At 37.6% G+C, this 144,179-nt stretch overlaps 6 protein-coding genes across 18 annotated transcripts; 2 read left to right on the top strand and 4 right to left on the bottom strand.

Moving 5' to 3' along the window:
• Window positions 1-766: 766 nt before the first annotated feature.
• Window positions 767-21,704, top strand: LOC121987185 (receptor-like protein kinase At3g21340). The gene is made up of 11 exons (XM_042541078.1): window positions 767-1,229; window positions 2,651-2,786; window positions 2,884-2,955; window positions 3,806-3,877; window positions 3,988-4,068; window positions 17,838-17,980; window positions 18,084-18,358; window positions 18,912-19,038; window positions 19,498-19,560; window positions 19,643-19,832; window positions 21,058-21,704. Exons 1-11 carry the CDS (start codon window positions 815-817, stop codon window positions 21,482-21,484), a joined length of 2,001 nt encoding a protein of 666 aa, XP_042397012.1. The 5' UTR covers window positions 767-814; the 3' UTR covers window positions 21,485-21,704.
• Window positions 21,705-21,757: 53 nt separating this feature from the next.
• Window positions 21,758-32,857, bottom strand: LOC121983817. Of its 9 annotated transcripts, none has more exons than XR_006112713.1 (6): window positions 32,603-32,857; window positions 29,830-31,258; window positions 29,528-29,585; window positions 23,017-23,104; window positions 22,555-22,846; window positions 21,758-22,220 (listed from the first exon to the last, which is right to left on the bottom strand). XR_006112713.1 is itself a non-coding variant. In XM_042536451.1 (6 exons), exons 2-5 carry the CDS (start codon window positions 30,041-30,043, stop codon window positions 22,567-22,569), a joined length of 495 nt encoding a protein of 164 aa, XP_042392385.1. In that variant the 5' UTR covers window positions 30,044-31,258; window positions 32,603-32,857; the 3' UTR covers window positions 21,758-22,220; window positions 22,555-22,566. The 9 variants fall into 9 exon arrangements, 1 of the variants encoding a protein (XP_042392385.1); XM_042536451.1 differs by having other exon boundaries at window positions 22,555-22,701; XR_006112716.1 differs by having other exon boundaries at window positions 22,555-22,701; window positions 26,585-31,258.
• A 22,407-nt stretch (window positions 32,858-55,264) lies between these two features.
• LOC121987959 (NAC domain-containing protein 67-like) lies at window positions 55,265-56,311 on the bottom strand. Its single transcript, XM_042541659.1, has one exon. The coding sequence runs from the start codon at window positions 56,309-56,311 to the stop codon at window positions 55,265-55,267; it is 1,047 nt and encodes a 348-aa protein (XP_042397593.1).
• A 143-nt stretch (window positions 56,312-56,454) lies between these two features.
• LOC121983815 lies at window positions 56,455-63,382 on the top strand. 5 transcript variants are annotated; one of them, XM_042536447.1, is made up of 11 exons: window positions 56,455-56,798; window positions 56,891-57,275; window positions 57,389-57,606; window positions 59,250-59,369; window positions 59,620-59,809; window positions 60,947-61,013; window positions 61,099-61,160; window positions 61,248-61,337; window positions 61,418-61,539; window positions 62,701-62,749; window positions 62,916-63,382. In XM_042536447.1, the coding sequence occupies exons 6-11, from the start codon at window positions 60,947-60,949 to the stop codon at window positions 63,186-63,188; spliced, it is 663 nt and encodes a 220-aa protein (XP_042392381.1). In that variant the 5' UTR covers window positions 56,455-56,798; window positions 56,891-57,275; window positions 57,389-57,606; window positions 59,250-59,369; window positions 59,620-59,809; the 3' UTR covers window positions 63,189-63,382. The 5 variants fall into 5 exon arrangements, with proteins under 5 accessions (XP_042392381.1, XP_042392384.1, XP_042392383.1 ...); XM_042536450.1 differs by having other exon boundaries at window positions 59,250-59,540; window positions 61,269-61,337; XM_042536449.1 differs by having other exon boundaries at window positions 59,250-59,540; window positions 62,919-63,382.
• A 3,448-nt stretch (window positions 63,383-66,830) lies between these two features.
• On the bottom strand, window positions 66,831-115,104 carry LOC121983814 (serine/threonine-protein kinase TOR-like). The gene is made up of 57 exons (XM_042536445.1): window positions 114,833-115,104; window positions 114,033-114,371; window positions 113,864-113,938; window positions 113,037-113,209; window positions 107,731-107,829; window positions 105,307-105,466; window positions 105,063-105,206; window positions 104,825-104,994; window positions 104,546-104,735; window positions 104,271-104,468; window positions 99,990-100,142; window positions 99,366-99,487; window positions 99,197-99,296; window positions 98,958-99,053; window positions 95,450-95,580; window positions 90,506-90,608; window positions 90,246-90,428; window positions 90,091-90,183; window positions 89,957-89,992; window positions 87,134-87,235; window positions 86,949-87,050; window positions 85,631-85,793; window positions 85,409-85,533; window positions 85,253-85,305; window positions 84,049-84,172; window positions 83,790-83,969; window positions 80,554-80,706; window positions 80,333-80,485; window positions 80,179-80,250; window positions 79,950-80,084; window positions 79,773-79,834; window positions 79,483-79,580; window positions 79,074-79,183; window positions 78,828-79,001; window positions 78,682-78,747; window positions 77,305-77,373; window positions 77,107-77,217; window positions 76,586-76,726; window positions 76,366-76,494; window positions 76,110-76,272; window positions 75,781-75,995; window positions 73,652-73,858; window positions 72,568-72,681; window positions 72,295-72,486; window positions 71,003-71,083; window positions 70,845-70,919; window positions 70,702-70,768; window positions 69,766-69,926; window positions 69,348-69,521; window positions 69,147-69,275; window positions 68,907-68,990; window positions 68,751-68,812; window positions 68,587-68,659; window positions 68,326-68,460; window positions 67,434-67,601; window positions 67,080-67,351; window positions 66,831-66,998 (listed from the first exon to the last, which is right to left on the bottom strand). Exons 1-57 carry the CDS (start codon window positions 114,941-114,943, stop codon window positions 66,980-66,982), a joined length of 7,389 nt encoding a protein of 2,462 aa, XP_042392379.1. The 5' UTR covers window positions 114,944-115,104; the 3' UTR covers window positions 66,831-66,979.
• A 6,270-nt stretch (window positions 115,105-121,374) lies between these two features.
• On the bottom strand, window positions 121,375-124,613 carry LOC121987958. The gene is made up of 6 exons (XM_042541658.1): window positions 124,378-124,613; window positions 122,918-123,101; window positions 122,668-122,806; window positions 121,964-122,103; window positions 121,747-121,869; window positions 121,375-121,650 (listed from the first exon to the last, which is right to left on the bottom strand). Exons 1-6 carry the CDS (start codon window positions 124,611-124,613, stop codon window positions 121,375-121,377), a joined length of 1,098 nt encoding a protein of 365 aa, XP_042397592.1.
• Between the last annotated feature and the right edge of the window lie 19,566 nt (window positions 124,614-144,179).

Raw genomic sequence — 144,179 nt, 5'->3', positions numbered from 1 at the left:
TCTTAAAGTCAACACTTTACACTAGAATTGAGTATATTTTTTATTAAATTGAGTATAGTTTTTTTCTTATTTTAATATAATTCCTCCTAAATCCAATACTATTTAAAGAAAATCTAATATATTTTCTATCTAATTAAGTATCATTTAAAGAAAATCTAGTATATTTTTTATACAATTGAGTATCATTTAAAGAAAATCTAATATATTCGAGTATATTTTCTATTAAAATTGTCTTTCATATTTTTATGTATAAATAGTCTAAAAATGAGTATAATTCCTATTAAATTCAACACTTTAAATTAGAATCGAGTATATTTTCTATTAAATTGAGTACGACTTTTTTCCTACTTAATATAATTTCTTCTAAATTTAGCACCATTTAAAGAAAATTTAGTATATTTTCCATCCAATTGAGTATCATTTAAAGAAAATCTAAGAATTGTGCTCAATTTGATAGAAAATATATTAGATGCTAGTTTAATGTACTGAATTTAAAAGAAATTATACTCATTTTTAATACTTAAAATATCAGGGACAATTAGATAAATATATTTAACTAGGAATAAAAACAAAGATTTATTTCAAAGAAGATTATATGTAAAATTATATTTATCAATAGGGAGGGACTGCATGTAAATTTTCCTTAAAATAAAAACGCTCTGTTTTTTTTAGCTAATCATTAAAATACCCTATTTCAGCTGTTACAGTATAAAAAATATTATTCCAATCAAAATTGCATAATTAAATGAATTAGGTACCCGACGGATCCGTACGATCGCATTTGGAGAGAGTGGACATCAACACCACTCAGTCGATGCAATACGCCTCCAATGACGAGTACAGGGTGCCGGTGGCCGTCATGCAGACAGCGGTCACCCCCTCCGGCGTCGGCGGCGTCACGGACATTGAATTCTTCTGGGACTTCGCCGCCACCGGATTTCGCTACAATCAGTTCTACGCCAACTTCTACTTCTCCGAGTTCGACGCCCTCCTCCCCAATCAGTCCAGGGCCTTCGACATCTTTCTCAACGGCGAGATCTGGGAAGCGAACTACACCCCTCACTACCTTGTGGCGGGATTCGTCTGCAGTGTCGCCCCCATCAATCAAAACTATACCTATCATTGGGATATCAAGCCCAACGACAGCTTCAACCTGCCTCCTATCTTGAATGCCGTGGAGGTGTTTTCCGCCATGAAGCTCGAGAACGTGACGACCAATGACGGAGATGGTACGTTGTCTGCAACATAAATTTGTTTTTTCTAATGGCAAATTTGAAGTTGTGATCTTTGTTTTTGTTGACCAAATGTTGCCTACCAGACACCCGACGAATTGCTTCCTTGATGCTTTTATTCGATCTCTTCGTTCATTTTTATTTTTAACGGGGAAAAAGTGGAGTTTTTTGGGCATATTCTTTACCATATTAATTTTTCAACACTATATAACACGAGTTGGCACCAAGTGTTTAGACTTTTGTGAAATTTAAAGTGCTTGTTAGTAAAGATTAAAACTTTAATGAGTAAAAACAAAAGAAGATGCATATTCTGATTGTTCGAACGTTGATATTTGAGATATTAAATTTCATCAACATTATTAAATAATATTTCTAATAAAAACAAGAAAGATTTTATGGAAGGTGTCGCGAGGCAAGATATCGCCCACATGCACGAAAGGGTTAGCTGAAATTCTCATCTTATGTGGTAAAAGGCGATTCACTCGCCTCTAGCGCCCCCATCAACCCATTTAAGAAAGGGTCGTAGTCGTACTTGCATGTGAAATTCTCATCTTATGCATGATAACTACATGGGCAATAGATATTTGATTAAGTTACTTTTAGCTCTTGAATATTCAAACTTCGCTTTTACAAATTTAAATAACCTAAAAGCTAAATAATTAAAACTGTGCTTTATTTAGTCATCTTATTCGCGGCCTGAACCATTCAAATTCAGGTACCTTAATTATGTGGTCAAGGAGGCAATTAAAAAAAGATAATACATGTTAACAATTTGAGGTAAATCTTGAAGGTTGTAACAAAAAAAAACCCAATGAAATAGAGAATAAGAAAAATGCTATGGCAGTTTGAAATTTTAAAGGCAGAATGAAAACTAAAATTTTTAGTTTTTCTTATTTCAACAGAATTCATCAATTGTAATAGTTTTTGCAGATGCTCTAGAAAACTTTTACTAAATCATTGTTCTCTATTTTTATGCTGTTTCATTTTGTAAGTAGGTGTCTCTTTCTACGTGATTATTTCTTTTATGTAGGACCCAACTGGTTCCTTGGTAACTTCATTCATTTCTAACTGCAGATGAGTTTGAAACTAAGAAAATTGTCCACTAGAGCATAACTTTCTGCCAATCCTATTCTTAATTTGCTCGTGTGATAGGATATGTTGATGGCATAAAACTGCCTGAAGTCAAAATAGTCTGCTATTAGATTTACAACATTTATGTTCGTTGGTTTTCTATGTAGGACTTTGCTATTCAGACAAAAACTAACAATTTATTTTCAGATCTATTTTGTTACTTTCTTAATTGCGTCGTAGTCGTGCTTGCTTTGTTTCTCTTTTTAATTTGCATGGTTCTTCTTCACAAACAATAGTTAGTGCATTGTGCTGATTGATTTCTTTGTTTACTGGCTATTGATAACTAGTTGATGCCATTAACGCCATCAAGGCTCAATACAAAGTGAAGAAGCAATGGACAGGTGATCCCTGTTCACCAGTAGAATATAGATGGGCTGGTTTGAATTGTAGCTATATTTCAGAGCCTCCGAGTATCACAGCTGTGTGAGTTATCTACCGAAGAAAAATAGATTATTAAAACAATGACTGTTCTAAAATACTAAAATATTTAAATTTATAAGGTGAATTTGATTGTTTGCAGAAATCTGTCTTCTAGTGAACTAACTGGTGAAATATCCCCTTCCTTCAGTGAGCTTTCAGCAATCAATTATCTGTAAGTGCTGATGTTTTGTTATAAGTACCTTGATTATATATTTATATACTTGCACCTTGACCGTGAAAGTAATCCTGAAAGTCCTTTCCTTTCTGTGTTTGTTGTTGAAGGATATGTATATAATTATATTGTCTTGGTTCTGAGTACTAAGTACTTAAAACGTATATTTTGTGCAAATGTTGGAAACACCAAACTTACATATAATTCTTTCTATCTATGCATGTCTTGTCCTATTATCATATTATTCATTTTTTCACAATTGGAACTAACATAGAAAACACTGTGGTTATAGTAGGATCAGTTGGCGCCTTCTGAACTTCAGGCATGCAACTGTGTTTTCTGCAATACTTGTATATTTTGTATTTTCTTCTGATAAATTTTTTATTTTATTTACAATTAAACTTATTTTCATAATTAGTATTCCACGGTTACTTTCTTAAGGTACAAGCTACTATTTATTATCTTCTATTACAAAATTTCCCACTTTTGTTTTATGTCAATCTTGCATAAATTATCTTACAGAATGAAGAAAATATCATTTTATCATTCTTTAATGTTCATAATTGTACATATACATTCATTTCATCAATGGTATAGTACACATTCCCATATGATCATTCTAGGTTGCCAATCTTGACCATATTGCTTATCGTCAACCCTTTTGCTCATGATCCGTAACTAGACCACCAGTATTGCATGAGAGTTACATGTGTCTATGCAGTCTACACCAAGTTGATTGATTATATGTAGAGCACTGATACGATATTGTTAGTAGGTGTGAACTTTTCATGTACCTTGGTTGCTTTGTTCAAGGGATGACTTGGAACTCTAATTTCGTTGTTAATTTCAGGGATCTATCTTACAATAACTTAACAGGAATGATACCTGATGCATTAGGAAAATTGTCCCATCTTAAAGTTCTGTAAGTCTTTCACCAATGGTTTATTTCCTATCTATTATCAAATTAATAAAAGAATCAATGACACAAGATCTCTTGTAATATATTAATTTTCTTTGCTTTTTTTTCCTTAGATATTTCATGCAAACCAACATTAATAAGACGATACCTCCTTCACTTAGTAGAAGAGTGAATGATGGGCTGCTACAGATTATGTAAGTGTTTGCTATAATTTCTTATGTTGAACTTTGACATCAATGTTCTCTTAAGAAATCTTTCTTCCAACTGTTAACTGATTTAGTCAATTCTACAAAGCAAATTTGATCTCTCTCTTAATACAAGGCACCTATTAGGACGCAGAGATTAACTTGTTAACGTGAGTTAGATGGCACATGGACACCTTAACTATGACAATTTCAGCAACATGTATCACATTAGATGTGTGTTTGTTGGTATCTCGTATTTATATTATTCAGAATCAGTATGACTATGTCTATTCATGATTAGAATCCTAGTATTGCTGAAAGTGAGTATCTTATCTCTCCACCCGGCCATGAAATTTTTCGTTCTCCTTTTCCTAGTTTGACTATGAATTGGGACTGCCTAGATCATAAAATTCATGCTACACCCTGATTTCTTTGTTATTGGTGTTGGTGCAACCTTAGGTCAAGGTTGACCTGGTTGACCCGACTCGAGTTGACTTGACTCGAGTTTGTTGGTGCAACCTTAGGTCAAGGTTGACCTGGTTGACCCGACTCGAGGTGACTTGACTCGAGTTGTATTTTGATGTTTGACTTGGGAAGATTGTCGGTGCAACCTTAGGTCGAGGTTGACCTAGTTGAGTTGCATGTTGATGTTTGACACTCGTGAGAGAGTTCTATTCTTGATGTTTGACAAGAATAGGTGTTTGGGAGATTGTAGGTGCAACCTTAGGTCAAGGTTGACCTGGTTGACCTGATTCGGGAAAAGTCCAAGCAGGGAGCTTGGCACGCGAAAAGTCCAAGCATGGAGACTTGGCACTGGAAAAGTCCAAGCAGGGAGCTTGGCACGCGAAAAGTCCAAGTATGGAGACTTGGCATTGGAAAAGTCCAAGCAGGGAGCTTGGCACGCGAAAAGTCCAAGTATGGAGACTTGGCACGGGAAAAGTCCAAGTATGGAGACTTGGCACTGGAAAAGTCCAAGTATGGAGACTTGGCACGGAGAAGTCCAAGCAGGGAGCTTGGCACGAGGGAAAGTCCTAACTGGGATGTTAGGCAGCTGGAAAGTCCTGGTGAGTGAAGCCAGGCAGTGGGAAAGTCCTAACTGGGATGTTAGGCAGTGTGGAAAGTCCTGGTGAGTGAAACCAGGCAGTGGGAAAGTCCTAACTGGGATGTTAGGCAGTGGGAAAGTCCTAACTGGGATGTTAGGCAGTTGGAAAGTCCTGGTGAGTGAAACCAGGCAAGGGAAAATCCAGATGGATCAGGGATGATCGGACTTCTGGTGTTGAAAAGTCTAAGTGGGTCAAAGGGATTGACCGGACACTTAGCGGGGAGTGCTAGCAGGTCAAGGGAGTGACCGGATGCTAGGCATGATGTACCAACAGGTCAAGGTTGACCGGATGTTGGTGTGGAAGCCTTAGGTTTAGGGTTGAAAGGTTTGGATCGCGCTGCAGACCGATCCAATGATACATGGCTCATCGATCGGTCCGGTGACCGATCGGTGATCGATCAGTATGCTATTGATCTGATCGGTCCGGAGACCGATCGAAGGAGATCGGTGGCAGCGGAGAAGCTGATCGGTCCGTAGACCGATCGGTGTCTGACCGATGCGTCCGATCGGTTTCTGATCGGTCCATGGACCGATCGGGGACGGAACAGAAGCATAGGCTTCTTCATAGTCCGCAGATCGATCAGGAGGTTGCTGATCGGTCCACAGACCGATCGAGAGCCATTGTGACGCAACGGCTAGTTTCTTCGCTATTTCTTCTTCGCAGTATAAAGGGGTCGAGAGCTTCTGCAGATACCTCCTTCCTTCTCTTCTGCTGAAGATTTGTGGGCTGCGATAAGAGCTCTGTTGAGTTCCTTCCGAAAGCTTCGCGTGAGCTTCCCCGACTGGAACAGCTGCTGCTTCATCCGGACTCCAGTCGACGAGAAAGCAAGATTGGTAGAGTGCTTGTGTATTCTTATTGTATTTCTTGCTTATTCTTTGTACTTGTACTCTTTGTTTGCTGATGCAAACGTTTGTGGCGAGGTTTCTCCACCCACAAGGAGTATATTGTATTAGCCGGTTTTCCGGGGACTCATCCACCGACGGATTGATAGGCTTCGTCCACCTTACGGACACGCCGAGGAGTAGGAGTTCATCTCCGAACCTCGTTACATCGGTTTGTTTTTCTTCTCCTTAGTTTCTTCCTTGTATTTCCGCTGCGACTAACCCTAACTGTAGGAAGAACGCGAGAATTTGGGGCGGCTATTCACACCCCCCTCTCTAGCCGTACGAAGAGATCCTAACAAGTGGTATCAGAGCAAGGCCGCTCTTCGACGGATCAACACCCGTGGGAGCAAAGCTAGAGAATGGATCTCTATGGAGAAGACGTCACCATTCCACCCTTCTACGAATGCGGCGACTTCGCGTATTGGAAGGTAAGGATGAAGTATTTTCTTATGACTAACATAATGAATTGGTTTTGTGTACAAGAAGGATTTACTCCTCCGGTGGATAAGGAAGGAAAACCACTTGAGAAGAAGGAGTGGACAAGAGAACAAATTCACAAATCCGAAATCAACGAAGAGGTAACGAAAATAATTGAATTTTCATTGCCTACTAACATCTTGTGTAAGATAGGTTACAACAATGCCAAGGAATTATGGGATAACTTGGCCAAGTACCATGAAGAGAGCTCCACTTCAAGCCATGAAGAGGAGCCTAGTGAGCCAAGTAGCTCACATCATGAAGGGAGCAAATTGGAAGTTGAGGGTTACTCAACATCTAAAGAAGAAGAGGAAGTGAGTTCTTCTTCAAGATCGGAGCACGAAGAAGAAGCTTCTACCTCCGGGAGGGATGAAGAAGAGAGCATCCATTCATCCTCAACCCTAGGTAACTCAAACACTTTAAGTTCAAGTAAATTGCATATAATGTGTTTTGAGTGTAGGGAATTTGGGCACTACAAGAGTAAGTGTCCAAAGAGGGTTAGAAAGACTCCACCGGCGCCAAAAGTCAAGGAAGCCGGAGTCCCGACACGCAAGGGCAAGGAGCACGTGGTGTGTTTCCAATGCAAGCGAAGGGGACACTATAGGAGCCAATGTCCGAGGGGGAGGCAATCTCACAAGGACAAGAGACCGAGCACATCGATAGGGGGAGCTAAGGCAAACCCTAAGGTAATCTCTAAGGTTCATTATTGCAATTCTAATAAAACTCATGCTAGTAGTTTTGTTGCAATTGTTAATAATGATAAGCATGTTAACTTTAGGAACCAATACATGTGCTTAGGAGCTAAACATGTGAATCTAGATAAGGATAATTCTAGAAAGGCTAACCCTAGGATCAACCCATCTAAGGCTAAGGATAACCTAGGTAGGAATCCTAAATCAACTAGACATATGCCTAGGAATACCTCAAGGAAGAGTGATAAATCAAAAATTGAGGTATTAGAGAAGGAGAATCAAGTCTTGAAGTCAAGACTTGATACTTTGGAAAAGACTCTTAAGAACATGGAGAAGTCATCCCTAGGGTTTAAGAGTCAAAAACCCAAGTCCAAGGACAAGAAAGGGTTGAGTCACAAACCTAAGTCCCAAGTGGTCAAACCCACTTATCATAGTGTTCCATTCGATTATGGAACAAAACCTAGGGCTAGGAAGACCACCACCAAGGTCACAAGGGGAGTCACCCCTAGAGTTGATCTTGATGAGTCCCAAATGACCAAGGCTTCAAAGCCTAGGAGGGTCATTAGGAGGGTTGCTAGGGAAGTCATCCCTAGTGAATATTTAGTGAACCCAATGAGCTCACATAGATATTGGGTTCCTAGGAGTATCTTCTCTATCCCATAGATGGGTTAGAGAGTGTCAACTCCAATAAGAAGGGTAGTTAACCCAACTTTGAGGAAATTGACACTCAAGGAGCATTTTCAAGGTTTTGTGAACCTTTGAAAATGAAAAGGAATTATCGTTTACTCCTTGAAGAGTAAATTGTGCCATATTTGAAAAATATCGATTTTAATCTTATTTGGCAAAATTTAAGAAAACCTAGAGAAATACCATAATTGGGATTTTGGTTTTCTTAGGGATATATGGGCAATCTAGGATTAGAATTTAAGTTAGCTAAGTGATTAAGGATACTTAGATAGGTAATCTAGGTATTTTATTTGTGTTAACTTACCATGGTTGTTTGCCATATGCCATGTCATGACATCATATTTAATTTATGATCATTTGAAATGTCATGATAATGCTTAGGCTAGTTTTTATGTCATGTTTATTTAAGTTTCAAACTTTATGCCATGACATCATGACATTGGCACATGTTTTCATTTATGATACCATTTTATGCCATGTCATCATCTCTTGCATTAATAATCAATTGAATTGATTTAAGGATGAAAAACACATTTTGATATTGAGATCAAAGTTGTGTTTAGAAAATGCATGAGACCTTAGTCTAAGATACCTAAACCCATATCTCACATCAAAATTGACATGGATGTGGTTTGATACACCTTAGATGTGTGTGAGATATTAGGATCATGAGTTAGGATCAAGGTGCATAGTTCTTGTACCTAGATGAGCCTAATTCAAGAAATGGAGGATCATAGGGAAAGCTTGTGTACAAGTCATGTACATTTAGCCCTAAGATTATGGTCCTAAATTCAAATGGTTTTAAAAGCATTTTAAAATTGATTTGAAAAACCTTGATGAAGCTTTCCTAGTGATAGCATTCATCATTGAACATTGTGATACAAAGTTGAGTTAACTTTGAACTATTTCAAAGTTTTTGAATTTTGTATCAAGATTTGAAAATGGAAGTTATTCTCATAGAAAACTATTTTTCCATGATAGTATATGTTATGAGGAATGTATCCTCAAAATTTCACAATTTTTCGAATTTTCTGGAATTTTCTAGGAGTTTCTGAATTTCGGGAAGGAAATTCAGAAACTCTGATATCAGTCTTGTGGACCGATCAGAGAGGATTCTGATCGGTCCAGGATAGTGTGGATCGGTCGCGGACCGATCCAGGAGAGTGTGGATCGCATGGGGCTGATCGGTCTGGGGACCGATCAGAGCGTGCCAGTTTCTGATTTTCAGCTGTTGGTCTGAAATTTCAGCTGGAAGTTGGGTTTTGTGGATTTCTAAAGGTTTGAAACTCGCCAAGACATTGTTGGTGCAATGGTCAAGGGGGAGTTGATCTTTAGGGGAAGTTTTACCTAATTGTCAAGGGGGAGTTGACTTTTAGGGGGAGTTTTTACTCCTTAAGACTTTTGAGGATTAGTGATATGGGATTATCACTAAGTTGATTGTTGAGTTTAGTATCAAGGGGGAAATTAAGAGTTTCAATGAAAGGTATGGGACTTTCATTAGGAAGAAACTCTTGACCTTGATACCCTCCTTTTTCTTTTTGATGTGTGTCAAAAAGGGGAGAGTGTTCATTTGAGAATTATTGGAGAACCCAAGTTAGGTTATCGGGTTAACCTAAGCTAGGGAAAGAATGTCAAGGAATGTTCAAGAAAAGAACATTGAAATTCTTTTTGATGTGTGTCAAAAAGGGGGAGAATTATTGGAGAACCCAAGTTAGGTTATCGGGTTAACCTAAGGGGAGAATGTCCAGAGAATGTTCAAGGAAAGAACATTGGACATTGGAAGATGGTTGGAAAACCTAAGTTAGGTTATCGGGTTAACCTAACTTGATTATGGGTTTTGTCAAACATCAAAAAGGGGGAGATTGTTGGTGCAACCTTAGGTCAAGGTTGACCTGGTTGACCCGACTCGAGGTGACTTGACTCGAGTTGTATTTTGATGTTTGACTTGGGAAGATTGTCGGTGCAACCTTAGGTCGAGGTTGACCTAGTTGAGTTGCATGTTGATGTTTGACACTCGTGAGAGAGTTCTATTCTTGATGTTTGACAAGAATAGGTGTTTGGGAGATTGTAGGTGCAACCTTAGGTCAAGGTTGACCTGGTTGACCTGATTCGGGAAAAGTCCAAGCAGGGCGCTGCAACCTAAAGTCAAGGTTGACCTGATTCGGGAAAAGTCCAAGCAGGGAGCTTGGCACGCGAAAAGTCCAAGTATGGAGACTTGGCATTGGAAAAGTCCAAGCAGGGAGCTTGGCACGCGAAAAGTCCAAGTATGGAGACTTGGCACGGGAAAAGTCCAAGTATGGAGACTTGGCACTGGAAAAGTCCAAGTATGGAGACTTGGCACGGAGAAGTCCAAGCAGGGAGCTTGGCACGAGGGAAAGTCCTAACTGGGATGTTAGGCAGCTGGAAAGTCCTGGTGAGTGAAGCCAGGCAGTGGGAAAGTCCTAACTGGGATGTTAGGCAGTGTGGAAAGTCCTGGTGAGTGAAACCAGGCAGTGGGAAAGTCCTAACTGGGATGTTAGGCAGTGGGAAAGTCCTAACTGGGATGTTAGGCAGTTGGAAAGTCCTGGTGAGTGAAACCAGGCAAGGGAAAATCCAGATGGATCAGGGATGATCGGACTTCTGGTGTTGAAAAGTCTAAGTGGGTCAAAGGGATTGACCGGACACTTAGCGGGGAGTGCTAGCAGGTCAAGGGAGTGACCGGATGCTAGGCATGATGTACCAACAGGTCAAGGTTGACCGGATGTTGGTGTGGAAGCCTTAGGTTTAGGGCTGAAAAGTTTGGATCGGGCTGCAGACCGATCCAATGATACATGGCTCATCTGATCGGTCTGGTGACCGATCAGTATGCTACTGATGGTTATCTGATCGGTCTGGAGACCGATCAGAAGGAGATCAGTGGCAGCGGAGAAAGAAGCCTGATCGGTCCGTAGACCGATCAGGAGGTTCCCTGATCGGTCTGTGGACCGATCAAGAGGTTTCCTGATCGGTCCATGGACCGATCAGGGACGGAACAGAAGCATAGGCTTCTTCCCTGATTGGTCTGCAGACCGATCAGGATGTTGCCTGATCGGTCCACAGACCGATCAGGGTTCTAGCCGTTGCGACGCAACGGCTAGTTTCTTCGCTATTTCTTCTTCGCAGGTATAAAGGGGCTGAGAGCTTCTACAGGGATACTTCTGCCTTCCTTCTTCTCTTCTGCTGAAGATTTGTGGGCTGCGATAAGAGCTCTGTTGAGTTCCTTCCGAAAGCTTCGCGTGAGCTTCCCCGACTGAAACAGCTGCTGCTGTTAGAGTTTTTGAAGCTGCTGCTTCATCCGGACTCCAGTCGACGAGAAAGCAAGATTGGTAGAGTGCTTGTGTATTCTTATTGTATTTCTTGCTTATTCTTTGTACTTGTACTCTTTGTTTGCTGTTGCAAACGTTTGTGGCGAGGTTTCTCCACCCACAAGGAGTATATTGTATTAGCCGGTTTTCCGGGGACTCATCCACCGACGGATTGATAGGCTTCGTCCACCTTACGGACACGCCGAGGAGTAGGAGTTCATCTCCGAACCTCGTTACATCGGTTTGTTTTTCTTCTCCTTAGTTTCTTCCTTGTATTTCCGCTGCGACTAACCCTAACTGTAGGAAGAACGCGAGAATTTGGGGCGGCTATTCACACCCCCCTCTCTAGCCGTACGAAGAGATCCTAACAGAGTTGTATTTTGATGTTTGACTTGGGAAGATTGTTGATGCAACCTTAGGTCAAGATTGACCTAGTTGAGTTGCATGTTGATGTTTGACTCTTGTGAGAGAGTTCTATTCTTGATATGGGACAAGAATAGATGTTTGGGAGATTATTGGTGCAACCGTAGGTCAAGGTTGACCTGGTTGACCTGATTCGGGAAAAAGTCCAAGTATGGAGACTTGGCAACGGAAAAGTCCAAGCAGGGAGCTTGGCACTAGAAAAGTCCAAGTATGGAGACTTGGCACGGGAAAAGTCCAAGTATGGAGACTTGGCACTGGAAAAGTCCAAGCAGGGAGCTTGGCACGAGGGAAAGTCCTAACTGGGATGTTAGGCAGTTGGAAAGTCCTGGTGAGTGAAGCCAGGCAGTGGGAAAGTCCTAACTGGGATGTTAGGCAGTGTGGAAAGTCCTGGTGAGTGAAGCCAGGCAGTGGGAAAGTCCTAACTGGGATGTTAGGCAGTTGGAGAGTCCTGGTGAGTGAAACCAGGCAAGGGAAAATCCAGATGGATCAGGGATGATCGGACTTCTGGTGTTGGAAAGTCCAAGTAGGTCAAGAGAGTGATCGGATACTTGGCACGAAGAGGAAAATCCAGATGGATCAGGGATGATCGGACGTCTGGGTGGGTCAAAGGGATTGACCGGACACTTAGCGGGGAGTGCTAGCAGGTCAAGGGAGTGACCGGATGCTAGGTATGATATACCAACAGGTCAAGGTTGACCGGATGTTGGTGTGGAAGCCTTAGGTTTAGGGCTGAGAAGTTTGGATCGGTCTGGTGACCGATCCAGTGATACTGCGTTTGCCCTGATCGGTCTGGTGACCGATCAGAATCAGATCAGAGACGGGCAACGATCAGAAGCGGAGAAAAGAAGCTCCTGATCGGTCCCTGGACCGATCAGGTGTATGCCTGATCGGTCTCCACGACCGATCAAGAGACGAGTGCGATTCTCTGTCTGTGAGAGAGCTGGGAGAGCTGGGATCGGTCTGGGGACCGATCAGGACAGAGCCTGATCGGTCCACAGACCGATCAGAGTACGCACAGAAGGTTCTGTACACTGGCTGATCGGTCTGGGGACCGATCAGCGAAGGGCCTGATCGGTCCACAGACCGATCAGAGCTCCGATCGCGACACCTGATCGGTCTGCAGACCGATCAGGGTTCTAGCCGTTGCATTGCAACGGCTAGTTTTCTCGTTGTCTTCTTCGCAGGTATAAAAGGATCGAGGGCATCTTCTGTGCGACCGCTCTTCTTCCTCCTTCCTGTTGCTAAGTGCTGCTGTGCTTGAGTTTTGTTGAGCTCGTCCAAAGCTTCGCGTGAGCTTCCCCGACTGGAACAGCTGCTGCTGTTAGAGTTTTTGAAGCTGCTGCTTCATCCGGACTCCAGTCGACGAGAAAGCAAGATTGGTAGAGTGCTTGTGTATTCTTATTGTATTTCTTGCTTACTCTTTGTTCTTGTACTCTTTGTTTGCTGTTGCAAACGTTTGTGGCGAGGTTTCTCCACCCACAAGGAGTATATTGTATTAGCCGGTTCTCCGGGGACTCATCCACCGACGGATTGACTGGACTCGTCCACCTTACGGACACGCCGAGGAGTAGGAGCCCTAATCTCCGAACCTCGTTACATCCTCGTGTTAAGGTTTGGTTTTCTTCTCTTTCGTTTCTTTGTATTTTCCGCTGCGCTAACGAATTGTAGGAAGAAACGCGAGAGATTTGGGGTCGGCTATTCACACCCCCTCTCTCTAGCCGTACGAAGGATCCTAACAATTGGGAACTTAGGTTGTTTATATGGTACCTAACAGCTGAATCCCAAATAAAGATAAGCCTTTTCTTGATGTTAGAGCATATCTACTTTACATTTTTTTATTTACACAACAAAAGGTGGATCCACAAGTGAACACTAGGGTAAGAAATACATAGTTAGGTTCTCACTATCTTATTGGAATGGTTGTCAATTTGAATATTTTAGTTCACAACTTTACAATGTTCAAAAATTGGATTGAATTTGTTGGTTTGATTAGGGAATGCTGTCACAAGTTATAACCCAATTAATCGGTCACAAAAAGCATGATTGTGGATGGTAATTGATAAATATATTTATAGACAATCTTTATCAGAGTTGCTGGTTACCTTTACTATCCTCTTGGAATTGTTTGCAAGTTGAATTTTTTAGTTCATAACTTGACAATGTTCTAAAAATTGGATCTCACTTGTTACTTTGGCTAGGAAATGCTTACTTTGTAATTATCTAGCTACATGAGAGAATTGACTTATAAATGTTGTTAAAGATTTGACCAATGTTTAAAGTATCATTTCAAATAAGAGTATCAATCATTGGTCAGAACAATACTATTTTGATGCCAAGCATGCATACCGACACATGGTTATGGTGGCACCGATTAGGACAAAGATAGAGGAATCACTTCAAGGAAGATGAAGAAGAGGAGATCCAACATATATATTATAGGGGATTAAAGTTTCCTTATAATTGTAAGTTAATATCGTGGGTCAATTTCAAGTCCTTACCTTTTAGTATTCTAGATGAACTCACCATATATTCAAGATAAACCTCTGCAATGAATCTTATTTGCAAATGCTATTGTGCTAATTAATGAGAGTATACATAAATTAGATTCAAAGCTTGATTGTGGAGAAAATAATAAGTAAAACTAAAATTGAATATATGTGAGCTAATTTTACTAATCTGAAAAGAATCAAAGGAATTAATAGAATATGAATTTTTCTAAGAGATTTAGATATTTTGACCCTATCATTCTGCAAGAATGAGATATGTATGAAAATATCGTATTTAGGACAAAATGAGTGGTTGAAAAGGAGAGAAGCTATAGGAGTCTTGCGTGAGGCATGTCTCTTAGGCTAAAAGGAAAAATTAAGCTTTGTAGTGCAATTCATTGCACTTTATGGATTGGTATATTGAGTTATCTAGTAGTAAAAGTATGAAGATTGATGAATGAAGTACTAGAAAGGATGATAATTTACAGCAGTTAGATGTAGTTCCAATAGACATAAAATAGAGGTATATAGTTTTTTTTTTAAGATGGTATGGAAACATTCAAAGGTTACAAATAAACTCTATAGTTAGAACATAATCAATTAAAGTGAAGTATGAAGAATAGTGAGAGTCTTGGTTCAATGCTAAAGTTGCTACCATGTGACCTAGAGCTCACATGTTCGAGTCTCGGAAACAACCTATTGCAAAGCAAGGTAAGGTTGCGTACAATAGATTCTTTTTTGGGATCCCGCATGGGTGGAAACTTTGTGCACTGGACTACCCTTTTGTAAAGAATAGTGAGAGATCAAAGAAAACTTTAGTTGGTGTAATAAAATATGATTTAATTGATTTGGATTTGTTAGTGATATGCTTTGCATAAAGCTAACTGATAAAATACATATAGTTCACCCTAGTAATTGGTACAAACATGACTTGGTGAGAGGAAGAGGTATATTTGATGTTTTTCATCATTCCTGATATAGAAAATTTTTCAATGTCTACAAAGCTACTAGGACAGTTCATTATACCATAGAAATAGTATCTTTAATAGCATCATAGCCTTGATATGATTGTAACTTTGGAACACTGAAGCAAAAAAGGTATAGATTGGTCCAATCCTCTTTCATACCAATACATGTAATGCTTAGGCCCTATACAATTAGGTGAAAGGACATAGAGGCAAGGTGTAGGATCGAAATTGGCACATGAGGGGGGTGAATAGTGTTATGAATTTAAAAAATGAGTAGATAATAAATAAAGTGATTGAATCAATCAGAGTTAGAATAGTGGAAATGAAATTTACTTAAACTGATTCAATCAAGTATGACAAATGCATAAGAGCATGCAATAGATTTAGCTAAGAGTTTAAGCATGCAAATTGATTAGTCAAACCAAAAGTATAAACACACAATAGTTATAAAATATGATTCTTATTTCTAAATTTCTCCTAGGTGGATAAACCATATAAAAAAAGAAGCTAAAAATTAAAGCACAATGAAACAAATCAAGCAACACTAAAACAAATGAAAATGTTACTCTAGGTATTGCTGACTAGAAATGAAGCATAAGTCGCAGCGTGTCGCAGCACAGAAGGTGAAGGAGCACTTAGAGCACGAGAACAAAAGTGAATTCTATGTAGATGAGTGATTTTCAAGCTATCCCTCGAAGCTCCTTATATAGAACTCTTTCGGTGGCCTAGAGCCTTCCCGGTCACCTATATAGGTGTTGATGTGTCTACAACTTCTATCCGTAAGTTGACATTAACAAAGCTTCTTTGGTCGCCCGTACGCCATCCGATCACCTGGGCAGGTCAAACTTTATCTTGACCACCTTGTTCGGTTTGCTAATAGCGTCATCTCCTTGTCGCTGGGAAGCTGCTCACGTTGCCAATATCCTCTGATTGCCTGGACCCTATAAGGCTGTCTAGACCCTTCGTAATCCCTTTGTCAAGAGTTAACACTAGTAAGTCACCCTCAGACTCTATCCATTTGCTTGGAACCGTCGAAGAACATGCTGCCCTGCAGTGGTTACACGTAATGAGTAGGATATATAATGTAAAGCTGCTCGCACTTACGTTGAGTCTAGATGTTCAACTTCGAGCCGACTCATCTAAACTGAGGTGTCAAGTCATAGCTTCCAACTGCTTCCACTTAGACTTATTTGCTAAACCTTCAGCTCCTAGCCAACTCCACCTGAACTTGATTCACCTAGCACCTAGCTAGGAATTTGTCAGTCGAGCCTTAATCACTTGAACTTGTTTCACCTAGCATCCAGTTAGGAATTTGTCTGCCGAGCCTTAATCACCTGGACTCGATTCACCTAACCTCCAGCTAGGAATTTGTTTCTTGGTCTCCAACCAAGACTTAGTTCATGTTTAATTCCATTCAGGACTTAACATGCCTAGATCCACTAGGAATTAGTCAATGTCGGGTTCACAACCAGGACTTTGATAGGTATACCTATCAAGTAAGCTGCACCTGCAAACTTGACCCAACTGGTTAGATCACAACTAACCTAATTTTAACCTTAGTTATATATCAAAACTCTGGATTAAATGTTGTGCATCCAACATTAACACAAGGGTTGGACGGAAAAAGAGAAGGAAAATATTTTAACTATGCTTATTTAGAGGGAAAGAATTGAAAACTACAAACCTTCACTTTGTCCATTTTGTTCAAATCATAGGAACAAGATGAGAGGGAGGACAATATAGTTCGTTGACCCGTTGGCAAGGCCTGTTTCCAGCAGGTCCCACATTGTTGTCCAAATATCAATTGAAGGACCTCATGGCTAGTTGGATTGCTACTAGTCCAGAGACCATTGCCAATCAACTGACCGATCAATTTTTGTTTTTATTTTTTTCTTATTTGTTGTCTTCTTTCAGTCAAAGTAAACAAGATCAAGGAATCCTGTTTCTTGCTCTCTATGCCCTCCACTTTCCTATACCTTCATTTTTTTTTCACCTCTCCCTCTTCCCTTCCATCTTTCAAAATAAAAAGCCCCATAAAGAAAAATATTGCAATCAAAGAAATTACGGAAATATCTGCCCCAGAACAAGGTTAGTTCCAGAAGGTTTTAAGAGCCCTTTCATCTGGATTCACACTTTTTGGACCTATCTTTTCCTCGAAAAGTATCAAACTTTTTTTTTTAATGTAGTTTGCCTCCAAAATTTTCAGTTCTTCATGGATGCTCTGTTGGTGGAACAAATATCGCACATGAGCAATGGTAGCTCACACACACACACACACACACATGCTTGCATATTCATGAACAAAACTCAATTTTAATAAAATTAAGATCCTGCTAAATGGTTTATTTAGGTGCCACCAATTTAGAATGCTGAAATTTTGAACATATCTTTACAACCCCTAGGTGTGACCAAATAATTATCTAAATGCCTCTAAATAATTTTCTAGGATTCTAGGTGCCACCAAATAGCTAGGATTCTAGGGATTTTGTAAAGAAATAACAAAAAGGAAAAGAAAAAGAAAAGTTTAAAAAATACTTCTTCAAGATGTGTGCACAGGCTGTAAGATTCGTGCTTGAAGAAATAGCCTAGCCCTTTTTCAAGCAAACAAACATGAGAAGGGGACTACATAGTAGTCTTGTTTGTTATCTACCATATGTTATTAAGTGCAAATGAGTGAGTATTCCTTCAATTGGTTTCTGAATATGATTATTGCTGCTTAAATTGGTTGATGCCAGATTTGATGATGTTCCTCCTCCAAGCTCATCTCATTCCCACAATAATAAGACCATTATCATTGTGATATCAGTAATTGGTGGGGGTTTTGTGCTACTAATGGCTGTGGTATTTGTTTGGCGGTGTATGTGGAAACGTCATCCAGGTAGGTAAATCTTGGTGGCATGCTTTAATTTCAATTTTATTTCCTTTCCAAGATCTGTAGGCTTTGATATGTTGTAACCATTATCTTTTGGTTTGCGATACAGGTTTAGTCCCTGAATCTGGCAAAAAACATCTTGAGGAAAAACATAGTCTATATGATATGCCTCATCCTCCACAGTCTCATCCTCTGAGGGCAGACCCTCGTATTATGGCATTTTCATACACACAGTTGATTGGCATAACTAACAATTTCGCTCGGAACATTGGGAAAGGGGGATTTGGAGTTGTATTTCATGGTTGTTTGGAAAATGGAAAGCAAGTAGCTGTCAAGTTGCATTCTCAATCATCACCACAGGGGGAAAAGCAATTTGTTGCTGAGGTAACTAATTTAAGCTTTCCAAAACTTTAAATATCAAAGATCAGATGTACTTGGAGCATGGATGATCTGATGAAATTTATGCATCTAGTGGACTTGGTAATTAAGATGGCATGCTTCTTCGAGCTTAAAATTTTAGGGAGGACCATGTGGGGCTATTCATATAGTTCATATTCTTTGAAAGAAAAAAAAATTCTTTCAGTGTTTTGTTATAGATGTTGTCAATAAACATGGTTGAAAGATTCTTCTGCATTACTAATATTGCAACTTGAACAAAGTTCATGGTTTAACGCATCAGAATTATATGAAAAAACTTAACGCAATCTTTTCTTTAAAAAAAGAAGTGGGAGGATAAAGGGAAAAAAAAAACAAAATAATTAAAACATTTTTTTTTCTAGAATGAACTCAAAAGGTGAGATTTGTAAAAAAAAAAAAAAGTCATTACGAATTATACTTCTATAGCATCTAAATGTCCGGATCCTTTATCTGTATTCTTATTTAATTTCACATCATTGCATAGACCATGTTGGATACTATTTTGTGTGTTATGCTGCAGGTTCAGAATTTGACAAGAATTCATCATAAGAACCTGGTTGAATTGATTGGATACTGCATTGATGGAGTAGGCTTGGCTCTTATTTATGAATACATGGCTCAGGGAAACCTTCATGATCATTTGATAGGTTATGAAACCATGGCATTACTGCTAATAATTCTTGCAGTAGATTATGTTGTTCAATTTTTTGGTTTCCTTGCTTTGAAGCTAATATTTATGTTTCTTTGTTATTAAAAAAAAAGATCTGACTTAGTGGTTATTAGTTCTAAGCTACATTAGGCTGTATTCTCATATTTAAACTTCCAACATATCTCAAAAGTTTGATAAAGATCTTTCCTTGGGTATCTATAGGAGAAGCCTTTAAAAGAGGTAGCAAACTGTTTCATAAGTTTTCACATATTTGATTTTCTAATAAAAAAATAATTGTTATAGTCAATAGAATCTATGTAGATAGTAGACAAGCCACTATACCTAATTAGGCTTAGATAGGTATGGAAAATATAAGATTGATCATATGTCAGTTATTCTCATTGATTTAACTAAATAGTTTCTTAAGCATTTCTATTGCATCAAATGGCTATTACAGGTAAAGCTGGTAGAATCTTGTCTTGGAGTGAACGACTCAAAATTGCTATTGGAGCTGCAGAAGGTTTGGCTAAAAGCACTATGCATGTCTTACTTACCACAATAGTTTTCATCTAATAGCTAACTCTTTATTCAACATGATCTAGGACTAGAGTATCTGCATCATAAGTGCCTCCCACCAATAATTCATAGAGATGTGAAGCCATCTAACATTCTCTTGGGACCAGATCTAGAGGCAAAGATAGCTGACTTTGGATTGTCCAAGGCTTACAGAGGTGATAACGAGACTAATGTGTCTACAAATGTGGTTGGAACACCTGGATATGTTGATCCTGAGTATGTTTTCAAGTCTCTTGTTTAATTTTGTTGAATTATCATTACATGGTAAAACATATAATCCATTAAGGTTGGTAAACCAAAAGAAAAAAATTCAGACTATTTTAATTCAAAGTTTGCTCCTTCCAACAAAGTAAAAAAGTAAAATAAAATAAAATAGATGCCTTAATGGTTTACAATATAAATTTAAAAATTGATCCCTTGTTTAATAATTTGAGCTTTAGGATATGTAGTTACTAGTTAGCTAATCAATTTAACATGTATCAGAACAAAAGTTAATGGGTCCAAAAGTCAAAGAAAAATCTAAATTATGTATCCCACCCACACATGAAAGGGGGAATTTCTAAAAAAGAAATTTAATCAATTCATTTGTTAGATTTGAGTCAATCTAGTCAACTACACTCACACATGAAACAGAAGGGTTAACAGTACTTTTGGGGTAAGTAGTTAGTTAATATACCTTCAACATATCTCCTGAATGCTGTCTATCGATACTGGAGATCAATCCAATACTGTCTTCCATTATTTTAATTACTATTACACCATTTTTGGCAGTTAGCTATTCAGATTTCAAAAAAGTATCGATAATCATTTATTTCACCCTATTTTTCATGTAATTCTTGTGAATAGATTAATTATTTGACCAAAATTATCAAAAAAGATAACTGATTATCTACTTTACATCCATAGATGTTGTCCATCATTGCTTTTCTGGAATTATTTTACTAATAATTGTCTTCTCAGCTTTAACCCCAATTATAGTCATCAGTCTGCTAAGCTTGGTCCTGGCTTGTTTATGCCAACTTTTGTAGGGAGTTTGAATTCCATAGTCGTGTGTTGCTTGTGAAACAATGTTAATGTAATATATAATATTTATTCAGAAGAACAAAACTGCACAGTCATGATTTCCACATATGTAAACTTCTTTGTCCAGCCTTAAATAAACTTCTGATAATATATCTGCTTCACCCAAAGCATACTGATGTCGTCCATCACATCGTCTTTGAGTGAACCATCTTTCTAATCTACATTTGCTTGGCATAGTTAAATCTCTTGCTTATCTTGGTCAGCTTTCATTTCCTATCTATAGCTTCTCTATGAGATGCAAACTACTTTCTGTACACACTTACATACTTCATTGAAGTTTATAGAGATGTTTTTGGCTCATGAATTATGATTGCATGAAAAAGGTGCTCATTTGATTTCCTTGCTATCCTCTGTTTAGGTACCATAACACTTTGCAGCTCACTGCCAAGAGTGATGTATATGGTTTTGGGGTGCTTCTTTTTGAACTTTTAACGGGTCAATTTCCTCTTGTACCGAGCTCAGGAAAGCCTCATATAGTGCAACGGGTGACCTCAAAGCTTGTCTACACGCCTATAGATGCCATTATGGATCCAAGACTTGGAGGACAATTTGATGCCAATTCTGCTTGGAAGGTCGAAGAGCTGGCAGAACAGTGCACACAAGCATCAGGCAGCCGGAGACCAACAATGACAAAGGTAATACTTGAGCTGAAGGATAGCTTGGAACTCGAAGTTGGTCGCCTAAATAGTAAGCTCAAACACAGTGAAGATATTGACACAAGCCTAATGAGTTCATTTGAAATTGAAGGAGACACACCGGGACCATCTCTTCCATTTGCAAGATAATTCTCGTCTAGTTTCACATTCAGATGTTGTGTTGTTTTAGTGTGGAAAAGTGAAGTTGTGGAGGATGGAATGATTGCTAGTTTGGTTTGCTTTGGTTTGTCATGAACATTCTCGATTAAGTTCTTTGTTATTTGCCTTTAACACTCCCAGAAGGGTGATTGTTGATCTGTAACAAACTCCATTTTCTCAGTACTAGTTCACACAAATGAGCATTAGTTCATTCTCTGTTCACTAGTTGATTAGAGTTGGTGTCATTTATGGCAACAACGAAGGTTAATCTAAAGCAATTATTCATACACCATTTTAGCAAACTGAATTCAGCAATCACATACATGATACAACTATCCTATGACAAGAAGCATCAAATAAAGTTAGATCAATTAATATCTCTCTTATCTTAATCAACAAGGATGATATAATTTCTTAAAATATTATCAACTACTACAGAATAGTTTAACACAACAATTCCAACTTCTAAGCATGGGAGTCCACATGAATCACATTGTTTACTTCATCAGCAAAAACTCCAGCTATCACATTTTATAGTGTTGGGTTAGAGAAACTTGACAACGTTTCCCATTTAAGGAATAGTTTATTGTAATCTCTAGATCCTGCGGGTTCTTCTTATTGGGCTCTACAGAAATGCTCCCATTGATTACTTCATCCTCGCAAATCGTTAGAACTTCATCAAGGTAAAGAACAGTTTGTTTCCAGTGTGCAGCTTTTGATCTCGGGCCTGTATAAAACAGATGATATGCTTTGTTAAGCTTGCGAGAAAATCAATGCAAACAGGAACAAGCATGGATTACCAACGTTCCTACTTCACATTAGCCCATATTCATAAATATGGATGAAATTTTAAACTTCATCTACAATTGATCAGGTTATTATTTATTCTGAGCAATCTACAATTGATCGACATTCTAAAAGAACTTTCTGCTCAACCTTAGTATTTATGGAGCAAAGTTATTGACTGCTTGAATCATAAAAAACCAATTAATCAAATCATAAATACAAAAAGGTAAATACATTAACAATTTATGATGACTGCCTCAAGTATGAAACCTTACCGGTAGAAAAGCTTATCTCCTTTTGACATTGAGTGAATAGGACATTAAAGTATGCCACAAATGCATGTAATCATCGCGTTCTGCTATTAGTTTGAAAGGAGCCATGAAGGACACATCACCAGATGCCATTTCAGAAATATCCATCGTCTATAAGAATCAACCGTAATAGAAATCACCTTAACTAAAACATCAGAGGTAACAATTTGTTTTGGATCAAAAGTATCAACGAGTGGTTTAACCATAGCTTGTTTCCTGATGCAGCTCATATCAAAACCATACACATTGTTCCAAACTGGAAGAAGGAACATAGTTCCAACAGAAATAGTAAAATCACTTTAAATGAAACAAAACAGAATCTCTCAGGATAAGACCATAAAAAAAATGCTTAGAATAATTAGAAAATTATTAGAATCTAAAAAGAATAATTAGAATATCAAGCACTAAAGGTCTACAAAGACTCACACTCAATCTTATCTTCTTTGTATTCAGCATCCTCAATTGTTGCCAAGAATAGTAAAGTTTTGTCTGGTAAGATAATGTCGTCGTTGATCTAGAAGAATGAACCAAGAAACATAAAACTGGTGTTTTGAGTGTATTAGCCTTATAAGTGAGTGAGCCTAGTAACAACACATCTTTGTTGAACACCACAAAGCATCAAAAATTTAAACACTTTCAAGACAGAAGAACAGGCAATGATGCAGGAATTTAATTCGTTTGCACGGATACTTCAGTAATTGGTGCAATCAGATAGCACCTTTTTTTAGAGGGTTCAGTGGAGAGTTTGATGGACCTAATGGGAATGTCTACATAAGGCATCTTTGGTACCATACTTGGTATTCCATTTTGATCATAAGGGGTTATTCTACTTTGGATTTTTACTCTCTTCTCTCTTGTCCAGTTTTCCCTCTCCTCACCTCTACCCTACTTCCTAATTCTAGCGGTTCTAGATTACAAAATTGCTGAAGATTGTACATCTTCTTTTCAAATTATTGGATGAGCATATTGATCCTAAACAAACATTTGTATAGCAACAAAGGCGCTCTTATAATGTTTTTCTCATTAAAATTCATAATACATGTCATTTCATTTCTTGCAATTCATAAGCTTTACCAAATAATATCTACTTGAATGATTGGAGTAAACTATTACATTTTGTGGTAGTTCAATATATAAAACATATCATAATATCATATATTTAGTCCATATAATAAGTACCACTACCTAACGTTGGCCAATCCTCAATCTATCCCATCTTAGTTTTTCTTTCATAAACTACTCAATCTAACAATATTTTATATATTTTATTTTCCAATTTTTAATGTAACATGACATGACTTAATGTGGTGAAACTATATAAATCGTCTTTACAAACTATGTATTAACTTACAGATATTATGATTCTTAATCTTTTATAAGATACTGATGATGTTTTATAATCTCACCACCACCCCAAGTGTTCAAAACTATTGAGTTGAGTTGAATAAAAAAATCAATATTAGTACAGAAGATGGTTCTTGGTTCAAAAAACTGTCTTCAAATCTTCAAAAGAATACTATTTTTTTTGGCCTAATGCATGTTAAGCTACCAAACACTAAAAATGCATACATCACTTTTGAGCTATGTGTTATGTTTTGAATTCAATTATGAATATTTGAGTTAATATATAAATGCATCCCTTGAGTCTTGACTATTTGTTGGGCTTTATTATTAGGTGGGTTTTGATTTTGATTGGATGGAGGTTTGATTCATTTTGGCGATCGAATGAAATTTTGTCCATGTATGGGTAAGGATTAATTCTCAAATCAAATAGAGAGAAGGGTTAGTTTAATTAAGAGATGTGATTCTTATTAGCTAATAATGGTATTTAGTAAAGAAGTGTTATTATTGGGTAGTTCCTTTCAAGTATTAATGAATATTCAATTTAGATATTTGAGTATCTATTCTGTGACATAATTATTTGTAGTCCTTCTGTTTAAGAAATTGAAAAAAAAGAGAGTATATTTTGTTGTTTATGTAATTTTGCAGATAATGTACTGTTAGACTTGTGAAATTTTCATTAATTGTTATTTTTTTTTAATTTAACTTAATATTCCAGACCTGTAGGGCAATCTTGACTCGTGTTACATGTTGGTTTTTTAATGAAAAGATTAATTATAAGTTTTGCAAACAAACAATTTAGGGGAGAAATTTTGTATGTGTCCTTTGAATCATCAAGTTACGGGATGCAAGGTCTAGAGCATCATTCAATCCTGAAGTTTATCTCAACCCAAGATCAACTCGTGAGTTTTAATCTGTTAGTTACTTTGTTTACATCTCCAAATATAAACCTATAAAAATTAGAGAGTCGATTAAATTAAAATGTTAAAGCAAAACATTATAAAAGTATAGCAATTATCTTGACTAATAATTGTTTTTTCCTAATCCCACAGACCTAATAAGGTTGTGCGATAGATAAGAGTATTGATTGTTACAACATTCTAATAAGGTTAGTCCTTAATTTTCCAAATCTAGATTACTTACTGCTACTAGGAAATCCAATATTGAACCTAATTTCCTGACATGTCCATAAATACCTCTAAATGAACCATTAGGAGTTGAATTAGATTGGCACGATAGAATGAAACAGACACAAATACACTATAAATTCATTTGAGTTTCTCAATTGATGCAAGTAAAACTATGTTGGAAGGTGGCTAGATGGGGATATGACTGCTGCATTGACTGGATGTGGACTGCGCTCCGCTCTGTAAAACAAGAAATGTCAGTGCCGAGCTAGGAAAGGGGTCCCCGGCGTTGGCCCTCCGACGCTCAAGTCAGTCACCGGAATTATAAAAGGAGGCGGAACAACAGTGAAAGCGAGCGTGAATCGTGAATAATGCCTGCGCATACTTCCGCCGGTGCATGAATCCCCCTTTATATAGTGCCCTAGTGGACGATCTGCACGCTCCTCGAGGCATGGGCACGTTCTTCAATTCATCCTATGAAATGACCTGTAAGGAAAGTGCATTTGACACCATACCTTAACAGGACAAGACAGTAGAAGCTTCCGCCGTACGATTCGCCTGTTAGTAATGCTTCGTGTCAGCGGCACTATCTTCCAAAAGGATATTGAGAGATACGGCAATGATCCCGCTGCTCGATCGAGCGAAGTAGCCACTCAGCTGGGACTCCTCCGCTCGGTCAACCTCGACTGTGCTTCCTTGCGGTGACTAGGTATAGTAGACTACGTCCTTCCGATCAGATAAGTGCTACGCTCTTAACGTCTGGCGATCTTACCATATTGTTCTGAGTTGGACGATGGTCGGCTCGGACAAGCTTCTTGTCGATCGGACATTACCTGCACCGACCTGCCATTGTAGTCGACCTCCGCTCGGCCACCATAGGCGAGCCCTTTGACACAATGACGTTGACCACCTTGACTTTAACCTCCATTTGACAGTTGACCTCCACCTTGGCAGTTGACCCGTACCGGACGAGTCTCCCTTTATCACTGCATCAGTTGGTATAGTGACATTTACCAATGCCTAACAAAATTGATAATAGTCAATAGTTGAAACAATAAGTTTCAGTCATGCCAACTGATACCAATTGGCACTTTGAGACAATGATGGGATACGTATTTCATTGATCATTATATTTTCCATTTTACAAGTTGAGCATGAATTTTGGTGTATCATTAGTGGACATCAAATGTGGTTATTATGCTAGTTGTGCACACAGAAGCTCAACTGCTCTGACAATTTTTTCAAAAAAATAATTACCCCCAAAATAAACTGAAGATTAAGCGGAAGATTTGATACTGTCATTATGTTTAGCCTATACATAATATAGACCATCAAGTTTTTAATCAGACTTAAGAGCAATAATACTGAGCCTCAGATGTTCAAGCACTACGAGTTAGTGAGGCACGTCAAGAGATAATAAACATAACCAAGCACCATATAAAGAACTAAGTAGGTATGATCATGGTAATGAAAGAAAATGCAAATTTGATGTTTGGGAAATTAAAACAGATTGGAATATCACTTACAAGCCATTTATCGCGGGCATAAAGAACTGTGTTTAGCATGTTCTAAAACAACAGAAAATAGCCCATCAAACAAATGTATTGTTGTCCATTTTTTCCTTGCTGCACAATGAATGTTCCGGTCAATTATTTTGCATTATTTAAAGTTTAAAGGTAGAGCAACCTGTGGACAGATGAGAAGGACTCCTTGTTTGTAACATTTGCTAGAGAGTATATGCCTTGATCTTGCACCGTTGCCAATTGATTCAAGAAATCTCCATTTGTAATATTTGGGAGTGCTAAGTGACATAACAGTCTTCTGAAGCACATTTAGTAGTAGCAGAATCCCACCTCTTAATGGTCCTGAAGAGGAGATAAATGCCATTGCCTTAAATACTAGCAGCTCGAGCATTGCTACAAATTCAGGACCACCAGTATCCTTGTACAGGAGAACATAAATCAATCACCGGCACGCTCATTGCAACAAGCCCATTCAAAATTATTCTGCAGTTTCCAACCAAAAGCCGAAACAAATACACATAAACTGCTTCATCATGCTGGGAGACGCCATTAGAACTGGATGTGGAATCTCATGATAAAACTCCTTTCGGGATTACAACTCATGAACAATTAGTCCACTAATAAATGCAGGAACAACAACAACTTTAGTTGGCTTCGGATTATTAATTGGGTTTCGAATTTAATTGGATGGAGGTTTGATTCAATTTTGACGACTGAATGAAATTTTGGCCATGTAGCAGTAAAGATTAATTCTCAAGTCAAATAGAGAGAAGGCTTAGTTCAATTAATGGCTAAATCCGAGTAAGGATACGGTTCAATGCGGATCTTGATATTTATTGCATTCTCTATTTTATATCATTGAATTTATTGAATTTTATGAAACATTGTGTTATGGTAAGAGCTAAAGTAGGTGCTTCTTATTAGCCAATAATAGTTACTATTTAGTAAAGAAGGATTGTTCCTTTCAAGTATTAATGAATATTCAATTTAGATATTTGAGTTACTATTTGTAATTTTTTTTAATTATTTATGTTCTTCTGTTTAAGAAATGAAAAAGAAAATATATTTTGTTGTTTATGTAATTTTGCAGATAATAAATTGCTAGCAGTCTTGAGTCCTGAGTCTTAACACATATTACATTTTTTAATAAAAAGATTATTTATAAATTTTGTGAACAAACAGTTTGAGGAAAAAATTCCATATGTGTTCTTTGAATTATTATATTCTTTGAATTATCAAGTTACGGGATGCAAGTACCAGAGCATCATTTTATCCTGAAGTTTGTGTCAGCCCTAGATCAACTCATGAGTTTTTATCTGATTCTTTGTTTACATCTCCAAATATAAGCCTATAAAAATTAGAGAGTCAATTAAATAAAATTTTTAAAGAAAAATGTTATAAAAGAATAGCAAGCATCTTGTAGTAGTTGTTTTTTTCCTAATACCACAATGAATGTTGTGCAACAGGTAAAGAGTATTGATTCTTACAGCATTCTAATAAGGTCGGTCCATAATTTTCCAAAGCCAAATTAGATAATGCAACTTGGAAATCCAATAAGTAGAGGAACGAATCATTTGTTGTTGTTTCGTGTGCCAAACAAAACATTGTATTCTAAAGTGCTATGTCAGTAGGAACTAGCTAACTTGGTTCATGGAAGGACACGCGAAGAAAAAGGAGGATACTTAAAAATTCCAGTCAGAAAGTCTATACTTGTGATTACTCTCTGTATATACTGTGTTGAGCAGCATGTTTGATCCAGTGACATGGAGGTCCAGAAAACCTTTCAAGATGCTCTAAGAACAGTTCTACATATCTAGAACTAGTTAGGGAATAACTGCCATTTTCCCATTACTCAATAGCTCATTTCATATATATGATATGATTTCCAACTATTTGTGGACCTAATTCATTCCAGAGAAGGTAATTCAGAAAATGACTTCATGCATATATATGTTTTGCCCCTGCTCTAGCACAAAACAGAGATAACATTCCTGTTCCTGCACCCACATCGAGGACAACCTTGTTCTTGAATAGAGAAACGTATTCTGATAAATAACATTCTGATATGTTTTTGTCCTAACAACATCCTTTTTTCCTTCCAGACAAAGAAAGTTAAGGGAATCCAATGCATCAAAAAAAAAAACAAAGATAAATGATTTCAAAAGAGAATAAAAGAAAGCAAAAGTAAATAACAACAGACAATCAAAAGCGATGAAAATCCTACTATTAACAATGATGCCCAGAAATTTAAGCTTATAACAATGGACTAAGTATACTTCTATGACGCAGACCAAGAAGCTCAGGTCAGACAGATGCATCCCTTACAACATTTAGTTTAGACTAATAAATATCCTAAAGAAAGAACATAATTTTTTTTTGTCAACAATAATGCTTAAATTTGCATAAACAATAAAAAAAAAAACATTCGAGTGCTTCTGAGTAATCTACTTAACATAGGAGACAAGTTATACAAAATAGTTCACTAAAATATTTGGCAAATCAGGAAAAGGCATAGGTAGATCAAAACTTATTGGCTCTATCCTATACATTTAATCTTACGTTCCTCAAATGTGCCACATCCCTTGGCTGTTTGTCATGTCTAATAAGGTCTATTATTAGCTTGAAATAACCCTTCTATGCATGATAAGATCGTTATGATCTCCAAACCAATCAAATAATATTCAGCCACTAGCTACTATAACTGGCAGTTGATGTCTATTGTTAGAAAAAAAAATGAGGAAAAAATGCAGAGAATCATAACAAGAGAAAGAAGATAATATTGACTAGTATTATTGTCTCTCTTTTATTTTATCTCCAATTGATTAATAAACACAACAGATCAGAAACAAACAAAGAAACTCTTAGCCTGCGTAAATATAAGTTAAATTTCAAAAAATCAATAATATTAAGAATTTCACTAAATAGAAACATTACACCATCACATACATGATGGCAACCAGTAGTAGATCATGAATCAGAAATGAATAACTTACTTCATGGATACCTGCAAATAGAAAGACAAAATAAGGAGTCAGTTCCTGTAGTAACTTGTTAGACAAAAAAAAACACCTAGAATGTATTTGTTCTGGCTTCCCCGATAATAATTCAAATGATCTTTTGATACAACGTCAAGGTTATACAGTAGGTTTAGTTATTTTTAAAAATATGTGATAGATTCGTAAAAGTTATAAAGTATATAAAAAACATAGCAATTAACCCATAATAAAAACAAATAAGGGGAAAAAAACTCTTTTTTTCAGCATTGAGTCGTAGTCCGGCGCTGGTGTTGTCCGCGCCGATCAACGGCGAGTCGTCGAGGTTGGAGCTCTCGGCATTCTCCTCCATCTCCTCGCCGTCCACCCCCATTCTGTCTCCCACGACGCAGGCGGTGCCCAGGGCGAGCCCATGGCTCTTCTGGCCGTCAGCTTCAGCTTTGGTGCCGCCGCTTTTTCGCCGTCCCATGGAAGTGAAGAGAGAGAGAGAGAGAGAGAGAGAGAGACTCCTCGGCGGCCGGGTTCAATTTGGAAAGCAAGTGGGTATAGGGTTTGGTCCTTCGACCGGGTCAACGGATACTTAACCCGGCCCGGCCCGGGTCCGGATCCAAACCTTATTTATTACACTGAAAGCGGCACTCCGACCAGACGACGACACAACGATCGGAAATTCGGAATGGCGACGACGACGGGCGGAACGGCGACGGCGATTCCCATCGGCTATCGCTTTCTTCCGACAGATAAAGAGCTCATTGTCGACTATCTGGCTAATAGAGTAGCTGGAAAGCTAGTGCCGTCAACGGCGGTCGTCGAAGCCGACGTCTACGGCACCGAACCGTGGAATCTTTTGAGGAATGGCGACCAAGAAGGCTACTTTTTCGCCAAGAGAAAGCGCAAGAACGCTGTCGGAACCAGGGTGGATCGAAGGGCTGGAACAGGGACTTGGACCCTGTACAGCAAGAAAGAAGAATCTGTGACCACGCTAGATGCCGAAGGACGGGAGATCGCCGTGGGTTGCAAGAGCAGTTTGTCTTTCAACGACGGCAAGAGCAAAAATTCAGGTTGGATCATGCACGAATACGAACTTCTCTCCGTCGCCGGCGTCTTCCAGACCCAAGTACTCTGCCATATCAAGAACCGGGCGGGCAAGATCAAAAAGCGATCGGCTGCCAACTTTCCGACGACGCGACTGCATGAGTCCGCTCTGTCTCCTGAATGCACTGCTGAGACGCCGCCCAAGAGATCGTACGAGGCCGCTAACTTACCGTCGGCTCTGTTTCCTGAATGCACCGCACAGCCGCCGCCCAAGAGATCGCAGCCGCATGAGGCCGCTCTGTTTTCTGAATGCACCGCACAGCCACCGGCGAAGAGGGTGTGTAATTGGCAGCTGCCAATGTTTCTTGAGCAGTCTCCTGAACCGTCTCCTTCTTCTTGCGATGATGACAAGGCGTTCTGCGCCCAGCTTCTTGCCTCGTTGGTTCAGCTCGAGGATGAGAATGAAGGCAGTAACTTTCTCTCTCCATGGATGCAGCTGTCTCCTTCTTCGTGTGATGAAAACCAGGCGTTCTGCACCCAGCATTTTCTTGCCCCGTTGGTTCAGCTTGATGCAGAAAATGAATGCAGTTACTTACTCTCTCCTTGGCCGCAGCTTGGACAAGCAAGTGATGCTTTGGGTAGCGAGGACCTGGATCAAATTTGGTTGGGCGATGAATTTGATCTCTGATGATGCATCTGATATGCATTAGCTAAAAAAAATCTCATTTTTTTATTATTTTTTTATGATTGTATATTGGGATTCAAGGATTGATGTGCATCTGATGTGTATTACAGTATTAGCTTAAAAAAACTCTTTTTTTTTTATTATTTTTTTTTAATAATTGTGTATTGGGATTCAGATGGATGTATTAAATTTTCATATTTTGCATTTAAAATTACAAAATACATAATTCTGAAAACTAGTTGCAATGCTAAAAGTAGCAATTCAGACACTAACTCTACCTGAGTGTATACCCATTCAGCAGTTTTGCACAACCAAAGACCACATATTCCAGTTAAGTTGGTACGTGAGCAAGATAACACTTCTTATCAAGGAGTGTATGGACACAATAGCACCTAAGAATTACAAGCAATGAACTCTATATACATTAACCATTGCCATGCTGAAATGTTGAAACCCAAAGTTAACCCAGAATAACTCCAAAAATATTAGGAAATTTTTGCAAGAGTCTAGATCTTCAATATAACCAATTTTAGTACAGAACGATTCTTGATCAGTGAGGAGTGTAAGACATTAATGTTTACAACTAGCACTATACTGGAACTAGGAAAGCAAGGCATGATCATGGCATGCATATAATAAACAAACGTCAAAGGCAACCATAAAAACCTGACAGATGAAGCAAAGAACACAGTTAAAATTCTCTCTCTAATAGAAATAAATAAAGAACAGATTTCAAACATGAGCAAAGAACACAGTTAAAATTGTGAATCAGGTGCCTCTTGTTACTCCAAAGAAATTGAAAACTTACCAGATCGATTCATCACATTAAACTACATTGGAATTGGCAAAGCATTTACAAAGTCCATGAATTACTCTGAAACTGATGACACCGTTATAGTACTAGACCAAATTCCAACTTCACTTCACATCACATCTCCAACTTGAAATTCAGCATAAACAATAGAAAGAAAAAATCAAAAGCAGGTTGATCGTGCAGTTCAACATATTGAAAAAGATCTTTGTTTAGATTCCATTCAAACTCAAAAGACTGCTAAGCTCGTTGATCAAACAAAGCGTAGAGTTGTGTAGCGAAACAAAGGCAGAGGTAAAATCGACAATGACTCATTGCGTTATCGTGCAAGATGAAAAAGACGCAATCTTTCTAGCAAAACGATCGTGTTCTTTTTATATCGAATTCATCCCCCTCCACTACAATACAAAATCAAGTTAACCAAAGAAAAGAAAATTATAAACAAACTCCAAGAATAAGGAACAGGAAGTTCTGTAGGACGCGAGGGGAGATCATACCACGAGGCCAGCGGCGGCGACCCCGACAAATCCGAAGAGAGCGACGCGCCAAGCCCTAGTCGCGCGCTCCCTCTCCTTCCACTGCTCGTCGTTGCCCTTCTCATCCCGAGAACCCATCTCGCCTCTAATCGCTTATCCAGAATCCGAACCAAGATCAGAAAACCCAGATCGAGCGCATTCTCCGATCGAAGAAGAAGAAGAAGAAGGAGACCGAAAAAGGGAGGAAGAATAAAAGCGGCCCGAGGGTTCCTCTGCAAATGGACTCCCTTAAAATTATGGTGAAGAGCAAGGGCTTTTACGCAAATACAGGAAACGGATCGGGTCGGCGAATCGAGATCCGTATTTTGATTCTATTTTCTTTAAAAATGACGAAGCGTATCTGATTCGGATCGAACCCGAACGGATCCACTAGTTAGAGTCTGCGGCTCAAGGTGCTGTGCGGGCCCTCACATGACTCGGTTCTGAGCTTTTTTTATATATATTGAAGTTTTAAATTATTTTTAAAAATCTAAAAAATAATTAAAAAAATCAAAAGCTATAAATATTATTTCATTAAGACCATTATCTTATCTACTTGGCCACGCTTGCTTAGATCTTGTCGGGATCCGACGGCCATATGGTATTTGGTGGGCCCAACATTATCCATCTGACCACACGTGTCATTTTTTAACGGCTGCAATTCTTCCATCGCTGGCACAGGCACTGTCGGAACAAGAAACCCAAGTGATAGAGTGAAAAACATCACCAACAATTGGCATTGATCGGCAATGCTGAGTTAAACTCGAGTTTACTTTTAGGGTACGTTTAGTTCAAATTTTCATATATGACCTTGATTATGTAATTATTAGGTAATCATATAATTAAAATTATGGGGATTAAAATATAATTCTAATCTTATTTGATTCAACCTAGGTAATGCTATAATCTAATTTGATATTTACTATATTATCCTTTTAAATTACATGATTAATTTTTTAGAATAAATTAAATTATCAATAATTATTATTAAAATGATATTAATTATTAAGTTGATAATATATATAATAAATAAATATCTGTGTGCAACTACAAATCAATGGACAATTCACAAACATATTAGCAATTTCGCTGTTCAACACTTCATGAAGCACACTATTGTATCTGAATTCCATCCTTGCAAACAACACAAACAGCATCGATCTCGGTGGTATCTTCTTTCCTTAGCACCACCGAAGGGAGGTTCTCGACCACTGACTTAGCCACCGGCGGACTGCCCTTGGAGTTGTTATTTTGCTCGAATAGTTGCCCGAATAGTACCTCATAGGGCTCGTAATCGGAGGCATAGGCGAGACCATCCTGGTCCTCAAAGTAGGCTCCAACTTCATCAGGATCGAGTGGACTCCTTCCCAGGCCGTTCATGGCCAAGAGAATTTGCCAATCGACGTTTTTGACCATTGCTTCATCTTCAACCTCAGTAACCGTCAACTTTCTACTCTCATCTGACCTCGCGTCATGCCCAAGAACCATTACATCAATAGAATCTCTTTCTTCGTCCTAACCGTCGATCTCCTCCCACTCAAATCCCTCGGTGACGTCCCTCCGGTCGTCGCCCAGTTGGAGGCTGTCGCAACGGAGAGAAACATCGAACTCATCAGAGAGCCCGTACTTCCCTACGCCATCATCGGAGTCCATGCCCATTTCAGCCACCATTTGCTCGCCGAACATGGTGATGATCTGTTCATTGGAATCTGAATCGGAGTCGATTCTGGTAACCCTAAGGCCACCTTCATCCATATGTCGGGTCTTGGAGAACTCGGCCGAGTCAGAAAGGCAGCGTCTCTGCCCAACGAAGAAGTCGTTGGAGGCCCAATCCGGGGCGATCATTCCCCGATCCGCAACATCTGTCGTTTCACTCTCGTCCTCTTCCCCGTCGAACACGGAATCGAGGCCAAGGCACCCAGGGCGCTCGAGCTCTTCGAAGTCGTTGTCGGACCAAAACACCGGAGGGATGAAGGGGCGAGGGCGGGAAGGGGATCTTGGGCGGCGTCGGAAGAGGTCGAGGGAGAGAGATGAGTGGTTGTCGTCGGAGTAGTCGGAGGGCAATTTTGGAAGAAAAAGATTGATAACCCCGGAATCGTGAAAACCCTAAGCTTTCCAAGATTTTCTGATTCCGGGTTATATTCCCTGATTGCTGATGTGACGGGAATGTTGTATTACCGGGAATCATGGATTACTTAAACCAAACAAGGTTGTCGTTGATAACCTACCAAGGTTATCATTGATAACCCCCAACCAAACACGCCCCTAGGATTTGGTCTTTCCATCCTTCCGTGTGACCAGATTAACGGATAATTGGTTACGGTTCGATCCGGATCCAGAATCCAAACCATATTTATATGTAAAAATTTACACTGAAAGCGGCATTGACTCTGTCCCGATGACAACACAATGATCAGAATACTGACAATGACGCGAGGTGGTAGAATGGTCACTGTGGTGCCGATAGGCTACCGCTTCCTCCCACGGATGAAGAGCTCATTCTCAACTTTCTAGCCAATAAAGTGGTAGGAAAGCCGGTGTCGTCCATGGCGGTTGTCGAAGCCGGCGTCTACGACACCGAACTATGAAATCTTTTGAGGAACAACAACGCCGCGTAGCACAGATGGTGGATGCATGACATCTCTGACGTAATGATCAGGGGTCGATTCTCAGGAACTGATGACCTAGAGTTTACTCCATCACATATCTATGGTATGTGTACATGCATATCTCTTTTTATATGGGCCGATATTAGGGAGGTTAGTGGATTTTTTTTTAAAGAAATGACAACCAAGAAGCCTACTTTTAAAGAATTATGAGAAGATTGGCTTCTATCTATCCAACAATTGAAAACAAATGGAATAAATGATATACATTTCTTGATCAGATTTGGGTTGAAGGTATTATGTTTGACGTATAGTTTACATGGAAACACATGTTTATTTACGCAAGTTCCTGGAGTTTTCTTCTAAATCGGTGAAGCTTTCCATTGTGCCTTCCTAACTAAGATTTTTAGACCAGTTCCATCATAGAACAATAATTTGACCGAATTTAAATATATAAACTTAAATTTAACTTATTTGTTGAAATGACTTAAGTTGATAATCTCAGGCTACCGACAGGGGCTGGTGTCTGCCAAGTACCGAACGCAGATTTCACAGTGGGCGAGTGAACTATGACCGACCGGGCAAAGAGGTTGAGCGGGCGAGTCGGGCGACTAAGTGAACATGCGGTCATACGAGCGAAGTAGTCAAGTGGTTGGTCGAGCAGAGCAGCAGTGCGATCGAACAAGTGTGCGACCGGCCGGACTTGAGGCCGGACACGAGGCCGACCGAGCCAAGAATACATGTACAAAAATATCATTCAATTAATTTCTTAGGGATTTAGTGTTTTTGAAAATATTTATGTTAACAATAAAATTGTTATCGAGTGGAGAAATAACTTTAGAAGGCAACTTACATGCGGATGACCATATACAGTAGGAGCAATATACACAATTGGGTGGCCATAGAAGTTGATTTCATCAACTGCACCAACAATGTTGGAGAACGATAGCAGCGTTGTGTTACAATCAAGTCGTAGAATGTAGAAGATTAGTAGCTGATGTGCATCATACATAACTTAGCTGAATGCTTTGAGAATGAACTTGACAAGACTATTATTCACAACAAATCAAAACTTATAGGCCTTCCTTCATGAATTTTTTCAAACCCATTCTTCCATACTCTATCGAAAAGAACAAGTAAACAAGATGCATAGATACGTTGAGCAGATGAGTGGATACTAAAGTTTTACAATTTTGATCCACTAGAGTTGAGCTAAAGATCTAAGCCTTTGGCTAAATGCATGGTTATGTATTATGGTTCATATTGAATTAATCATTATTTTTAATAAATTGCCATTGAATAGGTTTCTACCTAAAATGTAATTTCAATCTTACTGTAATGCCAAATTTTCTAACACATAAATGGGCAGTGGAATATGTCAAAATGGCTTGTAAAGAGTTCTTCTTTCGATTTGCAATTGCCTTTCCTACACTACGTAGTCCAATGGATCATTGTACATTATGACCGAAAAATGGTAGGATAATGTAGCTAAATTTATGTAAGGACTGGCTATGTTGTAGCCCGGCTCAAACATATGATTAATCATAAAATAACATGTATGTAGATCTCATCAAGGGTCATGTAGGAAGACTTTGAGTCCTCTCGGATGGATCTAGTGGCTAGCACATGAGGTGTTACTACCAATGAGGTCTGGGGTTTGAATCTCGGTAAAGTCAAGGTAAATGTCTCCCTTATGTGCTAATCACTATTCTAAAGGCTAGTAGCCGCCCGTGATTTACCTCCTCCGTGTTGGCCCTGGGACGGGTTGGCGGAGGCGCTGGGGGCGAGTGTATTCGCCTTTTTGCCACCAATGTATGAAGACTTTGAAGTCTCGGGGGCAAGGTTGAGTTGGCTAGTGCGGAGCATAATTATTATCATAGGGTAAGGATTCGAATCTTGGCAAAGTCGAGGGAAAAAAAAAGTCCTCCACATTGGCCAACTACAGTTTTCCGATTTACCTCTTCACAGATGGTCGTGGAGTCGACCATGTGAGATCGCTAGGGTAACGGATTCCACCTTTTGCTACCACGGACTTTTAAACAACCATTCATTTTCTTACACGTTTACTGTTCTGATTAAATAACATACACAAGTGTAAATCAAAGGATAAATTATGCAGAAAAATCATAAAAACATGTTTTTCCCTTCTTTGAATCAATAAACACATTCTAATTAATTTTTTTTACACTAAATACCCTTTTAAATCCTTCCTTAAAAAAATTAATTATATACTAATTTTATTTCATGAATAGAAAAAATACAAATGAGATGTACTAAGAACATTGACTTTCCTAATTACTAATTATGTTCGTCGTCTTCCGTCCGTTCTCCCCAATGATGTCGCTTCCCTTTTCCAACTTACTCATTTCCCTGTCAATTCCTTATCGCCACTCACGACTTGGTCACTCCCTCTGTGGCTAGACCCTTGCCCTTGGAGTCGTATTCATAAACAGAGCCACCCTTGACCACGACTGCCATGATCGAATCCGCGTGTCCTTTACACGTGATGTACCCTTACGTCGATGTCAGAGCGAGCAACTGTGGATTGAGGTATGTGTGTGACGATTGAGCATGACCTCGTACCGCACCCATGGACTGACTATCTCTATCTCACCATCGGCGACACACTATTTGATGTCGATGTCAGCAGCCAGGCTTCCACCGTGACCCCCAAATTTTCAACATCCAAGAATTATATATCATTACGAGTAAATTAATTACTTGACAATTTCATAAATAATGAAAGAAAAATCCATTCGATAGAAATTTAAAATTCGATAAAATATAGGAAAAAAATGAGATGATAATGGGCTCATGTGAAATGAACTCGTACCTCTTCTATAGCGTCCTTAGCAGACTCAACTAAATCAGAATTAATCAACCCAGTCCACCTCTAATTCTTGAATTTGTCCCTATACATACATTTTTTTGATGAAAAGGTAAATATATATCATCAAAATGTATAAACATTCAAAAGTAATCTTGGAACCCCTTATGTCATGTCTGACGAAGTATCAAATCTGGAAGGGGAGCCATGGTCATGTACATGAGCTCACTCGTATACCATCTATCCATGTCTTCTCTACACATGTTAGTTGTAAGCTCGTCCTCAGTACCAGATACTAAAGCTGAGGTATCATCTAGCATTGTCTGCTATCTCTGTCCATGCTACTCATGTGTTTGTATCATCATCAGTGTCCACACTATGTCCTGTGTCTCCTACAAGCAGGTGCCCCGCACCTCCTCCATGCCTCTCGCATCTCCCATGTGTATGTGAGTCTCCAATGACTCCAAGTTGTCTCGATCCTTCTCATGTTTCATGGGCCAAGGCTCCATGAAGTCACTTTGAGCAAGTGATAAGTTATCAATGGATTTGACACGCCTTTACCCTGAGTCATTTGTTGCGGGCTAGATAGATCTTATGGTGGACCTATGCATCCTCCTAGGCTTTTTGATGAAGCCCGAGTCATAAATGGATTTGGTGTTGTCCTTACTGTGAGTCATTTGCTATGGACTAGATAAGCCTTTATGGTAAGCCTATTCACCCTCTTGGGCTTTTTGGCAAAGGCTCAACTATAAACGGATTTGACATGCCTTTAATGTTAGTCATTTGATATGGACTAGATAGATTTTTGTAAGGTGGATCTATGCACCTGTACATCACTCTCATCCCTTAGACGCTCTTCCACATACAGTTCTCATGCTCTACTACATGACTCCACCTACTGTAATCTCTCTTCACATACAACACCCTTATCCCATAAGGTAACCCACATGCAGTCATCACGCTCTATTACATGACTCCATCCGCTGCGGTGTCACCTCGCTACTCTCCTCATATCACACTCAGACTATGGTACAATCTGTGAGCTCCATCCATGACATCTGTGTGCTCTTGCAAGTGTCTAACATCCCATTAGCATCCTGCTCTAGTAGCCATCAGTGTATCCCTCTAGTCAGCAACTAGAGGGTGTCTCTGTGCCCATGCCATCTGCCAATGAGTGTATTCGAAAGGAAGTGTCCACCGCCATGGTGGTGTCTTTAAGTGTCGATGCCTGTGGTCCTCTATGTGTAGTCTCTATTGGTTGCTACTCGGAAAGCCTAGAGGTTCCACTGTACAAAAATTTTGTACAAAGGTCTGAACCTTTTCCTAGCTACCATGTGTTCTTTTAAATTAAATTTTGGATCGCCTGCGGAACTTAACACGTTTGATCCAAAACTTAATCTATTTGTTCTTTTAGGTTTTGACTTGGATCTCCTGCGGAACTTAACACGTTTGACCCAAATCACCTTAAGTTATTAATTTCATTAATTTCCATAATTGGTTCGACGTGGCGAGGCACATGGCCTTCTTGGATATGGGAGCAACCACCACCGACTAGACAAAACCTTTTATAGAAATCTAATATTTAATTTCCTAAAATAACTTTAGGTTAACCGAAAAGAACAATCAAATCACAAGGAAAAATAAAACAAAAGAACACAACTTCGAAAAACATATTCGAAATACTAGAATCGTAAGCCTCTTGTATTTGGTATTATTTCCATAAATAACTAGCATGATGCGGAAAGAAAAATTACTAGTTATACCTTTTAGAAAGACCTCTTGATCTTCTACCGTATTCCTCTTCTAACCTCGGACGTTGTGTGGGCAACGATCTTCCGAGATGAGAAACCACCAAGCACCTTCTTCTCCTCCTAGCTAGGTTCGGCCAACACAAAGAAGCTTCACCAAGGACGAAGAACAAAACACCAACCAAGCTCTAAGGGATACAAGCTTTCTCTCCTTCTTCTTCTTCTTCTCCAAGTAGTATCCGGCCACCACAAGAGCTCCAAGCCAATAGAGAAGGTTCGGCCACCACCAAGAGGAAGAGAGGTTGGCCGGCCACAACACCAAGGAAAAGAGGGAGAGAAATAATAGAGGTTGTTCACCATGAAGCCTTCTCTACCCCCTCTTTTATAATCCTTGGTCTTGGCAAATAAGGAAATTTAATTAAAAACTTCCTTAATTCTTTTGCCATGAAAAGGAAAAATTTATTTAATTAAAAACAATTTTCCTTTTCTCAATTTACATGGCCGGCCACACCAAAGCTACAAACAAGGAGAGTTTTAATTAATTAAAACTTCCTAATTTGTCTCCAGAAATTTATAAAATTTCTTCAATAATTTAATCCCTTCATGATTGGTTTATAAAAATGAAATTTAATAAATTAAAATCTTTCTTTTAAACATGTGGATAAAAAGAAAGTTATCTCTAAAAATTAAAATCTCTTTTAATCTACAAATAAGGAAAGATATCAAATCTTTTCTCAATCTTTTGTAGAAACTAATAAAATAGAACTATTAATTTTTAAACTTTCTTTTAAATCATGAACATGGTTAGAAAGGAAAGTTTTCTTAAAATTTAAAATCCTCCTTTAATCAACAAATAAGGAAAGATTTCAAATTTTAAACTCTCTTTTAAACATGTAGATGATTTACAAATAAGGAAAGTTTTTAACAAAAAATTAAAACCATCCTTTTAATCTACAAATAAGGAAAGAGATTAATCTCTTCTCTTAATCTTTTGTAGAAAGTTATAAAAGGAAATTTTTAATTTTAAACTCTCTTTAAAATCATGATATTCACATAAGAAATAATTTTAATAAAAATCCTTTTAATATTCTAGTGGCCGGCCACCTAAGCTTGGGACCCAAGCTTTGGCGACCACCTACAAGACTCATCCACTTGGTCTTGGCCGCCCTAGCTTGGGTTCCAAGCTAGCTTGGCCCGCATTGGATGGGTAAGAAGGTGGGTATGCAGTGGGTATAAATCTCTATATACTAGAGGCTACGATAGGGACCGAGAGGAGGAATTGGTTTTGGTCTCCCGATGAAATTAAGCATCCCGTGTTCGCCCCGAACACACAACTTAATTTCATCAATAATAATTCATTCCACTAAAGAACTATTATTGAACTACCGCACCAATCCCAAATTATATTTTGGGCTCCTTCTTATTATGAGTGTGTTAGTCTCCCTGTGTTTAAGATAACAAATGTCCACTAATTAAGTAAGTTACTGACAACTCACTTAATTAATATCTAGCTCCAAGAGTAGTACCACTTAACTTCATCGTCATGTCGGATTAAGTCCACCTGCAGGGTTTAACATGACAATCCTTATGAGCTCCTCTTGGGGGCATTCTCAACCTAGATCACTAGGACACAGTTTCCTTCTATAATCAACAACACACACTATAAGTGATATCATTTCCCAACTTATCGGGCTTATTGATTCATCGAACTAAATCTCACCCATTGATAAATTAAAGAAATAAATATCAAATATATGTGCTTGTTATTATATTAGGATTAAGAGCACACACTTCCATAACAACTGAGGTCTTTGTTTCTTTATAAAGTCAGTATAAAAAAAACGACCTCTAATGGTCCTACTCAATACACTCTAAGTGTACTAGTGTAATTATATAGTTAAGATAAACTAATACCTAATTACACTACGACCTTCCAATGGTTTGTTCCTTTCCATTATGGTCGTGAGTTACTGTTTATAATTTATAAGGTACTGATAACATGATCCTCTGTGTGTGACACCACACACCATGTTATCTACAATATAAATTAATTGAACAACTACATTTATCATAAATGTAGACATTTGACCAATGTGATTCTTATTTCTAGATAAATGTTTATACCAAAAGTTAGACTTTTAGTATACACTCTAACAGTCTCAACTGCTACTAGCTCCTGATCAGGTACTCAAACTTTTTTTTACCAAGGCAGTACTTTAGCTTGAGAGACTATCAGCAAGAATAGTACCCCAGTTCAGTATATATAATAGGAGTATATGCATACTCGACAGACCTCAGTGTTTGATGCCAAAATTAGCCAAGGTGACTAGGAGTGTGGAGGGTTCTCCTCAAAACTCTGATGTAGATGTAGTATAAGCCTAACTACTTCCTAGTAGGTCTGTCGGTATCCTATCTACGTGTGATGACTATGTCCTCAAAATGCATACTCTTGACAAGTGTTCTAAGGATCTACACTCTAGCGGAACAAAAATGCATGCTATCTCTGTGCTAATCTATATGAGTGTTATGATGTATGCCCCCATATGGACTTGTGTATACATGTATGATATGAATGAAGTATCAATGATGTCCAAGTACCTGATCTGCTAGTACCCCAGGCATCCTGAAGACATGTATATGTATCTTTCTAAAGACCAACTCGCCATCAAACCCTGTAATGATGAGTAACTGATCCCATGTGGGGGGAGGGGGTCTATCCCTGCCATGTAAATGTTGGACTTGACTAACTTGGCAATGAGACCGGTCATCTGGGCAAACTATGATAAACTCTCAACTAGTTGTCACTGATGGGACATCCCCCAGGAGAATAGTATAGGTCATCTACATACACCAAATGTACTATCCTCATATGTTCACATTTGGGGTAGAAATAAAAATCAGACCTGATAGTATGTCATGCTAGTGATCGGGATAGATACTCCACACATAGTCCAAACAAGTAAGGCGAGAGTGAATCTCCCTATCTGAGTCCTCTACCACCTCCGAAGAACCCATGCATGATGTCGTTAATCACTACGGAGAAAGAGATGGTGGTTATGCATTCTCTGATCCATGTGATATAGACAGCTGAGAGGTGTAACACCACTAAAATATCCTGTAGGGAACCCCCAGTGCACTGAATCAAAGTCCTTCTGCAGATCCACTTTTAATGCACATCTCGGTGATATTCATTTCCTGGTGTAGTTCCTTAAGAGTTTCTATGCCAAGTGGATATTATCTATGATAATACGTCCCTTGACAAAGGTGGTCCATGTAGGATGTAGGAGATGATTTGAGACCTCTGTTAGTTTACTAGCCAGGAGCTTATACATCACCTTGTAAAACACCGTGCAACAGGAGATGCGTCTGTAATCTTGAACCTTAATTGCATGAGTTGCTTTTGGGACTAGGGCAATTAGAGTATGATTCCATGATTTTAGAAGTTACCCTGTAGTGAAGAACTCCAGCACAACTGAGGTGAAATTATCCTTGACTGTATCCCATGCTTGCTTGAAAATTTTGGAGCTAATTTCATTTGGATCCGGTGCTTTAAGGTCTCCTATACTGAAAAGAGTACTCTTGACCTCCTCTACAATTGGGATCCTTGCTAATTGAGCTTGGTGATCAGCCATCAAAACTCTCCTAAATTGCATACACTTTGCCTGGAAAGTGGCATGTATTACCTGGGTCCCATACCGCTTCTGGTAGTGTCTAATAAATGCCTAGCAACCATCTTTTTCAATAGCCACTATTTCTCATCTCTTGTTATTTCTTTTGACTGCCCCCAGGGCGTAGCGCAGACGGTGGGCGCATGGTATCTCTGGCGTAATGGCCAGGGGTCGATTCTCAGGAACTGACGACCTGGGGTTTACCCCGCCATGCGCCTATGGCCTGTGTACCTGCATGAACCTCCCTCCATATCCGTGGGGCCGGCACTAGGGGGGCCGCTAAGGTAGCGAATCTACCTTTGTTATTTCTTTTGACTAATGAGTAGAAGAAGAAAGTGTTTCTATCAACTTGCTTGAAATATGATTGTTTTGCCCTTTGTTGGTAGAAGAGGTACTTGGTCTGTGCTAGGAGGTCAGCAGCTTTCTTGGCTTCTTGTATTCTTCATCCACGGATCCTTGGGTTAAAACCCTCTCCTATTCTTCCTCTAGGTGTATTTGTGCCCTCTTTGCTCTTTCTTGTATATGTTGGCAGCTTTCCTTGCTGAGTTGTCGTAGTGACTTCTTAAAGAATAAGAGCTTTTGCTTTAGTTTGAACTGGCATACACCTTCCCTAATCATTGAATCTGCAAGTGTCCAATTTTCTTGTACTAGCCTACCAAAATCATGATGCATGGTCCACATGTTGTAAAATTTGAAAGGCTTAACTTGTGGTCTCTTAGGCTCTAAGATGGATACAATACAGGAGGCATGGTTTGGGAAAATCCCTGGCGATCTAAATTCTGCTACACTGCTCCTGTCCTGCTCTAATCAGATTTTGTTCACTATTGTTCTATCTAATTTGCATACCACTCGCTCATTTGTCCATGTGAACTTACATCCAGTAGCATGTAGGTTCTCAATCCCTGTCATAATCACAAACTCTAGAAAATCTACTGTAACATATGATGTAGCATCCATTCCTCCACGTTTGTCCATAAGGGATATGGGGAATTAAAGTCTACCATGATCAGCCAAGGTAGCTTCATGGTCGTAGCAATTTGGTGTAGATCTTCTCACATTCTTCTTCTGCTAGTAACTCATAACTGCCCATATATAAAGGTAACTGCATAATAGGTTCTTGCAACCTTGCATTAAATGAGGTTATGTATGTACTGATCTTTCCACTCCTTGACCTCTAGGATAATGAGTTATGGATTCCAAAATAGAAGCATCCTACTCTGGCTGTTGATGCCTACTTGCTGCTCAGAGGACCATTGTTGGAATTCAAGTGTTTTCAAGTGTTGTACCCTTGGTGGGTAAGTTTTGGCTCCATGATACATAATGCACTCAACTTGTATTTCAAGAGGAGGCTCCTGATCTCCTTCTGTTTGAGGCTTGTGTTTATGGCTCTAATGTTCCATGCTCCTATCTTCATGTGGGTTAGGAGGCATGGGCCTCCTGGTAGTGTTCTTGACCTTTCTTGCTTGTTTCCTCCTTCCTTCTTGCCTTTGTCTATACCATGTCCAAATCATATCAGTATCTGAATCATCTTCCCCTTGTTGCACTTCCCTTTGATCACCTAGCTCACTCTTGTGTGCTCCTGGATCAATTTCTTGCTCTATCACTCTTAGATTTGGTACCAATTGGATGCTACAAGCCCTACTATGATTGGCTTGGTTGACTCCTCTTTGGCTTCTTGGAGTTCCTGTTCCATCTAATCTAAGGGCTGCCCTTCACTATCTGAGTTAGCTAGTTGTTTCCTTTTACTTGCCTTAGATCAGGTCCTAGACCTTGTGTCATTCCTATTTTCCTCTTTACTATTGTAATATTTTGCAAAGCATACATTTTCTATGGCCTTATCTGATGTGGGAGCATTTGTATTCCTCATTCTTGTTTTTGTTTTGTTCTGGATGTCTACTGCCATTTCCCTAGTTTCCCCCTCATCCATATCTGAAATTGCTGAGAAGGGGTTGTATGTTTTTGTACTTGTGGCTTTAGCCAAACCCCCTTTGTATTTGGCTTGAGCTTTGGTTTTCATGTCTATATGCTTCTTTTGGGTTCTATATCAAGTCTGAATTTTGTAAGAGCTACCCTCCTTAGCTTCCAGCTTGTCTCTTGTTGACAAGGTGTTGTGCCAATTATAGTGTCAATGTTGACCCTTGTGGCTAACTTTTTGACTTCCCTCATTGCTTGAAAATTGGATTGTTTTTCAATTTCTGACTCTGAATCTAAAGTTGGGATTGAATCTGTTTCTGAAAATGCACTTGCAGTTGCTTGTTCAGATTTTGAAAAATGATCAGATTCATGATCTATTTCTATTTCAGACTCAATTCCAACCAAGGACGATCTTGATATTGTGTCAGAGCTAGTTGTTGCATACTTCAATACTCGTGATGGGAACAATGTAGGTGATTTTGATGAGTTTTGGCTACCAGTGCAGCTGGGAAAGTGGGTACATCTGCTATTGCTGGTTCAGTTGCCCTTCTTGCAGTCCTTCTGTTTGTTTCAGTTAGCTACTCCGGATTCTCAGTCAAAATAGATATTGTGGTCCCTGCAGTACATTTTGAGATTGAAATCTGGTCTACAGATGTTGGTAACATTGGCTTAGAAACTTTACTCCTTCTTTCTGATATATTTGACTCTTCTATTTCTGAAATTCTGAAGTAACTAGGAGGCATGTCTCTAAGTACATCTGTGCCTGCTGAAACCATATTTCCATTGACCTTTCCCTGTTCAACAGGTGAGGCTACAACCTGGGACAACTCTAGAGGTTCAGATTGGATTGGTATAATTACTGTGACAGTTTTTGACACTTTTATTGCTTCTTTGTCTGTTGATTTTGCTGAACTTATGCCTATTAGTGATAATTCAAATGTTCTTGCTGAAACTGAATGTACAGGTTCTGATTCTGATTGTGCAGGTGCTGGCTGTGTAGATTCTGATTGTGTAGGTGTTGATTGTGCAGTTTTTACAATTGCATGTGATATATGTGCAGGTTCTGCAGTTACAGGTTCTGATAATGCAGGAGTTGAAAGTGTAGGTTTCGATTGTGCAAGTTACGAAGATTGTGCAGATTATGATTGTGCAGTTACATGTGTAGCTACTGGGTGAACTACTGTGTTCAAATTTATTTCCAAAGCTCTATTTACCTTTCCCTGATTAGTGGTTAAATTTGCAACATGTATCACACTTAAAGATGAGTTTTTCCCTGGGAATGTAGAATTTGTTGCCATTTTTAAAACCCCGCCAAATCCTGGGAATGTATCACAATTGAAGATGAGTTTTAGTACTACTGCTGCTTCTGTTTCTACTTGTTTAGCTGCTGATTTCTCTGAATTCTCAACCATAGCAAGTATATTGGTGACTGAGACATTTCCTAAGTTTGGTTTCCGATTAGTTGAGCTTGAAAAACCTGGGATATGCCCTACATTCCCCATTCTTGATACAATTGGCACCTTAATTTTTGAAACTTTGATAACATTTGGAGACTTTGTCACTGAGTTTGGCATTTTGGCACTTGAATCAGTGTTCATTTGGTTAGTATGCATGCATGTGGGGGGATCTGCTGAGCCTTGGCTGAATTCTGAATTTCCAACATCCTACACTATTCTTCTGAGTGATGTAATTTGTTGCTTGGGGCTTCCACCTGTAAAGAGATCACTTGTTCGGAGGAATTAGAGACTCCCTTTGCTACTGGAACTCTGCTAGCTACAACTACATCTACAGCTGCTGTTCCTGGATCTTTTTGTGCCACAAAAATAATACCAGCAGCACTGAAATTCCTTTCATGATCAGCAAGTGGTTGTGTAGCTTTGCGTAGCCCTAGGGTTGGAGTGTTACAATGATGTGACTTTGGTTTAGAACTCATGAGTTGCTAATCATTTTCCTTTCTGATAGTGCTACAGTCCCTGAAAACGTTTGTGTCACTGAAACTATGCCAGTTATAGTCCATGAAGCCTTTGGTGCCATTGAAACTATATCAACAGGACTAATTCATGATTAAACTAAATATGATCCAACTCTTCTATAAGAGATGTGACCCATCCGCACTTCCATTGTGACAAATATTTCCATATTTGTCTTATGTATGGTCCAACCAAACATTTATCTCTTGATCTAAGAATCTTATTTTTTTAACTTGTTTTACGTCTTTTAGAGATTTGTTAGTGCATGTGACCCAATAGGTTCCTAGTTTATCTTGTCCGTTCATAATTAACTACTTAATTATAGAACGATCATGAGTGACCCTTAGTAGTACATCATGATCCCTAATTACCCGAAAAATTATAGTTGATCTTAAAACTAATTCTAAACCTTTCAGCAGTTGCAGTGAGCCGTGTCTTGTTCCTTTCACTCGTCTTATACCTACTTGGTTTAATATATGGTCTATATGTATGCCCCCACTAGATTGACTACGTCACACCTAACCTAAGTAATACTTCCCCATTATACGGATTCAAATTACTCGTACATGTGTACAAGAGTCTTGTACTCTTAACATGTGATACTTTGGCCAAAGACTTTGAATAATAATCCTAACGAGTGGCCATAGGATATACGTCTCATCGCAAAGAGCAGTGAATATAATTCTCTGTGGGCTATCCAAAAATCTTTGGATATTTCGACTTATACCCAATCATCGGGACCACACCTCAATGAGTTACTTGCTTAAAATGTCAAAGTATAAGTCTACATGACCAAGATGACTTATATACCTCAAGTCGAAGGAAACTTGTACTTGAGTTGCAATAATAACTTCACAGACATATCTATATATATATAGATAATCATATGAAGTCTTACAACGAGTCACTCCAATGAACTAGTTACCATAATTAGCATCAACGTTTAACTCTCGACATCCCAATGTTTCCAGCCAGTGAGAAAATAACCGCTTGGCGAACTAAAGAGTATAACCCGCGCTAGTCTTATAGAATTGATAATGTCTGAATGCATTAATTCAACAATTAGAGAAATTCAATAGGTTCATAATTACACATGTAGAGATAGTGATCCAAACACAATTTCTCTCATGCTATGAATTGTATTGCGGACATTCAGTAAATGAGTTTAAGATAATCAAACATATAATATGCACTCAAATAGTGAATCTATATTTAGTAAAACCCGTAAGATGATTGTCTTAGGATATCCCTCAAAATCTAACCGGTGTAACTGTACATGAAATTGAAACTGTGCGTGGAACATTAGGTGTCGTAACCAAATTCAGATTCGCTTTCTGCAGTGTTGTGCCAATTGAAGCATTCTTTATGACCGTCTGATAACCTGAAGCTCTGGAAGTTTGAGTGATGCCATTTCCTTATGCGTGTGATGGTAAAGATTCCTGATTGCCTCTGTTCCTTTGGTATCTTCTGTTATGTGCAACATTGTTCATCCCTCCCGTTAATGTTCTTTGTCTATCAGAGGTTGGTGACGACCGGTGATCCAGTGGCACCGTAACTGTAGTCTTCAAGTGGTTTTTATCTTCCTTCAAGAGTGTAATTTCTCCTTCTGGTTGGTCTATCTTCTTTAGCGTAGCGTCCCCAGAGCAGTCCCTGTTTTTGGCAAATAAGTCTACCCATCGCCTTTGCTGTGTGGTGCACGTGGGTTTTCCTGTTTCTTTGCTTCCCGTAGGTGCCCCTTGCACTCCATGTTGTTCCTTGGGGTTCTCTTCATTATCAAGTGACCCTGCTATTGTGTGTGCTTGGTTATCCTCTGAGCAGATTTGTTTACCATTTTCCCCCACTGAGTGCCTCTCTTCAATGTCAGTTCCAAATTTCTAAAGGACAGTGGGGAACCTCACCACCGTTTCTGTGCATGTTGCATCACTCCGGCCAGCTCTGCGCTACCCCATTCCAGGCAATTGATGTTTCAAGCTGGTGGTTTGTGTTGTGAAGGTTTGCTATTTCAAGCAGGAGGACAATGCCCTGCGTTCGCCATGTATGCTCTTGGTTGCTCCCGAACTATAAAAAGTATGCCTCACTGTGCCTTTGTTGTTCCGGCGACCAATGAGCTCTGCGAGCGCTCCGGCGAAGCCAAAGTGAACATTGCGTGCTCTTTGAACTCTCCCAGAACTCGTCACCAGTTGCTTGCCCTCACCCTAACCGTCGTACTCTCATACTCTCCTCACCGAAGTGGTGGGTGGATGGACGAAATTTTAGAGAGAAGTTGGAGCATCTCTCTCTAGAACCCTGCCAACTGACTGACCGAGAGCTCTCCCTATACTACATAAATTTTCACCATTTGAATCTTACAATTTCCAAATTTATCTAGCTGAAAATGGATTAGTGAATTCAAGATTATCTGACAATTATTTGCACCATTTGAATCTTAAATTTCCAAATTTATCTAGCTAAAAATGGATTAGTGAAATTCAAAATAAATTAAGGTCTGATAATTATTTGCATAATTTGAATCTTACAATTTTCAAATATATCTAGCTAAAAATAGATTAGCAAATTCAAGATAGAGAAATTAATAAATTTATCTAGCTGAAAATAGATTAGTGAATTCAAGATAGATTAAGGTTTGACAGTGGCAATCAATTTGGTTTCACCCATTTTTGATATTCTAACTCCAATTTCAATTAGATATCGGCTCTAATTTGCACCATTTGAATCGTTCAGTTCTTGTCAACTCTTGCAGTTCCCAACTTAATTTAACTAAAAATTAATTAGCAAATTCAAGGCAAAACATGAAATGGAACTAACAATTGGTCGAACTAAATTCAGATCTTACAAGGACAATCAATTTAGTTTCACCCACATTTTATGTTCTAACTTCTATTCATTTATGTTGGGACCAAAATGTAGCTAGAGAGGGGTGAATAGCTTGGCGCGATCTCGTGCTCGTCGTTGCTTGTTTTTTCAAAGATATGCAGCGAAAAATACAAATAAACAAACACACAACGCTAACTCTAAGATTTACTTGGTATCCACCTCAACAAGAGATGACTAATCCAAGGATCCACACACTCACGCATCCTCCACTATGAAAACACTCATTTATGGTAACTACCGAAGGCGGAGAAGCCTTACAACACTCTCAATACAAGAAGTAAGGAAAGGGAAAATAAAATACAAGCAAAAGCTTACAAGATATGCACTGAAAACCCTAACCCTAATTTCTTGTTGTAGCCCGCCTCTTGATCTTGGATCACCAGCAAACCTTGCTCCAAGAACCCCTCAAGAACTGGCGGTAGAGTGGAGAAGAAACTGTGGAGAGCTGCTGTGTCGCTGGAGAAGAATCGAGGAAGAACTCCGCAAAAAAACGCTCGCCAACGGCTTTATCCGCGCCAACGGTCGAATCCCAATCGATTGGATTGCTCCCAATCGATTGGGGGCGGGGTTCAATCGATTGGTCAATCGATTGGAAAGCAGAAAACTGGATAGAGCTTGAAATTAGCTTCGTTTCGCATCCGAGATCACCTCATTCCGATATCCGAGTCAAAAGTTATGGCCTTCGGAAGCTCAATGCGTCCGAACTTCCTAGTTCCATGCAACTCCCTATTGGACTTACGACTGCTAAGAGTTCGGTCAACTTTTGACCCATCTAGACTTTCTCCTTGTGCCAAGTGTTCGGTCAACCTTGACCCACTTGGACTTATCATCTCGTGCCAAGTGTCTGGTCCTCCATGACCCACTTGGACTTCCTTCTACCAGATGTCCGGTCACCCTTGACCCATCTGGATTTCCTCGTGCCTGGCTTCACTCACTAGGTCTTTCCATTGCCCAGCTTCACTCACCGGGACTTTCCCCTGACTGGCTTCACTCACCAGGACTTTCACTTGCCTGACTTCACTCACCAGGTCTTTCCATTGCCCGGCTTCACTCGCCGGGACTTTCTCCTGCCTGACTTCACTCACCAGAACTTTCACTTGCCTGGCTTCACTCACTAGGACTTCTACCTGCCTGACTTCACTCACCAGGACTTTTCCAACTGTCCAGCTTTACTCATTGGAACTTTCACCTAGCTTAACTCACTAGAACTTCTCAACTGCCCGGCTTCACTCACTGGGACTTTCACCCAGCTTCACTCACTAAGATTTTCATCTGTCTGGCTTCACTCATCAGGACTTCCCACACGGACGATTGCACCTGCAATCTCCACGACCTGTCAGTCTCCATGTATTGTCTCAATGTATTGTCAAACATCGAAACTCAAACATCAAGACTCAAGCTTAGTCAACTAGGTCAACCTTGACCTAGGGAATATTGCACCAACAATTTATTCCCATATGCATAAGACAGTTACAACACACGAGTACTTGTTTACATCTCTTTAGTTTCTTGAGGAAAGATCATATACAGGCATACAGAAATTTCAAACAAAGAGGAATTTGAATGATTCAGAATATCAACATCCACATTCTCAAAGCCACGAACATCAAATAACGTGATTATTTACTATCTTCATTTTGTGTCAACCTGCAATGTCATATCCTTATTCCTCAGTAGCCGCCTTGTCATGTTTGCTCGTCAGAACCAAGTCCTGAATGCCAAGATCAAGTGTGGGCAGTCAACGATGTTCCGATGGAAAAACGTAAGCACTGCTTCAGTAAATCTTGAGAATATGATAATGGAAGGGTGGATATTATTCTCAGAAATGCTTCTTCGAGATCTTGGATGATTGATTTTTGACCAGTTGACATCGGGAAAACAATGTCCCGGCAGACGTTCAGTACCGAGAGTCAACAATTAACAAAATTCATCTTTACCCAAGAAAAATTAATACTAAAATTAAGAGCTTTAAATCTGCAAACTCCTACGACATCAAACTGAAAGCATATGCATCTCACTGATTTGAACTTGGAAGCTTGTAATCTTCTTGTCTTGATCATATTTTGTTATTGGTAATCCCCTTTTAGCACAATATTGTTTGAAATAGAAAAAAAGAAAATTGCTTAAAAAATAAATTTAAAACTCATCCACTGCTAGCAACATTTGTAAAAAAAAAAAAAAAAAAAAAAAAATTCTTTTATGCTACATATGGGAAATACTTTGATGCCCTATAAGTGATATTCTAATATAATATTGTAGCTTGTTTTCTAGCATTAAATATCTTTTAAAATAATACTATTTATGGTATTTTTATATTTGTTTATAGATTTTTTAAATAGTCCATGGATTAACATAATTATGTTAAAAAGGCCATGCGGATAGAGATGATAACCATGAAATTTGTTAATGTTATGTCCAAATCCTAAATATTTTTGGCCATGCTCTCATTCAGACTGGACACCTATAAATCTGATAGACTTACATGCATAACACATCCACTAATATGTACATTAGTGTAGGGACACTAGTCTTTATACTTGCTAGATTAGAGAATGAATTCACTAAGATAGTCTGTTGGTTCTTTGATCTAAATGTCATAGTAATCTAATGGTGCCCTATTTATTATTTAATAATCTTCCGATTCTCAGAATCATAAAAGGACACTTAAGTATAGTTTCATCACATATAGTTTGCAACTGTGATCAAGGGATTGATCACTCTGCAGTCATCATGGGAGGTTGTGTTGTCTAGTAGGGGTTTCTTTGATTGCAACTAAAGAAGTCTGTCCAAGATGGAACATTAAAAAAAAAAAAAATTTCTTGGATCAGTCAAATTAATCATAAACTAGAACAATAAAACCATACTTGCATGGTCATAATTTCTACTTATCCATCCCTTGGGTTTGGTCAGGTTACCTAGCAATGAAGGGGCATCACTGTATCACATATGTAATGAAAATTTTCTATCAGAACTAAATTTATCTGTCTTGAAGACATGTTGCCAAATACTAATCACAATTTGTAGGTATTTCATATTGATATATATCAACTTTAAAATGTACTAGGAAGCTTCAGTCAATGGTTAGCTCAATCAAAACCATATATCAACTTTAAATCTATGAAAATATCTCTCTCCTCTTGTGCATTTGGAGGTATCATCACCCCTGAGCACTGTGCCCATATGCACATAGGCAATAGAGGGGAACAACTAGAGAAATCTAAATGGAAACCATAGTCAAGGCTAACACTTACCCAAAGACGATCAAGACATGTTTAGCAAATGTTAGGTTGCAACAAAGGAATGTCCTTCTAGTACCATATAAAAGAAAATAAAATATTGTAATGTTGTAATCATAAAGAGAGAGGACTATTACATCACAACTATAGAACTCAAACATAAAACCTTATAACTAAATACCACACATGGGACTAAACCCCATAATTTGTATAACAATTTACTCTTAAGTAACTCTAAATATTTTAAAGGGGTTTAATTTACTTGCATCACATCAGTTCGAAAGAAAGTTCCCACATACTTGCACATATCCATCCCTTAGGTTGTGTTCCACCTGCCCTTTCGCTCGTTTGGTTTATCTCCCCCTTGCAAGGAGATCTTCACATTCCTCTAATTGAAGCAAAGGTACCAAATTTAGCACCCCCTCCTCTTCCTCCTCTGTCCACAGCACTGCTGCCCCCACGAGTTGGATCAGCTGGTTAGGTGTCTGTAACTTGTCACCGAAGGTCGCCAGTTACACTCGGGGATAAAATCCTGATCTGCTGTGTTAAAAATTTCTTCGACCCCCAGTCACATATTCTACCCAGTATTAATCATGATTTATTTCCTCTAAAATCTTATGAGGCCGGGGTAAAAAAAAAAAAAAAACACTATTAGGATGACGGTTCCACCTTTTGCCACCTCTGTCCACGGCACTGCCTCGAGGAATCGGGTGCAATTCGTTTCTCATGACAAGCGTCTGAGCGCGAATCACAAAGGGCGTTTTTTATCCGGCGTTGGAAGAATCGCAGCCGTTAAAAAAAACTACACGTGTGGTCAGATGGAGAAGGCTGGGCCCACCAAATATCATTGGTCTCCAGATCCCGACAAGATCTAAGCGGGATCCCTCTTTAATAGTCAAGTGAATAAGACAGTGATCTTAATGAGGCAATATTTAAAATGTTATAGCTTATGAATTTTTTTAATTAATTTTTGTGATTTTTTATAAATAATTTAAAATTTTGATATAAAAAAATTAGCTCAGAACTGAGTCCTGTGAGGCCCGCGTGGCACCATAATTAAGCCGCAGACTCAAATTGGCTGTTTGTTATGACTATAGGCCCATTAATAGTCACTTACTGTGACTTTTAAAAAATAATATATTTAGGTGCAAGCCAAATAAATGTTTTTTCCTCAAAATAATTTAATTTTTTAAATCAAAATGATTATTAAAACTTAAACAAAGATCTTTTTTCATATGTTGAACTACACCATCAACCTTCTTTTGATATATTTTTTTTCTATTTTTTATGCTGAATTTCAAGTTGGAGATGTGAAGTGAAGTTGGAATTTGCTCTAGTACTAGAATGGGTATACACTCAGACTCTAGTACTAGAATGGGTATACACTCAGATAGAGTTAGTCTTTAGTATACTGGTTAGTTTCTCGAAAATGATGTGTACTCATGTTTTTTTACTGATCGGACGAACTAAATCATATCTTAAGAATGCAATACACATCAAGAAAATATCATAATCGTCTGATCGACAAAGAGACACAAGATTTCATTTCGATCAGTTGCCTAAAACTTCTTTCATATAAGTGGTACCCTTTTTATGAATATTGTCACAATCAGCGTGGTAAATATGTTGTATATATTTTTTTTCCTATTAGAAATTAGTGTTAATAAAAAAGGAGATTTTTTAAGCTAATACTGCAATACACATCAGATGCACATCAATCCAATCCTTAATCCCAATACACAATCATAAAAAAATAATAAAAAAATGAGATTCTTTTTTTAGCTACTGCACATCAGATGCATCAGAGATCAAATTCATCACCCAACCAAATTTGATCCAGGTCTTCGCTGCCAAAAGCATCACTTGCTTGTCCAAGCTGCACCCAAGGAGACAGGAAGTCACTCCATTCGTTTTCTTCCTCGAGCTGAACCAACGGGGCAAGAAGCTGCTGGGTGCAGAAGGCCTGATCCTCATCACAAGAAGAAGGAGACAGCTGCACCCAAGGAGAGAGGAAATTACTACATTCACTTCCTTCCTCAAGCTGAACCAACGAGGCAAGAATCTGGGCGCAGAACGCCTGGTCATCATCGCAAGAAGAAGGAGACGGTTCAGGAGACTGCTCAAGAAACATTGGCAGCTGCCAATTACACACCCTCTTCGCCGGTGGCTGTGCGGTGCATTCAGAAAACAGAGCGGCCTCATGCGGCTGCGATCTCTTGGGCGGCGGCTGTGCGGTGCATTCAGGAAACAGAGCCGACGGAAAGTTAGCGGCCTCGTACGATCTCTTGGGCGGCGTCTCAGCAGTGCATTCAGGAGACAGAGCGGACTCATGCGGTCGCGTCGTCGGAATGTCAGCGGCCGATCGCTTCTTCATCTTGCCCGCCCGGTTCTTGATATGGCAGAGTACTTGGGTCTGGAAGACGCCGGCGTCGGAGAGAAGTTCGTATTCGTGCATGATCCAACCTGAATTTTTGCTCTTGCCGTCGTTGAAAGACAAACTGCTCTTGCAACCCACGGCGATCTCCCGTCCTTCGGCATCTAGCGTGGTCACAGATTCTTCTTTCTTGCTGTACAGGGTCCAAGTCCCTGTTCCAGCCCTTCGATCCACCCTCGTTCCGACAGCGTTCTTGCGCTTTCTCATGGCGAAAAAGTAGCCTTCTTGGTCGCCATTCCTCAAAAGATTCCACGGTTCGGTGCCGTAGACGTCGGCTTCGACGACCGCCGTTGACGGCACTAGCTTTCCAGCTACTCTATTAGCCAGATAGTCGACAATGAGCTCTTTATCTGTCGGAAGAAAGCGATAGCCGATGGGAATCGCCGTCGCCGTTCCGCCCGTCGTCGTCGCCATTCCGAATTTCCGATCGTTGTGTCGTCGTCTGGTCGGACTGCCGCTTTCAGTGTAATAAATAAGGTTTGGATCCGGACCCGGGCCGGGCCGGGCCGGGCCGGGTTAAGTATCCGTTGACCCGGTCGAAGGACCAAACCCTATACCCACTTGCTTTCCAAATTGAACCCGGCCGCCGAGGAGTCTCTCTCTCTCTTCACTTCCATGGGACGGCGAAAAAGCGGCGGCACCAAAGCTGAAGCTGACGGCCAGAAGAGCCATGGGCTCGCCCTGGGCACCGCCTGCGTCGAGGGAGACAGAATGGGGGTGGACGGCGAGGAGATGGATGAGAAGGCCGAGAGCTCCAACCTCGACGACTCGCCGTTGATGCGCGGACAACACCAGCGCCGACTACTACTTCGTTCCTATCCCCATTTCGGTACTGCTCATTTCGGTACGGCAAAGTGGATGTATAAGTCAGGCAAGATCTACTTTAATAAGACTCTTAAAGGTTAGTTTTTCATTTCTTGAAAATAAACATCAAGCTAGACTAGTCTAGAAGAGATAATAATTGACTGACTTTGAATGACTCTGTTAATGTAGTATGATCCCGACTGTTCTCTGGGAAATTGGTTGCTCCATGGGCATCCTCAAGTTATTCTAGCCTACCTGAAATATCAATGGTCTCTTGGTGATGATCTTAAACGGCAGGAAGCATTTTCTCTTTTACAGCTAGAACTGTCATGTTTATCTTTCCACTAGACTAGAGTTAATGAGAAACTGAATTTTCAATCTATTGTCAATTTTCATCTATGATTTTCTTAGGATTTAACTCTACAATTAGCTTCTACGAATGCCCACTCCATGACACCCATTGTTCCGGGTAATGCTCCTAATTCTAGTATTCCTCTCCTTGCTCGTGCATATCTGCAACTTGGGACCTGGAAGAGGGCACTTTCCCCTATATTAGATGATGACTCAATACAAGGTAATGGAATACTTATACTTTCCTATTCCTTTCTTTTCCTGCTATTTGTAGAATTGTAGTACCTTTTTTGTCTATGGTATATGCATTTCAATTTTGTTTGCTTCACTCAACAGAGATCCTTGTACCCCTTAAAAATGCTGCACATTATGCTAAGGCCTGGGCAAAAGCATGGCATATGTGGGCCTTATTCAATACAGCCGTGATTCCTCATTATACATTAAGAGGTTGCCCTGATGTTGCAGCAAAGTATGTTGTTGCGGCTGTCACTGGATATTTCTATTCCATAGCTTGTGCATCAACTGCTAAGGGAGGAGTTGATGACAGCTTACAGGTAAATCTTTTGTTTCCACAATGGTCTATGTCTTTTTTACATGTAGTGTGTGTTTTTCCTGTATTCAAAACAGCCATGCTGATTATGCCACTTGGAAAATTAAAAGTTATTAGAGCTATTGTATGCACTTGTGAAGAATTTAAAGTTGATGACCGATAATTCATTGCAATGTCAATTCATGCTGGAATAACAAAAACTACCGTGGGAGGCAATGTGAAAAGTACTCAGTGACTTGTAAAAAGTATTGCCAACTATCCGCAAGAAAATTAACAAGTTCTTGGAGTAGCTGAACACTAAATTAAAATTCATCTGAATATTTTAAGCGGCACTTTCTTGAAGAGCCTTATTATTTTCCAACTTAATTGTCCCCAATTACTTGGGATTTATTGATTGATTCTTGTTGTTATCGTGTCTATTATCTGAATATTCCACTTGATAAATTCAAGAGAAGGTGGTTATGAGTGTGACTTGCTTATGCACTAGTAACCTCTGATACTTGAGTTCATCTATCCCTCTGTGTTTGTGTTGGATACTAATACTTGGACACCTGACGCTCAAAGAGGACACTCAATTTTTCTATTGATCATGTGTTAACACTTGTAGAAATAAGTATGTTGGATACACATTTGTGATAGTTACTTGCACCTAAGGTTGAGTGACTTGGCTAGTAAATTACAGTGTCTAATTGGGTTAAATTGAACCAAAATGTACCTGATCTTTGTTGTTTGTTTCAACCAACCAACCTGATCTATAATTTAAACCAAGTTATATCATATTGAAATAGCCGATTTGGTTGTTTGGATTAGTTCAAACTGAATTGATTGCTTTTACCTGTTAATACCACTTTTATCAATCAGGAGAGTTGTAGTAAAAAAGATAATCCATTAAAATGTGAGCAGTGGTTCACAGTCTATACACTATTAAATTTGCATCCTTGTGTCATCTCTTCGTCTTGTAAATTTAACAAGTTTTCTTTAGAATTAAAATGTGAATTCTACTTTGTAGTCTCTGAAGTCATAATTGTGAAATTTGGGTTTATGTTAATTAAGTACATACGATGAAGATATGCCATTCATTTCCATCAATAGAGTCCTTATCTGAAGTCTTATATAAAGTTCAATGGAAAAGTCAAAGGTCCACCCAGCTGACCGCAGATGGGCGGGGCATATTTAATCCTTCTGTCTTCAATAAGGTGGTGCCCTAAATTTCTCCAACATGGCGCACAAGCCATAGCAAGGTTGGTAAAGGTATGCCGTGTATGTGGGACTGTGTGGTAGTGTTGTGGACACTTGCTTGTCCTGGAGTTCTGATTGTTTAAATAGTTAAGTTACGGTCTTTCCATGTGCATGTGTCTGATTATGTGGGAGGTGAAGAGAGCACCCATTATCCTTTGTGAAATTAATAAGCACATGATTGGTTGGTTCCAACTCATAGAATCTACACTGAATCTATAAGTTCTAGTTTGTTATTTTATTCGTATATAGTCACAATGGTTTGGCAATTTTGGACTTGTATACTCTTATTTCTTTCTAGAGTTTTAACACTTATATTCTTCTAATTATTCTGAAGATTTTTTCTAAACCTTTCTCGCTCAAATCCAACCACAACATCAACTTGATACAGTTAATGATATCATCTTTCAGTATGAATGAAGCTGTAAAAAATCTCAGCAGAAGGAATATACAATGCTCAAACTGGACTGCTTTGCATGGTTGGTTGTGGCTATGTTGCTTCTTTGGTTGCTAAGCAGCAGATGGAAAGAGGTGAGATAATGGACAGTGAAATTATTATTAGCATCCAATTTGCTCCTCTGAAGCACAGCGCAGGGGATAAAATCACTGGCACAATTAGGAGCACACAAGACAAGATGGACCATTATTCTTTGAGCCGTTTGGCATTACATCATCAGCTATCTATACAGAGCAGGCAATTCAGTTAATATGGAGAATGGATGTAGAAATTATCATGGTTATGATTTCTCTCACACTGTCATGTTTCTTTGTTGGATTGCAGCTCTTCCATGTGAAGAAGAACCAAGAAGTACTTCCATCCATATCTATTATTATGCACATCATTCTCACTTTGGGGAGTATGATTCCTTTGGTGCTCTATTATTATGCTACATTGAAAGTGTGTTATCTGAAAGAAAGAGAAGGAAAATGTGTTTGGTGTTGCACACTGGTGCACCTTGAATGACCATCAGGTGATGAATCTCTCATTTGTAGCTGAGCTATCGGAATTCATTCCTTCTGATTTTCTTTACACGTGATTTCATCCATTATAAACTACTCAATTCTATATCATTTGTCAAGATGTTAGTTGAATTTCAAGTGAGGAACTACTCAATTCTATATCATTCAGTATCAGAGTTTTGTACTAGAAACTATTAGCATTTTTTAACTAAATGTGGTCAATTCTGTCTCGAGATAATTGATTGATACATATTCTAACAGACAAGTACATTAGTTACATTTGTGCTTGTTATGTTTCATTTAATTTTATTTTGCTTCTCAAACTGAATTTAGTAGTCATACTTTTACATTGCAGTGTAAGCAAACTGTCTTATACGTTTCATTCAACCCAGGTGCTCAATTCTGATTCAGTTGATCTTTACTAAAGAATTCGTTTCTAAGTTCAAAAACCTCCATTTAGCACTCATAAACTTGCTTTGTTCTCCAGTTTTGTTATATACATAGTACTCTAAATTTTGAATTCCACAACAAATATTGACATTTCAATTTTTTTTATTTATTGAATTTTATATATCCTGAAGGGGAGCCTTGGCGCAACGATAAAGTTGTTGTCATGTGACCAAAAGGTTATGGGTTCGAATCTTAGAAATAATCTCTTGCAAAAAGTAAGGTAAGAATACGTACAATGGATCCTTCTCCGGGACCCCGTATGACGGGAGCTTCGTGCATCGGGCTGTTTTTTTTTTTATTATTAAATTTTACATTTCCTATTGTAATATGTAAATTAAATTTTCAATTAAGGAAAAAAATCAATTATCTTGCTATGTCGTGGTCTCATATTTAGAAATCTTTTCTAGATCGTAATAATATTTAGTTATTCGGTTTAATTAGGAAAGAAATAATAATTTTTTCCTAAAATAACCAGAATTTTAGGAATAATTAAAAAAAGGAACGACTTATTTTAATTCCGTTAACGGTAACCCGATTTTAAATAAGCCAATTTATAGCAACTAACTCACAACCATATCTTCCTATAAAAGCCGGTATCGCTCTGCGGAAGGGATCAAAACCTAGAAGATTTCCCCGTGCTTCTAGATTCTAGTAAAACCCTAAATTCTTCTGTTTCTTTCGATTCTATTGTGATGCAGATGGAAACAAAGGCGTTAACAGAAGAGGCAATCTCAATGGCTGAGAAGAAGATGAACATGAGCTTAGGTATGCCAGGAACTTTTTCTGTTGAATCTGAAGTTATTCTATCTGAATAACTTAGTCGTAATACGACTTCACATATTTATTATAGATGATATTATTAAAATGTCGAAGAAAAATGCTGCTAAAGGGAAAAGACCTCCGAGGCCTCCTGTGAGTGAATATATTCTTTCCAGCAAAGTTTTTATTTTTTCTTTTTCAAATTATTAAATAGTTGGTTACAAAATCCTTCGTCTTTAGATTAAAAACAACGGCTTTCAGAATAGGAATCCTTCCCATGGTAATGCCGTGCTACATGGATTCATGGATTCCAGATCTTCAATTAGACAGGTAATAACTAGTATGCTGTGTTTTTCTAGAGGATATATATGCTGTACATTTAATAATCTGTGTTGACCATCGATGTTCAGGGTGTGCTTGCAAAGAGAAGGTCAAATGTTCATGGGAATCAATTCCCAGTAATTACAGAGATGGCTAGGAAGGCTGCTGCCATTTCTGTCCAGAACAGGATGAGAAATCCGAATGGCAGATGGTTAGTCCTTTTGCCCTTTTCTATCTTTTATCTTACATTATTGCTTTACACTGTAGCACAGATTACAAAATGTGGATCTTATTTAAAACACACAGACTTCACATCTGTGCTACCATATTGTTGTAGCTATCCATCCACTGTTGTTTTCTGGACCCTTCAGCTGTTAAGCACTTTGAACTGCACCTTCGTTCATTTCTTACCAAAATCTGCTCTGGTCGTACTTTTGTGGTGTTTTAGGATTGCCATATTCTATCCAGCGTTGGTTTTTGACCACTTGGATATCTCAAAGTCATCTACATTTTGGGTTAGGATGGATAAACATGGTTTATAAAGGTTTTCTGTGCATCAAGAATATTCTTTATTATTGGATTATGAGGAGATTGGCTTCTATCTATCCAATATTGAAAACAAATGGAATAAATGATATATATTTCTTGGTTAGATTTGGGTTGAAGGTATTATGTTTGACATATAGTTAACACGGAAACACATGCTTATTTACACAAGTTCCTGGAGTTTTCTTCTAAATCAGTGAAGCTTTCCATTGCACCTTCCTAACTAAGATTTTTAGATCAGTTCCATCATACAACAATAATTTGCCCTTTGGATGTAATCAGTTTCATGGTATAGATTAGTCTGCCATAATTGTTTTCCTTTGGCACGGAGGGGGAACCTGCAATGGAATCTGTTGTTTTGGGGTGTGGATGAGGAGGATGCTAATGTTTAAGCTCAGAGGAGGAAGTTGAGAAGAGAGTTGGCTGCTTGCTGCCTGTATCAGGGATCTTTAATGAAAAGTTTGCAGACCGCCATGTCTAGAGATTATATACCTTGATCTCATTGCTGGTTTAGCCAAATCCTGCTGGTTTAATAGACATGGAATCTTTCTCAAAGCATCTACATTTGCCTCTTAAGGATGTGGTAGATCTGGAGCGTGGTGATGGAGGCAGAGCTGTCCAATCTGTTTCTAGTTTCCTGTCATTGCCATATTTCTGTGACTAGTTAATTAAACTCATTCTTTTCTTTTAAACGAATGATAAGTTTTCAAGTGCCTTTATTGTTGGCATTTGACCTAACAAGAAGAAAATATTCTGACTCAAATTATGTTTTGCTTATAATTAATAGTTTTATCCTCTAATTTTAAGATTGAGCTTACTGATGCAGTGTATTGACACCCCTTCAAAGGAGTGCTGATGCTGACTCCGATATCAAGGTAACTTCTTATGAGCTCAAACTGTTAATCCTTCTGTTTGATTTGATGACTTCTCTTGGCCTTTCTTTTAGGATCACTTAAGGTCAGATAATTGTATTGTTGTATCCATTATATTTGGGCCGACAGTATTGTTTCCTAATATCAATTTTATGTGTTTGCCAAGCAGCAGCTTCAAGCCTTGGATGCAATCTTTGCAAGTATGAATGCGACGAGGATGGATTTTGTGATCGAAAAGATTAATCCTGGAGGCAGCATGCAGTTGGTACAGAGGCCCTTTGGCTCAAGGCAGCAGCAAGGAAGAGGTGGTCGTCGCCCTCGAGGTGGTGTTCATCCGGGACAAAGGCACTTTGGCTCAGGGCAACGGCAAGGAAGAGGTGGCCCTCGTGGTGGTGCTCATGGTGGGCGTCGTGCTGCTGATCGATCGCCTTCAGCTCACTGACTTTGCTAAATAAGAACAGTTAGTTTGCTGTTGCCCAGTGAACAATTAGCTCGTTGTATTTTATTTGTTACATTGTTTTCATATTCACATCAAAGTCAGGTGCTTAAGGTGGAAATCTATGTCCCAACTAATCTGTACACTCTCACTAATCATTAGAGTTTCTTGAAAGCACAAATTACTTGGATTTTTATCAATTAGAGTTCACCATTATTCATAATACGATTATATTTACAGTGGATATGGAACATAATTTGTGACAAAAGGAAATATTCCATGGTTTCCATCTAATGTCCAAAAATAACTCAAGTTCCCTAGATTGCAATTGCATGTTTCAATGAAGACATAGGCTGACAAAATATCCTCTAAAATCATCAATATCAACCTCAATGGAAGATCCAACAGTAAACATGAGAAAGACATTGTCAGTACATCAGCCTCACAATCAAATTATCCAAAGCTTTGCAACTACACAATTAGGAAGAACCAAAATTATTGTACAACAATTAGTTTGCAGTTTATAATTTAAGTGAAAGGTCCGACAGCAGCAATCAATTTGGTTTCACCCATTTTTTATGTTCTAACTCCAACTTCGGTTAGATATCGGCTCTGATTTGCACCATCTGAATCAATCAATTCCTGCCAACTCTTACAGTTCGCAAATTAAGCTAACTGAAAATTGATTAGCAAATTCAAGGCAAAACATGAAATGGAACTAACAATTGATCGAACTAAATTAGGATCTTACGAGGGCAATTAATTTAGTTTCATCCACATTTCATGTTCCAACTTCTACTCATTTATTCCCATATGCATATGACAGTTACAACACATGAGTATTTATTTACATCTCTTTAGTTTCTTGAGGAAGGATCATATACAGGCATACAGAAATTTCAAACAAAGAGGCATTTCAAGGATTCAGAATATCAACATCCACATTCTCAAAGCCACGAACATCGAATAACATGATTATTTACTGTCTTCATTTTGTGTCAACCTACAATGTCATCATCCTTATTCTTTGGTAGCCGTCTTGCCCTGTTTGCTCGTCGGAACCAAGTCTTGAATGCTAAGATCAAGTGTGGGCAGTTATCGATGTTCTGAGTGGAAAAGCGAAAGCACTGCTTCTGTAAATCTTGTTAATTACTTGGCCTTTGACATAAAGGTCAATCTCTTGATAATTACTTAGCCTTTGACATAACACAGAACACAACCAATAAACTAAACAAGTAGGGAAAACAGGAGAGAACAATGTGATTGCTACTTGTCCCACTGTCACTTGGTAGTTTTTTGATATAAATGTGTTTGATTATGATGGTCCATTAGTGAGTAGTTGCTTCATGACAATCTTATTTTATCTGTTGGTAGGTCATTAGGTTAGTCATCTTTCGTTTGATTTGTTTTTCTCTAACCTGTTTGTTTCTTCCTTCTGTATACGCTCTCATTAGGTTGTGTATTGTTTCTTATGTGGTGTGTGGTGATTTACTTCCCTATTTTTGATGCCAACACACAATCATAAAAAAAATTTTAAAAAAGTTTTTTTTTAGCTAATACACATCTTCAGTTGTCAAGTTGATAAAATAATCAGAGATGAAGTTCGTCGCAGGCATCCAAATCACTTGCAAGATCAAATATTCAGAGATCAAATTAGCCGCCCAACAAAATCTAATCCAAGTCATTCAAATCGCTTTCAAGCTGCACTTATGGGGCGGTGAAGAGATAGTCAAAGAAGTTAATTGTGCAAGGAAAAGGTGGGTTCCGCCGCCCAGCAGCCCCCTAGGCCTGGCCCCACAGGGATCCTAGGAGGAGGTAAATCAGCGGTGCATGCTGGCCCGGGTAAAGCGTGGTGTCTCAGGAATTTAACACAGCCGGTCCAGATTATTCATCCAGTGCGCGTCCGTGGACCTTCGACCCTACGACTCATTGTGCAAGGATAGTCAAAGAAGTTAATGATAATAGGAGATGTTGCGTTTTGAGTTTAATTCAAAGTATTTTTCTTAGTTTAGTTGTTATGATAATACATGTGTATGTATTTAGTTTTACATTGCTAAGTCAAGAAGGTTGGAAGAGCTTATATATGGAGCTCTTCCATCCTTGCTTAGCAATGTTAAGGGGACCTATACGTATACGCGGGCCGAACTCAAATCAGGTGGTTTCGGGGGGTTCGAGCCGGAAATCCATAACCGAGCGCGATGCAAGGAGATGCAAATCCCCAGCTCGTGGGCCTCACGCTCACAGGAGGGATTGGTTTGGTCCCACGAGTGAAGGAGGGAATCGACGCTTTGGTTCGCTTGCGAAGCATTGGTTCTGTCCCGCGAGTGAATAAATACCTGCGCACTCAAGCAATATTATTCATTCACTCTCAAGCAGCCTGCTTTATCTCCTTTCCTCTCTGTGTATGTGTGCACTGACGCTTCAACCAGAAGATATCAATTTCTAAATCTTACTGTAATTTACTACCGTGCTAGTACTCTCCTATCAAGAACAACAGATTCAAGAAACAATCAATCATACACCTTCTTAGGTAGTGGAGCCGGCGGTGCAGAGATCAAAGCGGTCTCCTACGATCGTTTCTTGCTACTTGCTGCACTCTTCTTGATGAGGCAGAAGACTTGAGTCTAGAAGATATCGTCGTCGGAGTAAAGTTCATATTTGTGTATTATCCAATCAGAATTTTTATTCTTGCCATCGTTAAAAGACAAGCTGCTCTTGCAACCATTGCACCTTCCTGGAAGAGCAGCCTATTTTTCAACGACGGCAAGAATAAAAACTCTGGGTGGATAATGCGTGAATATAAACTTACTCCGACGACGGTATCTTCCAGACTCAAGTCATCTGCCACATCAATCAGCACCCCATGAATGCAACTTGAAAGTGATTTGGTGGCTGGAAAAATTGAGACAGGATCTCTTGGATCATTTTTGGTGATCAAGGAAATGTGCCACTCGTATTTACGGTCGAATCGCGGTCGTAAATAATTACGATTTCTTCTTGGATTCATCGTCCCCATCAAATTACAATTTTTGTTCGGAGCGGACGATTGGAGGTCGTCTGGAGGACACCCTCGCTCGGCGTCCAGTAACCTGACCACTTATCCACTACCGGAGGCCTTCGGGCGACCTCCAGCCGTCGGCTCCGAACAAAAACTATGATCTGATAGAGAATTACGAGTGACATATCCCCTGGATCACAAAAAAATGATCCAGAAAATCTGTGCTCGGAAAAACCTAGATCTTATTTGGACGACAAATTTGATCACTAAATAGATTTAGTGATTTCGGTGTCTGCGAACGAACTTGATCTCTAAATTATTTGATCAACTTCAACCGGACGACTGATGATGTGTATTACTTAAAAAAAAAAAAATTTAAATTTTGTTTATGATTGTGTATTGGGATCAAACGATTTGATCATTTTAAAATTCCACATTTTACATTTAAAATTACAAAATACGAAATATTCTTTTGAAAGAGACAACAATCACTCTGATTAAAGTCTTCAATTTGTAATTCCATACTGTCAGATGGAAGTCTTTCGAGTTTAATATACGTCTGAAGAAATTTCAATTTGGAATTCTGTCAGATGGAGAATTATTAAATGAAATGATCAATATTAGTTCATGTTTCATACAAGACAAGTAACTACAGCACATCCTCTCTTTTTTTTATACCATGAAATGTCAAAAATATACAAACAGCTTCCTAACACTAATCTCTAATAAGAAAAACGAAAAAAAATAATAAAACAAACAAATATATACAGCTTATTTACAGCGCCAATTGTGAAAATATTCACCAAAACGGGCACCACCTACACAGAACAAAATGATGACAGCAATATTAATCACACAAAGATTCAAATCATCTAATTAATGCAAAGTGTTTAACCTACCCGACATAATTCTGACACAGATTCTCATGTGAAGTGGCCTGTCGAATAAGCTTATCAACTTGATACTTCACGGACAGGCCATGATCAACTTCGCGTGCATCTCTAGAGACCAAGTTGCCACTGTCAGGCGCATGTTGAATGGAGTTACCTGCCCCAGAGACCAATGAACCGGAAGAAAAATCTCGACCAGTCAATTTATTGCTCATTTTAGCCATGACAACCACAGCTCGCTCGTTTAGAACCTCATTAGCATCGCCAAGTTGATGGACAGCCTACAGATACCGACCAACTGAATCAAGCATCAAAAATAGGCAAAGTAAATCACCACACACCACATAAGAAACAATACACAACCTGCAGCAGTTCCCGCTCACGAGCACCGCGTAGAGGTTGAGAAAGCTCTCTATTCAATGTTGATTCATCACCATTTACAACTGGCTGAACGTTCACATAAGTTGACACTTGAGGAACTTCGTTAAAATTGAACAATCGCCAATTTATGAGTGGATCATGGACAAATGCCTGAAAGAAGTAAAACACCAGGGGCTCAATCTCCATATGAAATCACAAGTTTAACACTACACCTTTAACACCAAACAAAAGAATTCTTCCAATAAACTACATGAGAACGTATACAGAAGGAAGAAACAAACAGGTTACAGAAGAACAAATCAAAAGAGCAACAAAAGATGACTAACCTAATGGCCAACCAACAGATAAAACATGAAGCAGCTACTCACTAATGGACCATCATAATCAAATACATTTATATCAAATAACTACCAAGTGACAGTGGGACCAATAGCAATCACATTGTTCTCTCCTGTGTTCCCTAGAGTATGGCTTATGCAGCCAAAACAAGCGTATTTGTTTAAGTTTATTGGCTGTGTTCTGTTTTATGTCAAAGGCTATGAAATTATCAAGAGATTGAACTTTATCAATCATAAAAGGAACAAGGAGTAGGAAATTAATCAGAGGAATAGACGATGATGCAGTCTGATACAATGCCTTTTGGTAACAAATCAATGATTTCCCTCCTCCCTCTTCCTTTTTCTCAAGCAAGCACAACGTAAAAGTCCACTTCAAATATCATTACAATCTTTCCTATATTGAATGTGGAATGAGTTCGTGACCACATTTTATAGTTTTGTATATCACGCCATGACAATTACAGACCAACATAGAGTTCCAAGAATCTGCAGATTATATTCAACTAAGCCTTGGCAAAAAATTATCTAGTTTTTACCTCCATCATGGCCATGACACTATCCTTGTTTGTTCGAAGAACTTGCATAACATTTTCACAAGTTGATCTAAAGTTGCCTTCAATCCGACTAACTCCCATAGCCTTCTCAAGCATCCGAGTCAACCTAAAAGGAACCTGAAAAGGATATGGTTCCAATCAAGGAGTTCATGAACAAGTAGATACAGTTTGTCATAGACTAAAGCACTTAATGGATAAATAGAACAAACGAACTAGATAGAACTTATTGAAGATGAAAGTTACTTTTTCAGGGAACTTCTCCCTACTCATAGATGCCTCAAAGCAATCACCAAAATCAATATGCAATATTTTTCCGCTGGAACACAAATATTAAATACTCTTTCATGAGAAATCTATAACTTTGATATAAGGATATTTTTCAACCAAATAGTGGATAAACATGCTACCTGTAACGATGCAGCATAAGATTACTTGGGTGGCGATCCCCCAAGCCAAGAAGGTATCCAACCTGAAAATATAAAGTATTCTGAATATATATACACGCAGATTATAAATCCAAGGAATAATCTCTAAATATTTACTAATGTCATAAAGAAACACACCATACTCATCACAGCTAAACTTCTTGTATAATTTGTGCGGCGATCAAGCCAAATTTCAGATGTCCGACTTTTCAGCCATAGAACCTACAAGAATAATATTATTAGTGGACATAAACTTATGAAAACAAAATCAAGGCAATCATAGACAGAAGCAAAGGCTTCAAGAGTTTTTAGAAAAATGCTCACCATATAACAAAATACAAAACAAGTGCCCTTCAATTCAGAAAATAGAGAACATACCTTTGCTAAGTCATTTCCTTCCATGCTTTGCAAAGCATGCTCAAATGCTTCCACCTTGGCAATAAGAGGATAGTGGTCATAATCTGGTGCAAAAGCCAGCATAACTCTATGCTCTTGATTTATAGGTATCTGTGACACAAAATTATGATAATTATAAATTAGCAGGAAAGAATTTCTGTTTAAATAATTTTAAAACCTTACCTTTCTTGCATCTCGGTATTCACGAATCAAATGGTGAAGGGTGTCACAATGTGGAACCCATCCAATTAAACCACTGTTCGGAGATAAAGGAATGACTGCATAACGTTGAATAAAAAGATCTTTTTCTCCAGTTTTTCTTGAGTTCTCAAGAAGTGTGTTCACCAAACCAAATAACTACAAAGAATTATAACACAATAAGGAAAACATAATGATGATTCCAGTTAATGACCTGGAATTGCTAGAAAATATCAATAATTAAGCCTAAATCTCTGACATCTCAGATTGAGTTCTATACTCAGCTTTTTCAAACTCGACCTTTGTTGGTATGCCAATCTCATTTTTTTTTTTAATTTAATTTACTAATAAGGAGGTTTTATGAATTGTGAACCTGGAAGAAAAACCTTGCAAAACTATTTACCTGCATGACACGTTCATCCTGCCGCAAATCTTCATGTCCTTTTAGTAAAAATGCATAGTCCTCCCCGTCACTTCCGTGAATAGTCAACTTTCTTGGCCTCTGCTTTGATGTTATGACAATTAGTTGCGGAGCAAAATTTGCAATTGTCACCACAGCTTCATCTGACACAACAAAAATATACCTTTGACGTTGAGAACAAAATTTCAGAACACTATAACAAGTTTGCAATTGGCACAGCCAACAAGGAAAAAAACAGTATAATAACCCATAGGCACAGCCTGCTGCATATAACATGTACTAAGGCTGATGAGTGGTGGCCGAGGCATCAAAACTGAAGAGCTCTGTTCAACTAATGAAGTTACAGCAAAAAGCATTATAGTCGTACATGTTCACCATAGGTAAATGCCCAACTTAAATAAGGATCAACTAGGCCTACACATTTCAATTGGATATATTTGTAAAGATACCAACTGCTTGACAAATAACATGTCATATGAGAGTTAAGCAATGTGCTCAGCTAAGGGCTGAAATAACAATATGTTCTTTGATAGCATAATGATTGTCTAAAAAGTTTAAAAAACTCAAGATTCAATTAAATCTTTGAAAATATCTTGGACACAGTGCTATTGATGATGGAATAAGACCTTCAATATTTAGGGAGATATCTGTAAACAATATATAAATAGAAAAATTTGGCAATAGTCTTCCACAGAACTAGTTTAACTATCAATTATTGGAATTCCAAGGATGTTATAATACTCAATGGCTTAACCTGAATATGCAGTAAAACCAACATTGACATATAGCCCTATTATAATTCATTGATGGTCAGCAATACCAGTTTTCGTCACCTACTCTCATAGTCGTAAAGAAAAGAGTAATCCTGAGTTCGAACCATCCACATTTCTCTGCAAGAAACATCGGATATGTAATTACCTGCTCGATAAGTACCAGGCACAGCCAGTTCCAGGTCATGACACTTCAGCAATTCAGGTGAAACAGACTGGTAATGCATGAAAAATAATTAAGAGATAATAAAAAGAGAAACAATGTACCAGCAACAAATAATTAATTCTTGCCTGCAAATCTAGAGTAGTAAGACTTGGAAGCTGTTTATCAATTCTTTTGAAAACATGATAATACAAGTCCCATGCCTGAAAGTCCAAAGATTCATCATAATACCTACATGAACTATAAAGAAAAACTGACAATGTCTTTTATCATTAGCAAAAAAGACCTGAGTAAGTTCAGCATCCTTTCCAGTACTTCTGTATTTTAAGCAGCAATCGCGTGCTTCCTGTAGTTCGCGACCATATGTCTAAAAAGACATAACATAGTTAGCATTAAATAAAATACATTCAATTAGAGATATATTGGGATCATGAAAAATAAAGAATGACCAACTAAAATAAGCAACCAAGTGTTTCCTACAAGAGGCTAGTCACTATTGTGTGGCAGCATAAAGAGATGATTTGTTCCGAGAAATTCCCAAAGAAAATTCCACACCAGTACTCATATATTGAATAAGTCATAACTGCTACCTACATTCCACAAAACTATGCACCACAAATAGAAGCTAAGGAGCAGACCTGTAACCCATAGAAAGACATCAACCTCCCTTGAGGGAAAAAAATACCATTTGCTGAGATGGAAATACAAAGATCAAAATCTTGCCAAAATAAGTGAAAGTTCTAACCACTAAGAGTCTAGTGAAACAAAAAAAAGGATAGTCTCAGGAAAAAAAAATACTCATTTTGTCAGACCCTATAGCCCAATCTAATCATAGTATTAACATAAGAATCACCTTTGGAACAAGAAATATCACAAGCAAAATCAAGAGTTTTGATAGTTCATAAAAGACCCTAGTAGCAATTATTTGATTCAAATGGTAATAAAGAATGATGAAAAAATAAACAACAAAATGTTTCCAACAAGAAGCTGGTCACTATTGAACTCATGCAAATGCCTTACAGTAGCCTGTTCATGAAATTCATGCAGCCTTCTTGATCTTGATATTGTTGTTCTATCAAGTCTTATATACAAATATCCATACATTACAATCTCCACACACAAGAGGAAACAAACTATCAATAACTCACTGAGAAATCAGTTTGTCCAACACCTGCAATTTATGGATAATGAGCTCATGCACCATGTGCTTATGTAATGATCCAATCACATAAAATATATGAAGAGACAAGCTTAGATGAAAAAAATTACTAAGTATCTAGGCCATCATAGAAATGACTAGATTTCAGTTCTGTTGGCAGGCTATCATCAACTTCATCTGCTTCCTCTGTAAACTATAAATTAAACGTATGCAAGTATACTAGTGTTCCTACTCCTATATTAGAACAGCTTCCACTTCCTTAGCATTAGTCTTTTTGCATAGAACCATTATCTTTCGAGATCCTACACCATAAGTCATAAAAATGTGTTCTTTCTCCTGTTGCTCACTTTCCATTCTCTCTTCCAACATTTTAGGTCAGTGGTTATCTCAAACAACTGGAGAAAAAAAGGAGAAAATACCTGAACGAAAGCATTTTCTATAAAGGTCTCTGGTCCTTCTTCAAGCTTTGCATGCAAAGGTTCTAATGCAGCAAGCATACCCTCAGTATTCTTCTCACCAAAATACAAGCGACTGGCTTCCTCCAAAGCTTCATGCCACATTTCATGCCACAATATTGCAACCCTAATTAACTCTTGTGAGACAAGTTGCGCCTATAACCATGAATTCATCACATCAGGAAGTTCCATTTCAATAATATATCTAAACAATTCATCAGGATATATAATATTTACCTGATCAACAAGAATACCATGATGCTGGCGAATTTTTTCAACAACATCCTCAGCTGCACGCCTCCGCAGTGTGCTGACTGACTTGCAAGCTACCAGCAGAGGGTACATAAGTGCCTGCAATTAAGAACTTTTAAAAATACAAAAGAACCAGAGATCAACATAAGCCATTACAAAAGCCTTTTGTCAAGCAGCTTGGTTTCGTAACTGTCAATCCAAATTAAAGCTTTTCCAATGACCCGAGTTTTTTCTACCATGACTACTCATCCTGTTCAATTAGTTTGGGTATCCATTGAATGGGTTGGGATAGATTCAGATGAAGTGGTAGATACCTGTTATCCCAATGCAATGGGCTTGGAATTGCATACCCTGTCCCGTGTGCATAAATATTTTATGGGTATTATTGGACATATCATTATTAGAGCTCGTCTTACAAATTTTTAAACATATTTTATTTAAGAAATATCAAATTAGGTGTTTTCCAAGGTTCAGTTTATGGTTATTTTACTACTGGAATATCAAAATATGCTAAACTCATGACTGGTTCAGGTTTAATTGTGTACGTTTTGGGAAGTGATGGGACTGAGTATGGGTAAAATTATAAGAACCCAAGTATGGGGTATGGATTTGGATGTAGCAAGTGGATAGGGATTTGGATAGTTAAAAAATTTGAGGGTACCCTATGGGTTGCCACCCCTAGCAGCTGCTCTCAAGTCAACGACAAGTTATTCTAGCAAATTGAAGTCAAATCCACCACTTCTTTCTCATTTTAAACTATCGCTTGTTTCAAAATGAAATATTAATTATGTTCGTCATAATCATGCTTTAACAAGCTTTTTTCAATTGAGAAAGTCAAGGACAAAAGCAATCAAAAGCAGCAAACAATGTTTTATTAACTGATTTTTATGGCCTTGAATCTGATTAGGATTTGACTGATTTCACTTAGGCTTAAATTAGAAAGAAATCACAATATGAGACCCTGAAATGATCATCTCAAATTGAATACAATAGAATACTCTCTTTCTCCAAAACAAGGTTGAAAGAGCAACAACAGAAAATAATTAGATATGAGAGAGAGTGAGAATACCTGTGGATGCACTTTCCCAATTCGTACCAGTAATGATTGTATCAATTCCCTCACAGCTTTATTATTTGAGTGTATCCTGGCGATTATCTGTGGTAGTACTGCTAACCACATTTCAATCTTAACATGCAAAAATCCTTTCTGTAGTGCCATCTGAACATCAGATGTTGCTCCATGGTTGAACCACAATGTGAGAAGGCGAAGAATATCCTGCAGCAAAAATTCATCAATATTAACATCCCAAATAATTTTTTTTTTAAAAAAAAACTGAATATGAATCTATGAGCAAGTAAAGTCTTGACATAGTCTAGTAACCACTATAGATAACTAATCACAGTGACAAACAAATCCTTTCACAAAAGAATGCTTTATGAAAGCAAATGAAACTAGAAACATAGCATAAGTGATCAAAAAGTATGTGAGTTTCAAGCAGTTGATTTCACAAGTTTTTAAGTTTGTATTGATATTCACGTTGCTAGTATAACAAATTACATGTGTGCTAGGACAACCATCTCTATGGACTATAGGCCTTGGAGCAATATTAGAATGACCAGCAACTGTGACCTTGGCAAAACATCAAGTTGATGTTGTGGTTGGATTTGAGCAAGAAAGGTTTAGAAAAAATCTTCAGAAATGATTAGAAGAATACAAGTGCTAAAAACTCTAGAAAGAAATAAGAGTATACAAGTCCAAAATTGCCAAACCATTGTGACTATATAGAAATAAAATAACAAACTAGAAATTATAGATTCAGTGTAGAATCTGACTTGGAACCAACCAATCATGTGCTTATTAATTTCACAAAGGATAATGGATGCTCTCTTCACCTCCCACATAATCAGCACGTGCACATGGAAAGATTGTAGCTTAACTATTTAAACAATCAGAACTCCACGACAAGCAAGTGTCCACAACATTACCACACAGTCCCATGGTTTGTGTGCCACGTTGGAGAAATTTAGGGCACCACTTTATTGAAGACAGAAGGATTAAATATGCCCCACCTATCTGCGGTCAGCTGGGTGGACCTTTGACTTTGCCATTGAACTTTATATAAGACTTCAGACAAGGACTATTGATGGAAATGAATGGCATATCTTCATCGTATGTACTTAATTAACATAAACCAAATTTCACAATTATGACTTCACAGACTACAAAGTAGAACTCACATTTCGATTCTAAAGAAAACTTGCTAAATTTACAAGAGGAAGAGATGACACAAGGATAAAAATTTAATAGTATATAGGTTGTACACCACTGCTCACATTTTAATGGATTATCTTTTTTACTACAACTCTCCTGATTGATAAAAGTGGTATTAACAGGTAAAAGCAATCAATTCAGTTTGAACTAATCCAAACAACCAAATCAGCTATTTCAATATGATTTAACTTGGTTTAAATTATAGATTAGGTTGGTTGGTTGAAGCAAACAACAAAGATCTGGTACATTTCAGTTCGGTTCAATTTAACCCAATTAGACACTGTAATTTACTAGCCAAGTTACTCAACCTTAGGTGCAAGTAACTATCACAAATGTGTATCCAACATACTTATTTCTACAAGTGAACACATGATCAATATAAAATTGAGTGTCCTCTTTGAGTGTCAGATGTCCAAGTATCAGTATCCAACACAAACACAGAGGGCTAGATGAACTCAAGTATCAGAGATTACTAGTGCATAAGCAAGTCACACTCATAACCACCTTCTCTTGAATTTATCAAGTGGAATATTCAGATAATAGACACGATAACAACAATAAGCAATAAATCCCAAGTAATTAGGGACAATTAGTTGGAAAATAATAAGGCTTCAGATGAATGTTAATTTAGTGTTTAGCTACTCCAAGAACTTGTTAATTTTCTTGCAGATAATTGGCAATACTTTTTACAAATCACTGAGTACTTTTCACATTGCCTCCCACAGTAGTTTTTGTTATTCCAGCATGAATTGACATTGCAATGAATTATCGGTCATCGACTTTAAATTCTTCACAAGTGCATACAATAGCTCTAATAACTTTTAATTTTCCAAGTGGCAAAATTAGCATGGCTTTTTTTAATACAGGAAAAACACAAACTACATATAAAAAAAACATATAGACCATTCTGGAAACCAAAGATTTACCTGTAAGCTGTCATCAACTCCCTTAGCAGTTGATGCACAAGCTATGGAATAGAAATATCCAGTGACAGCCGCAACAACATACTTTGCTGCAACATCAGGACGACCTCTTAATGTATAATGAGACATCACGGCTGTATTGAATAAGGCCCACGTATGCCATGCTTTTGCCCAGTCCTTAGCATAATGTGTGGCATTTTTAAGGGATACAAGGATCTCTGTTGAGTGAAGCAAACAAAATTGAAATGTATATACCATAGAAAAAAAATGTACTATAATTCTACAAATAGCAGGACAAGGTAAGGAATAGGATACTACAAGTATTTCATTACCTTGTATTGAGTCATCATCTAATCCAGGGGAAAGTGCCCTCTTCCAGGTCCCAAGTTTCAGATATGCACGAGCAAGGAGAGGAATACTAGAATTAGGAGCATTACCCGGAACAATGGGTGTCATGGAGTGGGCATTCGTAGAAGCTAATTGTAGAGTTAAATCCTAAGAAAATCATAGATGAAAATTGACAATAGATTGAAAATTCAGTTTCTCATTAACTCTAGTCTAGTGGAAAAATAAACATGACAGTCCTACCTGTAAATGAGAAAATGCTTCCTTCCGTTTAAGATCATCACCAAGAGACCATTGATATTTCAGGTAGGCTAGAATAACTTGAGGATGCCCATGGAGCAACCAATTTCCCGGAGAACAGTCGGGATCATACTACATTAACAGAGTCATTCAAAGTCAGTCAATTATTATCTCTTCTAGACTAGCCTGGCTTGAAGTTTATTTCAACAAATGAAAAACTAACCTTTAAGAGTTTTATTAATGTAGATCTTGCCTGACTTATACGTCCACTTTGACGGCAAAGCGAGGCAAACCTAATCCAAGTTTCAATGTCTTCACTGGGTGGAAGGACCAATTCTCTTACTGTTAAAACTGCTTGCCAAACCTGCATTGATCAGGAAAACAAATGTCCAATCTTAGTAGTGAAAATAATCATCAAGAAAGAGTAAAAAAAACAGCCTTATAAAGAAATAATAGAATATCAAAGCAAGGTATGAAAATTGGAGGTAAAATATCAGAAAATACAAGTGTTCCAAGGAATATTTAGTGCAATAAAGATTAAAAAAAACTTGGGATATGATAAAATATAAATAACTAGCAAAAGATAACCTCGACCTTAAATATGAACCTGAACAACAAATAGTGGCAGATGAGAAAATACAATGACACCAAATAATTATTTGAAAAGACCTCAGCATGTTGAAAGAAAATAAATAAAATATTATCCTATGGATATAGACATCACATAAAGGATGAAAGCTTCACCTCAACATTGCGTTTTGTTCCTTGTATTCGTTCATTCCACATATTACGAATCAATTCCCTTCGACCATCAGCAACAGGGTTACCAACTGGAAGAGTACAGTAATCGATAACCTGTTACCGAATTGAAAATTAGTTATCTAATCAATTCCTTGAATCAATATAGATTATCAAAGAACACAAAATTAGAAACAAGAAAACCTCTTCAAGCTCTGAAAGCTGTTGAACACGAACCATATTGCTATAAGCGCGTTCATAACTTTCAAGAACCTGATTATGGAAAACAACAAATAATATATAAACCTTGAATCATAAAATATCAAACATATACTGAAAATTTATATTCTATTGCTAAGAGAAAGAGATAGAACTTGAAAGATACAAAACTGATCAATGACATTTGAAAATTACAGGGAAAGCAACCCAAGTACCTTGCTACTTATAAAACCCAACTAATCACACACCTCTTCTATTTCCTTTATTATAAATTTAGATTTATTTTTTTAAAAAAAAAATGAGTTCAAACCATTAAATTAAATCTGGGAATTGTCAGCCGTGAACAATGTTGATTTTACATTTCATTACCACTAGAACACTTCCTTCTAAACTATGGAAATACAACTTAGTAACATCAAGATCATAAATCACAACTCACATGGAAAATAAAAGGAAAAAAATAGAAAAACAATTTAAGAAAGGCTACGTCCTGATCAATAAACCAGAATAACCCAAAGTCAATATGCAACATAACTTGTTTATCATCAGTATTCACCAGATAATCAGCCTTATTAAAGAGAGTCAATAGAATATAGACATGAATTTTACTCTCATGAAACGTAGACTATATATGGAATTACCCCACATAATATTTGGAAATTTGCATCAAATTCAGGAATTAGATAAAGCCACATTGTTTCTTGTCTATCTTATCTAGCATCAAATCACAAACTACATAAGGCCACATTGTTTCAATCCTCAATCTTGTCTAGCTAAAATGATATTTCTCAATTCTAAGATGATTCTGCAGCAAGCCATTTCATTAAGATATTGGCATCCTAAGATTGACTAGTTCAAGATATTTCATTTACACATGAAAATTCTGATGAATTGTGTCCATGAAAAGAGGAAAACAAGAGCTCTATATGGCCAGAAACAATAAATCATGAGAATGCAATATTTTATGCTGGCTAGCAAGGCCACACATCCATCTTTGTCATCTGGGCTTAGGATAGGCATTGAAGGAGATGGCTTTTCACCATTTATGCAGCAATCTTAAATGATAAGAGCTAAGCAATATCTAATGGAATCTTCTCCTATACTGAGTAGCTAAACCTTTTTATACATGAGTTTTTTCACTGGACAATGTATAAAATGACAAACCTAGACCATGGAAATCACAATAACAATGAGATTTTTGAAAGACAAAAAATAGATTAAAAGTTTTATGATCAAAAGTTTTTTACTTGCATTATGAACTCAACTAGGTAGGCTCCGGTTTTTGGTGAGAACTTGCATTTACAGAACTACTCGATAAGCTCATAAGCAAAACCACTATGTCGATATTAGTATATTCCTTACCAATGCAGCCAGTTCAGTTGCTAAACACTTCCTTGCTCTCTCAACATACAGACGAGCTTCATCATACTACAAGAAAAAAGTTTTAAAAAGATCAAGTGAAAAATAAATTTAAAGAAGAAAAAAAGACAAAAATGAATGAAACTAACTTTTTCACGTCGAACCATAAGAACTGCTCTAAAGAAAGCACCATTGCTACTTCCATCACCACTGGCAGTTGTACTTCCTAACATCCGTAATTTACTATCATCTCCATCATCCAACTTTGAGACATATTCAGCCATGTGATCCCACTCTCCCATATTCCATGCAGCACTTGCAGCCTAGAAGGATATGAATATAGATAAATATAGAATATATAGATAATTGAATCAGCTATAATTTTGATAATTGACCATAGGAGCCATTTCTAGACGAGCTCCTGGCTCAGCAGCCGTCCATTGCTCTCGGCATAGGGCACTAAGCTCTTCCCAACGAGCCAAGGCAGCAAGGCAACGCATTCGACCTGGCATAATATTTTACATAGGCAACAAATTTAGAAACTGACAAAAGCACTTATGAACTGAAACAAAAAACATGATTCAGCATGATAACATATGTATTAAGGTTTATTATCTCAGTTTCTCTACTAAATGGAAAGGTTGTCTGCTTTCAGTGTGATTCCTAAATTGTACATGTTTCATTATACAACAAAAAAATTAAATATAATAGCAAATATATTCATGCAGCACAGGTTGATAAAAATGTTAATGTGACATATGACTATAATATTAAAAATTGTGTTGATTAGTCATAAAAACTAACCCAAGGTAGCATCCAAGTTCTGAGATGGATTAGAAGCCTGAGAAGATTTGATAGTGTAAGCTCTAAGAGCATCATCCCACCTTTGTAACTTCTCATACCTGCGGAAATTTGGAATTTTCATATATTCTGAAACATGGGCACATAAAAGAGAAAAACGCATCTAATAGACCATTACCATTACGATGATAAGCAACTGATAAATAAGAAAGTATAGAACTGATATTTTTAGATAAAAAGTATTTAAGGATTTACAAAAGGCTTCTCTGAGACCAAGTTTTGATAGACTATACCATGATTCCTTGAGTTGAACATCCATATATTGCTGTGAGTAAGTTAATATACCAACTGCAGCCTGGTAACATGGATGGTGGTAAATGGCACAAGTGTTCCTTGATTATCAGAGAATGGAAGGACAAACTAGACTAGAAAAAATGAAAGAATCTAAAATCAGATAAAAGAAGGCAAACCTCATGCTGGTGTAACTGATTGTTAATGTGAATAAGGGATTCCACAACTGTCACAGGATTTGCACCCATTTTCTTGGAACAAGCAGCTTCAAACTCCATTTCTTTGTAATGAAGAGCCTTTGCAAATGCTCGACACTGAAAAAACAATGTTGATGATAAAATATGAAGTAGGAACAAATCAATCTGGCAAAAAAAAATAATATCTGGTGAATTTTAGAAGAGGAAAAACCTTCTCAGCAAGAGCACCAAGCAACCTAGTATCAATTGGAAGTGGTTTCTCATCATGTTCCATAAATTCTGCCTGATGAGAATGCCAAAACGTATTACAGTTGCAACATGCTGAATAATACCTAAACTTGAAAGGGAAAAGGCAATATATAGACCAAGTTTAGCAGAGTAGCCAGTATCTCAGGGGGGATATTCTGAGATGAGAATGCTGTCTTGAGATTCCTGACTAATTGTTCCTGAGAAGTTTCATTCATTTGAGCCCAGCAGCTTGCAAAACCAGCAGCAAACAATTCTCTTCCAACAGAGGGCTGTCATTATCATAGCCAAAATATAAATTATCAACTAGGATAAAACAAAACTAATTCATTTGTTTTACCTGCAACTGTGCAAGCTTTGCACAAGTTCGTAGTGCTGGCATTGGTGATTCTTTAAGAAGTTCAATGCTAAAATGTCTCATCCATTCAGCCCAATCTTCTTTAGTGCTCCTCTGAGAAGCTTCTCCAGCAGTTCTCAATCGAAGATCATTGATCTATGAAAGCAAAACAGAAACAGTTAAAGCAGTCCAAAAAGAAAAATATAGTCTCAACTAAGTGTCAACAAGACAGTTTTTCTTTAAAAAAAAACTCAATGATAAATAATTCTGTAGTTAAGTGTAAATGATTACAAGCTTGTAGCATAATACATCAACAAACATTAAATTTAATGTACAACTAAATGGAGAATTTACTATATTTCTCTATATAGAAGAAATCTGCAAGCCTTGTAATGCAGTTTGCAACTCACCTTCCATTTGAGACACCTAGTCACTCAAAACGTCTTGTAAAATTTTGATTCAGATAATGGCAGCATCAAACAGGTAGTGGAGGATACAAGGATTTTATCTCTCCAGAAACCCAGTAATATTGAGAGTATATCACCAGTAACATCAACATCTCTATATCATTTTAATTGTCTTAACTAGAATTTGTATGGTCTCGTCTGCAAACCTTAACTATACTCATTTCACAAGTCAAACTATAGAACTTATCTTAACCTAATTTCCCTACAAACACAACTAATTGCCTCAGAACAGTAATAATTTTGACTTTTTATCTTATATAGTAAAGCAACACATATGAGGACATAGTAGAGGATTGAACCCAATGGCATAGGAGGATTCATATAGCAAACCTCACTTCGTGAGAGAAAGACTTAGTAGTTGTTGTTGTAGTATAGTAAAGCAACACGTCCTCATATTTTTCAAAGATAGAGACATAGTTGACTATTGATACAAACTTGAAGTGACAAGAAGATCTACTCCAAGCATTCTAGTAATAACTGCTTTATAACATAAGTCATTTATGAGACTCATATAGTTACAAGATATTCCTTTCTTGTCTAAAAGCCACCACAAAGTTTTCTAAGAACTATCATAAGCTTTTAAAAATTAATAACATAAGAAAATATTACTTTTTCAATATGTTCCTTAAATAATTATGTTATTAAATAGATAATATTATAGTTGATCTTCTTGGTACACATCCAAAAAGATTTCTAGAAATTTTGTTATCCACCTCATATGCTTCTATCTATCACTCTTACAAAAATCCAGTGTTCTAAATGGCGACCTCCAAGTGCCGCCAAGGTAGGAGGCGGGCATCAACAGCACCGCCTTTGTATGAGGCACTAACTCACCTCCTTCAGCCACCGCCGCACTTGGAACCGCCACCGGCGCTGTTTCGACACCGCGACGCGCCAGGACATGTTGCCTGGCCGGCGACGAGTCTTGACACGTCGTGCAAGCCAGAGGCATCGTCCGAGACCGCGAAGCATCGCTCGAGCCCGACATGGGCCCGAATGCGTCACTCAAGCTTGAGCTCGGTGACGGGCTCGAAGCGCATCTCCCAGGCCCGAACTTGTCGCATGATCCCGGCAACGTGCCGGACTCATCGCCCGACCAAAACAGGGTACAAGAGTAAGTTGTAAGTTAGGATTTAATTAAATAACTTAGGTTAATAATTTTAATTAACTATAAAAATTTTAAATTAATTTAATATATATATATATTATTTTAAATATTTAGATTAAATTTTAAATTTTTAATTAATATATTTTATTAAAAGTAAATATTATCCAGAATAATGATTATTTATAATTATATATATATAAAATAGTAAAAATAATTCAGCCGCCTAGGCGGCCGAGGTGGTAAGCGGTCACTGGCCGCCTGCCACCGCCTACCACCATTTCAACACTACAAACATCTAATGGAATGACAAATCGACTAATCGACTTAATTCCTCTATAATTAAACAAAATCATAGACAATTTTAATCTTATAAATTAGTAAAAAAAGATATTTCATAATTTCTAGATTTCTTAATGTTATGTTAAGTTTCATTATCCAAACAATAGCTTAATCTCCTAAATCTTCCACTTCAATAAAAAAAATATCATCCAAAACAGCATTCTTACCTACCTTAAATTTTTTTAACCTTTTAACCTAATTTGATCAAATATTATAATTAATGTATCATAACAAAATTTTCATGGGTGAATTTTCTAAATAGTAAAATATGTAATTTATAAAAAAAACATCTTTCTAAATTGTTTTATAAATTTAAAAGAACTTTTTGACTTTTTTAGAAATGCATATTATCACTCAACATCCTAGACAAATTAAAATACTGTCTGCTATTGCGGGTAAAGATATAAGACTATTCTTGCAAAAACAAAACAGATTGAAAGTTTGGGAAAAAAAACTTCTAGTAGAAGAGAAAATGTCGCCAAATTTACATATCCATATGGTTGGGTCCTTAGGTTAAACAACAAAACTAAAAGTTTGAAAAAGAAAATTCTAGTAGAAAGTGAACTTAGCCAAGTTTACCTATCCATATGGTCGTCCCTAGGTTTATGAAAATGTAAGATGTAAAAAACAAGCAAAAGAAAAGTGCATCCAATCATTACTTTTTGACTCACACCAGTTCTAAAAATTCAAGGTGTTTCAAATTATTTATTGACATGGACAAAGTAGGAGGAAACACTCATGAATGATTTAAATGATGACGAGTTGTTCTAATGCATAAAGAACGGATTTCTAAATTTGATAGCACCCATAAACCTGATGATAACTATCTAAAGATTCATATTGAAGTTCAAGCTCAAGAAAAAAAAAAATTTATCTCCATGATCTACTGACCTAAAAATGGAAATGAAATGGAAAACAGATCATATTTGCATTTGCAACTACTATCTAAGGCATTTGAATTAAATACAGGTGCATGGTATCCTGTGTGTCCCCTTTAGCTAAAAAATTAGGAACATGAAGAATCAGTGTGGGTTGTTCTTCATAAAACCAGAAACATACAAACTAATCAATCAAGTAAATTTCCCATCCTACATTCAATCTTTATGATTTCCACTAAATTTGTCTATCAAGAACGAAACTCCTTTTGAAACATGACAAATGGCATAAAAGAATTTGTTTAAATTGCTATGATTCACCTGGACCTATAGGAATTCAAAAGGTTAGATAGAAGACATTAATCAATGCTCTGTTTTGAACTTAACAAGAAACATCAAGAGTTTATTCAGAATATTGTTTCACTTATCAAATAGAGAAAAGAAAATTACTTGATGATTTCTTGGTTGTCCATTTGTTTCATTCCCTTCTTCATAACGATCAATCTCAGCATCATGGTCACTGACAATCTCTTGCGGAAGCTGTTGCATGAACTTTTGCGCAGATGAACTATCAATAATAGGTGGCTCGCGTCTCCTAAAAGGCCTTTTGATCTCCTCAAAGTTCTTATGCTATATAACAAGAGATGAGCATTAGAATACGCATAAGCTTACATGCTCCAGAAAAGCAATCCAAGGATCAAGCAAAAACCCGCATATGATGCTTTGAAAGCAGCTTGTCAATCAGCCGTATAAATTTAGAGAAGTCTTCCCCAAGAGAATATGCAAGGCAACAGAGAGCATCAACTGCATCCTTTCGGAGTTCATCATTGTTTCTGATAAAAATTTCACATAAACATTGTGTTTGACTAAAGGTTAACACAAATATGGCATGCTAAGAAAAGTTGTACAAACAAATAGAGATCTCTACATGAAATACAAAGGCAAAAAAAATCCAAACAATCAAGATGCTTCTGTTTCAATATACTACAATGTTAAACTAGCGATCATAGAAGTGGGGCATAGATTGGATAAATACAATTTAATTTTAATCCAAAGATTAATATAAACAATTCAAAGGGAGGTGGAAATTAGAATAGGATCCGTAGTTATATACTAATGCACCCTAAATTAAGCACAATCAAGATGGTAACAACAGCCCACTAAAACTCATCAGGAATGCAACTTTATTCTTTCTAATTTTATTTTCACAAATCAAACCATATTTCTTTAGCTTGTCAATAGTAGGTAAAGAATTTTCATCATCACCCCCACTTTTAGATTGACTGCTAATGGAAGGTTTAGTTGGATGGGCTGTGAATCAGTGACTCATACAGATTGCCTATATTACAAATAAGTTTTTCCATTTAACAACCTATAAGAAATTTACACATAAATCCAACAAGTATCTACGATTTCCTATGTAATAAAATCACATTATCACCTGTAATATAAATCCCACTATAACACATGATTTATAATAATCAAAAATAGATTCAGAAACAACTCTCTGTCGGTATAACCAATTCTACTAAAATTCACTGTAGCCAAGACGATTGTTAGATTGCATAGGTTATCGACAGCAACAGTGTCAGATAAGATTAAGTGTGCTAGTAACTTTTGGATATCCTATGGAAATTATTGGGACTCAACTCAAATTTTCAAGTTACTTTTGGAAATTCCTATCAACATTAGCAGTTCACAGTAGTTTACATCCAGGTTATTCGCATCTACGCAAAGTCCACTGATTGAATATTGATAAATACCTAGGCTGGTACTAAACTCTATACTAGTAATTAAAGAGAAATGTCCACATCTAACAAATGTTGCAAAATATTTTAACAAACAAACAAGATTTCCTTCATCAAACATATGAATATTGTTTTAAAAAAAATGTAGTCTAGATGACATCTTACCCATCCAGGACCAAGATCAAGTGATGCACTAGGGATGAAACATAACCACTGACCTGAATCCATTAAGCAATTATAAGGACCACAGGTTTGAGTATTTCCCTCAAGACATCTTAAAGGATTTTTTTTTTCAACAAATAAGCATGCAAGGCAACTAACCTGTACTCGAGGGATGAGCTTGGTCATAGTGTTTATGGCCCGCCGTCTTATTTCAACCGAAGCCTCCACTTTGAATAACCGAATGAGTGAAGGAAGAAGTAAGTGCAAATGTTCATCCAAGGTTCCTATTGAATGTTAAAGGAAAAAAAGATCAAATGAAAAGTCCTGAATAGTACTATAAAGAAATAGCAATGGAAAATAAATATAGCATAGTGTATGCACCGCCAAATACTTCCAGAGTATGCAAAATATCAGGGACATAAGAGAAGTCATTGCACCGTTCAGCGTCATTCAGGACTTGTATACAACATGGAAGTATAACTGGTAGATATGTCCTAAATTCATCATTTAATGCCAGGCAAAGCTGTTCAACAAGATGTAGAATCTGCAGAAACAGAAAACAACAGTAATGCAATTGTTGTATTTTTTTCTTTTCTAAATAAAAGACACTACCATGGATGACTACATCAACAAAGCATTTTTCGTTAAAAAAAACAGAAAGATAAATAGAACAATTACAAAGTGGGTTTGCTTAGTAGCTGATCAAAGCAGATGATATGTAGGCCCATCAAAAGGTAATGGCACAATGTGCTTCAAGAGCTGGAGGTACTGAGCCATGTCTTAAATAGATACAGCAGTTATGAGGGAGAAAAATTGAAAATTGAATATAAAATCACAGTACCAAGTTCTAGTATGGTGTGGATATACAGAACGGGTGTACATGCAAGTCCATAAAGAAGAATAAATATATCAGTGTTCAAAAGTCAATTAAATTGACCAATGTATGCCTAACAACATAATGTTCAACTTCAACCAATATAGTACAATTTGGAAATCATAGGCATTTCCTATCAAGAAAAAGTCAGCTTAGCAGTCCAGAAAAAGCTCCATAATGAAATATCACTATTGCATTACGCAAATAGGAACACTTAACAGATCTGCAACTGAACATTAATACCAGTGTATAGAACAATTATATTAAAAAAAAGGCAACACGGTGCCCGAAGCTTCCACCAAGGGTCCCGAAGAAAAGTCAAATCCTGTATTGCAAGAGGCTGCTTCCACGACTCGAATCTGTGACCACATAGTCACACAGCAGTAACTATACCGTTGCGCGAAGGTTCCCTTTGTATAGGAAAATTATATAAAGTTCAAAAAATTCTAAATAGGATATAACGTTATAACAAAAAGACCATGTTATATTCTCCAAGACTAGGCAAATCTTGGATAGCTCAAACATAACTAGATTTGACTTCAAAAGATATGTTCAAGTATAAGATAAGGAATAATTGAGAAAACCAACAAGAAAACATTAAGTATGTTAGTACCATTGAAATGTTGCTACGCAGGTACAGTGGAAAATTTTTTTTAGTTTTTCAGACTAAAACCAAGATAACATAAATTTCATATCATAAATTAATAGGACAGTCCATAATAAAATAGCAAAGGTACATTCAAGCAATCCATCATCTGGCACCCTAAACAAAGCTATGTTAATGGACAGAAACAAATTTAAATATCACTTGGAAAATGTTCTTACAGGTGAACCTAGTACAGGTCGGTAGGTTGCAGGTAGCACAAAAGAAGAAATCCATAGATCAGAAATGAGGTTGAGCAATTCCGGTAAGTACTTGCGTATATGCTGCACAAATTTGTACAACTACATCACTCCAAGAAATAAGAGTGAAAATAATGAAAGGCCATCACCCAATGATATTTGCATACCTGACGCACAATAGATACCAAAGTACCAAGCTTCCAAGTAATAAACTCTTTCAATCCACCATCTTCACATGTGCGAATAGCATGGAAAAGATCAGGAAGAACCTACAGACATTAAGTTAGCAACCACAGAACTGATAGCAGAATAATAAAATGCAAAATACAAAAGGGAAAAAAGAAAATATCAAGCAGATATGGAGTAGTGTATATTTTACATCTATAGTAATCGAGTAGTCTATGTCAATAACCACAAAAAAAAAAAAAAAAAAAAACAGGTCAGCAATATGAATCCTATAACACAATTAGTATCTATATTTAAAAATGAATTTTATCCTAATTTATAATTGCTAACCAAGTCTTCTTTGGTTTCCCACTTCCTTGATTAATGTGCATATTTGGCATGACTTCACATCGCCTAACTAAGACATTTAATGGTCGCCTGGGTATAGTCTGTATCATCTCAAACACGTCACTCGGATTTTCCCTCAATAGGTGCTAGGGGTGAGCAGTCAACCCGCCAAACCGACCAACCCACTCATACTGACCCAAACCGAACCGAAAAAAAAAATCCGTAGGATATAGGGCCGGATGTAGGATCTTGATATTGCATTATCTGATCTAGTAGGGCCGGATAGTTTTTTATCCCAATAACCGAACCAATCCGATCCACAATCACCCCTACTTGTAGCAACTACTGACGATAAGCTGCTACAGTTATAGTAGCTACTGCCGATAAGTTGCTACACGTTGTAGCAACTACTGCTAATTAGCTGCTACAACATGTAATGAGTAATGTCTATTATCATTTTAAAATATTTTATTTTTTTGTTGTATTTATATTTATATTTTATATTTCATTAGATAACCCGTCGCCCGTCGGATATCTGATACATAAGAACCGTCGGATATAGGGTCGGATGTAGGTCCTGATATTGCATTATCTGATCTAATAGGGTCGGATAGTTGTTTACCCCAATAACCGAACCAACCCGATCCGTGATCACCCCTAATAGGTGCAACCCAATTTTCTCTCTAATGTTTTCAATTCTTGTCCACCTTATAGGTCCGCATATCCATCTTAATATCCCTATCTCTGCAACTCTCGTCTTCTTCTCATATGCTTGTTCCCAGTCCAACATTCAGTTTCATATAATATAGTAAGTTTAGGTGTTGTTTTGTAAAACTTCCCTTTAAGACAAGTACTTTAGTCTCATTATATAAAAACAAAGGAGACAAACAAAATGATGGATAGACCTACCATATTAAATGGAGTTAAATGTTTGACTATAAATCGAACACACAGGCAAAAAGATGAGAGTCGTAGACATAAGGATGATAAGTTGAATGTGCAGACATACGAAAATAGACAAATAAGAAATGAGAACATTAGAGAAAAAGTTAAGATTATACCTATTGAGGGAAAATTTTCAAAGATGCGTTTAAGATAGTATTGACATGTACTTAAATAACCAATAAATACTCCAATTAGTCAATGTGAGAGCATGACAAACACACATTAATCGAGAAAGAGAGGCCAACGAAAACTTGATTAGCAATGATAAAATATGATAAAATTTATGTAAATATAAATGAATATATAATAGAGGATTGAACCCAATGATATAGGAGGATTCATATAATCGACCTCACAATAAAGAGGTCCTTTCCCTATGATTTTCTCCCCTACCATTATTAGTTTCTTAGTTGTTTCCTTTCCATGTGACAAACAGCCTAAAAGTTGAAAAGCTTGCCTATATTTGAAAGATGTTTAATCGAAGGGACTTTACTAAGCATACAACAACATAAGGTCCAACATAAAATTTCATGGCGGATTGGCAATGACCAATATAGTGAGTTAAATGCATAAGCTGAAGTGTCGATCTTACATATCGGAGAAATAGAGTTAAGAGCATTGATGCTTTTAGGCAATGATGCATCATACATACAATTGACACAGTACAGCTAGATCAATGGAGATAGAGAACGAATGTACAAAACTATGAATAGTGTAAGGGGAAGACTGCTATTAGTTTTAGGCTCTTCAACAACATATTATGAGGTAGTGATGCAACAAAAGCTTGCATAGCATCTTACTATCATTAGTTTAATTTTTAAGCATGAATCTAATTTTTAATTTTTCACTTTTTTTTTATTCCATCATCTTCCAAGGAATAAGTCTGAACCATAGTGCTACTGTAAGATTCCTCTTTGGCATCCACTAATATATAAAGAGAAGTAGAATGAACCATGAGAAAGTTTTAGAGAATGATTCTAAAAAAAATATCCATATTCTTAAAAATGATAAGGTTCTAGTTAGAACTAGGTAGAATGGACCAGAAAATTAAAAGGGCATAAACAAAGTTGTAATAATTATTAAAATACAATAAATAGTTAAAACTATGAATGAATATATGAATCCAATGAAAGGAACTTTACCTATGCTTTTCTTTTCTCTAACTTTCTATCCTCACTGTTCCTGTGATTCATTTTTGATCTTACACTGACAGTTTATTGTCATATAAATTCACTTCTCTACCATTTGGTAATCAATGTAACATATTACTCTTCTGTTAGTTTGAAATGATGTTCCAGTTGTTCCATAATATTCTCGAGGGGGGACTTTAAAGGAAAGCACAATATATTGCAAAGACAAGAATTGTTTTTCATTGATTATGAATTCAATAATTTATACTGAAATTACAAGATGATATAACATGGCTTAGCATCAGCAGCAAACAAACTAAAAGGTATAAATTCATAGTTAAATTAAGCAACTTACGAGAAGGAATGACCGCAGATAAAGAATATGAATGTGAATTATCTCACCTTTGGTAAGTATGGGACACAGCCAAGGCCCATCGTCTGGTTCCAGAAATTAAATAGAGCAAATCAAGAATGTGAGGTAGTAAATGGTAAAGAAGAAAGGATAAACCAAAAGGCTTGATTGTGCAAAATCATACCTTGAATATGTACAGAATAGAACCCACTACCTTCTGGTGGTAACTTGAAAGCGAGGGATCTCGAAGAATTCTCATGAGAGAACAAATTGCAACCTACAAGGAATAACCAGTTTCAGATAACAAAAGGGAATAGAAGTACACAGCCAAGACATTACCTGTGAGTAGTAATCATCAGGAGTAACAAAAGTTGGCCAAATTTCAGTAGGTAACTCTTCCATAGACACAATAAGTTGACCAGTCTCGCTTGCTGCCCGACTAACCTCCGCATGGGTTCCAGATAAAAGGTGCTGATTACGCTTGTGTATATGAGGATCCAAAGCACCCATAATTCCTAATACCTGACAAAGAAACACTACTGTCAAATGTCAACTGAGAACAGAAATCATATTGGGTTAAATGGATAATGTTCTCATACCCTTAGTACTTCTTGTCGAGTTGACCATGCCAATTCACCATTCAACATTTTCAATAGCAAACCAAGCAATGCCGGGTGGTCATTGTAAGGAGAAATCACATAGCTGAAGTTACAGAATAATGGTTATTATTTCAGAAATAGCTGAAACAATACTAAGCATACAATATGACAAAGCAAAGGAAGACATACATTTAACAACAAATAGTAGGTTTGATAGGTGATCATGTACATTCAACAAATTGTAAGGAGAAATTCACAATTCTAAATATAAATTTTTAGAATCAGGTACATTCAATTTTATCAGGAACACCAAGTCATCAGATAGCAAACATAGATTCAACATTGGATAACCTTACGTTCCAAAACATAAATTGAAAAACATCTAGCCATAGTGAACATAGAGAAAATGTTTCTCAACACACTTAAACCCTTGGAGCATAAAAAACATATGATCTATGATTGGGAAATATAAGTTGTTAATTTAAGATCAACAATATGGAATGTTGATTGGTGATCATTTATGATATTGATTGAATTGAGTTATCAAAGTACAGCCTATAATTTAAATCATAGATTTATCATTTATGATTTGAATTGCTGAGTTATAATTTATAATTTGAATTATTGATCTATGATCTGATGATTTATAATTTGGAATCTGAGTGAAGGCCACCTGTGACTTTTAACTTATTTTGCCTATGTCAGATATGAGTTCAGTCGTTCATTTGTTTTATTTGCTGATATAAGATATGAGTTGAGTTGTTCATTTGTTTGATATGCGATCGAGAAAATATTTGGCAAAATTACATAGACAAAGCTAAAGAACAACGGTCATTATTTCAAAACATCAAAAAGCAAGATAGGCAAACAAAGTGATAAAGATCACAAAGTAATATATTTTTAGCAAAAAATAGAAACAACATCCTTATAACTCATACGATTCCATAAATTTGATGTTGACCTGTGATCATTTAAGATATTAATCTACAACTGAGGACAATTGAGGGTTGTCACACTCTGATCTATAGTATATATTCTTTGTTCATAGCTAGAGGTAGATCTTATTAGAGATTTTCCCTATCTGGTGGGTATCATGGTAATATGAGATCAATGATTATCAAATCTTGCTGACCAGATTTTGTATATGTTGATCTACTGGCTTAATTAATGTTGATATTGATTCAACCCTATATATGCAATGAAAGTATGGTTGGTCATATGGAGAGAGGCGGCGTTGTGTATGTGATGGAAATTTCAAAAGCTCAAATCCTCATATGGTGCATGAATTTAAAGGGCAAAAATCCCCAAAGAGAATATTCATATAGCTTAGGACTATACAGGGTTGTTTAAGCTAAGCCCAACTTAGACTTAGAATTTGATATACTTTTCTTATTGGTTATCTAGGTCCTGTTCACTTGAAAGTGGATTCAAAAACTAAAGAAAGTTTTCCACAAAGAAACTTTCAGATATTTATTTTGTAAAAGAAGATGGATTATTAATCATTTCCCTTGTTTACTTGTTACTAATTAATGTGCAGATGGATTTACGAATTCATCCACAGATTCATTTGTAATTTTTTGTCCCCTCAAAATCTGACGGAATGACTTTCCCTGCCTTGCTGTCAAGTCTCCGTCTCCGCCCACAACCACCTCGCCAACCTCCTCCTAGGGTTCACCCTCCTCTGGCTCCCCCTCACCCTAGCCGCCATCTCCTGCACCTTCTTCCCCCGCTATTTTCTTCACTGACCACCATGTCATAGAGTTCACCGACTAGGACCACAGTGACTTCCCCTCCTGATCCATTCAGGACGTGCAGATCGAGTTCCTCTTTGACCACGAAACCAGAAGAAAAATAGATGAGGGGATGATGGATAAGATAGGCCATGCTCACTTAGATGTCAATGACCTCAACCTCCTTGTAGCTCACACAGGGCATTATGGCTGATTGAATCCGCTCTCCTTTCTTTCATGCATCTTCAACTTTCTCAAATCTTTCCTTGTATTGCAGGGAAATTGTGCATTATGCTCTTCGCCAGCGCCAACACTGGGTTCTAGGCAATCACTCCTAACCTCCGTGGCTACGGCCTCTCCGACCAGCTGTCAAACGAGGCCGGCTGTCCACCTCCAGTACCGTGCTGGTGCCGACGAAGCCTAGAAACCTGCACAGCCGCTCGCCTCACGCGTCTTCGGTTAGTAAGAGCCCTAGAGTCAATCATGTGATGATTGTTGTATGGACTCGATGTATCATATTCCTATATTTATAAAGGCATTTCTTTATGGTTATTATACTTACTTGTATTGGTGCCAAATAACTAAGTATAATAGCGTCCTTGAGTAGAAGGTTCTTATCTATATCAATCGATTGGTTGAATTGATAGTGAGATGATATAGAGAACACTACTCTTAATTATTCCTAGTCAAGTATTAACATTCAGGGACAATGTTAATGCGATGAGACTAGCATGTAGGTCAACTCGATGACTTGATCTCACAAGTCATGAATATAAGATATCAAGTTGGCACATGGGTATGCATTGGAGAATGTGTACTGAATGACCCGCCATGAGAAAGTATCATGGATCGTTATATGAGTGTCATATACTTTCTCATGTGACTATTAGTATAACTATCAGTCCTTGGACCTGAAGTCACCATGGTTCCCTACATAAGGAGTTGCATACTTTGGTTTCGTCAAACGTCACCCGTAAATGAGTGGACTATAAAGGCGATTACTGGGTATGTAACAAATTATGCGGAGAGATGTGAGTGATGTAGATGAGATCTATCCCTCCTATATGACGGGAGTGATATCATGATTCTTGATAGAGTGAGACCACTAAGTGCATGGTCATGCCCAAATGAGTCAATATGAGATATTGAGCTCATTTGATTAGAGTGAGTCTACTTAGAGTTCAAGATATAGATTGATTAGAGGATGACACGGTCTATGCCTCAATTGATCAATCTAGATGTCAAGGATAGAAGGACATTGTCACATTTTGTGAGAGTTACAATTAGTAGTCACAATGGTGATGTTGAATCTCAATATTCTTGTAACTTGGGTAGCAATGATGTGTTGCTAGATACCGCCCATTACTTATGTTTCTAAATGGGTTTAGGAGCATTGCCAACGTTACAAGAACCTATAGGGTCACACATAAAGGGCAATTAGATGGAGATTAGATTCATATGATGAACCAAGAGGATTAGGTTCATGTGATGAATCACATTGGATTAAGAGTAATCCAAATTAGACTAATTGAGTTGGACTCAATTTGATTCATGTGTAGAATGAGTCTAATTTAGATTATGATTCATTGAGTCAATTTAAACCAATGAATAAAGATTCATTAAATTAAATTAAATTAAATTGATTTGAATCAAAAGTTAGATTTGATCAACCATGGAAGATAAGAGGTCAAGTTTGACTTGACTTGAGAGGGAAGATGAAGGGTCAAGTTTGACTTGACCAAATGCCACCTCATTTGTGACTTGGCATGGGCCGGCCAATGATGATGTTCCACATCATCATGGCTACATCATTGTGTGCCACCTCATGAGGAAGACCAAGAGCCATGACTCTTGGTATTACATGGAGGTTTAAAATGCATTACGTGGCCGGCCACATTAGATGTGCTCATTGATTCTCCCTTCTTCTTCTTCCTCTCTTCTCTATTCTCCCTCTCCTCCATTGCCGAGCCACTCAAGGGTGCTAGCACATTCTAAGTGGTTCTCTCCATCTTTTGTCTGTGTGGTCGTGTGGATACGTGTAGAGGAGTGTACACTTGACACTCTACGAGATCCGGCAACCTTTTGGAGGAGCGGGATAAGCGAAGGGCATCGTTACAAGGATAACGCTATTTTCATGTAGATCTAAGGTAGATCTAGTGTAGACAAATACATGAATTTTTATTTATCTTCGCACGGATCCGTGGCTAGCTTCGAGGTTTCCGCAACGCAAAAAGCGATTTTTACGACTCGAAAATGCTAATATCTTCACCTTTTTTTTTCTTTCTTTCTTTCCCTCTTCCTTTCCGCACACTTTCCGCGAGATCCCTTTCTCACCCCTTATTTCTCTTTTCTTTTCTCTTCCTTCGCTTGAAGGATTTTTTTTTATGCAGGGATTCCTTTCCATCTTCAATCCGCACCTTGAAAGAAGCATAGCATTAGGCTCAAAGTTATAGTTGATCCCGTGACAACCACCAATTAGGTCCCAAGTATTTCAACTTGAGAATGAAAATAATGCAATTGGAAGTAGGATCATAGACTTTTTTTTTTAAGGATCATAGACTTGAATTCCCAGTTTGCATGGTAATTCTTTTGTTTACTTTTTCCAAATATATAATAGATTTCGTCTTGGAAGAACATCACAGGTAAAACCAAAAGTTTTAGAAACGTAATATGCTTACCACTTTAACAGGACCAGTCAGATGAGTACAAAACTTTATTGGTTCACACAAAATGCCACTCCAGCCTTGATTAAGCAAGTTGTTGTCAAACAGAGTCTAGGGAACTATGTTATGGACGTGCAAATTCATAGAGATAATAAACAATGCAAGTGCTCATCCTTGCATATGCACATTTTGAGTTTCAACTATTATAACCATGAATTCGCACAAGTGTAAAAATAAAAGTCCAAGTTCATCGATATTGCTGTCTATGATACTTAGCATATTAAAAAATCATATAATTTATCTCAAGATTAAATTCAAAATGATCCAGACATCAACCAAACAAAAATTATGGTAAAGTCTTAGGAGTAAGAATCATAATCACCTAGCAGTGTCAAAAATAATAATGAATCTTTAAAAAAAATAATGTCAAAGACTTACATCACTAGCCAAGGGTGTATAATAAGTCAGCAGGAAAAGAAAGCAAAAAAAGTACATGATTATGAAGTGCATGTATAATTCTGATTGCTTGGAAATAAAAATTAAATGAATACCCTGTGCTTTGTACTACTTGACCAAGAGTTGCAACAGCTACTTCCCGCTTGCTGGCAACAGCTCCGTCCAAGAGAGCATCCACGATAAGAGACATTAGCTCTGGAAGATATTTTCTCATTGCAAAGCCACCCTATTTGGAAAAAAAAAATCAACTGAATGCAACAAAAACAACATGTTCGCGATATGCAGAAGTCTACAAATATAGCTAAAAGGGATACAATAGAAAACAGAATAAAATAACAAACACTGATAGAAGATAAAAAAGATGTCATAAAAATCAGTTAATCTCGTCATTCATCATAATATCCTCCACATGTTTCATAGTAAACTAGCGATTGTGGAATCATAGAAAAACTATAATAAGGGTCCTGGTTCAGAATCAAGCACACGGTATAAAGCTATCCACAGCAAATTAATTTATTTTATACCACATAACCCAACCTTTCTCACTCTCATCCTGGGGAACTCAGCATTTGTGGATACCATATTGTGGGAATATTTAGCAGTCAAGAAAATCTCAAATGTTTAATTCAATGGATGTTGGAGAAAATACAAAAGTGAATAGTGCCCAGGAATTGACTTGTTAGGTTAATCTTCAAGTCTTTATCATGAGCATTTTTTATGATTGTTTTCCTTATCTTTGTTTGGGACATTATGATTTAACGCCAATTGCAAACTGTCATTTCAGTAGAATTCTAAATCTTATTCTACAAATTTTATTCTAAATTTTATCACGAGCATTTTTTATGATTGTCATATGACAATTTGTCTCTGAAAAAAAAAATGGAGGCATTTTGTTATTGGAATAGATCAGCAGTAAACATGGGTTGAATTGGGTCGCTTCTCGATCAAAATTTGACCCAGCCCAAGTTTTTCATATAAAGGAAATTGATCGAAAACAAAGAATGGTAGGTTCAACCCAACCTAATCAAATCGGATCAGTTATTAATTTTTACGTCACCATCAAAGCACTTACTAACGTCAATACAAAATACTTGGTTAATGAAGCAAAGTTTAAATTCAAATATCATTTATTCTTTCATTAATATAATGGTACATAAAACTTACAGGAGTAAATTACTCATGTCAGTTAGTGATCAGGATGGGTAACAGTGATTTAACATGTATATAATCAGATTAGGTACATTATATATTTTGTATAAACAAATATAGGTTGTGTTGAATTACTTGGTACTTTGAACTAGCATCTGAAATCGCAAGCCATGCTTATCGAGACGATTAAACCTTTTCATTCCATGAGCTGACCAGCACATTAGATCATTGATATGGCAAGGCAGCTAGCAATCAGGAGCATAGCTTCCTTCATCAACACACCTTTCTATGCGGCTTCTCCTCCGCATCACAAAACCCACTCTCCACATTATAAGTCACAATGCAAGCTCTGCATAGGCTGCTCTGCATTAAACCCTTTCTCCTCATGCTGATATTGAAACCTAGTAGTCAAAGTTTTCCTCCAGTATCAGCTAGCTTTTTCGATTGTAGATAAGTTGTATCCTACTCTTCTTCCTCTTCCTCTGACAATGACATTCTTCCTCCTCTCCTTCCTCTTCCTACAACATTGCATGCCCTTCTCCTTCAGCACACCTCTGACGCTAATATTCACTCCTCTTCTTCCTCGTCCTCTAGCACCAATGGCCCCTTCTCCTTCGGCACACTTTCACCACCGATATCCACAATGTCTCGAGACAATCAGGAACCAAAACTCTATCTCAGTTCGAGATTTCAATCCTTTGAACTAGTTATTAATATCCCACGCAAGAACAAAATGGATTAATTTTTTTACATGTGAACGGACTCGAAACCAAAATAATCCAATTTTTGTTTCAGATTTTTCGCCCAACCCTACAAATAGGCTACCGCATGCTAGCATAATGTAGACTACTTGTTGTGCGATTCTTTGTTCAGTTAAGACATCTATGACAAATAGAGGCAAATGGGCAATAAAAAAATTAAAAATCAGTCAACTTCTCTTGGCAATGTTCCATAATTACAATACAAAAACAAAAGTAGTAAGAGGAGAAAAAAGGAAAGAAAATTGAGATAGAGACATAATTAAGAATGGTGTCTGTGTCACAGCTATTGCTTTTCTTGGGTACCTTGGCTGCAGCATCCACCATTGTAGGTGTCATAAAGACAAGAAAGAATGAAATGAAACAAATGGCTAAAGATTAGTACTAGTATCTAATTTCTCAATGAAGGAAAACATAGAGAATGATGTTGTCATAAGGAATCTTTAACCCTTTAATTTTTTATATTTGTTTGAATTTTCGATAACCTATATTGGCATATAATGACTAGAGAAGCATGAGTCAATTAAATGGGGGGTAATATTTATCTAAAAGTAAGGTTGTGTTTCCTTATAGGAATAGAAAATATAACAGGAGAAAAAAAGATAGGAAGGGAAAGATATGTGTGTGTTTTCTTCAATGTTTTCTTAACTGGAAAATAAGGAAAGAAAAATTATTTTTTAATTATATTCTAATTCTTAAAAGTAAGGTCTGAATTGATGATTGGCAAGGCAATCTATGCAAACTCCCTCTACCAAAACAAGCCTAAGCATGAAGCAAACTTCCCAACAAAGCTCCTGCACAGCATGGGACCCCTATCTCTGTCACTAAGTATTTCTCTATATGCTTCTCCGACAGAGAGGGACACAATTTCTCCTTTCCAAGGGTTTTGCCCTTCTTTGCCTTCAAGGGCATCATCACAATCATACGAGACTCCCCATCTACCACCTTAAGCCTCTGTCACCACGTCACCACCACAGCCAAAAGACTCCAATCTTGGTGGCACCTGCAACAACAACAGTCACTCTGTATCCATAATCATCACCTAGATGTGGGAGCAGAGCATGAAGCTATGGTATCTACTGCTTTGAAAGTCCTATCTCACTCAATTGCATGTAGGACCCATCTCACATCTGCAATGCCTTTACCTCTAATGGTTGCACCTTCAATAAGATAAGGTCATCTCGCTTCTCTTATAGTATCCTATTTCTCTTGAGAAGATGTCAAAACAGTCTTCTCCAGTAGAAGTCAAAGTACTCCCAAATCAAGGAGTGTTATAGTGTTGCAGATTCAGTCCCACAATGGGTGTTTTAATTATAGTGAAGTATGTTTTAGTTCTATATGCATCAAAATATAGTTGTCTCTTAACAAAAATTATATAATATTTCATTCCGCTGACCTCTCTGTTGGGAGTCAAGGGGAAAGACAAAAATGAACATGAGTCATTAGTATGTTTATTCAATCTAATCAATATAAAAAATTATATCACAGAAAAAAAAAGAGAAAACAGTGCCAACTAATAATACTGGAGAAGATATAATGCCTGTACATATAATTATTGATCAATGGACCTTCAAATTCTAGAGGTGAGAGAAAAGCAACTACCGAGAGACAACTAATATGATCGAAGAAAGAAGTATGATTGTGGAACAAGCAATCAAAAAGCATAACATGATCCATGGAGCAACGAATAGCCTACCACTTTCGCGAGCTCTCCAACTGTTGCAAGCACCCCAGTAACAACACCATTATTAGCATTGGTTCCTGTTCCTTCACCCAATCTTGCAACCAGCGCCTAAAACATGTAACATATTTATACTGTTATAACCTAGTTGAGCAATAAGAGACGTCATTCATCCATTATACAGGCCATTCTAAAGATTTGGTGCAATTACTGACAAATTCATATCCTCTTACTGAAAGGGAAAAAGCACCAACCTTGTGGATTGGAGCAATATATGGAAGTACCAATCGTTCACAACTACGAATCAAGCAACCTAACAGCCTTGCACTATCTTCTTTGCCTTTGCTATCCATGCTATCATAGACACAAAAGAACTTAATATTCGTTTAACAAAACATGACAGATATTATCAGCTTGTTGTACCTTTGCTCTAGATATGTCAGTAACTGGATTAAACGGCGACGCAATGCTGGAACAACATAGGCAGGATTCTTTTCAGACAATCTACCAGCTAATGAAATTACCAATTCACGAACATCAAAATCCTGATAAGTCGGAAGAAAAACATTGTCAAGCAGTTTGATTTGAAAGAGGGCATGGGCAAATACAGCCTTTCAGAAAGGTGCAGAATCAAAGTTGCAAAGAACCATGTTTAGAAGCATAGTTCTCTTAAATGTTAAAAGTTCATAGCTGTGAACTCCAAGAACAAATCGGTATTGAAGCATTAGACTTTACTACTCCAGCTATAGTAATTAAGATCAAGCATAAAAAACCATGAAAAGAAACCATGAAAAGTTGCAGACATCCCCGTTAAGGCCACTAGTATAACTATATTCAATTTTATTTAGCAAAAAAAATCTCGTTATAAATACTTTTTCTTGTGCAAATCGAAATAATATATAAATTAATATAAAGTTCTCAGCCAACTTTCAATTAGACAAAAATCTAATAAGTTTGAGTAAAAGAGGTAAGACTAAAAAGAAATAACTCTGTTTTATTAACCAAAAAAATCCCAAAGACAGTTTAAAAGTCATAAGGAAATAGTACCTCATCATTTAAAGCAACAAAAATGGAACTCAAGCTATCTGCCTGGCACAAGTATACATCAAATGAAACATCTTCATGCAGTGATGAAAAAACTGACTTCCGCACGCTGACATCTGCATCTGCAACTGCTGCAGTAAGAAGTTCATCCATTATCTGCACCCAAACACATTTCGTTTAATAAGAAACAATTTAATTTGTGAAAAATATATAATTGTAATGAACTTGGTCGGGCGTGGGAACAGAATATTTATCACTAATTGCACAAGCCACCGTTGCATTCTCACTCTAATAAAAAAGGAACTATATAGATGAAATTTTCTCAAAGTTAATCATCAACAACCATGAAATCTGAGCTCCTTCTTCCCCATTATTTGCATTCCAAGTAGATCTACAAACAATCATAATTACTCTATCTTTGTGATCATTTCTCACCTTGGCAATCACATTTAATAAGATAAATAGCACTTGATACTTTCAGGAAAAAACAGAATATTAACTTGTAAGAGCTCCAACAATTTTAATTTCACATGGCACAAGAATATCAAGATGAATGCATAGGACTGTTACAACAACAACAACCAAGCCTTTTCCCACTAGGTGGGGTCGGCTGTATGAATCCTTTTACGCCATTGAACTCTATCTCCTATTATATCATCATCTATATTTAAATAAATTTTAGGAGATCAAATTAATGTACAAACACAAGAGTAACTACTAGTAGCTTGAATGGAGGTCAAGATAATATCAGCATGTTCAAAAAATTGATCAATTTTATAGTTAGAAAAGTTGAATCAAGTAGAGTTAGAAGATATAAAAATGACTTCCAATACCACTATGATATGGTCTTAAATAAAAGCTTATGGCAAGATAAGGAGTTGAGATCAAATAGGTAGGGCATATGAGTTTGTTTGTTGCAAGGTACGACTATGTACAATAGACTCTTCCCTAGAAACCTACATTGGCGGAAGTTTCATGCACCGGGCTGCCCTTTTATATGAGTTTGTTTGTTGCACTTGGCTTTATATGACAAAGCAATCCAAGGGATGCCAACTAGTGTTTAACCTTCCAAATAAAGAATATCATTAATACAGATGCAACAATAAAGCTTCCATTTCATTTTCTCTAATTAGAATTCAAAACATTTTCTTAAGAAGTTCACTAGCAACTCATTGTACATCTGAGCATTTCAGCTACAGAATTTTTTTTTCACATTCTTCTAGAACTCCACCTGCTATGAATATCCTCTTCTAATTCATCCAATGTTACAACTTACAAGAGGATATGCACCCTTTAAATGTCTTCTAGTACTATTCATGATTGCGCTCATAATGCACCTAAAAAATTCACTTTTTATTGTCAAATTGTGATAAGTTTAAAAAATAAATATGATATTATTTGTATGTTACATATTAATAATTGGATATAATGATATATAAAGGTATATATTATAATTGTTTGTCTATATCTTTCTCATTTTCAACTCTATTTGTCGATTTCAATTTCACCAATCCTTCTTATCTGATACAACAACAACCAAGCATTTTCTCACTAGATGGGGTCGGCTGTATGAATCCTTTTACGCCATTGAGCTCTATCTCCTATTATATCATCATCTATATTTAAATAAATTTTATCTTGTTTTATTGTTGCTAACCAAGTCTTTTTTGGTCTTCCTCTTCCTCGTTTGATATGCATGTTTATCATAGTTTCACATCGCCTAACTGGAGCATTTATTGGTCGTCTAAGTACATGTCCGTACCATCTTAAACGTGTCTCTCGGAGTTTGTCCTCAATAAATGCAACTCCGACTTTCTCTCTAATGCTCTCATTCCTTCTTATCTGATAAGACTGATATTTGGATTCTTTGACATTTCGATCCCAATCCTGATACCGATTTTGGCAACTATGATTCTAGCATCTAGCTATTGATGCTAAGACTAATGCTTTGTTTCCTATGAGGTACAGATCGAGGAGGGAAAGGAATCACTGTGGAAAGGAAGAGAAAAAAAAAGTGAAAGAAGAGGAGAGAAATGAATCCCACATAAAGCCTACAAAAGGAAGAGGGAAAGGAAAAAAATGAAAAGAAAGAAAAAAACAGCGAACGAAAAAAATGATAAGGGAGGCGCCGAAGAGGATCGACCAGATGGGCGGCAGAGACTGGCGAAGCCCGTCGCACGCACCGTGTGTCTTCATCCTCGTCGCTACCGCCCTCATTCTCCTTGTGCTGCTGCCCCTACCGCACTTGGACTTCTACGGCCTCATGGTCCTCATGAGGCACACCCCGCTGGCCACTGCAGGGCAGAAGAGGGGAGAGTTGTGCAATTGGTTTAAGGGCAAGTAGATGCCTGTTGAATGCTTAATGAATCACATGTTTAGAATGTCTGTTAATTAACAAATGTTGAAATCAAAAAGATGAGTTTCCCTGTCCGAAGCTTTCTACAAAAATTCCATACACAATATATAGAGCAAGAAATTCCATACAAATGTTTAGAATAACTATTATAGAGAGGAAAAAAACTCCTCGGGAAAAAAAATCGAGTGGTAGCGCAGTGCAGCCACTACACAAGCAGCTCCATGTAGCACCGCCCTACTCTATGGCCCGCAGTGCTGCCTGCACAGTCATTTCGCGAGGTCGCGCGGTGCCACCCTGCACAAACCACGACCATGCAGTGCAGCCTACAAGAGCCCACGAGCTACGTCAGCCGCCCGTGGCTCGCGAGGCAGCAGCAGTGGGGCAGCAGCAGTGGGACAGCAGCAGTCAGGTGGAGATGCAACAGAGCGGAAGAGAGGAAGAGAATGGCTTTCCGTCCAACTTGGGCGGATGGAAAATAAGCCAAAAAGTGACCGGGAATGGATTAGTAAATCTGCCCTTTATTTGATAACAAGTAACGTGGTGAAAAAGATGAGTAATGCATCCTTCTTCATGAAATAAACAGTGGAAAGTTTTCGCTGCCTTCGTTTTCAAATCCATTCTCCCAAGTAAACAAGGCATAAAACCCCAAAAATAATATTGATCCCAAGGCACAAGGGATTTGATGGCAATTGATAACATCCTTATATTGTTCTAATTTTGATTTGATGGAGCCCCAGGGGTCACCCAGGTACCCGCGGTTCGATCCCCAGCTACAGCAAATTTGTAGGAATTTTTCCTCCAAATGAGACGTACAATCAAAGGATATTGGGTTTTTGGCCGCCCGCCGCGAGCGCTTCCCGATTTACCCTAGTGGCCGGTGGGAAAATTCCATGGGGCCAGACCAGTCACCCCAGGGCTAGTTAACGAGACTAACTAGGTTTATCATTTTTTTTTTTATTTTGATTTGATGGCTACTTGTTTCATGAGTTTAATTTGTGCTACCTAACCTACTGTAGAACAGAAGATATAACCACACGAACCGTAGATAAGGTTCCTGCATGAATTGACTATAAGATAAGAATATTCACCCATTTGTAATGGATATTACATTAGTATGAACATAAGTTGAAGCCAAACCCATCATGACTATCGGTCAAATGATCATAATTCGACCACCTAGAGTAGAAGATGATCTACGGCTTTGTCCACAGGCCATGCATGCAAATAAGAATCATCATCTAGATAAGCTTAATAATAAGAATCTCTTAATAGAATGGAGTTAGGGAATAAAATTCTACCAAAAATTTGAAGAGATCATCATATTATGCCCCTCAATTGTCACCTTCCTAAGAACCAAAATCTTAAACCAAATAATTAAGGCAAGCTATAAGATATTGAAGCTTGGCATGCTTATGTGAAACCATCAATTCATATGGTGTGAGCAGGAAAGGCAAAAAAAATCTTAGTAGTAGGATGAAGTTATCTGTTCGCAGAAGCGTATGTACAAAACAATCTGAAATAGTGCTTCCAAGAGATTTAAGATGAAGAAAAAAGTGGAATAGATACTTATCATCGGTGAATAGTGTTGTTGGAGTAAATTAATCAATGATATAAATGAACACACCCGAAGTTCCCTTCTAAAAATCAAGAACTTTTATCCAATCTCATGCTATAGCATCTCATGTCCTCATCAATTCCAGTTGCCTCAGTCATAAAGATATTCAGAAAAAAACATAGCATGCTGAGATTTCGAACCTTTAAAATGAGCAATATGATAAAATTTCAACTCAAGATGCTTGTTAGATTTTAAGCATTAAGTTGAGGAAAATTTTGTGCACTGATGTTAATAAGGCAACCAAATGTAATAATGGAAAAGCAACTTAAAAAAGCCAACATATGGAATAATAAATGCAGTCATGTATACAAACCTCCTCCACAAGACGACGCCTCCTAGCACCACCAATTCGATTAAATCTACTTGAACTGAAATGTGAAGCAGATTTTGCAGATAAGGAATTTGCAACTAATCTGCAGCAGCATATGGCAGCTTCTTTCCGTGTATTTCCATCTTCATCCTCCATATATAAAACAACAGATTCTCTAGCAAACTCAAGAAGTTCATGTCCCTATACACATCCATATTAGGTTTCATGAAAACTTAAGGGAAGCATAAGCACATAAACATGAAAATCCAATGGACCACCTTAAAATCAAACTGTGCTAAAGTTCGCAGAGCAAGTTGCACAACTGAGACAGTAGCATCTGGAAGCTGCTGAATATTGGATATTGTATTAGTACGAGTTCCAGTAACACCCGGCTTTGACGGTTTTGAAAGTGCAACCGAGATAGAGTCAAGCAAACGTTCTTGTACCATCGGTAGTAAAGAAGGAATGCTACAGAGGCAAGCACAAATTTAGTTAGGTCATAAATTATCAAATTGACAAACAGAAAAAGGTTAGCAGTTCTAAGTTTTCAACCAAACCTGAGAGAAATTTGTTCAAGAGCTTTTACAAGATTAGTAGACAGACCAGCAGAAAACATTGAATCCAAGAGACTGCGAACATGAGGTTCCATGGCAGGGCCCATTGCTTGAGCAAAGCTTCCAACACAAGCCAAAGCCTCTAGTGATGGTCTTCCCCTCCGAGGAGCAATCTACAAGTTTTACATGATATCTGGTAAAAAGCTCTGAACAAAAAGTCAACAAAGAACAAGATACATACAGCATCCCGCAAATGCAGGGTAATTGTTGGCAAATAAGGAATGAGTTCACCATCTAAAGCGCCAGCCATTTCTCCAAGAGCAATAAAACCACTAGCACGTTCAGCTGGTATCCGTAAAACAGCAAGGATATGATCCATGCATATCTGCAGCAAGGAAATCATCATAATCAGATCAAACATAGCCAAATACATTCCATGCCAGATGTTATACGGTTCTGAAATTATAAGTGTGAACAATTTCAACCTTCAAGTAGTTTGTCACAAATCTGTCACGCAAAAAATGGGCAATACGGGGAAGCAATGATGTAATGCTGAGACGAACAAGCCTATCACGATGCTCCAAGTACTTGAGAACAATATCTGCCACCTCTCTGTACCTGGACATCATAAACTCACCTGTGTTCCTGAAAAGTAAATGAAGCTTAATAAACATGGATCCTTCAAGTAATATGATGAATATAGAAGAAAATTTTAGGCATTCCTAGGAAAAAACACTTCAATTATATTGCACATAGTCAAAGCAGAAAAGAGATGTGAAAGAAGATACAACAGCAAAATCCTACAGCTGCAGCCAAAAAAATAAAAATGGAAAAGGATATCATCATTGTAAGATTCACTAGGTAATTCACCAAAGCAATCAAATTATTTTTCTACAGAGCTTCATTGTCATCCAGCATGGGTGACAGGGCTCCACCTACAGTTAAATGTGTAACCTCCCCTTCCTCATGGCAGTCATGGCAGCTCGCACGCTTATAATCCCACGGCAGCCCGCAGTCGTCCACAGCCCATACACTCACCGTCCCACAGCTGCTCGCGGCCACCCACTACCCACCATAGTCATCACAACCCTCTCTCTCCAATTGTTTCTTCCTCTCCTCCTCTACCCCAGTATTTCTACAGTGCCGATGTCAGTGCCAAGCATTTCATGTACTGGTCATGGGCAGAACGATAAATTTCACATGTGCTAACCAACACGAATCAGCAGTTCAAACCTTGATTCCATCATTGAACTTTCCTTTAAGCTACATCGCTGTTAATATGCAGATCAAAACATCATCGTCTCTCTTTTATCCCTAATGCAATTCAATTATAATTGATTCAATTTATCCAACATTGAAGACACTAGGAAAAATTCTCTCTACCATCAAGTGGATATACAGAGGGATGAATATCACATAAGAACTTTCCTGTAAGATAGCACCATGTTGTTTCAACCATGTAATGTGCTCAAAAGAGAATGGTTGCTATTGAACTAGTTAATCCCATTTCCCACTTGGGGTAGTAACCTTGAATTGATGATATCTTACGTTGTTGTGATGTGAAATTTTTAAATTTAAAAGAAATAGATGTAACGTTGAGAGACAACGAATTGATCAAAGTATGTTTGTCACAAAAAACTCCTGCATGCTCTAGATGAAACTTCACTGTAGAGATGACAAACTGACCAAGGTCAAAAACTAGGTGAGGACCACATAATCAGATTCATACCACTTGGAATTTTAATTTTGCAATATAATCTTCCTCAGGAGGACCAACATCAAAGTGAAGGAATTTCCATTGAGGGGCCATGTGAAACTGGAATGCCCTAGATCAAGGGAGATAATTGGTGCCATTGAATTTAACAGAGATTAACGGAGACCAATGACTCAAAAGACGACGGTGTCATTTATGGAGGAGGTAACAGAGATGACACATTGTCAGAAGGAAAACAATATATGCATTAACTAGAGAAAAGAGGAAGGAGATTTCAGGAAGCAAGGTGGATCTTGTTTCATGTGTGTTTGTGCACCTACAGAAACTAAAGCAAGGAGTGAGTAGTTAGGTGGACAGATCAATTGAAATAAGATCTAAGATTGGTATTTTGGTATACTGGTTTACCACAATAACAAGAACCAATAGTGACAGAGCAGTGGGAAGAATCGCTTCTTTTCTGTGGTAGGGATTTCCATTCATCAGACCAAACAACATATCAGGCTCCGCAATCCGTGTTTAATAGAGTAAGCTGTCATAAAGCTCTCAAAACCAACCTACGATGGCTATTGAGAACAAAGTCAAAGAGCTTGATTATTTGGAGAGGGGAGGGGAGGGTTTACCAAGGCCCAGAGTGGTAGTATAGCACGAAAGTATTATAGAAGGGGAAGGGATGCACTATGCAGGAAGGTTCCTCTTTTCTTTTGTGACGATATAATGGTTGCTTGATTGATATAAGGTCGAGGATTCCAAAATCTAATGGTAGGATATCCTACCTCTTGGTTAGTGCAGATGTACTCCAAGATAACATTGCAAATCAAAGAGTAATGATTTTTTATGGCACAGCGGATGGTTAGTTGGGTGTTGACTTATCATGTGAGGTATTCTTGGGTGTCAACGAATATCTTCCGATAGACAATATCAGAGAGATAATTTTAGATAAGAAAATGTATGAGATGTAGAGGGGTATGCAATGACACACACGTCACAGGTGAACGAGACGAAAATGGGAAAGGAAAGATGGGTTAGAGAAGTTCAATACCAAATTGTAAAGAAAAATAATTGCTTAGGACTCAACAAAAGGAAATTCATTCAATCAAATAACAAGCTATCAAACCAATAAAATAGAACATATCACAACACTCATCACATCCAGGAGACAAAACAGACAGCAAATCATCATAAAAAAGCAAGTTACCTTAATAGTTCACCTACTGCAAGTAATGAGCCATGAATACTATGAACAGAAGCATTTTTACCCAGTCCCACCTGTGCAGCTTCACACATACGATAATACCTGATGATAGTAAAGGAAGAATCAGCTATAAGAGGAAAAAAAACATTTCTGAATTATAACAGCAAGAAACCCAAAGAAAGTATAACTTCAGTCCTTGAGCAAGGATTAAGCTTTTGTGGTTAGAAGTAAAGTAATTCAATTTCTAACATAATATTTGAATATTTGAGCTCAAAGAGGTAAGGTAACTGAGTTAGGAATCCTAGCTCAAGAACATTATTACTTACAAGCCTATAAATCATTGGCTGCAACACTGTCACTACATGATCCACAATACAAGCCTATTTTCCAAAGGAGTTGAGAGTTTTAGCCAAATAATTAACCAATCACACTTTACCAATAAGAAAGCATATCATACAGGTCTATCCTGCATGTAATTCTTCGTTTAAGCTACGCTATCCTGGTGTTGTTACATGCTTGGGAAAGAACTGAAGGATCTGACTCAAAATCATAAGAACTTAAAAAACATAAAAAGATCAGGTAGGCTAAAGCTGCCAAGTAGGATTGTAGGAACCAGACAGAAATAAACACTCATTTCGCATCAAATTTTGATTTGCTTCGGATTAAAAGGGGCTAAGAATGTGAATTGATAGATTAGCAATGAATATTATCAATAACTCCAAGCTAGACTAGTCAAAAGCACACAAACGATACGCAATAAGTATTAGTTCAAACAGAAGACTTGAATATAGGAAGAGGAATTTCAGACAATCAACAACAACATCAACAACCAAAGTCTTTATTCCACTAAGTGAGGTTGGCTATATGGTTCGGCGTCAGATTTCCCCCACTACTATATCCTCATCTGTATTTAAATAATTTGATCTTATTTTATCGTTACTAACCAAGTCCTCTTTGATCTCTCTCTTCCTCTATTAATGTGCATATTTATCATAGTGTTGCATTGCCTAACAGGGGCATTTATTAGATGCTTAAGTAGGTGTATGTACCATCTTAAATATGTCTTTCTAATTTTTTCCTCGATAGGCACAACACTAACTTAATGTCTAATGTTCTCATTTCTTATCATATCGATCCTCGTATGTCTACACATTCATTTTAATATTCTCATCTCTGCAACTCTTATATTTTGCTCATGTGCTCACTTTATAGCTCAATATTTAACTCCATATAACATTGCAAGACTAACCACCATTTTGTAAAATTTCCTTTTAATTATATTGTTTGTATTATGTAAAACATTTTTATCAACCCCTTCATCCTTTTGCATAGACAATCTTAGATACTTAAAGCTCTCAATTATAGGTAACTCGTTATCTCCTAACTTAACAATTGTGTTGTTATATCTAATACTCCTAAATTTAAATTTCATAAATTCTATCTTTACTAAGCCTAAAATCTTTTACTTCTGCATTTTCTACCAAGATTTGAACTTAACATTTACTCTTTATGTGTCTCGACTAAAACAATGTCATCTGTAAACAATATACACCATGATAACGTATCTTGGTATGTGTTCAATGAATTCATCAATGACAAAAGTAAAAAGGGTATAGATTTAGAGTTAATCATTGATATAACCCTAACTTTATAGAATTCTCCATATAATTTCCATTGAAACTCTATATAGATAGACGATAAAGAGGTTCTAGCATAGACCAATATATAAAATGATCTTTTGGAAGAGATACAACAACAACAATCAAGCATTTATCCTACTAAGTGAGATCGACTATATGAATCCACCTATGTAGCTTGATTTTCTAATCATTATCTATATTTAAATAAATTTTATCCAATTTTATTGTTGCTAACTAGATATGTTTTGAACTCCCTCGATTAATGTGTGTATTTCTCACAGCACCTAAGTACATATCATCTTAAACTAAATTTACATTAGATAGCCATCTGAATTTAGTTTTATATATCTAAAATTTTATAGAAAAATTATAATGTGAACTTATTTTATGTGACGAAGTGACAGATGATCATCCAACAAAATAATAACTTATATCAAGGAGGATGTCTCAGAAAGAAATGATGATTGCAATCATAGGAAGCTCCAAAATTAGAAAACACACACAACAATAAGGTGAGATGAGAATATTATGATAAGTGACACTAGAATTGATGGAATTCTGGAGTTCTAAAGAAAACTACGACATAGATAAGAAAAAGCTTGACAGAAATTTGGACCAGCTGTGAATGTTGCCTTTGATAAAGCACAATAGTATGGGTCCATGTCAAAATGTGGTCAATAGCTTATCTAAACAAAGCGCATATCATTGCGACAAATTTGGCAAGAGGCTGATGTGACAAAACTGGCATCCCTAATATAGAGGAACAAGAGACCTTCCTTACAAAGAGGTCATATTAAGAGAAATCTCAACATAACATTTTCTTAAACAGATATGCCTCAATGGAATCAACATAATGCCTACTCAGAACATTTTAAATGGCATAACATGTGGCGTAAATGAAAGATTGAAATAGATATAACAAAAATAGTCTAAAATTAGAAAAGTTAATCAATCATATTTAAAAATAGAGACCAGTAAGACTCTAACTTCGAAGCTTCACAATGCAAGAAGATCTTAACTCTGCTATATGATGGAACTCTTACTCGAGACCGCACTCATGCGGAGAACATTATCTCACATTTCTCATCACTTCTCACGAACGTGGATATTTGACAGTCTCTACAAGATTTTCTAACTATCTAATTGTTTGTCTAGTTCCATTGGAGACCTCTTTTCCTGGGTAAGCTCAGATATGCCAGTGTCAATCCAAATTTGTAGTGTGGTATATATGGCTCTAATTATGTACACATGTTCTGAGCTTAGATACCTTCTGATATAAGAAATGTGGCGTGTATTGAATCTCTGATCTAATTTATAGCGTTCCTAGCTCCAATACTTGGTAGCTTCAATTACCCCCTTCATACATGTATAGAACATTCATGCCCACGTTCAAGTAACATAGTTGCCAACATTTCAAAAGTTTGAGTGTTTGTCCTGCTACTTTGTCCTCCACTTTAAGACATGGTTGTCTTATCTCTAGCAAAGCCAATTGGATCGAATCCATAAGAAAATAATAACAATAATGATTTTAGGGAAAAAAAATTTTGACATTGGACAATCAGTTAATCATGCTCAATTAATTTTGGTTATTATTATAAATTATAATATCAAACTAATAATATGATTATCATAATTGCTAATATAAAATATTAGGAATATTACTAATCATTAGGAATATTACTAATCATTAGGAATATTAGCTACTATAAAATGTATAATCAAATTAAAATAATAATATTCATAACTAATGATACATAAATGATATTAACATGATATTGTTATACAAATAATGATGACCATGATAATGACCATGACATAAAATTAGCAATATATATGTATTGTTAAGTAATAATCCTAACATAAAATCATTAATATACATGTCACTATTAATAATCAAAATAATAATATTATTGAAGACAATGATGATGATTGAATTAACTTAACCGTATTAATGACCAATAATATAATATTATATTAACAGGATACTCTTATCTAAATGACATGTATATCAATATGAAAAAAAAAAATCATCTAAGTTTAGGATAAATAATGTCTGTCAGATCATTACTGATTTGATATAAATATTAGTTATAATTAATATGACTATGTTAATTAATATCATTTGATTATAATTGATATGACTAATTAGTGTAATACTAATTTAACAAACAACATAGATATATGACTATTTTAGTTACTAATAATAAAAATCTGCATCCATTCCCTATTCCCAACCCAGCCTCACAACCTTGTTCCTTCAGCTATCCAGTTCATGTGGCAGCCTTTCTCTATCAGAGAAAAGCACCAGCAGAATCGAACTAACGGACACAATCCTCCTCCCTCACTGTGATGCTCCACATTTTGGTGGCAAGAACTCCATGTCTCCACTGTGTTTCACCATTTTGGCTGATCCATCAAACCTCTCTGAAAGCACCCAAACCCAAATGATTTGTACATATTTTATTCATTAACCCATAGTATTTCAGTTTGGTTACCGATTATGAATGAATTATCCTTAGAAATTGAATCAAACATATGTTGATTTCAATCAAACTGGGCTGATACATATTGAGATCACCCAAGTTTGCCACCTATGTTTTAAGTTAACAATACAACTTCAACGAAACATTCAAAGCCTGCTAATATCAATGCTAGCCAAATATTCTTATGTCAAAGAAAAATGGTGTAGATCATCTTAAATTTTAAATATAACAAGTTAGAGCATCATTAATAGCACCCGCTTTTTATATCAGTTGCAATGAAAAAAGTGTAATTAAAATATTTTTATATACAACAACCAAGCTTTATCCCACTAGGTGGGATCAGCTATATATATCCTTCTACACCATTGGACTCTATCCCCTACCATATCATATTTATATTTAAATAAATTTTATCTTGTCTTTTTTGGTCTACCTCATTTGATATGAAAATTTGTCATAGTTTCACATCACGTACTACAACATTTATTAGTCATCTAGGTACATGTTCGTACCATCTTAAACACGTCTCCCGGAGTTCTCTCTCAATAGGTGCAACCTCAACTTTCTCTCTAATATTTTCATTTCTTATATTGTTCATCCTTGTATGTCCCCACATTCACCTTAATATCCTCATCTCTGCAACTCTCATTTTCTTCTCATGTGCTCGCGTTATAGCCTAACATTCAACTTCATATAGCATAGCAGATTTAACCGCCGTTTTATAAAACTTTCCTTTAAATCTTAGAAATACTTTACAATCACAAAGGACACCTAACGCTCTCATCCATTTCAACCATCCCGTTTGTATTCTATGTAAAATATTTCTCAATCCCTCTATCCTTTTGCAAAATTGATCATAAATACTTAAAACTCTCTCTTACAACAACTCATCAATTAAAACATCTTTATATGCTTACAACAAATTTCCTGTCAATGCTGCAACAAACACGATGTAGATATATTATGTAGACAAGTTGTACATTATGAGCTTACTTAGGGCAATCCATAAAACAAGAAGCAGCAAGGAAAGGCAAGCATTCATAAAGCACTAAGCACTTTGCCATTTATGAAAACCTACCAGGTCATTGATATTTGATAGCATGATCAAAATGAGTCAATTTGGAAAAATTAAATGCAAGAAGCCCCATCCTTGGCAAAATCCTCAAGTCAAACATGTTAAGCATACCATTGCACTCGCCAGCGTGTCTCACGCTTTTCAATAACACGAAGGCATGCCCTCAAAGCTTCCACAGCTCGTTCCCTAATAGCCAATGTAGGATCCCTTAATGCAACCCATATGGCATCCACAAATTCAGGAACATGAACATTGAAAACAGTGGATGCATTTTCAGCCATTTCCTAAGAAAAAGAGAAGTTAAAACACTCTGAAAGATGGGTGTAAATCACAAAATCATAGAGGATCTGTTTGAATAGTAGAGCTAAGACCTTCTTTTTAAGAATCTACTGCTGATTGTAAATTCAAAATTATTTGAACACTTTCAGCATTGAAGACATCAACAATAATAGTAGTTGAGCCAAGAACTTTTCATTTAGAAAAAACAAAAGCCTATCTGTTAAAATTGTTAAGAAATGTGACATTCTGTTGATTATAATTTTAGAACTATTTAAAAAACAGTTTTATCATTGAACAAAACAACTATTTTCTTGGATATGAATATGACGACAATGGAAGTAATAGATCACAATCATAGGATAAGTACAACAAGAAGTCATAGGCAGCAACTTTAGGGATTATCTGGACTTTATCCTGCCACTCAATTATCGTATACAAACTGCTTATTACAAATTGCAATGTAAAATATGTGCTGGACTGCTGGGACTAAATAATATATAGATTGAAATATATATTCAAAGATTACTTATATATATCAGTGAGTTTATCGTCATTCCCCAATCTACATAGAATTTATTTGTAAAAAAATTATAAACTAAAAAAAGGATATTTTGTTTTGTTCAGTGACAAATAGTACTATCAGGTATAACTATGATTACTTTGAGAATTAGGACAGCAGCAAACCGACGATATTCAATTCTTTCACCGTGTAGCCAAGCAAAGGCATTTTTTATCTGAAAATGAAGACAAAATTGTCAATGAAGACAGATATACTTGTTGCAAATGCTAAAATACAAAAACAAAAATAGAAGAAAGAAAAAATCCAACCTGTCGCTCCACTTCGTCTGCAGTCATTGCTCCTCCAGACTTCACCAAGTGACCTAGTACTTCACTGGCAAGAATTAAGACTTCAGGATCACGCTTTACCTCAAACAAAATCCGCATGTAGGCAGTGAGCCTTGACACTTTGGAAGCACTTTCTCCCAATGAAACATCTATCAATTCATTAATGGCTCGTAGAGCACCTAAATTGTCAGCAACTTCATTGCTTTCTAAAAGATTAGCAATCCTCTCATAAAACTGATCCATGCACCGAGAAAAAGTTTCTCCACTGAGATCGCGGGCTGCTTCCTCAACATGTTTCTTTAGAGAAGCAGTAGCGCCGTCCTATACACAACAAGAAAAAGTGCTCAATAATGCATACTGACTACAAAGCTAATTCAAAAAGGCATCCAGCAGAAACTACTTCGTTCCTAAAATTATTTGATGGATAATACCACATCAAATAAAAGTTCCAGGTTCTATTTACAGTCAAATCCTAGAGGCATTCCTTCAATGACATTTTGGACGGTAGAATTACTAACCGTCAACACGACAACCTAGAAAGAAGAAGCTCGATTTTATAACTTCCAAATCGATAGGTATAAAGAAGAAACGCAGTGTTACAACGTCCGATCCAATAGGTTAACAAAGAAATTTAAAAAAAAAATCAACGTATTCCTGTCTTGCTACACAACGAATCTGAATCAAGCGGAGATGAGGAATCGAGTAACTGGTATGCTGCGGAGGTAGAGGAAACGAACACGGAATCATGTAACTAACATGGTCTGGAAGTAGAGGAAACGAACCTTGGGTGTGCCCCGGGTACAGAGATCGGCGAGGATGCGGTTGAGCGCGTCGGCTGTGCCGACGACGGAAGCAGCACCGCCGTAGCGTATCGGCGCGGCGGAAGATGCCATGAGTCGCGGGATCGGAGGCGGATCAGACGTCTGCCATGGCTAGGGCAAGCCAGGGAAGGGGGGTGGATGGAGAGGAGGGTTTTTGGCTCGCGGCGGAGCGTCCGGGTTGGGTGGTGACGACTGACGACGATGATGCTGCTAGGATGGCAATTGAGGGCGTGGAAATCCGTCGCGAATTATTAACCCCTTCACAAGTCGCACGACCTGACCTGACCTGATCTGACCAGCCAAGGGGCGGATTTGATGGCACTAAACTCGAGCTGGCCCCATGCCTACCTGGCATTCTGTGGGTGCTTAACATATTTTTTGGGTGTTCCTTTTTTATTATTATTATTATATCGAGAAAAGGATAGAAAGAGAAGATAAATAAAGAATATCTCCATTATTTCAATTTAAAAATCAAACGTAAATAATTTAATTTTATTATTATTAGTGTTTAGTTTTGTTCGATGAATTTAACTATTTTTTCCTTAGATAATTTAAATTAAAATATATATTTTTGCCATTTAAATTAAAATATATTATCCTGATTATGGCGCACTATAGAATATTTGACTTTAGTAGAATCAAAAAATTGAAACGTTGACAGCTGGGTAAAGAGCTACTACACTTTCAAATTTACCATATAGGTGAATCAAGAAAGATCATTTGCTTTCAGAATTAATTAGATCTGAAAGACCTAGATATATGGATTATCAAAACATAAAATAGTTAGGATGAAATATTTGTCACTTAAAATACTTGGATTTTTTTTCATTTTTCCGATTCAAATCTCAATTATGATGCACTACAAGTTATTTTTCTTCAGTGGAATAAAAAAATTGAGATGTAAATTATTGGACAAGGAGCCACTCACACTTCTGGATTTGACTAGTGGCCAGTGTGTATAAAGGTCGGGTTGTCCACTGTTGGTGTTGGGAGCTCGACATTTAATCTAGAGTATTGATATATGACAAAGGTTAAAGCTAGGTTAATTGTGATATAACAATGTATCAAGTGTGCATGTGTAGGTTACTTAACAAATATTAAAGTCTTAGTTGGGAGTAAGGCAGTGACTAAGTCTTATTGGAACTAGGTAACTAAAGACTTCATTGAATGTCAGGCATGAGGTAAGTTTTGGTTGGAACCAAGCAACAAAATCTTAGCTAGGTGTTAGGTGAATCAAGTCAAAGACAAGTCAGCTGAAGGTTGAAGGCTTTGTAGACAAAGTACTAATTGGGCGTTAAGTGAATAAAGTCCAAATGAAATCAGCTACGAGCTGAAGGCTTGACGGACAAAGTCTTAGTCGGGAGCTAGGTGAATCAAGTCCGAGTGGAATCAGCTAGGAGTCGAATACTTAGTAAATAAGTCCAAGTGGAATCAACTGTGAGTTATAGCTTGATAACTCAGACTAGATGAGTTAGTTGGAGGTTGAACATCTAGATCCAATGTAAGTGAGAGTAACTTTACACTTTCTATCTTACTTATCGCGTATAGCCACTGCAGGGAAGCAAGGTTCGATAGTTCCAAGCTATAGAAAGGAGTTTGGGGCGACTAACTGGTGATAACTCTTGACAAGGGAAGTTGGAGGATCTAGGTGACTATATTGGGTCTAGGTGATTATAGGATACAAGCAACTGAAACAACTTCCAAGTGATTGGATGGCGTTTATCAACAATCTGAATGAGTCAAGTCAATATTAGAGTTGACCTGTAAAATACCGGAAAAATAGGCGAATATTAATAAGGGAATTTTTTGAAATTTTTGGAAATTTTTCGGAGCTCGTATGGACGAGTTAACGGGGATGAAAAGGGGGCCCGGGGAAAAGCCTGTTTAGGCTACCCATTTAAGCGAGGAAAAGTTGGATTTATTTTTCTTTTTCTATTTCTTTTTCCTTTTCTTCATTTCTCGCCGTTTTCCTCCTCTCCGCCACGCGCCTTCTCATCTCCTCCGCCGAAAATCACCCCGTGCCCTAACCTCCTAGCGCCGGCGGTTCCTTCTCCTTTGAGTACAAGCTGTGGCAAGGGGAAATCTCCCCTTTTCTCACCGATTCTGCCCTAGATGCCGGTACTGAGCCGATCCTCTTCCCCCATTTCTACTTCTTCCTCGTCTCCACAGTCGCTCCTTAGCCGTGCCCTAGAACGAGCGCCGACCACTGTGCGGTGGATCTGAGCCACACCGCCGACGCCTCTTCCTTTGCAGAGTGTCGTCGCCGCACCGGACAGAGCCGGCGCCACTGCCGACCACCCCGTGCCGACGCCACCTTCTTCTTCCCTTGCCCTCTCTGCCTTCGTGTCGGCTGCCGTCTTCTTGTTGTGCCCTGGCGCCGCTGTCGACGCCAACAGACACCACCGGACCCTGCTAGTTCTTCACTGCCGGCTGAGGGTTGTTGCTCTTCTCGGTGACGACCACTGGACTTGAAGAGCATTTCGGCCACTGTTGCTTGCTTCCATCGCCGGAGAAGGTCAGGTAATGGTCTTGTTAATTACAACCGAGATGTAGATTTTGGTATGCTATTGTAAGGATTTCAATTGTGAGTTTTGGGAATTTGTTGTTCAATTGGCAGTGAACAGCAACATGAAGTAGTTCGTGTTGGATTTCTGACCATGAAGAGTATTGCTGATTTGAGAGTTGCTGATTGGAATGTGAAGCCAACACAAGAAATTGATGTAACATTGATGATCATGTTGTTGACCAAGCATCAACATGTTGGAGAACAATTGTTGGTCCTCCAAGTTGAACGTTATTGATTGGGTGGTTCTTCTAAGCAACCAAGTTGTGGTTCTGTGCTGATCAAGAGAGGGATGTGCTGCTCTTACTTCTTCGGCTATGTAGCACAATAGTAGTTTGGTGAAAAGAAGGTAAGGTGCTCGAGTTATTTTGGAAATTTGGTTACCGAATTGAAAATGATGTCTTGAGTTTCATTTTGATACGGACAGTGAAGTGCAGGTGATTTATTGGGTTCCAGCAGTTAATCATATTCCAGCAGCGATATCCCTAGCAGTGGATCATTATTAGGGACTATGAGTTTAAGGTATAGTTGATGTATCGAATTATTGATAAATTGGAGTACTAGATGCTTAGATTTATTAGGGTTTTACCCTAATTGAGTCTCAAGGATTTTTATTTGGTTATGCATTTGAGTTGTAGCTAAATAAAAATATATGTATGTTGGTGACACAGGACTTTGACGCGAGACGAGTATCTTGACGTCGGATTTGGACTGGATATGCTCCTTATATTTGAGGCGGGTACCTCTTGACTTATCTTTTATGATATTGTCATTGGATATGCATAGTATTTTATAACTACATGCAATGAACATGTTTGTCTTTGGCATGTCACTGTTTGATATCCATAGCATGTTAGGTTTGTCACCTGTGATGTATCCGTGCTTATATCTCGTGATTTGTTGCCATGATTATCTTGTTACCATGAGTATCTTAGTTTCTAGAGTGACATACCATGTTTTACTGAGGTTAGGACTAGGTTCTGGACTTTTGGTTTCAGTCATGTGTATCGAGATTATCTGATACTTAGGTTTTTATGCCATGACCGGCTTGTGTACCTCTATTTGTATATCACATATGATTCGTGTACCTAGACTTTGATTCTTTGATCTGTGTATATTGTTGGTACATATGTTATGGAAGGGAGATATGTTTAGGATCTAGGTTGTTATACCATAGAGGACCTGTATACCCTAGATCTGTGGATTTGACTCACTGATATTGTGGTACCCATATTATATATATGGATATGGTTATGTTGATCAGTTTATGACTATGCTTAGTGTCATGCATCATGATTGCATGCTGCGCGATTGTCGGCTCCACTATGGTTGAGCACATCGCCAGTTACATGTACTGCACACACCACCACTCATGGATTAGTGGTATATCGAGTGTGTGGCGGTTCTGTTTTGCTCCGTTGGTCGAGGACTCGGCATGGTAGCCGAGATTCCTTCTGTTTGGCTCACTGGCATTTAGTGTAGCGTAGTAGCCGAGACGGTGGACTCTGTTGGCTCCGTTGGTCGGTGACTCGGCATGGTGGCCGTGAGAGATACCTCCCGTCATTGTGTCGGAGTTGAGAGCATTGAGCTCCCCATTTATGATTTGGGGTCACAGGACGGGAGTACTCCGATTCCGTCCACTCGGTCACTCATCGGGAGTAGTGACGACAGAGTGCATTGTCATCCTACCCACTCGGTCTCACCATTTGTGTGAGATGGCTGACTGCCGGGGTGACCAGGACGCATCATTAGCATCATATGCATTGATGCATTTATATTCTTATGATTGTGTTTCCTTTTATTTGCTGCATTTTAGTTGGATGCATACTTTTGACTGCATACAGGATTATTGACACTTTCGGTTTGTGACCCTTTTATGCGGATAGGAGTTCTGGTGAGTCTGACTTCCTCGGTTACCTTTCGGTTTGCATATTCCTATATATGATTAGGGTATTCCATGTTTATTCTTTATTAGGTATATCTTACTACTCATGTCCATTGGTATTCGCTGAGTTGTTGAACTCACCCCCGTTGACACTATCTTTTTTAGGTACCAGGTTATTTATGGGGTCGCTTGGAGCATCCTGTCTGCTGGTCCCCATGTCACATCCGAAGACTTATCGGTTTTACGTATGTTTTGTTTGTTTTATGTATCAGTTTGTTTAGCTCTGTACTCTGGTTTTATCTTTGGAGTGTTGACGTTGTTATGTGGTATTTTGTATTTATGTTATTGGTTGTGTAAGTCTAGCCGGCTAGCAGTTTTGTGTTTTGGTTTTGGTACAGCCAAGTGGGCTGCTTTATTTTTAACTGCGTGGTTGTGTCAGCCAGAGGCTGAATTTGATATTAACTGCGTGGTGTTTGTTTCCTTTTATTGTTATTATTCCAGCCGCATGTGACTGAGGTATATAGTGCTTGTAGAAAAGTTTCAGATTGTCCGCCGTACAGGGGAGATGCTGCCGAAATTTCTTCGGACAGAGACTCCTCCGGGGCGTGACATGACCCCTCTCAGGTGACCGGAGGGCTTTCGGCAATCAGATAACCTCATTAACATATTATCTAACAGATAACAGTTGCAGTCATGTCAGCACCTTTATAGGCGATCGAGGAGGCTCCGAGCAACTGAAGGAGTACTATAAAAAACCTTCGAAGCAAAAGCTTGAAAATCACCCATCTACATAAAATTTACTCTTGTTCTCGTGCTCTAAGTGCTCTTTCTCCTTCTATGCTACGACATGCTATAATTTGTGCTTCATTTCTTATCAACAACACTTAGGCAACATTTTCATTATGTCGTTTTTTGTGTTTGTCATAATTTTTTTATTTGTGTTTAACTTTTAAAATTATTTTTCATAAGGTTTTCCCATCTCTAGAGGAAAATTAGAAATAAAAATCACATTTTTATAATGGTTATGTGTGTTTACATATCCGATTTGATTGATCAACTGCTTCCATGCTTAACTGTTAGCAATTTTTTTTTGCATACTTACATTATTTTACTTTATTTGATTGAATCAATCTAAACAATTTTATTTCTGTTGTGCTACTATGATTAATTCAATTATTTCTGTTATTATCTGCTCATTAAATTCGCAACCATATTCACCCCCTCTAGTGTCGAGTTTGATCCTACATCTACCTCTTGGATTAGTTGAACTGAAGGCATATTACTTGGATTATAAAAAAATATTTTCTTGACACATAATAAGGTAAACTTTAAAATAATGAGCATATATTTGTTGAATATTTTGAAATAACCCTCCTATAAGGAGTCAAGATAAACTGAATACTCTAATATTATGATATAATTTTAAAATTTAATTAAAAATAATTATCATCCATTTATTTTTTTATAATTCAATGGTTAGTTTACCTAGGAGAACGGGTGAAAATTTTTTACTATTTACTTTATTAAAATTTTGATAGATAAAAGAAACTTTATTCATCGACAATGATTTTAAAGCTGAAATTGATCACCACTAAATCAAGTAAAAACAACATATAGGAAAAAAATGATGCATGAAACTTTCTTCACTCACAAAATTATACACTATATATAATTAACTTTTAGGGCATGTGATTATTAATTTATTCATTTCCCTAATGTCCTTTCTAAATCCAAAGATATTGTAATATTATAGACGTGCTTAATATCCTCTGACATTAATTGGCGGAGTTCCTTGGCAATGTGTGGCAACATCAGGGGCGGATCCAAAAATAAATTTTAACGAGGGCTAACAGAAAATCTTTTGTAACATAATAAATATATTTAATAACAAAAAGTTAAATTTGACATCATAAAAAGATAAAATACTGAATTAATAAATTGCAATTAGGCTATTGCTTATTGAAGTATTGGTTAACACTTGGTGACATATCAGGTGGTCGTTGGATAAGAAAGAGGAGGTAACTGCATTCTGCGGCTTTTCATCTTTTGAAAATGCTATAATATTTGCTCATTTTCAATTGTTAAAAAGAAATCTTTCTCGATGTATACAACTAGACTGTCATTCATCCACTCGTCTCCCATTCTGTTACGTAAATCAGTCTTTATCGTCTCCATCGCAGAAAATACAATTTCAACAGAAGCGGTCGCAACTGGTAAAACTAATGTCATCTCAATCAGACGATAAACCAATGGATAAGCTTGATTTTTTAGAGTTTCAACAATTTTCTGAGCAAAACTCCCCAAATCTTCAATTCCAGAAAAATTTGAATCCTATCGTATATTATGAATGAAATTCTGAAGTTGTTGTTCAATAACTATACAATCATTTGTTGAGAAGTCCTCAGGATATAAATCACAAAGTCAAACAAGTTTCTGAACATTGAATTCAGAAAAAGAATTTCTTGGATGAAGACATGTTATACAACTAAGCAATTTTATGCCAACTTCTGAAAAACGAGTATTCATCTCTTGTATAACTGAATCAACAACCTAACATTGTAATTTGCAAAAAAAATAATTAATAAGTAAAAAAATCTTATTGATGAATATAATAATAATAAATTTTATTTTTTAGAAATAATACCTGATAGAAAATCTCCACACAATAATAATGTAAATTGGTGATGACTTGCCTTCTACGTCTACTACGACCACCAATCAAACAATTGTCTTTCATATACGGCACTGGGATCTCATTCAACTCACAAAATGTGTTGACTTTATCTGTAATTGTATGTCATCCATCTTCCCTAAATATTTGAAATTGATCTTTCACACTTTCAATCAAACTTATGGCTTGGACAATATTTTGATCCTTTTGTTGTAACACAAGTGACAACTCATGTGTCATTCCCAATATCATCTTCATCAAGTGCAATATGAAAACAAATTCATAATTTTTCATTTTCTGAATCAAACTTTTGGCAACCCCTCTACTATCAAAAGAACTAGAATCATCACAAATATTCTCCAACAATAGTATCACTGAAGGCCACATAGATAATAGACGACCCAATGTCAAGTAGTGTGATCCCCAACGAGTGTCTCCTGACCTTACTAAATTAGTTTCTTGATTTTTGCCACTGCCCGTACTAATGTCTCCACCCTCCAACATTGCAACAATCCTATTATGTTCAATTTGCCTAAGTTGATCTCTCCTTTTACATTATGCTCCCGTCGTATTGACAATCATAGTAACATAGTTAAAAAAAATCACTTGCATTGAGATTACTCTTGGTAACAACAATAATAATTAACTGTAATTGGTGAGAAAAACAATGAATATACCTTGCATATGGATTTTCTTGCAAAATGAGGATTTCAACCCATTGAATTCACCCCGCATATTTGAAGCTCCATCATATCCTTGCCCTCTCAGTCTAGATAATGATAATCCATGTTTCACAAATAAAGCATTGATAGCATCCTTCAAAGAACAAGAGCTAGTGTCAGATACATGTACAATTACAAGGAATCGTTCAATCACCTGGCCTCTTTTGTTCACATATCTCAAAACAACTCTCATTTACTCCTTCACTGAAATGTCTCGAGATTCATCAACCATTAAGGAGAAAACATTGTTTCCAATATCTTCGATTATGGAAAGTGTTATCTCAGAGGCACAAGCACGCGTAAGGTCTTTTTGAATTGCTGGAGAAATCATTTGATTGTTTCCGGGAGCATTTTGATTAACAACCTTTGAAACTTCCTCATTTCGTTGACTGTACCATTGAAGCAATTCAAGAAAGTTTCCTCTATTTAAAGAATTACTTGACTCATCATGTCAACGGAAAGACAATCCCTGCTTCAAAAGAAATCGCGTAACATCCAACATTGCTGTTAAACGGGTACGATAAGAAACCTCTATATCTCGCCCATGTGCTCGTAATATATTTGAAACACTATGTCTTTGATCTTGAAAAGATTCAAACTGTACTCTAGCATGATTGTGACAACTATCTACGGCACTATTATGCAAATTAAATCTTTCTAAAGCATTTTTCCAATTATTGAATCCCGTTTTTACAAAGGCATCTTCTTTATATCGACCTCCTTTATTTGATGGTTTAAAAAGATAACACCATAAGCAAAACGCCGCATCTTTTGATATGCTATATTCTAGCCATGGATATATTTTATACCAACTTTCTTGGAAACTCCTTTCTTGATTACCAAAAGATCTTTTTGGGTACATATGCCCAATTGGTTGGCAAGGCCCCCTAGTCAAGTACTCTTTTCGGACTTGATCTCGAATAGAAATATCAAACTCTTCAATTGATTTTCGTAATCCAAGATCACTAACAATATTATTTAAATCTAATTCCACATGAGATTGAATTTCCACAACTTCACTAGTATTAGGATCATTGGAAGAACCCTCGCGAAAACGTTTATGTTTAAAAAACCTCTCCATAATCTACATAAATAAATAATTAAAAATAAAGTCATGTATATGATGTAATTAAATTAATATTCACAAATTACAATTAATTTAAACCCTAAACCCCCTAGTTTAAATTGAAATAAAAAAGTAAAAAAAGAAATAAGAATGGTAAAAAAAATTAATCTTGAATTATGTGAATGACCTGAGCAGTGGTGGCCTAGTGGCTAGGGGCTTCCCAATAAGACAATGACTCTGCAAAACAAGTGAGAAAACAACATAATGAGTTTACTATTTATCTCGAATAGCACTGTGCCACTAAATAATATTAATTTTCATATTTGGTAATGGTAGTCAATAGAACAATTTAAAATAGAAAAGATTTTGAGAACAAAGTCACACACAACCCAATCAATGAATCAACCCAAGAAAAAAATAGTAGAGAAAAACATAAGAGAGGGAGACAGCGGACCTAGTGGGCGGCGGCTGCAGTCGGCGGGCGACGGATCGACATCCGACGAGCGACAGACTGGTCAGCGGTGGACTGGCAGACAATGGAATCAACACAAGAAAAAAAAACAAAACTAGAGAAAAAAACAGAGAGGGAGGCAGCGGACCTCGTGGGCGGCTGCTGCAATCGACGGGCGACGGACCGACGAGCCCAGGACTGGTCGGCGGCGGACTGGTGGGTGGCGGACCGACAGACAGTGGAATCAACAACAACAAAAAAGTATAGAACACGAACGGCGGGCGTCGGACTGGTGGGCGGTGGATCGACGGACAACAGACGATAGAACACGAACGACGGACTGCAGAACGAAGCGCCGACTGCTGAGGCGGATTCGCGATTCATGATCGCGAGAGAGAAAGCGCAATTGACGAAGACAAAAAAAAAAAAAATTATACGGATGACCTATTGCCTATTGGGCATTGGGCTGCAAAGGCCTTTAAATTTTATTTTAAAACATTTTAGAAAAAAATTGAAAACCTTGCTGCTTTGTTTTTGTCCAGTGGGCGATGCCGAGCTTTGCTGAATTGCTGCTTCGTTTTTGTCCAGTGGGCGACGCCGAGCTTTGCTGAATTGCTGCTTCGTTTTTGTCCAGTGGGCGACGCCGAGCTTTTCTGCTTCGTTTTTGTTTTTGCTTTGTTTTTGTCCAGTGGGTGATGCCGAGCTTTGTTGGATTGCTGCTTCGTTTTTGTCCAGTGGCGACGCCGAGCTTCTCACAGTCACTGGACGGTAAATCTTGACGACCGACGCCGAGATTTAATTTTATTTTAAAAAATCTAGAAGTTCGCTGCTTCGTTTTTGTCCAACGTCGAGCTTCTCACAGTCACATCGGACACCGAACTTCTCATCCCGGACTCCACTTTAGCTCTTTCTCCGGCAAATCTTGGCGATGGCTTCAGCGTCCTCCAGCCCTCGCCTAGATCCGCCCCTGCGTAGAATCATTCTACGATGAAGTTTTGCGATCAACATTGTGTAATAATCTGGTCAAATGTTTCTCCCTTCTTAACTTTGTTTGATTTCCTACCACAATCATTCTTCTCTGTTTCAAAAATCTCTTCCTCCAGGAAGAGAAGCAAAGAGCAGAGATGAATGTCACTTGTTGTTTTTTTATATGATTATTTTGAGGTTATGTTTCTTATTAGACTTTCATTGGTTTGGAAAGTTTGTTGTGTCGAAAGGTGCCTTCACTATTGGCTAAAATCTTTCTTTTTAATTGATTTTTTTCATAGCATAGCACGACTTTTAGGGGTTTAGAAGTTTTTTTTAAAAATTTATCTGTTGTCATTTATTTTATTTTGTGGTAATTTCATAACATAGCTAATGATATGTGATTAGATTACAATATTGACTAAAGAATTATTTTGATCTATTAGAAAATTATTAAAAGAATCATTATGTTAGGATGCAGTATATTGATTATGTGTTACTCTTTATTTTACTTCTTATATGCTTGGAATGTTTGATTCGAACAATGTAATGCATTGAATATGTTTTTTTTTTATAAATCTTAATGCTAGATGTTGATCTATTGGATTTTAATCTTTTGTATACATAGAATTTGCTTGTTAGTCTAATATTATTATACTTTAATATTTACAATTATAAATAAGATTTGATATTTTTAATCATGTCCATGTATGGATTTGATGCTAGTGTTAATTAAGAATGAGTACACCAATTGACTAAGTCAAGAAGAAAGTAATTAAGTGAATTGAAGAGTTAGATAGGATTTTTATAGATGTTATGTTAGAACAACAAATTAATGGTAGCCATGTAGGCAACATTTTCACATTTACTGCGTACAAATATATATTTGTCATTTTTAGTGAGAATATTGAAATCCCATTGACGAAGGATAATTTGAAGAACAAAATTAAAACACTGAAAAGTCACTTCATTTCATGTTATAATTTGTTTAATAATGGAAGTGGAGTTCAATGGCACGCTGAGAGTAGAAAATTTGAGGTTGGGGAGGGGGTTGAGAAGTAACTTATTAATGTAAATATTAATAATAGAGATCAAGTTATATTTAGTCATTTTAAGAACTATTGTATTTTCTAATTATGTTTAAATTTGTCTAAACTAATCCATCAATCAAGAAGTGGTGATATATCCTACACCTCATTACGAGAAGTTGGCCAAACAACCACTGCTACTAGGGATGGATCCAGAAATTAGAAGTACATTGGGCTGATATCGAGTTGGTAGAGTTCTTCATTGAAGAGATTTGAATTTACTTCGTGTGAGCATGCTACCATCTTGTCTTTTCTTATATTTCATCAAATTTTAATTTTTTTATTAAATATAATTTTTTCCTTTATTTGTGAGATTGTTAAATTAATTTACCATTAATGATATTTAATTCGTAGATGTTAAAAATTTAAGGGTCATGGTGGAAGATCTGGCCGCTAACATAGTGTTAGAGAGTGTGCCGCCGATGATGAAATAGAGGTAGTCGGTTCACGAGTGTGACGTGAGGTCACGCTAGAGCGTCCGTACGTACATTCATCCCTAGTTGAATATAAGTTCAGCTTGACTAGCTTGCCTAATCTTCTTATTTCTACTAGCCTATCCAAATAGAGTAACTTGTTCTAACTAGTTGGATGGAAGAACTAACTCAGATACGTTTAATCTGGTCAACTGTTGAGCCAGTAAAATTTGTTATGTGAAAGAGAAATAAATAAGATAAAGGAATAAGGAATAAATATTTTTAGACCATTTTTGCTATTTAATATAAAAAATATTCTACAAAGAGCAATATGACAAATCAATTAATGGAGTGTAGCCCAGGACTACCCATAGGTAGCTGTGTCTTTGACCACCACTGAAAGAAATATTGAAATTATTTTAGAGAAAAAAAAAAGAGATCTTGGACTAGATGATGAACATGAGCATTTTGAAATAGTCCATGATAGTTTTTGGATATATGTAAATGGAAGAGGAGGAAAGAGACTCCTTTGTGTATAAGTTTAGTGTCATATTGGAAATTTCAAGGCACTATGGTTGGTTTATATTATTGTAAATGCATTGATGTTGTGAACAAATATATGGAGAGAGACTCTCTCTCACATGTGGATGCACAGGGGTGCAAATTTAGAGTCCGGATTGCACTGAATCAAGGTGACTCATATGCGAACACGACCTGTACGCGCGTTGACTCAAATGGCCAAGAGAATAAACTAACGTTTTACCAATTGAATTTTTTTTTGTTTATTGCTTAAATGTAACAGATGCATTAATCGATGATTAATGAAGAATCTGTAACCTTCAGCCATTTAAGTTGGACAGGTTAATAGGCAGCAAATGATTTTAATTCGGTCATTGAATATTGCAAGAGTCTAAGCTCCTATATAAGGTGGTTGTGACTAAAAGCAAAGTGGAGAGGACTAAGAGCAAAGATTTTCCTCCACCTTTGTTCGCCCAAATCTTCTCTTTATCGTGCATTTTCGCTCGGTGGTTTGCCCGTGATAGTAATCGGTGGTTTTCGCTCTGTAACGCCCCGGCTCGGGCGGGTTCCACCCGGATTGAATTGGGAACGCCACCAGAATTGTCCATCGGGTTGACAACTAGCTTCACAAACCATCGGAGATCCTTTCAGCATGCTTTGTCCTCACTCGCACGCACCCTGGAAAACTTCTTAGGAAGTCACCCATCGAATTGCTCATCGGGTTGAGGACTAGCTCCACAGACCACCGGAGGTCCTTTCAGCATGTTTTGTCCTCACTCGCACACACCCTGAAAAACTTCCCAGGAGGTCACACATCCTCATATTTCTCCATATCAAGCACGCTTAACTTTGGAGTTCTTAAGTTTGGGCTTCCGAAAAGGAAAGTGCACCTTGGTGATATGGATAGTACCATCTAACCTTTTAAGTCATACTTAACTAGAATCTCAGAACCGGGTATTACATTTCCACTCGGTGGTTTGCCCGTGATAGTAATCGGGCACTTTATCAGTTCGCCACAAACAGCTAATGCTTGGTTGTGTACGCGATTCTGCCATTATATCCTAGGAAATGGCAGAAAGTACTACCTAATGATTAAATAAAAAGAATATTTATCCTGCATCTATGAAGCAATATACAAATACATCCGTGTTCACTTGCACATCTTTCACCCGACCTTGTAGGGTTGGGGATGATTCGCACTCCACGGCCGCTCGAGCTTCCTTCCGCTCTCATCCTCCAAGTAGTAAACGTCTGAGCGGAGCCTCTGCACGACCTTAAAAGGTCTCACCCATGGGTCTTCGAACTTGGCGATATTGCCGACCAGCTTTACTTTCTATAGGGGATCGGTTGTCGGCTAGAAGGGGGGATTAGATAGCTAGGTCACCCCCAATTCCCTCTCTTCTCTACACAGTTAATTTGCACAATCAGAAATGAAACTAAAACAATGAAAGCAATAAGTAAGAACACAAATGCTAACATGATTTCTTTACATGGTTCAGAGATTGCTTGCTCCTACTCTACAACGTGTCCTTGAGATGGACGAACCCTTGATCCTACGATGGATCAGTCCCTGACAATCTCCAACTAGAGCTTACTCCTCGGTGGAGTACAACCTCTCATAAAGCACTATTCTTCTTTTACAAGATGGAGATTAAGAGTAGGAAGAAGAGTATGACTTGGAAGCTTTGGACCATGATAAAGGAGTGATTCAACAATAATTAGTATCGGCACCAGTTGACTGACACTTTCATCAGTCGACTGGTGCTACCGTTGGAGGTAGCCAACAACTACTTCGCAGTGCCAACGATTTACAAGCGACTACTTACCAATCGACTGGTCGCTACTGGCTGAGTGAACATAATCTTTCTGTTCACTCCCATTCGACTATGCAGTCGACTGGACCAGTTGACTGCAACTTCCATCAGTTGGTTGGTTTTGGTTACACACTCACACTCATCCTCTCCGGAGTTGGCCTTGAAGCCCTCTTCATCAGCCTTCGTCCCTCAAATGCACCCGAGCTCACGACTCCTCTCTGTGTCATCCTTCACGTTGACTTGAAGTCTGTTTTCTTTGGCTTCACTCCGTTGCTCCTTGTCCGGCTATCCCTCGGATGTCTTCCACACAATCCTTCACCAACTCAAAGATCTAAGCCCTGGGATGAGCTTCCCAAACTTGGTCGCACCAAGTTCCTCATGTGTTTTACCAAGTCCTGCAAGACTTAAACACATATCAAAACAATATGAAAGCTTAACTTAAACTCTTTGATGTTGGTGCAATATCCCTCAGGTCAAGGGTGACCTGGTTAACCAAGCTGAGTCTTGGTTAGGGTTTAGATGTTTGACAATAAGATATTGATCGAAGAAGAGTCAAGTAGGTCAAGGTTGACCGGATACTTGACTGGGAAGTCCTAACTGGCAAGTTAGGCAGAAGAAAGTCCTAGTGAGTGAAGCTAGGCAGAAGGAAATCCTGGTGAGTGAAGCCAGGTGAAAGTCCTAGTGAGTGAAGCTAGGCAGAAGGAAATCCTGGTGAGTGAAGCCAGGTGAAAGTCCTAGTGAGTGAAGCTAGGCAGAAGGAAATCCTGGTGAGTGAAGCCAGGTGAAAGTCCTAGTGAGTGAAGCTAGGCAGATGGAAAACCCTAGTGAGTGAAGCTAGGTGAAAGTCCTGGTGAGTGAAGCCAGGCAAGGAAGGAGATCCAGATGGATCAAAGATGATCGGACATCTGGTGTTGGGAAGTCCAAGTAGGTCAATGGAGTGACCGGATACTTGGCACGACGAGTAAAAGTCCAAGTGGGTCAAAGGGATTGACCGGACACTTGGTGGGGAGTCCTGGCAGGTCAAGGGAGTGACCAGATGCGAGGCATGATGTACCAACAGGTCAAGGTTGATCGGATGTTGGTTAGGGAGGTTTGGGACTTGGTTTTGGGCAAAAACCAAGTGCTGGATCGATCCGTGGATCGATCCAGGATGTGGATCGATCAGTGGATCGATCCAGGATGTGGATCGATCAGTGGATCGATCCAGATTCTTCCCAGCGAACAGAAAGCTTCTGGATCGATCCGTGGATCGATCCAGAGGTCCCGATCGATCAGCCGATCGATCGGGACGATGCTGCTTCGCGCGATAAGCGCTGGATCGATCCGTGGATCGATCCAGGCGCGTTTCCAGAGCACAGAGGCGCTCTGGATCGATCCGTGGATCGATCCAAAGCCTCCCCGATCGATTCGGAACATTCGAATCGATCGGGATCCGACCGTTGCGTCGGGTTTAAAGCCGCAGGCGAGCGTGGTCTTCGGCATCTCTTCACGAGCTCTTCTCAGATTCATTCCAGCTCCTCCACAGCTCTCTACAAGCACGTGATCGCCAGTTCTTGAAGGTTCTTGGAGGCTTTCCAAGTCAAGAGGCGGATCTATTGCAAGAGGAAGAAGTTAGGGTTAGGGTTTTTACTGCACATCTTGTAAGCTTTTGCTTAACTTGTATTTCCCTTTCTTCTTCTTGTACTGAGAGTCTTGTAGGGCTTCTCCGCCCTCGGTAGTTACCGAAAAGGAGTGTTTCATAGTGGAGGGTGCGTGCGTGGTGTGGATCCTTGGATTAGTCACCTCCTTTGGAGGTGGATACCAAGTAAAATCCTAGTGTTAGCGTTTTGTGTTTGTTTCTGTATTTTCCGCTGCACATCCAAGAAGAAACAAGCAACGCCAAGCAACGAAGCGCACCGAGCGAACGCGACGAGCTATTCACCCCCCCTCTAGCTACTTTTGGTCCTAACAAGTGGTATCAGAGCCAAGTTGCTCTTCACCGGAATCATCGCCGGAAGGGTCAAGCATATCAAGAAAAGCTAGAGGGTGAAGAAGTTGGAGAAAATTCTTCAAGTTCAAGACTTCATCAAACTCAACTTCAAGATGCAATTCCAAGATGGACTTGGATTTGACACAAGGGTGGCTCCACCATACACTTCTACGAGTTTTGATTCTTGGAGATCAAGAATCGAAAACTTTCTTATGATGGAGATAGAGCAATGGTTTGCTCTAATGGAAGGCTTCAAAGCTCCAACGAACTCCAAGGGCAAGCTTCTAAAGAAAAACAGATGGAGCTCGGAGCAAATTCAAAGGGGCGAGGCAAATGACAAAGTGACCAAGCTTTTGGTCAACTTATTGCCTAGCCACATCTTGGCTCAAGTTGGAGAATTCGAAGATGCCAAGGAGCTTTGGAGCAAATTGGCCAAGCTTCATGAAGAGATCCCCTCCACTGTACGAGATCAAGAAAAATCCAGAGAGGGTGACTCTTTGGAGCAAGACCAAGAGGAGGATTCCGAGGTTGAGAGATGCTCAACCTCCGAAGAAGAGGAAATCCAAGAAGCTTCATCCTCAAGGGAATGCAACGAAGGGAACAAGGAGGGAGCATACTCCTTGTTTCATATTCAAGATGATGAAGCCTCTGATGGTTGCTACTCGGAAAGCCTATAGGTTCCACTGTACAAAAATTTTGTACAAAGGTCTGAACCTTTTCCTAGCTACCATGTGTTCTTTTAAATTAAATTTTGGATCTCCTGCGGAACTTAACACGTTTGATCCAAAACTTAATCTATTTGTTCTTTTAGGTTTTGACTTGGATCTCCTGCGGAACTTAACACGTTCGACCCAAGTCTCCTTAAGTTATTAATTCCATTAAATATCAATTTCCATAAAAGGTTCCCAGTACTGACGTGGCGAGGCACATGGCCTTCTTGGATATGGGAGCAACCACCACCGACTAGACAAAACCTTTAATAGAAAGCTAATATTTAATTTCCTAAAATAACTTTAGGTTAACCAAAGAGAACAATCAAATCACAAGGAAAAGAAAGAAACAAAAGAACACAACTTCGAAAAACCATATTCGAAATACTAGAACGTAAGCCTCTTGTATTTGGTATTATTTCCATAAATAACTAGCATGATGCGGAAATAGAAATTACTAGTTATACCTTGTAGAAAACCCTCTTGATCTTCTACCGTATTCCTCTTCTAACCTCGGACGTTGTGTGGGCAACGATCTTCCAAGATGAGAAACCACCAACCACCTTCTTCTCCTCCAAGCAAGGTTCGGCCACAAAGGGAAACTTCACCAAGGAGGAAAAACAAAATACTAACCAAGCTCCACGAGATGCTAGCTTTCTCTCCTTCTTCTTCTTCTTCTCCGAGTAGTATCCGGCCACCACAAGAACTCCAAGGGAGAGGGAGAGGTTCGGCCACCACAAGAGGAAGAGAAGGAGATGATGGCCGGCCACACCAAGGAGCAAAAGAGGGAGAGGAATAATAGATGTTGTGTCTTGTGAAGACACCCTCACCCCTTCTTTTATATTCCTTGGCCTAGGTAAATTAGGAAATTTAATTACAACAAATTTTCCTTAATTTCCTTGACATGATTTAATTGAGAAAAATAAAATAATATTTCCCCAATTAAACAATGATGGCGGCACATCAAGAGGAAACAAATTGGACAAGTTTTAATCAACAATTAAAACTTTCCTTATTTGTTTCAGAAATTTTAAAAATAAAATTTCTCTTTAAAATCTCTTCATGGTTAATAAAAGGAAATATCTATAATTTTAATTTTATTAACATGTGAATAATTTTAAAGAGAAAATAAAAAACTCTCCAATCTACAAATAAGGAAAGAGATCTAATCTCTTTCTTTAATCTTTTGTAAAACTTTTACAAGAGAGATATTTTAATTTTAATTCTCTTTAAAATATATCTTCCACGTAATAATAAAATCTAAAATTAAATTTCTTTTTTATTTAATTATGGCCGGCCCTACTAGCTTGGGTTCAAGCTAGGGACACCTAGGCCGGCCCTAGCTTGGTTCCCAAGCTAGCTTGGCTGGCCCCCTTTAGGTGGGTATAGAAGGTGGGTATATGTGGGTATAGTACTCTATAAATAAGAGGTTACCATAGGGACCGAGAGGAGGAATTGGTTTTGGTCTCTCGATAAAATTAAGCATCCCATGTACACACAACTTAATTTTATCAATGATAATTCATTCCACTAGAGAACTATCATTGAACTACTGCACCAATCCCAAATTACATTTTGGGCTCCTTCTTATTATGAGTGTGTTAGTCTCCACGTGTTTAAGATATCGAATGTCCACTAATTAAGTGAGTTAACGACAACTCATTTAATTAATATCTAAGTCCAAGAGTAGTACCACTCAACCTTATTATCATGTCGGACTAAGTCCACCGGCAGGGTTTAACATGACAATCTTTATGAGCTCCTCTTGAGGACATTATCAACCTAGCATCACTAGGACACAGTTTCCTTCTATAATCAACAACACACACTATGAGTGATACCATTTCCCAACTTATCGGGTTTATTGATTCATCGAACTAAATCTCACCCATTGATAAATTAAAGAAATAAATATCAAACATATGTGCTTGTTATTATATTAGGATTAAGAGCACACACTTCCATAATAACTGAGGTCTTTGTTCCTTTACAAAGTCAGTATAAAAGAAACGACCTCAAATGGTCCTACTCAATACACTCTGAGTGTACTAGTGTAATTATATAGTCAAGATAAACTAATACCTAATTACACTACGACCTTCTAATGGTTTGTTCCTTTCCATTCTGGTCGTGAGCTACTGTTTATAATTTATAAGGTACTGATAACATCATCTTCTGTATGTGACACCACATACTATGTTATCTACAATATAAATTAAATGAACAACTACAAACAAATGTAGATAATTAGACCAAATGTGATTCTTTATTCATAATGAATGTTTACAAAGCTTAGGCTCTCAGTATACACTCCAACAGCCTCCACCTCTAGGATTGAGGGGGAGCAATCCTTGGTGACACCGGATCAAGAAGAAGGAGAAGCTTCTACATCCGGGTCAAGAGAAGAAGAGGAGGAAGAAGCTTCTACCTCCACAAGTCAAGAAAAATCAAATGGAGGAGAATCAAGGTCCGATCAAGAGGAAGCTTCTACCTCCGGATCCAAAGAAAAAGATGCCACCCCTACAAGCAAAGGTATAAATATTTCAATTAATAATAAAAATCATATTATATGCTTTGAATGTAGGGAACATGGGCACTACAAGAGCAAGTGCCCTAAATTGGCCAAGAAGAAGGGTCAAGTGGCACAAAAGGGCAAGGTGAAGCCCAAGGAGATCATCCCCAACACAAAGAAGAGCAAGGAGCATATTATATGCTTCTTGTGTCAACAAAAGGGGCATTACCGAAGTCAATGCCCCAAGGGGAAGAAGATGGTCAAGGCTCAAGGAGGCACTAGTCAAGGGGGAGCCTCCAAGGTAAAGAAGAAGGTATCTTTTATTGAGCCTATTCCCTTGCAAAATGGTAAAAAGCATGCGAGGTCAAATTTTTATCATTTTAATGCAATTTATCATAAGAATAGAAAGCATGAGGGCTTTAAGGAAAAGCATGTGGCCCTACATGCCAAAACTACACCTAAGGTTAGGAATGTAGGTAAAAATCTAGGCAATAACTCTAAGGATTTTAGATACAAGCCTAGAAACAAAAATGCTCATGAACCAAGCACTAAGGATTTAATGATAGAAAATCAAGTCTTGAGGTCAAGACTTGATAAAATGGAAAAGACCCTAAAAAGGATGGAAAATATCCTAAAAGGGCAAAATGAGCAATACCTAGAGCTAGGAAAATCAAAGCCATCCAATGGTCATAGAGGTTTGGGATACAAACCAAAGGCTAAGAAGGATATGCCCTCTTACCATAGAGTTCCATATAGTTATGGAATAAACCCTAGGTCTAGTGGTCAAGCCAAGAATACTAGGGAAGTCATCCCTAAGAGTATTTTTGCAATAAAAGTGACTAAGGCTTCTAAGAAGTCTAAGAAAGTCACCAACAAGGTCACAAGGGAGGCTATCCCTAGAGTTGACCTAGAAAATGTGACCAAGGCTTTTAAGAAGCCCAACAAAGTCACTAGGAAGGTATCTAGGGAAGTAATCCCTAGTGAATACCTAGAGCATCCAAGGAGCACCGATAGGTGTTGGGTTCCTAGGAGCATCTTCTCTACCCCATAGATGGGTTAGAGAGTGTCAACTCCGATTAGAAGGGTAGTTAACCCAACTTTGAGGAAATTGACACTCAAGGAGCATTTTCAAGATTTTTGTTAACCTTTGAAAATGGAATGGAATTATTATTTACTCCTTGAAAGAGTAAAATGTGCCTAGTGATGAAAAATTGATTTTATCTTAAAATGGCACAAATTAGGAAAACCTTGAGAAATACCATGTTGGGATTTTGGTATTCTCTTGGAAATTTAAGGCAATCCGGGCCTTGATTTATTAGATTACTCTTGAGGAAAAATGGAATATGCCCATAATTGAGGACTTGCTTAATTTTTAAGTGGCATAAACAAATCAAGAGAAATGGAAATGTCAATTTAGGTTTTGGCATTTCTTTGGAGCATTTAGGGCAATCTAGGTTTAACATTTTTAAGTTAAAAAAACAAGTAGTATATTTTGAGTTAGCTAAGTGATTAAGGATACTTACATAGGTAATCTAAGTGTATTTTTATTCATGCTAAACTTTGCCATGATTGTTTGCCCATAACATGCCATGACATCATATTTTATTTGTATTTTGCATTCATGACTTATCATGAAAAATACAAAAATATCATGCCATGTCATACATGCATCATGTAGTATAGGAACTTTCTTTTGAAAGCTATTTCCTTTTGATGTATGCCATAACATTATCATGCATTAGTTTAATTCCTTGTAATTAAGGACAAAAGGCATTTAACAACAATTATTAACAAGTGACATCCTTGGTGGATGTCTAGTATATATCTAAAATGCCTAGATAGATATGCATGATCCCTAGAATTGGGCAAAACCAAAATCTTACATCTCACAAGGACTATAAGATGACTTGTATGTGTTTTAGTGCACATTAGATACAAGTGAGATGTTAGGAAGATGAACAAAACTCAAGATGTTGATTTAGTGCATTCTTTTGAGTTTTAGGTTCATCAAAACACATAGTTATGTGTTTTCCCATCATTGGGAAAGCTAATGTACAAGTCATGTGCATTATGCCCAAGGAACATGATGGGATATTGGTTTTGAAAATGTTTTTAAAATGTTTTTGGAAAACCTTGGTGAAGGCTATCTTTTGATAGTAATCACCATTGAATAGTTAGACACAAACTTGAAGAAAACACTAAAGTTTTTGCAAGTTTTCAAGTTTGTGTCAATCTTTGAAAATATGATGTATTTTCATAGAAAACTATTTTCCTTAATAATATATGCCTAAACAATGTCTACACGAAATTTCATAATTTTTGGATTTTGTAGAATTTTCTAGGGGTTTCGGTGAGTGAAATGGAATTTCAGCAACTATCGAACTCGATCGATCCATGGATCGATTGGAGTGCTGAATCGATCCATGGATCGATTGGAAAACAATCATAGAGGCGCTCGGATCGATCAGCCGATCGATCCGGTAGTCTGAATCGATCGGTGGATCGATTCGAAAGGTTCAATCGATTGGAACCAACTCTAATCGATCCAAGTTGTGTGTGGAAGCTGATTTCAGCACTTTGAACCTATTTTAGTCTAGGTAACCATTCCAAACCCTTAAAATACATTTGTATACATAAAAAGGGTGTTTTCGTGTTGAAAACAAGGATGGAATGGTAAAGGAAGACTTCATTGAAGTTTAGGTTGAGGTTTGTTTCAAATTTTGAACATTTGAACCTCAAAACTTCTAAATCTGGGTTTCCTAAAGGTTTAGGGATTCCAAGTCATTGTTGGTGCAATGACAGAAGTTACCACCATGTCTTTAGGGGGAGGGATTCTTTAAAGACATGAAAATTATTTTTCATGAACCTTGGAAGGTGGTTAACCTTCTGTTGTGAACTTGCTCAGGGTTGAGCATTTAAACTTGAAATGGGGATAAATGGGGAGTGGATATCCTCATCATTTCAAGTGGCAACTCAAGTGGTTGAAAATGCTCAAGGTTGGGTATTTGTCAACATTGAGGGAGAAGTTAAGGATAATGAAGGGTATGAGACCTTCAATATTGAGTTGATCACATAAGTGAAATTGTGATCACGATGAGCAACTCTTCAGGAGGAGAGTCTTCAACAAATGGAGTTGTTGAAGTGTGCCCAAAATTGGAGCATAGGTTGATGTTTTTTTGTAGTGGGTTGATGTGTGCCAATAGGGGGAGAATGAAAGGGCTTATGAAAGGAAGTAAGTTAGGTTTTCATTACCTAGAGGGAGTTTGCCATCTTAGGGGGAGAATGAAAAGCTTAATTTATGGGTTCATTACCTAGTGGCATGAAGAAGGAGGCTATAGGATTAGCCTAACTTACATGTGGGATTGTAAGTGTTATTGTGGTATTGTCAAACATCAAAAAGGGGGAGATTGTTGGTGCAATATCCCTCAGGTCAAGGGTGACCTGGTTAACCAAGCTGAGTCTTGGTTAGGGTTTAGATGTTTGACAATAAGATATTGATCGAAGAAGAGTCAAGTAGGTCAAGGTTGACCGGATACTTGACTGGGAAGTCCTAACTGGCAAGTTAGGCAGAAGAAAGTCCTAGTGAGTGAAGCTAGGCAGAAGGAAATCCTGGTGAGTGAAGCCAGGTGAAAGTCCTAGTGAGTGAAGCTAGGCAGAAGGAAATCCTGGTGAGTGAAGCCAGGTGAAAGTCCTAGTGAGTGAAGCTAGGCAGAAGGAAATCCTGGTGAGTGAAGCCAGGTGAAAGTCCTAGTGAGTGAAGCTAGGCAGAAGGAAATCCTGGTGAGTGAAGCCAGGTGAAAGTCCTAGTGAGTGAAGCTAGGCAGATGGAAAACCCTAGTGAGTGAAGCTAGGTGAAAGTCCTGGTGAGTGAAGCCAGGCAAGGAAGGAGATCCAGATGGATCAAAGATGATCGGACATCTGGTGTTGGGAAGTCCAAGTAGGTCAATGGAGTGACCGGATACTTGGCACGACGAGTAAAAGTCCAAGTGGGTCAAAGGGATTGACCGGACACTTGGTGGGGAGTCCTGGCAGGTCAAGGGAGTGACCAGATGCGAGGCATGATGTACCAACAGGTCAAGGTTGACCGGATGTTGGTTAGGGAGGTTTGGGACTTGGTTTTGGGCAAAAACCAAGTGCTGGATCGATCCGTGGATCGATCCAGACTGTGGATCGATCAGTGGATCGATCCAGATTCTTCCCAGCGAACAGAAAGCTTCTGGATCGATCCGTGGATCGATCCAGAGGTCCCGATCGATCAGCCGATCGATCGGGACGATGCTGCTTCGCGCGATAAGCGCTGGATCGATCCGTGGATCGATCCAGGCGCATTTCCTGAGCACAGAGGCGCTCTGAATCGATCCGTGGATCGATCCAAAGCCTCCCCGATCGATTCGGAACATTCGAATCGATCGGGATCCGACCGTTGCGTCGGGTTTAAAGCCGCAGGCGAGCGTGGTCTTCGGCAATCTCTTCACGAGCTCTTCTCAGATTCATTCCAGCTCCTCCACAGCTCTCTACAAGCACGTGATCGCCAGTTCTTGAAGGTTCTTGGAGGCTTTCCAAGTCAAGAGGCGGATCTATTGCAAGAGGAAGAAGTTAGGGTTTTTACTGCACATCTTGTAAGCTTTTGCTTAACTTGTATTTCCCTTTCTTCTTCTTGTACTGAGAGTCTTGTAGGGCTTCTCCGCCCTCGGTAGTTACCGAAAAGGAGTGTTTCATAGTGGAGGGTGCGTGCGTGGTGTGGATCCTTGGATTAGTCACCTCCTTTGGAGGTGGATACCAAGTAAAATTCTAGTGTTAGCGTTTTGTGTTTGTTTCTGTATTTTCCGCTGCACATCCAAGAAGAAACAAGCAACGCCAAGCAACGAAGCGCACCGAGCGAACGCGACGAGCTATTCACCCCCCCCTCTAGCTACTTTTGGTCCTAACATTTGACACACACATCAAAACCATGATCATACCGATCAAACTTAGGTCGATTGCACCAACAATCTCCCCCTTTTTGATATGTGACAATATGTTTAAGTTAGACACAAATAATAACTTTGAACATTACAAGCAATATGTAAATATGAAGCATAAAACCCAAGCTCGCCCTTAACATATGCTCTCAACCTTAATTTTCAAGTTTTGTACACAAGTAGGTTTCTAACTTAAACCTACCTATTTCTCCCCCTTTGACACCAACAAAAAGATTATACCAAACAGTCATACATACTATGACATCAAAGATAGACTAAACGAACCACAACCAACTTCTAAAAATGCTGGAAAACATGTACCAGTAGACTGGTATCTACACCAGTCGACTGGTATAAACTGATTCTGAATTTCAGCATTCTGAAGTCAACTTCATAAATGCATAAAAAATTTCAGAAAATTTAAAAAATCATGAAAATTTGAAACATATTTCTTTTACGGTCCTTTAACCAGGAAAAATATATTGTCATAAAAATTCATTATATTTTTGAAACGTTAATCAAACCTCAAAAACCTTGAAAACTCTCAAGTTTGTATCCATTTGAACTTTACTTTTGCAATCATATGCTTCAACATAATTATGCCAAAATAAATAAAATATAGAATAGTTTTCAAAACATTTAAAATGTCCAACTATGATCTATGGGCAAGATGTCCATTAATTAAACATTTATTTTCCCCATAGTTGACCTATGATCACTAAAAATTGATATATTTGATAACTCATCAAAATGTCATAAGCATAAGTGAATTATTTGTATCATTCTATCATCTCACATCTATGTTTAGAAAATAATGCAAGTCATTGTGAGATGAAACAAAGGTAACCTCTACTTAGCCCTCTTTATCATGAATTTCTATTAAGGCTAAGTGCTCCCCCTTAAGGTCTCAAGTCAACTATTTTTCAAAGATTTGAATTATGATTTCAATGGTTGACTAACCCAAAATCCTCTAACCCTTGAGGATTGACTTTGGCACCCAATGAAAATTCTTTCTAATTGGGTTAATCAAATATTTCTTAGGGATCCATTTTCTATCTATGGTCTTGGTTTTTGATTGCCCTTAGCAAGTAGACAATGATATGTCTTTTCATTGTTGGGTTCATTGTATCATACCCCATTTTTCTTAAAACTTACCCTTTGACTCCAAATGATCATATTTAAGGTTTTGGATCCAATTTCAAATTTTCTAAGGGCATTGGTAAGGTATTCTACCTTTTCCCTCAATTTTCTATTTTCTTCTTCTAAACATGAATCATTCGAATTAGTAGAAGAAACATGCATATCATTATCCCTAATAAGCATGAATTCTAATTTTTCCTTAAGCATGAAAATATCATTTTTCAAGGACTTATTTTTTTTTTCCCTTTTAGCCTTAAATGAATCATCATTTGTACTTTTAATAATTTTAATTAAAACGTGGGGAGGAAGATTATGTACCTCATTTATCGAGAAGTCCGAATTCGATGTTTGACCTCCCCCTTCACTTGAGATCCCTTATTCATCTTCACTTGAGCTATTTCTTGTTGGAGTGTATACTAAAAGCCTAGCTTTTGTAAACATTTATTTTTGAAATAAAAGAATCACATTGGTCAATATCTACATTTATTTGTTAAATGTAATTGTTCAATTAATTTATATAGTAGACAACATGGTATGTGGTGTCACACATAGAAGATTATGTTGTCGGTTCTTTATAAATTATAAACAGTTGCTCACGACTAAGATGGAAAGGAACAAATCATCGGAATAGTCGTATTGTAATTAAGTATTAGTTTATCTTGATTAATAAATTACACTGGTACACTCTAAGTGTATTGAGTAGGACCATTTAGGTAAGTTTTTTTGTACTGACTTAATAAAAGAACTAAACCTTAGTTATTATGGAAGTGTGTACTCTTAATCCTAATATAATAACAAGCACATATATTTCATATTTATTTCTTTGACTTATCGAAGGGTGAGGTTTAGCTCGATAAATCGATATGCCTGATAGGTTGGGAAATGATATTACTTATAGTGTGTGTTGTTGATTATAGAAGGAATCTGTGTCATAGTTATCTAGGTTGAAAATATCCCCAAGAGTAGCTCATAAGGATTGCCATGTTAAACCCTGCAGGCGGACTTAGTCCGACATGACAATGAAGTTGAGTGGTACTACTCTTGGAGCTAGATATTAATTAAGTGAGTTGTCAGTAACTTACTTAATTAGTGGACATTTGTTATCTTAAACACAGGGAGACTAACACACTCATGATAAGGAGCCCATAATGTAATTTGGAATTAGTGTGGTAGTGCGATAATAACTCTTTAGTGGAATGAGTTATTATCGATGAACTTAAGTTGTGTGTTTGGGGTGAACACGGGATACTCAAGCTCATCGGAATGTCAAAACCAATTTCTCCTCCAGGCCCCTGTCGTAGCCTCTTTATAGCCTCAAATTCATCTAAATATAAGCTCATCTTGGTGTCCAAGAAGGGGGTCGGTTCAATGCTTGGTGACCAAGCAAGGGTCGGCCACATCCTCTTTTATAGGGGCCGACCCTTTGCTTGGTGACCAAGCATGAAGGGGTCGGCCACAATAATTCAAAAAGGGATGGTTGTTTTGAATTTTTAAAATTTTCTCTTTGTAGAAAACTATAAGTTTTAAAAGAGATATTTTAATTTTTAAAACTTTCCTTATTTGAATTAGGCCACATGTTTTAATAGAGAGTTTTAAAACTTTTTTTTTAACCATCCTCATGGTTTAAAAAAAAAGGGAAGATAAGTTTTAAAATTAAAATTTTCTATCATCATGTTAAAAAAGGAAATTTTATAAGAAAAGTTTTAAATTTTAAAACATGGTTTTAATTTTTAGAACTTTCCTTTTTTAACTCCTACTTTAGGAAAGAGAGCTTGTAAATTTTATAAGAGGATTTCTTCTTGTAAAATTTTTTTAAAAAATATATTTCCTTTTTCCCTTGATGAAGTGGCTGGCCACCTTGCTTAGTGCCCAAGCAAGGGGCGGACCATAATTAAAATAAAAAAAATCATCACAAAATTAATGTTGGCGATTGATTCAATCAAGAGGAAAGAAAAGAAAAAATAAAAAGGAAAAAGGAAAAACTAGAGGATGATTTTATTTTTTGTAAAAAGTTTTTCCTTATTTGTCTTGAGCAAGTAATATAAAAGAAGGGGTGAGGAGGCCTCATAAGACATAATTCTTATTCTCTTTCTTGAAGAACCTCAAGTGGTCGGCCCTCTCTCTCCATTCTCTTTTCCCTTTTGTTCTCTTCTGCTTGGTGGTGGTGGTGGCCGGATTTTAGAAGAAGAGGAAGAAGCTTTTGGATGGTGTTCATCTTGGAGGATCGTCGCCCACACGATGTCCAAGGCGAGGCGAGGAATACGGCAGAAGATCTTGAGGTCATTAGCTTACAAAGAGAATATATAACTAGTAATTTTTCTTCCGCATCATACTAGTTATTTTTTTTGTAAAAATTCTAAATACAAGAGACAATTAGATCTAGTTTATTGAATTTATTTTCCGAGTTTGTGTTTTCTTCTTTTTCGAATTTGTGATTCGATTATTCTTTTTGGTTAACCTAGAGTTATTTAAGGAAATTAAATATTAACTTTCCTTAAAAGGCTTTGTCTAGGCGGTGTTGGTTGCTCCCATATTCAAGAAGGTCATGTGCCTCGCCATGCAGTCCTGGAAGCCTATTTTAGAAATTAATATTTAATGGAATTAATAACATAGGTGGATTTGAATCAATAGTGTTAAGTTATGCTTGCGATTCAAATCTAAACCATTAAGAACAGATAGGTTAAATTTGGAATCAATGATGTTAAGTTACGTCTGCGTTTCCTAATTTAACTTCTAAAGAACACAATAGGTTATTTAAGGAAAGGTTCGACACTTATACAAAAAATTTTGTACAATGGAACCAGTACGTTTTCCTAGGACTAACCAACAATTGGTATTAGAGCTAGGGTTTGCCTCTGTGTGTTTAGAATTCAAATAGGTTATGCACATGTCATATATAATTTAGGCAGAATAATAGTAGGATGTGCTAACTCTTTGGTTGCAGGCTCCAACTATTATGACATTTAGATATTGTGTGTGATTGGACCCTTGGACATGTCAAGGGCATTATTTTGTGTGCATGATTGTATGTATTAAATACAGCAGGAGCTGTATTATTTTTAGAATTTTATTTTTGTTCGATCTAGAATACATGTACATTCCTTTATGGAATATAGGATCGATATTTGTAAAATTCTATATTTGTCGCGGATCGTATCTTTGCGAGGCGTGGTGCTATTGGAGGACCAGAGGCGCAGCGGAATAAGAAGCAAGATAGATGCGACAACTCGACCCGATGGCGGTGGCTAAAGATGGCAGCAGCTAGGGTTGTAGCATACTGAAGACGGTGAAGGAAAATGCCATAATAGTTGGAAAATTAATTTCCAAATTTATTGCTTTTATTTACTGTGATGTTTATGTGCATGTGATGTATACTAGCATAGGTTAAAATTCTCATTTTTAAATAACTAAGTGGGAGAGAGATTTTAATAAATCCCATGGTCTCCATTACTAGTTTGTAAGTGATGCAACAAGTTTGCGTGTTGACTCTGAGTGCCCCCCTCCACAACGGATGAGTTTGTTGCGAATCACTAGATCAAACTTCCTTTATGGATGATTATAGGAAATTATTTAGGAGCGTGTGATCTTCTCCAACTGAAGGGGCACAATCTTATTTAATGGACTTAGTATCAAGTAATGATATACACTTAGACACATTCAATAGTATCCTCCCCAACGGAGTCACTGCTATTATTTTGTGTGACCAAAGTGAAACCAACTATTAATTTTATTTGTCATAAAGTTAGGATGATAGGATAATAAAATTGATGGGGCACACCCTCCTCTTACAAATGTTGAATTTGTATACGTCCACACTAACGTGACATGCAATATTCACGGTGATTTGAGGTGTTGGTT

Source organism: Zingiber officinale, chromosome 5B, assembly GCF_018446385.1.
Source record: "Zingiber officinale cultivar Zhangliang chromosome 5B, Zo_v1.1, whole genome shotgun sequence".
Classification (NCBI taxonomy): Eukaryota; Viridiplantae; Streptophyta; class Magnoliopsida; order Zingiberales; family Zingiberaceae; genus Zingiber; species Zingiber officinale.
This window is presented reverse-complemented; position numbering and strand designations above follow the sequence as displayed.

What these genes read in the sequence shown, in the direction of transcription:
- LOC121987185 (XM_042541078.1), top strand. Translation starts at nt 815, where the DNA reads ATGCAATACGCCTCCAATGACGAGTACAGGGTGCCGGTGGCCGTCATG. An exon ending in CTTTCAGCAATCAATTATCT is followed by an intron (nt 2,956 to 3,805) that starts GTAAGTGCTGAT and finishes TGTTAATTTCAG; the next exon opens with GGATCTATCTTACAATAACT. An exon ending in CCTTCATGATCATTTGATAG is followed by an intron (nt 19,039 to 19,497) that starts GTTATGAAACCA and finishes TGGCTATTACAG; the next exon opens with GTAAAGCTGGTAGAATCTTG.
- LOC121983814 (XM_042536445.1), bottom strand. Translation starts at nt 114,943, where the DNA reads ATGGCATCTTCCGCCGCGCCGATACGCTACGGCGGTGCTGCTTCCGTC. An exon ending in CAGACGAAGTGGAGCGACAG is followed by an intron (nt 113,939 to 114,032) that starts GTTGGATTTTTT and finishes CTTCATTTTCAG; the next exon opens with ATAAAAAATGCCTTTGCTTG. An exon ending in GTGTCCCATACTTACCAAAG is followed by an intron (nt 87,236 to 89,956) that starts GTGAGATAATTC and finishes TAATGTCTGTAG; the next exon opens with GTTCTTCCTGATCTTTTCCA.
- LOC121983817 (XM_042536451.1), bottom strand. Translation starts at nt 30,043, where the DNA reads ATGGGACGGCGAAAAAGCGGCGGCACCAAAGCTGAAGCTGACGGCCAG. An exon ending in ACTCAATGCTGAAAAAAAGA is followed by an intron (nt 29,586 to 29,829) that starts GTTTTTTTCCCC and finishes TTCTATTTGCAG; the next exon opens with GTATCCATGAAGTAAGTTAT. An exon ending in CTACTACTGGTTGCCATCAT is followed by an intron (nt 23,105 to 29,527) that starts GTATGTGATGGT and finishes TCATTCTTCTAG; the next exon opens with ATCAACGACGACATTATCTT.
- LOC121987958 (XM_042541658.1), bottom strand. Translation starts at nt 124,613, where the DNA reads ATGAATCGCGAATCCGCCTCAGCAGTCGGCGCTTCGTTCTGCAGTCCG. An exon ending in TTGCAGCAGCCGCCCACGAG is followed by an intron (nt 123,102 to 124,377) that starts GTCCGCTGCCTC and finishes TCAATGGTACAG; the next exon opens with TCAACGAAATGAGGAAGTTT. An exon ending in ATGAATCTCGAGACATTTCA is followed by an intron (nt 122,807 to 122,917) that starts GTGAAGGAGTAA and finishes TGTTCTTTGAAG; the next exon opens with GATGCTATCAATGCTTTATT.
- LOC121983815 (XM_042536447.1), top strand. Translation starts at nt 60,947, where the DNA reads ATGGAAACAAAGGCGTTAACAGAAGAGGCAATCTCAATGGCTGAGAAG. An exon ending in GAAGATGAACATGAGCTTAG is followed by an intron (nt 61,014 to 61,098) that starts GTATGCCAGGAA and finishes TATTTATTATAG; the next exon opens with ATGATATTATTAAAATGTCG. An exon ending in AAAGACCTCCGAGGCCTCCT is followed by an intron (nt 61,161 to 61,247) that starts GTGAGTGAATAT and finishes CTTCGTCTTTAG; the next exon opens with ATTAAAAACAACGGCTTTCA.
- LOC121987959 (XM_042541659.1), bottom strand. Translation starts at nt 56,311, where the DNA reads ATGGCGACGACGACGGGCGGAACGGCGACGGCGATTCCCATCGGCTAT.